Raw genomic sequence first — 118,544 nt, forward strand, 5'->3', positions numbered from 1 at the left:
ACAAATCCTTTGAGAGAATGTTCTTGTGGGGCCCAACGCTCTTGATAGTGTAGGTTGCTTAAATGATTGTGGCTCAGTCACCTGACCCCTATTGTACGAGCTAAAGTCTTGATGACAATGATAATGACGATTCAATTTGATTAATCACTGACATAATTTCATAGAATTTTTGGCGCTACCTTTACTAAATTAAGCTGAGTATGGACACATGAAAGTTTAAAATTGGAGTGAGATCCATGTTCTAGGGCAAGGTACATGATGATCCATCCCATTTTACACGTAGAAAAGAAAAAAAGAAAAAAAGGTAGAGCAACTTATATGTATATAGTGATATGTATCTTGCAATAAATTTATCTCCGAGACCATCCGGGAGCTCTTTATCCAAACCTGTGGATATGTTTATCATTGTTTATTTACTAAAAACATGCTTTGGAACTAATCAATTAACGAGAATTCTTGTGATTTCTAGTTAATCAAGTTTTTAGTGCAATAATTACCATTGATTTTTTCATTGAGCTAAAAAGGCATCTAAACATAAAAAATGGTAAAACTAATACACATTTTCTATTAAATAAAACACGGAGAGTTTAGATTAAACAAAAAAACACATGCAAGTACAATTTCTAAATGGGTATGAGAAATTGATGCAACCAACTTCTTGTGGGTCAGTTCGCAAATGATCCTAAAGTCTAAATCAAGATGTGAAAGCGAAGTTGAGTTCAAACAAGTGGATGCTTTGAAAATGTATTCAGATTTTGAAGGTATATGCAAATGAGATTGGTCATGGGCAGTTTGCTCCACACACACACACACACACACACATATATATATATATATACACATTAATGCCACTCAATCAGACTAGAACTGAACCAACGTCAATTCAGTTCAGACTCAAGTTCGATGGCTCAGAAAATTTCAGTGTCAAATCAGAACCAACAACCCAGTATGACAGCAGCAAATACACTTCAATATTGCAGCACAGATCCAACAAGAAATCACACTTCAAATAACAGGAAATGTGCATAAAAAAAAATAGTGAGATCCGTGTCGACTTAAAATGAATCGCGAAGAGCCACTTACCGAATGCAGACATGAACGATCCGAACAGTGCTTAGGTGATCGGCGTTCTCCTCAATCAATTAACACCCTCAATGAGCTCAAGCCATAATGTCAAAAGGTGAGCCGAACCCTTAACCTAAAGCGAGAAATCACACACTAATGTAGCGCTCAATAACCAAGTATGCCCTCATAGTAGTCCTCATCAAGCTATTATGAATTTCTCTTATTTATAGGAAGATGTAAGAGAAGCCCATAATAGGTCTATAATTCATTCATAGTGGGCACTATTGAAGGTCCTTAATAAACATGAATGGACAGGTATGAGACAGTCGTAACTATCCTATAACCTTCACATGAATGGACAGTTATGAGACGTCATAACCATCCTATCACCTTCAAAACCCAAGAGCATCTCTCATATATGTCCCCTTATATGCCCATATCAATATAGGTCACATCAATTTGGATCTCACCCCATCCAAAATCTAACAATCTGATCCACTTTAACACTCCCAAATCAAACAAATTGGGTCCAGTCCAGAAATGCAATACCATGAACATGAACAGGTTAAACGTTGATCACTGGTTCAGTTTGCACAATCAGGTATGATTTCGATGGACAGAAAATTGCAGATTGTGAAAATGATTTGACTTCTCAAGTTCATATTTTTAACACGTCAAACCCAGAGTATAACAGCAAGAACACGCTTAAGCTTTTGAAACAGAGTTGTCTAAATAAAAAATATGATATCTACTATAACTCTGTCCACAGGGTTGGAACATGTGAATTTTAGGAACAGAGTTATAAACTAATAACTGATTGAAGTATTCTAGCAAGATCGGTTTAGGGAAGGGCTTTCCAGATGACATGTTAAATGGTTTCATGCTACTAACATGGCTTTGGTTCAAGCATGCAAATGTTAAACATGGCTTTGGTTCAGCAGCAGTCAAGAGCTCCTCACAGCTCCAAAAGTTCAGTTCGCGAGCAGACCGATTCACGCCCAGCTTCCAACATCAAAAAAGTCACAACCTCTCACGATTCGGAGCTCACAAGTTCAAGTTGGCTGACCAATGAGGAGCCAAGCTAAGAGAGGGGATGGGTCAAAGTGGGTGGCACCTCTTCTCAAGCTTGATGATGTTTGAGGGGAGACTGGCTAACTATAGTTGACCCTTTTCGAGGCCACCTCCCTTTTCAACTAAACACATAAGTTAATGTGCAAGTGGGCTCCCCACAAAAATGGGTTTGAATTTGGATCCAGAAAAAAAAATCTACCTATTTACCCACTACACCTTCTAGTGCTACAAAACAGATTTTAAAAGGCATTAGAATTAACTGGACCCTTAAAAAATTCAGCTCGTATAAAAAATAAAAATAAAAAATACAACTTAAAATTTAAATACAACATAATTTAAAGACTAAATAAACAAAAATATTTTTTAAGATGTGAGTAATTAAAATTCTTTAAAAAAATTAAAATATAAAATAGTAGTTTTGCCCTTAGACTCCATTTGGACCCAAATTAGGCACTTTTGTCTTAAAGATCATGGGCATGGCAATCCAAATCGGGTCCCGCTCCTCGCATACATCCGTATTGGTTCAAATGCGCTGCATAAAAATTCTAAGGGATAAATGGTTTGTAAGATACACATTATTATACCAATGGAGGCGAGCAACTATGTTAGGATGTTGCAGGTACAAAACCCAATGATATAGTTGTATAACTTGTAGGGGTACGCTTCACCCGAACTTGCCTTTAAAAAAAAGAGAGCATATGCACATTATATATATATATATATATATATATATATATATATATATATATATATATATATATATATATATATATATATATATATATATATATATATATGAGAAAGTTGTCTGTTTACTTTTTTTTATGGATAGCAACAAACAGCTTACATCTTAATAGCATGATGATCCCACTTCAGGTTTCCTTATGCGGTTTTTGGACCACTCTCTATATAATTAAGCTTGTCAACATTATTGCTCCAAGTGGTGCTCTCATAGTTGTTTTCATCTTCAATAGTTTGCTGATGAGATTTTTAAAATAGAGGTATCAACGGATCAGACGTGGTTGAGGTTCAGGCGGGTCCAAACCTGAACCTGACTTTGAGGCATTGGTACTGGATCCAGACTCAGGTTTGATCAGACCCACTATAGGAAAAACCATATATGGGTCCTATAAGGATTACATGAACCAGACCAGATCCATACCCAGTAAAATATTATTTTTTAACTATTTCATTAAAAAAAACTGTGGATCTTAATCAGAAGTTGGATTGGACCTGTGTCTGATATGAAATTTCACAAACCATACCTAGTTCCATGTATTACTCGGATCTTTTAGGTCCAGCTTGGATTTTAATCGGAACTCTTTCTCTATCACCAAACCTTAACCGGGTTTGGTACGGTTCAGGTCCAGGTCAAACCCAACCAATTATCCACTCCTACTGTAAATACTTCAGCTTATCCATAAAAGTATTGTATATTTGTAAGTTCTGTTGTTGTTCTCTCTGCAACTTCCCAACTCCCCCTACTTTTCTTGACAATTGGGTGCATTAGGTCACCAGTATGCGCATTTAAGTTGAACACAATCTTCTTATTAAATTAAAGAACCATTAAAAAAGAAAGACATGATACATCCCAACTTTGTTGCAAAATACCACCGACGTGGTATCTCACGTGGTAAGCGGAGTCTTGTGAATCTGAAGGCTCAGGATCGAATCCCTCTGCCACATGGGACATTGTTATTCTGGTAGGGGTCCGCCTAACCCCAGCTTGCTTTAAAAAAAAACCTTTGTTGCAAAATGACCTATTCTCTCTCTCTCTCTCTCTCTCTCGACGGTCGGCGAGGCCACACACTCCCCGGATTTTTCCAGATTGTGTGTCATGAAGTCTCTGTGTTGGAATATCAGGGGCTTGAATTGCCCATCTAAGCGTTCGTTTTTGGCTAATTGGGTTAGACAAGAGAAGCCTGACCTGATTGCTATCTGTGAAACTAAGATGGATGAAGTTTCTCGTTCTGTTGCCTCTGGTATATGGAGGGGTGCTGACTACTTTTTTAAGCCTGCGGTCAGCCATGCTGGTGGTATCCTTATTTTGGGGAAGCAATCTTTAAATATTTCTCAACTGGACATTGGTCTGTTTTCATTGTCTGTTGCCCTAACTTTACAGGACAGTGGCAGGAGGGTTGTGGTCACTGTTGTGTATGGCCCGAATCACGCTGTCATGAGGCCTGCTTTATGGAACGACCTAAATAGGATCGTCATATCAAATGGGGAGTATCATTTTCTCATGGGAGACTTTAATTGCCTTTTGTCTATCCAGGATTCTAATAATCTCGTTCTTCCCAATCCATCCATGAGAGGTTTTCAAGATTTTGTTAATCAGCATCACCTTTACCCAATTCCTTTTATTGGGGAGCATTACTCTTGGTCGAATAGGCGGATTCGCCCATGCTGCAGAGTTCTTGATAGGGTTTTTGTCACTCCAAATTTGCTGGATCTCATTCCCGATGTCAAGTGTGTCTTGATGGCTCCCTCTATCTCGGACCATGGTCAGTTAATCACTATTTGGGGGGATGGTTTTAAACAAGCCAGGAGTTTTGTGTTTGAACAATGGTGGCTCCAAGAGCCAGACTTTCACACTATTATTTCAGACTCTTGGAACAAGCCTTCCAATGAGCAGTGGACAACTATCCGATGTCATGAGAAGTTGTCTCGTCTAGCTAAGGATATCAAAGCTTGGCTCCATAATCGAGATGTGGCTAAATTTCATCAAATGGCTACTTGGGAGCAAGAGATTTCAACATTATATCAAACTATGTCTTCCCCAGAGTCTCTATCTGATTCTCATCTGCAGAGTTTGCAGGACAGATCTACTGACTTATCAACGCTTTTGAAGAACTGGAGGGTCAAAGAGGAAATTAGATGGAAGCAACAGGCAAGGGTGAAATGGCTTGCGGCCGGAGACGATAATACTAAATTTTTTCACTCTTATGCTTCTCATCGTCATAGGAGGAATGTCGTCCCATCAATCACCATTGGGGGCGTTTCGTACCTTAATCAACACGTTATTTCAGCTGTCACTCAGTATCTTAAAGATTTATATTCTGTTTCACTTACTGCGAAGGGTGTCATTGGCCCTGTTTCTGTCGGTTCGATTCGGCAAGATCAAGCCAGAATTATGCAAATGAGGTTCTCTGAAGATGAGATTTTTAGGGCCATCAAAGGTTTGTCGGGGTGGAAAGCTCCAGGTTCTGATGGGTTTCATGTGGATTTCTTCAGAATTTTTTGGTCTTGTGTGAAGCCTGATATTATTAACATGTTTGATGAGTTCTATCGCAACTCCAGATTGCCTATTCAAACCCACTTGGCAATTATTTCTTTAATTCCAAAAGAGGATGCTGCCACTGATATTTCTAGGTTTCGCCCGATTTCTGTTATGAGTGTTCTTTATCGGATGATTGCTAAGGTATTGGCTAATAGGTTGAAGGTCGTGGCTCACCAAATTTTTTTGAATTCTCAGTTCGCCTTTATCCACAATAAGAGGATTCACCATTCATTCATCTTGGCCTCTGAAGTCATTCACTCATTACATCTTAGTGGACAACCCTACTTTTCTCTTAAATTGGATTTTCATAAAGCCTTTGATTCTGTGCATTGGCCCTTCTTATTTCAAATGTTATCCAATTTTGGCATTGGTCGTCGTTTTTCTAGATGGGTGAGGGAATTGGTCTCTAATGCTCATGCCATGATTAAGATTAACGGCACTAGAGGTGGCCAGATCAAGTTGGGGCGTGGTTTAAGGCAAGGTTGCCCTCTATCGCCTTTGTTGTTCAATGCCATTGCTGAGGGTCTCGTGGTGTTGCTCAAGCGTGCTGCGGAGAAACGCTTGATAGATCCTCTAGATGTTCCAGATTTTTCGGACCATATTCTTATTTATGCTGATGATATGATTATTTTTGGGCGAGCAAACATGCAGCAAATGCTTAGATTCAAGCTTATTCTCCAGTTCTTTCTTTCTCTTTCTGGGCTTTCCCTAAATGATAGCAAATGCTCTCTTACTATGTTCAATGTTCAGTCTCCTATGCTTGCAGTGGGTAAACAGATTTTTAATTGTGCAATCTCTGAGTTGCCGATGACATATTTGGGTCTGCCGTTACAAGTGAAACGCCTCTCTTCCGCTGCTTGGGCTCCAACTATTCAAAAAGTGAAAAACAAGCTTCTTTCGTGGCAGGCTTCTTATCTCTCCATTGCTGGCCGTCTGACCTTAATCAGACATGTTCTTTCTTCTATCCCTGAATTCTTCATGTCAATTTTCGTGATGCCTGTGGGCGTGGAGAAGCAAATTTGTCATTTAATGTCAGATTTTCTTTGGTCTGGGTGTCACCTTAAGAGTAAGCGCCATTTGGTTGGTTGGCGAACGGTGGTGTTACCGAGGCGTATGGCTGGCTTAGGTGTTTTTACTCCAAGACAGAGGAGTATTGCTCTCGTAGCCAAGCAATGTTGGATGGCTCATCAACCAGGCTCGCCTGCTCCATGCTAAATATGGTGCTCCTGATTTATCTCTTTTTCGCCATGGAACCCGGGGTCTGGCGATCTCGCACTTGCGAAGCATGTGGCTGAGAGCCTTATCGTCCTTCAGAGATCAAACTGGGGATGCTGGAAATTATGATCAGTGGTTGCAATGGGCGATTACTCCAAATGAAGCGTTCCACACCCACAAAGTGTATAGATCGTTGCTCCCCCAAGGGGCAGATTGGTTCTTTGAGCGTGCGTTATAGGGTAAGGGCCCTTCTCCAAGATCTCGGTTCTTGGCTTGGTTAATTTTGCATGATAGGGTTCAGACTCACAGTTATTTAAAGAAGTTGGACTTTCAGTTTCCAAGTTGGTGTGTGTTGTGTCAAGCTGCTGAAGAAACTACTTTTCATTTATTTTGGTCCTGCCCAATCTTTGTGGCCCTATTTAATAGGATGTGGAGATCTCCGAATGTAATTGTCAAAGAAGAGTCTTTTGCGCTTGATCTTCTCCTGGGCCCTATTGAAATTAGACGATGCAAGCGGTGGAGACTGATCTGGAAGACATGGTTGCTTACTACTTGGTGGTTTGTTTGGATGGCACGCAATGATGCTACTTTCCGTCAAATTCCGGTCATCTTTAATCATCTTGTCCATAAAATCCTGGTTGATGTATATGCAATATTACGTATGCATCTTAGATACCTCTCCTCTCATCTGAACGACGTTCACTCAGCGGTGGTTTCTTCTAATCCTGCGGATCCTGGTTGAGTAGGCTTTGTTGTTTTGTTGCTAGTTGTCTGTAGTTTCTTTTCTTTAGCTTTGTTTTTTCTATATTTTAGCTTTGTTTCTTCTGTGTCTGGTTCATGGGTTCAACATTTTTTTGATCTTCATGAGTATTAATGTTGATATTCTTTCGGCTCTCTCTCTCTCTCTCTTTTGATGCATCCAAACTTTATGGAAAATGACCTATTGGTGCTCTCTCTCTCAATATCCAATGACGGAAGAAACTCCTCTCTCTTGATGCATCCAAACTTTGTTGCAAAATGGCCTCTAAAACCCACGAAAAAAACCCAGACCCGGGTCAGATTCGGACCCATTAGGGTTAAAGCATGGAGAGGTGACGAATTCTTTTAAACACTCTTCTCCCCCCGTGCGCCCCACTCTCCCCTTACGAAAGAAAAGGGAAACCCTTTTAGGGTTTCCCGAATCGCACCTTCCTCCGAGCTCTTTAAGAGCAACACAGAGGGGAGAGAGGACTCACATCGCCAATGCCTCCCTCCTCTCCTCCCGACGTCTCTCTATCTCTCTCATTGTGGTTTCCGACAAGCCCCGACGTCGTCGCCTCCTTATTTGGTCGTCGTCACCGGTGACCTCGCAGGTACCCACTTCCTCCCTGTCTTCTTCTTCCCCTGTCTTCCTGTCCCTCTCTGACGACCTGTCATGGCTATCGCCGACGACTCCACAGAGGAGCTCGACATCGATGACGCCTTCTCTCTCTCTCTCTCGTTTCTCGCTTCCTGTGTGTGACGACACCGACCACCTCTCAGGTAAGCATCATTCCTTTCTCCTTCCTCTGCTCTTCTTCTTCTACTTCTTCTCATATTTCCTTTGCGCTTGTTGGGAAGCCGGCAGGAGGCTGGCAGCCCCATGCCGTGCCCTCCCTCTCTCTCTCATTTTGGTTCACCGAGAGGCTGGCAGGAGGCCGATGACCCCCTGCCATGCTTTTCCCTCTCTCTTGGTCTGTTAGGAGGCCGACAGGAGGTTGGTGGCCCCCTGTCGTAGCCTCCCCTTCTTTCTCTTTGGATGCAAGAAAGTTGTCAGGAGGCAGGAGGTCGGCGGCCCCCTGCAACGCTCTCCCTTTTTCTTCTGCGTTAGTCGGGAGGCCATCGCCCCCTGCCACAACTCCCCTCTCTCTGTGTTCGCCAAGAGGCTGGCAGCCCCCCCCCCCCCTCTCTTTCTGTGTTCACCAAAAGGTTGGCGCCCCCCTGCCGTGCCTTCCCCCTCTCTTTGAGGTTATCAGAAGGTCTGCGGCCCCTGCCGTGCCCTCCCTTTCTGTAAGATCTCGTGTTTTCGGATCTTAGTCAATTCATGAAAATTTCAAATTTGGCTAAGTCTGGTAAGAAAATCGTTTGAGGCTCGAGTTTTTGACCGATGTCTTAGAGTTTGAGTTTGACCCAAGTCTCATCGACAAGGTCTAGACAAGCCAATCGAAGTGCGGTAAAGAGTTCTAATTTCAACTTTTAAATTCAAGCAAAATTCAGGTTATTTTCGGGCAAAATTCGGAATTTGATATTCATGTAATATACCATTGGATGCATCTCGATATTCCGAGCGCAATGGTATTTTACTTTTCTAAATTCGAGTTCTGGTTGGCCCGGAAATCGCGTTTTTCTAAAATTTTAGCAGTTTGTCGAAATAGATCCGAAATTAGATCAGATTGTATCCAAGGCATAGGATCCAAATTTTTATGGATTTGGGTCCTAGCCAGGTCCTAGAAAATCTGGACTTGATTCGAGTCTTAATCCAATTTTTTATGAGTATGGGTTTGGATCTTGGATTCGAATCCGAGTCTAAATCTAAGCCCAACATTTTTTATGACTTTAAATTCGGCTAGGAGCTTTAAATTGGGGTTATTATTATATAAAAAGTCTCCATGGTCAACATGACCAATTTTGGGAACCTTTGAGTATTTAAGAATAAGTAAATTCAAAAAAATAAATTTATTAATTTAATTATTTTTATTAATTCCGGGATTTGGGTTAAGAGGGTTAGGGTTAACTCTCTTCCTTAATTAAAAAGGGTCTAGAGGTTTCCATATCTTTTAGGAAAGGAGGGTCAAAAAGTCAAACAAAAAAAATAATAGGTAAAGGAGTCCAAAAATATGGAAACTCCCTAGAGAGAGAGACCTAATTCTGGAAACTCTCTCTAGAGGGTTTCCAGCTTTATTAAAAGAGAAGGGAGGGGGGCGGCAGCCCTTCTCCCTCATTTTCACCTTAGAAAGAAAGAGAGAGAGAGAGAGAGAGAGAGAGAGAGAGGGGAGAAAGAAAGGGAGAGAAGGTACAAGAGGAGGCCATTGATCTTCAGCCCAAGCTTTTTGACAACTTCCATTATCACGATCTTGGTCAAGGTACGGGTACTCCTTGAAATGAATGAGAAATCGGGTAGAGATTAGATTTCCATGCATCTTTTGATGGAAATCCATGGAGGAACAGTGGACCCACAATTTCCACTATTACCCATTCGTATATTCTGTATTTTTACTGTTTCTTAACAAAAAAAGGTATATAATAATAAATATCAAGCAGTTTTTGCATAACGCTTATGTTGTCGTTTTTGACAGCAAACACAGACCCAAACTGGGCCTGTGTATATGCGGTTGGACCCAGTCGACAAGGTCGATTGGGCTGGACTTACTCTTTTCAATATATATATATATATATATATATATATATATATATATATTAACAAATAGTTCTGGCATGTGTTGATGCATTACAAAAAAATTGTTAATATGCTGTTTTGTGTGCTGTGCTCTTTTGGGCCGGGCCACGACAGGCCCAGCTTGGGCATTAAAAAAAAATTATTTCTGTCTGTATATGCTGTGGTTTCCTGACAGCATACACAGGCCCAAACTGGGCCTGTGGATATGCTGTCAGACCCAGCCGACAGGGTCGGCTGGGCTGGGTGACTTAGATAAGAAGAAAAAAAAACTGTATTTTTAATATAAAATAAATTATGTAGCCTTGGGTTTGTTGGGCTGTTTAACAAAGAAAAAAGAAGAAGATAAGACAAGTTCTTTTTGTATGTACCCAGGGTTCGGCTGGCTGTTAGACCATTTGAGCTGGGCTCGGTTGGCCTGACAGACCGAGCCTGGGTATGGATCTGTAGCTGCGTAAATTAAAAAAAAATAAGAGGATATATATATATATAAGGTGAGATATGTATAGGGTTTAAACATTTTTGTTAAACTCCTATGCTGCTGTTATGCTGTCCATCTTCGACAGGCTACACAGGCCGGACTGGGGACTGTGTACATGCTGTATGCTGTCCAGCTTTGACTCCTATGCTGCTGGGACTGTGTACACGCTGCCATATCCATCCGGGTGTTGGCTGGACATGGGATGAATGTTGAAGTACTGACAAACATAAATTTTTCCTTAAGGCATGCATGTCAGTTAATGATAGACATTTACAGACATGCATTGATTGAATCAAATCATGTGACAGCAAGCATGCACTTATTTAAAAATTTTGCATTTGACTGTCACGTAGAACGGTAGTAGTTGTGTTGATGTGCCTATGACTATTGCAAACAAACCCATTTCATTGTTGGCTACATACATGTGAAAATACATATATGTTGATGTTTCTTTTAACGTAACAATGCATTTACCAGTGGGCATGCACATGATATGAACATATAGTGACATGCATATGTGACTCTTGTTAAGGTTTGCAACCAACATGAGTAGATACACAGTTGGAAAATAGGTATGCACATAAGGAAGCTCACTTAAAAGAAAACATGCATCAACTTGAGTTTCCATATAGGGAAATTCTGAAAATTTCTGTGGTTATGCTTATGGGTTGTGAGCTTGTAACTAACTTGAAAAATGTGCAAATTGAAAGTACATGATTTACTTCACATACAATATGTTATGGTTTATGCATAATGTACATCGATGATCAAAGTGAATTACCGAGGGCTTGGTAAGCCCGAGTTGAGGGTTGCTTTTCCTTATTCCTGTCAATGCATTGCAAAAATCTTGTTTTTCTAATAATTCATTTTATTGCACTGTTCTATATGTTTTCACAGGCCGGAGTCCTGTGATGGCTTCCGCGGGATAGATGAAACTTTTTATCTTTATTTTTGCATATGGTGTTGCAAAACTTAAGGAATTAGTTTTTTAAAAAAAAGTAATAATAAAGCACAGTGTAATATACCTTCTAGGATCACCCATCTGGAGAATGAGGATCTTAGAGATCCGGTCTTGGGGAGACTGTGAGGATACAAAAACTCCGTGGGCTTTACCTTTGTCCCCTGAACCCGATATTGAGGTTCCTTCTCCTGGCCACGGTTTTAAGGAGAGTTTGCCACTTTACCCGGGAGCAGTGTGTTTTGACACATCTGTTGTTTTTGGTACCAAGGAAGTGACACTTGTGGGCGTGGGGTGTCCCTTGTGTCCTCGACATTAGATGTGGGGGTCTAATGTTCCGAAGGTGATTCAGTCGATGGCTAAGTTTGGAACCCAGTAATAAAATACAAATTTTGTGCTAAGCTACTCTGGGAACCTAACTTGACCTCGAGGTTTATACCCGTTTGGTGTATCCGCGGGCAACGGTAATTAAAAAGAGAAACTTAAAGTTGTATGCATTTAATAGGGCATGCATAGGGAAACAAAAGACTTAAATGAAAGATAATAAAATGATTCATGCATTGCACAAAAGCCATGCATTTTCCTGTTATGCATTAGATCATGCATACTTTAATGGTTCCCTCAATCAATACATGATGGTAAGTGTGAATTGTTTATTTTTTGTTGCATGCTGAAGTTTTATTACTTGCTACTGCTTTACTGTCTTCACATGCTTAGCATTTATGATTGTTGCATGAATAAATTCTCAAATGCTATAAACTGTCTTGTATGTATTTCCCTCAATTGTTGCATGATATCTTATCTTAACCCTTTATCTCATTTGTTTCATTAAGAAGTAGCTGTGCTCAGAATTTCGATTCTGACACCCTACTTCATTGGTTTTTCGCAGGAACAAGTGATCAGTGAAGTCGACAGCTACTGTGAGGGCGCGGGAGTCACAATGAGTTTTTGACAGTTTCATTTGTGGACAGAGTGACTCTTTATTTTGGTCCTTCAGTCTAGTGTTCTTTTCATTTACTTATTTTTCATCAGTGGTTACGATACTTTCTGTTGAGTGAAACACTGTTTTTGAGATTAATTTTTAACTCATGAATAAAGGTATTGGTTTAGTTTTATGGATGATAATTGCAAGTTCGTTTGTGGTATCTGGCTATCCAGTTGGAATTGGAACTGTGAGGACCCCGGGTCTCTAGGAAGTTTTCCGCACTGTTTTAAAAAAAAAAATATCGCATTTTCAAAAGGGATGAGTTGGGGTCGTTACACTTTCTCTCTATTCCCCCTCCCTTTCTATTGACCGGCAGATAGGGGCTCGCCCCCTACCGCCTCATGGATTTTTGGCAAGCAGAGGCTCGACCCCTACCGCATCTGGGATCCCGACAGGCAGGGGTGATGCCACTGTCGCCCTTCTGTTTCTGGCAGGCAGGGGCTCACCTCCTGCCACCTCTCTGTTTTTTACAAGCTGGGGCACGCCCTTGTCGCTTCTCTTTTTCGACTGACAAAAGAGGCGATGCCTCTGCCTGATTCTCCTTGTTTGGCAGAGTTGTTAGTGCACACCACCTTGTGCCAGAATGTTGCAAGTTCAAAACCCTATGTTACGTCGTCAACGCTTCTGGTATTTTAATAAGCATTTTTAATTCTTTGCAGTTCACACGATAGATCCCACTTGTGCTTCACGGCCCGAGCGCCGCATCACCTAGACTCGTAGGCGCACACAGTGTCGTAACCTTCCGAGGTAGGAGAAAGTTGCACGAGGATTTTGGATGAATTAAATAAAGATTTAGGAAATTGAAATAATGACAGATGATACTTATATGACTTGTGATTTACTGTTCCTTGTCTTTATATCCCTAAAATTATATGCTTCTTGTAGCCGACATATTTTTGCATGCTTATTTAGTTTTGTAGTTAGTTCTTGTCATTAATTTCCTTCACATGCTCGCAGTTGTGGTATACATGTAAATACAACCTTTTATATATCCTATTTTCGCTCATCTTCAAAGGATGTGAGTTGTGCTTGTGCGCAAGAGTTCTTTTTAAAAAGATTCCTTATGCAAATCCAGTTTTCAAATGCACCATTTTGCAAAAGCAAAGATTGAAAGTCTCGTAGGTTGCAAAAGTGCAATTAAGTTTTCTAAGTTGGCACTTTCAAAAGGAATGTTTTACAACTATAATTTGATATTTTGATATGACTTAGAAACTCTGGAAAGGGTTACAACATATCAAGTGCGCAGTCTTGCAAAAGCAGCACGAAGGTTTTGGGAGTTGCGATATAACAATCAAGTCTCCCAAATTGCTGTCTTTGAAAAATGGAAGCAAGATCCGTAGAGAACTCCTGCATGCAATATTGTATCGTCACTCTAAAAGAGAGAATACGACATCTGAACATTTTTTGATTTGCATTGAATCTTAGCATAATTTTTTTATTGGGGTTTCTGTTGGGAAACCTATACCCCCTCTCATCATAATGTACTTATAGACATGCGCGATATGGTAGTAATACAATGATTGGATAAGAGATTCGAGGCGATCTCGTATCGTGCAATATGCCATTATTGTTAATATAATTGAAAAAACTTGATCTTGTCAAATTAAGTAATTATTGTATCACTTCTTTTATGATAGATAAATACAAAGGTTTCTTTTGAGAAATCGTTTCTCTTTTATCATAGTTGTACCTTTTAACATGTATGACCGTACCTTTGGACATGTACGTCACGTTGGTGTTACGATGATCGGATGAGAGGTCTGTGGTAACCTCAAAACGTGTTTTGGCACCTTATTGTAAGCATGTAATGTTGATGTTCGCCTAACAGGCAAGAGACTCGTGACAGTCTAAAGGACCAGAGCATGACAAGTTTGAACTCGAATGGTCACACCATATATTATTGCAAAGAAATATTGTGGGGATTTCCTTTGAGAAATCTATACTTCTCTCATCGTGGTTGTACTTTTGAACAAGTACGTTGCGTACTGCGATGAGTAGGATGAGAGGTGTGTGGTTGTCTCGAACATGCAATGACGCGTATAAATCACTTAATGGTGATGGTTTTACCTTCACAGGCAAAATGCTCAAGTGGATCTAGCATACTAGAGCATGTAGAATGAGGTGACAGTTAAGAAACCCTCGTCGTGCCCATTCGACTCGCTGACTTCATCAAGAGAGAGGATGAATGGTACAAAAACTTTGATGGACAGACCATTAATGGCTATTTTGGGCAAAAGACTCAGCTTCTTCAGTCATCAGAGTTAGGAGAAATTGGCTACAAAAGATAGCTTTCAGACACTTGTGCATTAGTTGGATGCATCCATTGGAACAAGTGGCCTTTGGAGAATTCTCTCTCGGTCACCGACCATTATCTTAGGAGCAGACTCAACTAGCTATTCGGGGTATTGAAAATATATGGCATAATAGACTCCCAAACTAGTCTAAGTTGTTTGTATGATTCGTGCCTTGTGCGTACCCACAAGGCCAGCTAATATCGAAACATAAATTAATCCGTTCTCATTGCTAGTTGAATTGTTCATGCCTATTGTGGCATTACACTTGTTAGTTAAACTACTTATGTAGTTCTTTACTTGTGTTAATTAGCTAATCGTGCTAGTTAACTGCACGTAATGTTGCTTACATCTTGTGTTGTCTCTTTCCTTCACTTTAGATGTTCTTTGCATATGTTGCTCAGATTTAATTTCTCGCAATTATAAATGCTACCACTGCTTTCAATGAAATAAAATGTTTATCTTGTGATATCTTACTTTATTTGTTCTACGTTGTCTATTTTTACACCTACCACTTTGTTATGAAACTGACTCATTTCATGAGCATATGGCAAGTAGAACTTTACAGATGGTCGATGACACGATGCAACATGGCTTGAGATCACCCTCTTTCTGCTGACATCCTGGCTATTCTTTGTGGATAAGGTTGGTTTATAAGCTAACATGCCTAGAATTATCAACTTGTTTTCCTTTCTAAAAAGAATTTGCTTCCGCTGAAGTCTTTAAAACCAAATCTTAAAATTTGAAAGGTTTTCTCTAAATGTTTTCAAAATTTACAAGTTAAAATTTTGGGGCGTTACATGGCTTATTTGTGCTCTCTCTTAAGTTCTAAGGATATCCAATGACTGAAGAAACTCTCTCTCTCTCCATCCCAACTTTGTTGCAAAATAACCTATCTATACTTTCTCTCTCTATGCATCTCAACTTTGTTGCAAAATGGCCTGTTTGTGCTCTCTCTTAAGTTCTAAGGATCCAATGACTTAAGAAACTCCACACTCTTTCTCTCTCTAGATGCATCCCAACTTTGTTGCAAAATGACCTTCTCCATATTGCCTGTCCAAATATGTCACATGATGGCTTCATAGTCTAACTTCACTGTCAATTTTACGTTTAACCGCCTAACCTATGACAAAATTAAGTTTAACTGCTTGTCTTTCAAAACTTTTTGAACAGGTGCATGTGTTTTTAGCATATTGTGACCACCTTTATTTTTTTATTTTTCGACTATTTTTTGGCCAGCCATCGATCAGAAAATGTCTGCTCTTGTTTGGAAACACCATCTTGGCCATTTTTCAGTTGTTGGATGGTGATACAATGGTAAGTATTATTTTTTTAATTTATATTTTGTAAGTTTTTATTTACAAAAAAAAATTGAATCTTATGTTTTTTATTACCTAAACAAGTTAAAAACCAGGTTTTCTCAAAACCAAGTTTTGACCCCTACCATTCAAACAGGGTTTAAAAATTATTAAAGTTACTGAATTAAATTTAACTAAGTGAATATCAAAGGGCAGTGTTAGTGGCCTGTAGTTCTGTCGTGGTATGGACAACTGAGTGAATATAAGAAGGAACGATTATGAAATATGCACTTCGGCGGTCTTCTGGACCAGCATTATTTTGAAACGTGCTAAAACACCATGACCCACCTGGTTAATAAGTGGAATCATAAGACAAACACATTTCAGTTTGATGGTTTTGAGATCACCATGATCCTAGAAGATGTGGCACATATTACAGGTCTTAAGTATCATGGAAGTGTTGTCCTAGCACGGGATTCAAACTATAACGCAAGGGACAAGTACACGACCCTTCTAAGAATGTTGATGGAGGACTGAAGTCATTGTATTTCTGGTGGAAGTAATTTCACATCGATGAAAGTTTCTTCTTTCCCTAATAAATGGATATGTCGGTTCGCTATATGTGCATCTTAAAGATCTGACCAAGAGTTGCATGGCTTCCTTTATTTTTTTAGACTTACTTTATTTTCGGATTTGTCTGGTTCGATGTTAAGTTACCTGTGGCTGCAGTTCTTGAAAGACTTAAATGAAGTCGATAACTATGCATAGGGTGCTGCTATGCTCGCACACTTGTACAATCAACTTTATCATGCGAGTAAGGGTTCAAAAACTGTCGGAGGGTTTTGGCCATTTGTCCAGGTAATTATTTATTACATATTTACTAGTTGTAGACTAAGATCGTTGAAGGTTATAGTCTTACTAATATATTGTTTTTGTAGGGCTGGACATATGAGGATATTGTCGCCTTGCGTCCTTAGTGTAGCTCTGCGATTTGTGGTTTTCCTAAGATTGGTCAATGGGCTACAATAAATGTCAAGGGGGATAATGCTAAGTTCATTTTATATGGTCTGCAATTACATGAGGTAAATGGTTTAAAATCGTTTACAATCATTCTAGCATTTATCATTCATTAGTATAAATAGTTGAAATATTTAGCATTCTTAAGTAATCATCGATGCTGGATTTTATCTTTGTTAGTATAAATCGTTATCACATTAGTATTTAACATTCATTAGTATAAATTATTCTAATGTTTAACATTCTTACGTAATGATTGTTGAAGGATTTTGTATTTCTTAGTACAAAACATGATTGCTTTAGTATTTAACTTTTATTAGTGTAAATCATTGTAATGTTTAGCATTCTTAAGTAATCATCGCTGTAGGATTTTATCTTCGTTAGTATAAATCGTTATCACATTATCATTTAACATTCATTAGTATAAATCGTTGTAATGCTTAGCATTCTTAAGTAATGATTGTTATATGATTTTGTCTTTGTTAGTACAAAGCGTTATCGCTTTAGCATTTAACATTCATTATTGTAAATCGTTGTAATATTTAACATTCATTAGTGTAAATCATTTTAATATAAAGCACTCATTAGTAACAATCATTGTAATATATTTAGCATTCGTTATTATAAATCGTTTTAATATTTAGCATTCATTATCATGAATAACTATGTCTATACCTAAACCACAATCTCCAATGTACAGGTTGTGTGGAGATCATATAGTGATGGGGAGGACGAAGACCTAGAGGTTGTTGCTGAGACTGCGAGACTGTCTAACTGTGATATTTGGCTATTTAGCAAATCTGAAGCCGAGTTACAGTATGGTAGTCGAGTTCTCCTACAAGTTGGCTTGGGACAGTAGACCCCAAAGCAGCCTGTGGTAGTGACAAAAAAGATGAATAGTGGTGGGGCCAAGAACATGAACGCTTCAGAACAAAGGAGGTGTTCGTGTCATTGCATACAATTATAAAGAATAACAATATGACCCCAACTATTTCAAAAAATATTGAGAACCAATGATTCAAAATCTGAATATTGAGAAGAAGCAACGTGGAAGTAAGGTCCCTCCTATCCTCCAGCATATCGTCTTCCAACATAGAAATAACGTCCATCGTATCCCTTTGGCTACAACTACGATTCTCTCAGTTGTAGTACACGACGAGGAGCCAACACAACTCACAAAGAAAAAGGTAGTCTCTACCACAAAGTTAGAGATATTGGAGAGGGAGAATAAAGAGTTACGAAAGCAGGTGCAGAATTTGGGGAGACAAATGCGATCACAATATGGTACACTGGTAGAGATGATTACAAGTGGTTTTAATAAGATCGATGAAACCAAGAGGCCACTGAGGAAAGAGAGTCCACCAAGGAAAAAAAAGAGATGATTTGTATGTCATAGTTCATCTGAGTTGTCAAGTGTCACTGAATAAACATTATATGATTTTTATATCCCACCAATTATTTATTGTAATTATATAATTCTTTGTTGTAATTCTATAATTTTTTTTGTTACATGACATTCGATAATTGTATAATTCTTTTTTTAGTAAGTGTAACACACAAGTGTCACTGAACAACTCGTTGTAGTGTTCGACCTTCATAAATAAAAATTGAAGAAGCGTTTAGCATTGTGTACTGTAAAAATTATGATTTGCTTTTATGAGTTGTCTTCCTATCACGATTAACATAATGATTGATAAAAGGCTGAAATGATTTGTATGTATGAAGACTACGTGCTATTGCAATTTGCTTGATACTGATTGGCTTGAAACCAGTTATATTTTTTTGTTGTAACATAACATTCTATAATTATATAATTCTTTCTATAAGAGATCATGATTTTTTTTATAAAAAAAGTGTTATATCACGATTTGTACAACCACAGACATAAAGTGAAAATAATTTATCTTATCGTGATTTGCGTTTAGGAGCTTTATCTATGTGAATGATATGTCCTATCACGATTTACACAATGACTGATTCATAAAAGGTAGAAAAGGAGAACAATAAACAAATCGACACAATGTTTAAACTTAGTAAAGTACAAATCAAGGTAACTTCATAAATACAAATCGAGGTAACTTCATAAATACAAATCGATTTTGTTCATAAAGACAAACAAAGATATATCGTTGTCGCGGTAACTTCATAACTATAAATTGATATGATTTACAACCACATATATTTATAAAAAATATGAGCATTTAGTTACAATATATCATGACCAATGATTTAACTTAGATACAATACATGACCATCATTATTAAAGAAAATAATATTTTAGTAATAAAGGCAAATCGTTGTGGCAGACATAGACGTTATTGTGTAAATCACGATATTTGTTGCAACATCTATATCTCACAACTAGATTGAATCAATATAAGATACATGGATATGAAAGCACAAATTGACATGTTACTTGATGACTTTAAAGTATAATTCGAAAATGATTTGTGCTATCACGATTTGCTTGATACCGATTGACTTGCAACTAGTTATAATTCTTTGTTGTAACGTAACATTCTATAAATATATAATTCTTTCTATAACAGATCACGATTTATTTTTTATAGAGAAAGTGTTCTATCACGATTTGTTCAACCACGGACATAAAGCGGAAATAATTTTTCCTATTGCGATTTGCTTTTATGAGCTTTGTCTATATGAACGATATATTTTATCGCGATTTACACAATAACTGATTCTTAAAAGGCAGAAAAGAAAAATAATAAATAAATTGACACGATGTTTAGACTTAGTAAAGTATCTAAACAATAAAAATTCACATATTTATATATTTGAAAAGAAAGTTTGTATAAGATAGAAAATTTGTATAAAATCCACAAATTTTTTAGAATTTTGAAATAAATTAAAAAGATATTTTTGTGAATTATTATAGTTAATTCATTAGAAGCTTTTTTTTTAAAACTTATTGGCTGACTAATTAGCAAATTCATTATCGATAATATTTTAATATGTATTCAAGTTATTTAATGTTTAATTGAAAAAATTATGAGATCTTTGCAGAGTATTTGGGTCGACCCAAATGGATATAGAAAGAGTTTAAACTTAGATCAAGGTTTGGATCGGGCCTATAAGAGATTTGGATCCATTTAAAACCCAAATAGATCTCCTCTAATATAAAAGGTACTTTAGATCCATTTAGAGATCAAGTTGGATCCTACTAAGAAAATAAGATATCAAATCTACTTGAAGACTCAATTAGATCCCATTATGTAAATTAACATTTGTACCCATTTGGAGATCCAATTGGATTCAAATAAGTAAATAAGGCTTTTGGATCTATTTGAGACCTAAATGAATCTTATGAAGGTAAAATGAATTTGTTTGGATCTGAATTCAATTTGAAACCCAAATTGATCCTACTTAAGAAAACAAGATTTGGATTCACTTATGATCTAAATGAATCTTTTTAGTGTACTATGAATTTCACTATAATATAATAAGTTTTGGATCTATCTAAATTTCAAATGGATCCTACTTAAATAAATAGAATTTGGGTTCATTTGAGACTCAAATAAATCTAATTAAAATATATATGTAAATGTGTATCTATCTATCTATCTATATATATATATATAATAGTTTAAATTAGGTTTGGATTTGATGAGAACTAAATGGGTCTCACAACCAACCCAATCAAATCACTCCCCCACCTAAACCCATCCTCTCAATCAAATACATCCCATCCCACCAAATTTGTTTGACCTATTGCGGTATTTCTACAACCACGAAAATAAAACAAAAATGATTTATCCTATCATAATTTGCATTTACGAGTTTTGTCTATGTGAACGATATGCCCTATCGTGATTTACACAATGACTGATTCATAAAAGGCAGAAAAGGAAAATAATAAACAAATCGACATGATGTTTAGACTTAATAAAGTATAAATCGAGGTAACTTCATAAATACAAATCGATTTACAACTTTATACTGTTTTAAGTGTTATACTAAAACAATATTTTAGTAACAGTTGCAAATTGATATGAGTAAATTATGATATTACATATCGATATGTTTCACAAAAACAAACAAAGACATATCGTTGTCGCGGTAACTTCATAAATAGAAATTAACATCCCGATAATTATTTATTGTAATTCTATAATTTTTTGTTGCAATTCTATAATTCTTTTTTGTAACGTGACATTCTATAAGTATATAATTCTTTTTTTAATATGTATAACACACAATTGTTACTGAACAAATCATTGTAATGTTTGGCCTTCATAAATAAAAATCTAAAAAGCGTTTAGCGTTGTGTACTATATAAATTATGATTTGCTTTTACGAGCTATCTTCTTTTCATGATTTACACAATGATTGATAAAAGGCTGAAATGATTTGTATGTATAAAGGCTACATGCTATCGTGATTTGCTTGATACCGATTGGCTTACAACCAATTACAATTCTTTGTTATAACGTAACATTCTATAATTATATAATTCTTTCTATAACAGATCATGATTTATTTTTTATAGAGGAAGTGTTCTATCATAACTTGTACACCCATAAATATAAAGAAGAGATGATTTGTCCTATCATGATTTACTTTTATGATTTTTTTCTATGTGAATGATATGTCCTATCGCGATTTACACAATGACTGATTCAGAAAAGGCAAAAAAAAAACAAGAAACAAATCGACATGATGTTTAGAGTTAGTAATGTATAACGATTTGTATATGTGAAGGCTAGATGAGACAATGATTTTTACTTTTAATACAGTTTATTCACAGAATAACTTTTTGCGTAACGATTCAACTACAATATATGTATAACGATTTGTATATGTGAATGCTAGATGAGACAACGATTTTTAATTTTAATACAGTTTGTTTACATAATTATGTAGTTGAAGAATTCACACACGATTCCTGTATTCCATTGCTCACTTTTGAATTGAACTGAGCCTGTCATGAAATAGAACAATATAAGACACTACATTAAGTTTAACAAGAAATGCAAACAGCCTCAAAACATTGATTACATACCAAAAGACTTGTAAAACTGATGTCATTGTTCGTTCTAACGTTGTAGTGCACGTCTGTAGGTTATTGCTGCATGTTGAAAATTATACAAGTTAGATATTGATAAGCTGCACATAATGAATATGACATGAGAAGCAATATAATGTATTACGTACATGTTCATATGATGGGCTTGGTTGATTTTGCTTAGGGGTTGATTGTTTCTTAGACATTTTCTTGTCAACAAATTCTAGTGCACCCTTTGTCCTCCGACGACTGCGATCAGAGGCAGGTTTGCTTTTGATATCCTTCGCTAGGTAATTTTTTTCATCATAATCTACAACGTTGACTTCTGACTTATTGAAGATAATGTTTACGCTTCAGTGCAACTTCTCATGCGGACCAGAAAAAGCATGATTTTTACCTTCATTGTTCGCTTTCATTTTGTTAGACTGGTCTTCATGAGCTGCAACAGACTAATGGTGAATTAACTGCATGTTTTCAAGTAACTTTTTTAACACTTTTCTCATACATACATAGGCTTCTTCACTTTTCGATGCCAAATCTGCAACATGCATAAGTGACGTACATAATTATTGGTAACATGAGGCTATATGATACTTCGCATCAACACCAGATGGATTGACATTATCTCTATTCAACAGTTTAATCTTCGCTTGTCTCGTCTATCTTCACATTAAATATGACTTAGGTATTTTTTGTATCTTTTCTTGATTAAGTGTCTTTAATGCATGACAACATAAAATACCTTTGAATTCATACATTTTGCGCGTACATTCAACTATTACGTTGTCAATATTGTACGCAATATGTGCTTTTTGCCTTTTAAGATGCTCTTCGCCCTTCCATACAATATGGTGTTTATGTATATTCTCGGTTTGCATATGTCCTTCTATGTTGCAATTCAAGACCTGTATAACATCCTTCTTAATCCATTCAAATACAGTTAGTGCATATAGATCTACAGGTCACATCAATATTTTTGTGCCCAAAGTTATACGGCGTGTGTTAAGATTTCACATATTGTTCATGCTCATTCCGTCTAAGACCGTCTACAAATAATTCATATTGTTCCATGAAGCGAAACATTGTTAAACATGAGTACAAGGTTTTTTTCAGTGTGGCATGCATAGATTCAGCTTTTTGTGTGCTTATCATACCTACATAAAAGAGTTGTCTTTCATATGACAATGCCCATTTCTCTTTGTCTGCATATAAATTTTATAACCACACACAGTCTTCAAGGTCGTACATCTGAATCATTTTCTCCTAATTAGACATAAAGGTGACATCGTCTACGCTCTCAAGTACACACCTTATAAACTTTTTATCAAACCATGTCTTCTGATTAAATATGTGTCATATGTTCTTTGCTGCATTTTGAAAGACATGCCACAAACATATCCGATAATATACATCTGGTAATACACGAGACACTGCAACCGCAATTGCATGATCACCATATGTAAGTACAACTTTAGGGTGCTTCTTATTCATTGCTTGTATAAATACTCTGAACAACCACTCAAAGGTTTTCTTGGTCTGGTCATACAAATAAGCACCGCCTAATATGCAACTCTACGAGTGATGGTTTACTCTGGCAAACTGCGCAAATGGCCACTACTCAGTATTAATCTTCACTGTCATATAAAAAACAAGCATATCATTAAAGCATTCATAGTCTACTCTTGACTTTGAATCTGCCCAAAATATATTTACAATATATACATCTTCATCCAATTGTATTGCACTAAATAAACCAGGGTCATTACTTGATTTCTTCTGTAAGTAATCAGCCAAAGAACACATTTCTCCATTCTTCATGTTATCTGTCATCTTTCTTCTCAAGTGGTTTCTTAGATCTATAGGTGTGAATGACACATTCTCGCGACCACCATCTATGTGCACGCATAAATTGTATGTCTTTCTTGGTGCAATGTCGATACTATAAGCTATTTCAGTAATTACAACATGCACTTCAATTACTTTACGGTGTGACCTTAACATAGAAGTCATAAATAAAGCTGTTAATTCATGGTTATGATCATTGATTAAAGTACGAACTACATATTTCTCATTCGAAAGTCTTTTTAACACCATTCTCGCTGGACAACCACATCTTGAATCTAGCTTGCTCCTTGTTGACTTTCCACTTGGTTTCTTCTAACCTTCCTTAGAACAAACATGTCTTTCGCACTACGACACCCTGTGCATTTTTTGACCAAGAATACCTTCTAACTCTAAAGCCAAGTTTTAAGACATACTCATTGTAAAATTTGTATGCAGCTTCCTCATTATTAAATTGTATTCCTTCTGTGGGAACATAGTCAAGTGACTGTCATGATCGTCTACCTAATTATCGAATTGCACTTCTTCAGCTAGAACATTAAAGTCAAGAGTGAATCCATTGCATGTACCCTTCTTTTCATGTGCATCATTAGTACACATGTTTACTTCTTCAGGTGCGTCATTAGTATAAATGTTTACTTTTTCATAACATTTCAATGATTGAGGTACATCATCTTCACTGCAACAAGATGATAAGCTCCCCACTGTCATAAGCAAGATATCAATTTGCGTTAGCCATCACATACGTTTAGTACAATTTATTCAAGATACATATAACAACAAATACTGATTAGTTAAGTAAGTCAAAGAAATGATTGAATGAATCACAATATAAAAGCAACAACGATTTGTTATTTGCTTATACTATGCATCAAGTTGTTATTTACCATGCCAATAAAAGAAATAATTTATTGTATATGTGTGTTGACGATAGTGATTCACATGATAGCGATTTAATTATATCTACGACATTGTAAAGCGATTTCAATAGAAATCACTAAATGAGTAGTGATTTGAATACACAAATTGCCACCGCAAGCGCGCAACAATGTAAATTCTGCACGCACATGTTTTAAAATCATACTATAAATATCTTACAAATGGACACTAGAAAAGACATAATATCTTACAAATCGATATTAACAAACAAAATAATATCTCATAAATCGATAGTATGTTACTACAACCACGATTTGTGTTATATTGTATATACTGAGTGAATGGACGATATCGGATGGTGTAAAGGCTCTTCCTCGCATTTGTAACAAATCATTCTTGTTAACAGGTCCTAGCGTCTTACAAATATGTTTAATTTTTCAACTGTCGAAAAGCCAACATCCACCTGCAATAACAAAACAACGCCTTAATGGCACTCACGATGACATACGTTCTTCAACAATAGCATGATGACATATAAAGGTACTCACGATGCCTTAATGACACTTGTTGGAATGTTTGTGCGTTATTGTTTTTTTTTCATACTGCCTAACAAAAACGAAGAAGAATAGAAGACTGTAAAAAGATATGGCCGGCAAATCCCCCTATGACGCTGACCAATGATCAAACCAGTTGATCGATTTATAGTTATCTTCACGAGGTAGGAACGAACCCGAAAATGTTTTGTAACACAAGGCAGAAACAAGAAGACGTCAATATGTTGTAACACAAGCTAAAAACCAAGGCGGACCTCGACTCGCGGGAATGTGGAAAGCTATTTATGGGAGGACAATTTCGTCAAACACATATCTATCTTACGGAAGGATATTTCTGTCAAATGCATATATATCTTTTTTTATATGTTATTTATCTTTTTTATATGTTATTTTATTATAAAATCATCATGGGCAACATTGGGATATGAATTATCACAGGACTCAAGATATTCCTCCGTACACCCCCGAACACACGAATTTGTCTTTGGGGGAGAACACACAACACCCTCTCTTCCATGTGTGTGTCTATAGCTTTCAAAAGTGAGCAACGTAAGCACCACATTGGTTGGTACACCCACTTGGCCTGTCGCCAACGACACATTGGCTGGCCTCTTGTTGGTTAAACCCTTTAAGTCCTCGGCCAACCCGGAGAGTACACCCAGCTTTGACCTTGTCGCAATGGACACCACCTGTGGGATTCAAACTTATGATGTCCCATCAACTTGGTGACATTTATAGTAGAATAATATTTAGCTATATATTTGCATATACAAATAGAAAAAAACAAATATAATTATTCCAGAAATGCAAATGCTATCCTGAATAGAGCAGAACACATAAATCTGTGAGTCGATAAGACTCAGTTCTAACAATCTTATTCCTGAAAGCTGCCAATTCGATACAATAAACCTAGCACCTAAGACATAAGCAAAAATCACCTAAGGCCTTCCATTTCACCACATTATCGCACTGCTTGGAAGCTGTTTATTACACGAAGACAACCACACCTGAGATCGGAGACCTGAGTGTGCTGGTGCTGGCCTGTCATATCTACGATCATCCTTCCAGAAGCATAAAACTCCATGGATGCCTTTACTCCTGCTTTGTCTTGTGAAAGGAGGAGGCTCACAAGGAGACTTGAACTCATGTGAGGTCACACAGCATGGAAGTCTAAAACCCATATCATCCACGCCAACTAGTAGCAAACCCTCTAGATGAAACTAATGGCACGGCTTGAGCAATTGAAGGAGCTTGCGGAAAATAACAGAGAAAATTTTTCGCTTAACATGACCCCTCTTTATCTTCTCGCATTTCTTCATTTCCACCTCCAGCAGCACCAGCACCACCACCAGTAGGAAGAGACCACCAGCAGCAGCACCACCACCACCAGTAGGAAGAGACCACCAGCAGCAGCACCACCACCACCAGTAGGAAGAGGAACAAGGGAGATGGCTTTAGCTATGGCCATATATAAGCATGAAAGAGAGTACCCATTTGTCAAAGCAGACTTTTCTTTGAAGTTTCTTTGAAACCAAATTCACTTTTCTTAAGAGTTTAGAGTCATGTTCAGTGCCCAGTCTAGCTTGTGGCCGGAAAATTTGTGGATGTTAATCGTAATTCGGGTTAGACCCAGATCAGATATGAAATTTGATAAACCACACCCAGCTCCGTATATTAATCGGGTCTATGGATCCAACCCGAATTCTTAATAGGACCTCCTTATTATCAAACCTACATCCTACTTAGGATGCATGGCTTCTATGATCACCAATCATGACTTGCATACCCACGTGCGTCCACACGCTCGCGCACACACAGAGTTCTTTGGTAGGGATGCACAACGGGCCGACCGGACCCAATCCTGACCTGAGGCTCCACAGGCTCGACCCTGTCTCTGACCCACAACAAGACCGATCCAACTTTTGTCGGGTTCAGATTTGGCCCGAGTCTTATTCACCTGGTGCACTTTAAATCTGAGTAGTGAGCTGACCAGGCCATGCATGTCGAGCTCCATTTTGGTGATGTTTCACCCTGCACCCAGACTCGGTCCAGGCGATAAAACCGTTCTGAATTGAATTGAACCGAATCATTTTTTAATCAGGTCATTTTATAGATTAATATTTTGTTTTTATAAACACATTTTGTAAACATGTAAATGAATCAATTCAGGGTAGATTCAACCTGATTCGACCAAAAATTGGCTGATTTTTTAAAAGCACTTGAATTCCCTCCTGTTTTGTTTTCTTAAGAGTCTGATTCTACTCTTAACAAAACAAAACAGGACTCCGCTTGTATGGCAGGAGCAGTGTTAGTGCATGTCACCTTGTGTTGGGACGTTGCAAGTTCAAATCCCAATGGTATATGGTTGGATAACTGGTAGGAGTCCGCCTAACCCCAGCTTTCTCTGTGGAAAAAAAAAAGTCTGATTCGATCTGAATTGGCCTATCCAGGCTGGGTCTGATCAACTTTGATAACTTGGTTTTAGACTACACCGGGAGCCCAAACATGGCTTGTCTCGGGTCAAGTACCCAACTACCCATCAGGTGAGGGACCCAATGTCCACCCCTATAACTAGGGGTGTCAACCGGGGTTTACCTGGACCAAACCCTATAGGGTCCGGGTATGGTGACAGATAAGAGGACCTGATTAAGACCTGGGTCCAGACCCAAAGGTCCGATTAATACATGGACCCGGGTATAGTTTGTGAAATTTTATACCAGATCCGGGCCCAACTCCAGTTCCAATTAAGACCCACAAATTTTCAATGTAAAAATGATAAAAAATATTATTTTACCGGATATGGTCCATGTCTGGTTCATGTAATTCTTATCGGGTCCGGGTATCATTTCTCTTATAGCAGACCCGATTAGACATGTGTCCAGACCCGATACCATACCCGAAAATCTGGTCTGGTTTCAACTGGGTCTGAACCAAACCCAACCCGTTGATACCCTTACCTATACACACAAAAAAATCACAGCCTAGCGAGGGCAGATACAGTCATATTGTATATAAACCGGTCCTTGGTCATATTCAATCCCCACTGCAGATCTCAGTTGGGAACAGTGAGATATGTGAGAGTGGGGGTCTATCAAGTGAAGTGTGCTGTGGTAATAGATTATAACGTATCAGCCCTGAATCGTTGGGCTACCGATTCAGGTGTATCGGGGCCGATACGGATGCTCAGCTGAATAGTTCTGTATCGGCCCAAAATTAATAAAAATTTATTATGTGTCAATCAAAACGTGGCACATGTTAAAACTATTAAAAATAATATTAATTTTTTTTGGTAATTTGTATATTTATTAAAAAATAGTCGATTCAGGCCTGAAGCGTATCAACCCACGTGTTCAATTAGATTTTCAAATACCAACAGGGCCCCCCGCTTGTATGGCATGAGCAGTTAGTACAAGTCACCTGGTATTGGGACGTTGCGAGTTCCAATCCCAATGGTGTGGTTGTATGACTGGTAAGGGTCTGCCCAACCCCAGCTTTTTAGGTAAAACAAAAAATAATATTTTCAAATAACAAAAAGCCACCCAACAAATCAGTTTAATAAAAAAATCCATTTTTAAATATTATGTTTAACCACTTATTTGATGATATTTGTTTCAAATCTCATGGGCATCACCCTTTGTGTAAGCTGAAGTGTGGCAACTCCTTGAGGTAAGAGTAAGCCCAAGGAATTTTATGCTGCCAGGACAGTGACCATAAGTATGGCAGGCAGAGCCAGCCGGTTAGGTCTCTGTTCTTGAGTATGTTTTTTTGGTGTAAATATAAAAAAATAAAGTTGGGTATATTGTTTTGATTGATGAGTCTAGAGCTGGGGTTAATGCTAAGTTAGAATTATGGAGACAGACATTGGAAGCTAGAGGTTTTAAGTTGAGTAAGAGTAAGACTGAATATATGGAATGTCGGTTTAGTAAGCAGCGAAGTAGTGATGGGAGTGTAGTGAAGCTTGGTGAGCAAGAAATACCGGTGAATGATTATTTCAAATATTTGGGATCCATCATTCAAAAGTATGGAGAAATTGATGGAGATGTAAATCATAGGATAAAGGTTGGGTGGATGAAATGGAAAAGTGCAATTGGAGTGCTATGCGATCGTAGAATGCCATTGCGGTTGAAGGAAAAGTTTTATAGGACGACTATTAGACCCGCTTTACTATATGGTACGAAATGTTGGGCTGCCAAGAGACATCATATTCAAAAAATGAGTGTAGCTGAGATGCGGATGCTTAGATGGATGTGTGAAAATACAATAAAAGATAAGATTCGGAACGAGGAGATACGTAAGAAGGTAGGTGTTGCACCCATTGAAAATAAGATGCGAGAGAATCGTTTACGGTGGTTTGGATATATTCGGCGAAGGCCTAATGATGCTCCAGTTAGAAGGTTGGAGAAATGGGAAAATATATTAGTTAAAAGAGGTCGGGGTAGGCCTAGGAAGACTTGGATGGAGATGATAGGAAAGGATATGAATGCTTTGAACCTCACCGAGGACATGGCATTGGATAGAAATGATTGGAGGAAAAGGATTCATGTGGAAGACCCAAAATGAATTTCTTTTTTGGTTCATATCGCTGACCCCAATCGTTTTGGGATGAAGGCGTAGTTGTTGTTTTACTCAAACTTTTAGCTTTATGCTAATCTGAGATTAAGGGTTGAGATTGACCTGCTTTGTGGTAACTGTGAGTGAAACAGAGATAGTTAAATTTGCAGTGAGATCACACTGTGTAGGGTGTATGTTCGACATGGACTGTCTTCAATTCTCCTTCCCTAACCCTCTCAAGAACACCACCTTCAATTTTGATGCTTGGAAGCCAGCATTTGCCCCCAAGAGCCTTGCAGCCTGTGCTTCCACATGTCATAATAAAAACAATATGATAAATGCATTGCTTTAAGGTTATCTCTAGTAACAATATGATTATTACATACTTTATGGTATATCTAGTAACAACATGATTAAGATATGCTTCATGGCATCTCTAGTAACAATATGATTAATGCATACTTGATGGTATATCTAATAACAATATGATTAATATATGCTGTATGGTATCTCTACTGCATGCCTAAGCTGACATACTTTCATGTTACGGATGTAAGTAAATGAATTATATAGGGGTTTCAAGATCAAAGCCATACGACAAGGCTTAATGATAAGGGTTTTTGACAATTCAAAATCATATTAAAAAATAATTTATAATTCAAAATCTTACCTATCTTTATCTTCAAGTATTCAAATTCATACCCCTGGTAACTATTATCCATTTAACCATAGTTAATAGTAGCTAATCAATTTGAAACTATACTAGTTTGCCCTCATCAAATATGAAATATGCTTCTCTCTCTCTCCATAATGGCTAAAACACTAATTTTGAGTGAAAAATAAGAAAGGCCAACTTGAGAACTAGTTACGGGTATACTTTTGGTTAGCCATAAAAAAATGAGTTATGCATATGAATTACCAATTTTTTTGGACATGAATTATAAAAGATTTTTTTTGGTACGTGTTTGTAAATAACCCTAACCTAGTGTTACACAATATCTATTGAGATGAAAATGAATGGCCAAATTGGACTAAGCTTTCATTTCATAAGTGACAAAAAACTTAATAGTGAAGATGCCTACCATTTATATACTAGTTTGACATACACTTCCATTTCTCTCTAGCAAAAAAGGAAAATACTAAACATGCATGTAAATAGTGTAAAAAACTAGGAATTATTTTCATTTTCAATTTCTTTTTAATATCTTTTTGTAGACAAAGTTGAAGGTGACCCCTTGAACTTAATGAAGCTGCACACTATCACTAGGGGTGTCAATGGGTCGGGTTTACCCGATAAAAACATCGAGCCAAAATAATTTGATGCAAGTATATTTATCAGGTGTTTGTTCTTTATATTTGTCCAACCGTTTGAAACAATAAAAACTCTAAAACTCTTAAAACTTTTCTCAAAATTCATTTAACTTCTTGTAAACACACTCTTTCTCACTGTCAAACAATGTTGTTCAAGTTTTTTTCTATGATGAGAGTTTATATCCAGACACTTTAATAACTACAGATATCATCTTTATCCAATATAGTGATCGAAGCACATTAAAAGAACATCATCTCTTTCTACCCTTTAAAAAGTATCGCAAATATCAACTGTGTTTTGGCTTTCACTAAAAGATGTAGTCATACTAATAGGTTTCGGTTTATCAATTCTTGATCTCTTCAACTCAAATGCACTTGAAGAGCTCATAAGCTCTCACAATTCGAAGCTCACAAGTTCAAGTTGGTTGACCAATGAGGAGCCAAGCTAAAAGAGGGGATGGGTCAAAGTGGGTGGCACCTCTTCTCAAGCTTGATGATGTTTAAGGGGAGACTGGCTAACTATAGTTGACCCTTTTAGAGGCCACCTCCCTTTTCAACTAAACACATAAGTTAATGTGCAAGTGGGCTCCACACAAAAATGGGTTTGAATTTGGATCCAGAAAAAAAAATCTACCTATTTACCCACTACGCCTTCTAGTGTTACAAAACAAATTTTAAAAGGCATTAGAAGTAATTGGACCCATAAAAAATTCAACTCATATAAAAAAATAAAAAAAAATACAACTTAAAATTTAAATACAACATAATTTTAAAACTAAATAACAAAAATATTTTTTTAAGATGTGAGTAATTTAAATTCTTAAAAAAATATAAAATATAAAATAACAGTTTTGCCCTTAGACTCCATTTGGACCCAAATTAGGCACTTTTGTCTTAAAGATCATGAGCATGGCAATCCAAATCGGGTCCGGCTCCTCGCATACATATGTATTGGTTTAGATGCACGGCATAAAAACTTCTAAGTGATAAATGGTTTGGAAGATACACATTATTATACCAATGGAGGCGGTGTAAGAGCAACTATGTTGGGATGCTGCATGTACAAACCCAATGATATAGTTGTATAACTTGTAAGGGTCTAAGGGTCTGCCTAACCTGAGCTTGCCTTTAAAAAAAAGAAGCATATGCACATTTTATATATATATATATATATATATATATATATGAGAAAGTTCTCTGTTTACTTTTTTTTATGGATAGCAACAAACAACATCATGTAAAGCATACATCTTAATAGCATGATGATCCCACTTCAGGTTTCCTTATGCGTTTTTTGGACCACTCTCTATATAATTAAGCTTGTCAACATTATTGCTCCAAGTGGTGCTCTCATAGTTGTTTTCATCTTCAATAGTTCGCTGATGAGGTGTTTAAAATAGAGGTGTCAACGGATCAGACCTGGTTGAGGTTCAGGCGAGTCCAAAGCTGAACCTGAATTTGAGGCATTGGTACTGGATCCCGACTCAGGTTTGATCAGACCCACCATAGGAAAAACCATATATGGGTCCTATAAGGATTACATGAACCAGACCAGATCCGTACCCAGTAAAATATTATTTTTTAAATATTTCATTAAAAAAAACTGTGGATCTTAATCAGAAGTTGGATTGGACCTGTGTCTGATATGAAATTTCACAAACCATACCTAGTTCCATGTATTACTCGGATCTTTTAGGTCCAGCTTGGATTTTAATCGGAACTCTTTCTCTATCACTAAACCTTAACCGGGTTTGGTACGGTTCAGGTCTAGGTCAAACCCAACCAATTATCCACTCCTACTGTAAATGCTTCCGCTTATCCATAAAAGTACTGTATATTTGTAAGTTCTGTTGTAGTTCTCTCTGCAACTTCCCAACTCACCCTACTTTTCTTGACAATTGGGTGCATTAGGTTACCAGTATGAGCATTTAAGTTGAACACAATCTTCTTATTGAATTAAAGAACCATTGAAAAAGAAAGGCATGATGCATCCCAAGTTTGTTGCAAAATACCACCGACGTGGTATCCCATGCGGTAAGGGGGGTCTTGTGTGAAGCTGAAGGCCCAGGATCGAATCCCTCTGCCACATGGGGCATTGTTATTCTGGTAGGGGTCGCTTAACCCCTGCTTGCCTTAAAAAAAAAAAAAACCTTTGTCGCAAAATGGCCTATTTTCTCTCTCTCTCTCTCTCTCTCTTGATGCATCCAAACTTTGTTGCAAAATGACCTCTTGGTGCTCTCTCTCTCTCTCTCTCAATATACAATGACTGAACTTTCTCGCTTTCTCTATCTTGAAGCATCCCAACTTTGTTGCAAAATGGCCTATTTGTGCTCTCTCTCAAGTTCTAAGGATATCCAATGACCGAAGAAACTCCTCTCTCTCTCTCTCAACTTTGTTGCAAAATGACCTATCTGTACTCTCTCTCTCTCTCTCTCTCAATATATATATATATATATATATATATATATATATATATATATATATATATATATATATATATATATATATATGCATCTCAACTTTGTTGCAAAATGGCCTATTTGTGCTCTCTATTAAGTTCTGAGGATCCAAAGACTTAAGAAACTACACTCACTCTCTCTCTCTCTCTCTCTCTCTCTCTCTCTCTATAGATGCATCCCAACTTTGTTGCAAAATGACCTCCATATTGACTGTCCAAATATGTCACATGATGGCTTCAAAGTCTAACTCCACTGTCAATTTTAAGTTTAACCGCCTAACCTATTACAGAATTAAGTTTAACCGCTTGTCTTTCAAAACTTTTCCAATAAGTGCCTGTGTTTTTAACCTATTGTGACCGCCTTTATTTTTTTTTATTTTTCGGCTATTTTTTTGCCAGCCATCGATCAGAAAATGGCTGCTCTTGTTTGACAACACCATCTTGGCCATTTTTCAGTTGTTGGATGGTGATAAAATGGTAAGTATTATATTTTTAATTTATATTTTTTTAAGTTTTTATTTACAAAAAAAAGCTTGAATCTTATGTTTTTTTTTGCCCAAACAAGTTAAAAACCAGGTTTTCTCAAAACCAAGTTTTGACCCCTACCATCCAAGGAGGGTTTAAAAATTACTAAAGTTACTGAATTAAATTTAACTGTACTACGACCACGTATTACTTTCCTTGCCAAAGTTACTAATTTAACCTTATTTGTTCTGCAACTACAAAAAGACACATTCAATCGTTAAAAAGAAGAAGTTAAAAGTGTCAATTTAAAGAGTCAGCTGGACTTTTAAAGTTACTTGCTTAGCCTTAACTATAATATTCAGTCATTTGAAAAAAAATGATTAAAATGTCATTTCAGTAAGTCAAACAGAGTCAAATTGATTAAAAAAGTAAGCTAAAACCTCAGTTGTCCATTCCAAAGGTTTTAAAATACAGGATGTATCATAGGTTTGGTGGTTAAACTTAAAATTCTTAATTTTGTGTATGTGATTTAATTTAATTAATATTGAAAAGAATATCCAATGCGTTTTACATGCAGTTAAAAACATATTTAAAGTTATATATATCACTTTTAAATTAACTGTTATTTTGAGGCAAAATCATGCTTGTTACATAGGGCAGAAAGGATCAAGCTTGCAATTTTGTGCGGCCTTGTTTATAAAATTCAAGGGCATCCTATAAAGAACATGCTATATTTTGAGCCACCTCTTTTTTTTTTTTTTGATATTTTACTTGAAGAAACCTCTGGCTTAGCTTGCCATACTTACAGTCGTTGTTTTGTCAGAGTAAAACTCAGAGGGCTTACCCCTCGACTCTAAAGAGTCACCAAGATTTGACTCAGGTAGGAGGTGATGCCCATGGGATTTGAACCTAGAATGCCCGTCTAGCGGCCTAGGCCCTATTCCACTACAATATAACTTTCAAATATATAATACTTTTATGGATAAGTTGAAGATGACGAAAATGCCCAAAGTTAGTTTGATGACTTAAATTTTGAAAAGGTTTTTTCACCATCGGTTTGTATATAAAAGGAATATTTTAACAAATATATTATATGTAACTTGTGGCTAAATATAATGTGGCCTGTGTTAATGGAACTCAGATCCTAATTTGTCTATTTTGTTAAAAAAAAAGGTTGGTTCGTTGGAATTAAAAGATGGGAACGCAAAAAGAAATTTCCAAAAAAAAAAAGAGGGTAATTTCAAATGGCCATTAAAAATTTGGCCCTAATTAATTAATATATCCACCAAAGTTTCTCATTTTCAAATCCCACCAAACTTTTAATCTAAGTTAGGCAAATAACACCGTAGCTATCATTAAATTTACATATCAAAGTGAATTTTTGTTCCGAATAGTCCAAAGCTAACCCCCCCCCCCCCCCCCCCCACCCCCCACCCACCACACACACACCACACACACACACACACACACACCACCACCACCACCACATCATTGACCGCACATTGGCTGTCCTCCAGCAGGTAAAACCCTTGAGGTCCCTTCTACCCACCAAAAAGTACACCAACCTTCGACCTAGCGGGATGAGTTTTGAACTTGTGACACCCCGTCAACTCGGTGTCATTCACAAGTTGTTCTAACTGTATGAGTGGAACCCTTGTGGGCATCAAATCGAAGAATTTACTCTTAATAAGATAACCAAAGTCTATTTTTGTTTTTACCTTTTATTTAATTATTGTCCAAGCCTCTTCATTTCACACAACAGAACCGATTGACAAATAAATCTTTGCTTTCTTTAAAAATCTTTGACACGCCACAACATCGAAACCTAGAAAATTTTTAAAAAAATAAATATATACATATACATACATACATATATATATATATATATATATATATATAGAGAGAGAGAGAGAGAGAGGAATGAAAACCTAATCAATAAAAAACTTTAATAAAAAATATTTATCAAATTTTCTTTTTTTGAAATTCTGGCCTTACAGAAAAACAACTATATACATGCGTTGTTCTGAGGGCAAAAATACTATTTTTTCTAAACATAATCTCATAATTAAAGGTGGTAATGAGATTGTCATTAAGAAAATCAGATATATAATATAATAAGACGGGATTTGTGTTCTAAAGAGTATATAGTATATACCACTTAGAGCAACTTTCTTTTTTTCGAGGTAGGGATGGCAGTGGGCCTGCGGAAAGCGGGGGATGGACCGGGGATGAAGGGTATGAAACGGGGATGGAGGCGGGGACGAAGGTTAAAATCCATCCCTGTTCGGGGATGAAGGAGGGGATGGACTTACACTTTTCCCCGCCCCATCCCCAGTTCTTCTAAAGGATAGCAATAGACTAGGGGGAAACAGGCCCCCGCCCTACCTCATCCCCATTTGAACCGGGGATGGAGGACATGAAACGGGGATGAAGGCGGGGGTGGAGGTTAAAATCCATCCCGGTATGGGGATGGAGGTTCTAATCTTGAGACGGGGCGGGGGTGGAGACCCTGTCCCCGGCCCTGGTCCATTGCCATCCCTATTTTGAGGGATAGACAGACCCCTACCAGTTATACAATGATACCATTGGGATTTGAACTTGCAACATCCCAACACAAGGTGCCGTGGGAGCCCCTACGGTGGACATATCCACATTTGCTCACCATATTGTAATGTAATTAGTATTTGAGGTTAAGAACACCACGTTCCTCATTTATTTTTAAACGTGGGGCCTAGACTGTTTGAAGGTTCAAATCCCATGAGGGTCACTCCATGTGTAAGCTGAAGCTTGGCGACTCTCTCGGGTCGAGCTGTAAGCCCTTGAAGTTTAATGCTGACAAGAACAAAGACTGTAAGTACGGCAAGCTGAGCCATCTCTGCTAGGTCTCTGCGGCTGAAGCGGTCTCTCGGAGTAAAAAAAAAAAAACCATGGTGCACCACGGACTACCATTCATGTACTCCTATACGGGTTCACCAAATACAGTTTTAAGTGGATTCAGATCAATGAATATCCCAAGTCAAAGGACCTTTGCCTAGAGCATCGTTTTTTGCTTGGGTGCTGCTAGCCGGGAAGATAAATACTCAATACCGCCTGCAGAAGTTTTGGATCAATGTAGCTAACAGATGTTGTTTATGTGAAAATTAGTGATCATTGTCTTTGGTACTGCCCCTATTTTTAAGAGGTTTTCTTTTTTATGTGGCCAATGTTAAACTGAAGCCAATTCAGTTTCCTTGTTTCCGGCAATTGATAACTGGGCCTTCCTTGACCAAGTTCTCATGCAAGTGAAAGAAAGTCTAGAGGTAGTGGTTTATATATGCTCGGTAGAGAGTTTGGGAAGAAAGAAAAACAGAATTTTTAGGATAAAGAAGAAACCTGTGAAGACAATTCTGTTGTTTATCCAATTCAACCTGTTTTGTGCTGTGAAGCTTAATTAGAAGGATTCCAGATCTCTCATGGCTAGGCCACCAGCGAATAGGGTCTTTGGTGCGTCTTAGTGTCTTGGAGGTCTCTCAACCTGTTTGATATCTAATACTAAAAATTTTAAGCTTATGTATATTTCTTTATTTATTGAATCTTATTCTTCAAAAAAAAAAAAACATCGATGGTGACGAATATGGTAATGTAGTCATATAAAAGATTACAAACTACTAGCGAAAAAATGTACAAATTACTCTTAAAACACTTATTATTAGTCTTCAATGATGATATTAGAAAGAAAAAAAGGTAACCTTGTCAACCCGTCTTTAGTCTTGGAGTCACGCAGATAACACAATATTTGTCTTCGTGATGGTGAGTGGCGACCTTAATCCCGAAAACGTTGACATTCCCATATTCATGTGATGGTGGGGAGCCCTATTTTCCTTCCTTTAGAACATTACCCAACTCCCAAGCGTTTTGTAGTTATTCCTCAGTCGAATTTTACTCCCATGAATGACTAACAGGTTGGTTTCCTCACCCCTTCTTTTCTTGGTTCATTTTCTCTCCTCGAATTGGTGGAAAGATGCGAGTCCTTATGTGGGTAAGGCGACGAGTATCAATTGGCGGGTATCTTTTCTTCTTGTTTGTTTAGAAAGATTCGTGTGAGAGCGCTGAGTTTTTTACGTTTTTTTGATGTGGATATTTAACCAAAATGGTTTTTGAAGATGGTGGTGGCCACGGTTTGGGTTCTGGGATGTGAACCTACCAGTTTTAAATTGTGGGTTTTATTTGTTCTTGGTTATTTTTCACAATAGCAAGAGCAAACAGATGTTTACTTTCTTCATGTTTTGTTTGGTGTAGATGGGCAACTAGAATGATAGTAAAGATTACGGTGGCTTTGTTCATGTTTATCGTATGGCTGTGTCTTGTTATTTGGATTTGTTTGGGTGTAATGGGTTTGTGCCAGAATTTGAACCATCAATTTTGTGGAATTCAGTTTCTAGAGACTCTTGTTACTTAGTTCTGGTGCAAAAATGTTTTAAATAGACGACTCGTAGGATTTGAGTTTCGAGCCAAGAACCATGAAATGTATTTACTGAATATTTTTGCAAAGAATCATTAGTTGCAGTTTGTGAAAATCTAAATCTTAACCCCATCCCGTTTACTAAATCTCCTTACTGTGTCTCTTCATTCTAGTGCAGATACTGGTTGCCATGCAGCAGTGTTTCTCTCCTGCATCTCACTAATTTTGAGTGATGGGCAGTCCGTTTCTTTGCTATATTGGATGCCTTGAATATCAAGCCTCTCTGTTGGAGATACCTACTATTGGTATTTTAGGTCAAGAAGTTTGTTCCTTCTTTGTGAATTCGTTGTCCCATCTTGGTAGAATGCTAAAGAAACTCTAATATATTAAAGAACTGAAAAAATATGTAGCAATTTATGGTGGGAAATTCACAGCTGAAATAACATAAATTTAGAGGTGAAGTTAATCACATCATAATGGTAGTGCAAGATATTAGAGTTTCTTTAGCATGATAAAACACCTTCAGTTTCTGAAGTTGAAAAGGATCAAACTACCTCCACATCTTATGATGGTTTCGATAAGGAAGGACCATCGAAAATTTGCCGTGTTTGCCAATGTGCTGAGCCTGATAGAAGGGGAGATGCTGCATTGGTTTTCCTTGTCATCGTTTCCCCGGTAGATATTGATTAACAAAGTAGTAAGGAGAATAGGTTGGGTGACAAGGATGCCTTGAAGAATGCTCATTATAGTGTTGATGATCCTAAAGTGCGCGAAAAGGAGCCTGGTTTTATTGAGTTTGTGAGCTCTGAAGGTGAGGTGTTTATTTGTAGTGCTGATTTAGAAGCAGTGACATATCATTATCAAGCGATCAATCTTCGATGTTCATGCAAGAACGATCTTGCCCTTGCACATTATGTTTGCGCCCTTAGGTGGTTCATCAGCCATGGATCCACTATCTGTGAAATTTGTGGTAGTGTAGCAACAAAGATCAGGACCGCAGACTTCCAGAAGGTCATGGCCTCTTTGAAGGATTGTGAAACTTTAAGAGAAAGAACTGTTGCGGGTGAACCAACACCTACACATGTACAGGAGATTCCAGGTGTAGATCCTGATACTGTTGCTGTAATTCGAAGACAAAAGCTTACTGAGATCTCTTTGTGGTTTAATCCACAAAATCATTTCACTACAATGTCACAAGGTGCTACTGATCAAGTTTCCTTTGCACCTGCTGAGGATGCTACCCCCAATGAGAATCCTACTACCAAATGGGCTGTAGAAGGTACTGGGATACTCATAGCCACTGGATTGCTTACAGTTACTTTGGCATGGTTGATTGCACCTCATGTTGGAAAGGTACACTTCTTTTTATGTGGTATTTTATGTCGCAGGGACTCGACTAACTGGGTGCCGCACCTGCGTCGACACAATGCGATGCGGGTGCGGCACCCAGTGTGGTCAACCTGACCCTGGGTGCGATCAATGCACCTAGGTGAAAGAAGATGAAGTCCACAACCAAAACTTCAAATGAATATCACAAAGGATCTTTCTCAATGAACAAAACACACTCAACAACCAAAATGCTCAAAGGAGTACACAAAAAAAGAGGCAAAAATAATATTTCATTCAAGTGAGATTAAACCCACACAAAAAGTGATTTTACAAGGGGGTTTTACCCCATATATATAATGCTCACAAGAGGGAGCCAGGAGGGAGTTGTTGGACTCCCAACAACTCTATTAAGAGGTCTAAAAAAAGCACATGTTACTAAAGACTTCAGGAGGTCTAAACAACTTGCAAGTACAGGTGTTTTTTGACTTTGATTAAAAAGCACATGTTACTAAAGAGGTCTAAAAAAGTCTAAAAAACAGAAATAAAACTTAACCTAACCTAATTACAATCTAACTATCTAACTAGAATATAACTAACTGTATTACATTACATTTTAACACTCTCCCTCAAACTTACGGTTGAATAACCAAAAGTTTGTTCAAGAGAAAGTGAAATCGAGGAGCGGCGAGAGCTTTGGTAAAAAAATCTACCAGTTGATATTCTGAGGAAACATATGGTAGATCAATGATGCCATGTAGGAACTCCTCTCGTACGTAGTGACAATCCATTTTAATATGCTTGGTGCATTCATGGAATGTTCGGTTGCTGGCAATGTAAATAGAACTTTTGTTGTCGCAGCATAGTCTTGATGCTCCTGTACTTTCAACACCCATGCCATGAAGTAAACGCCTTAGTCAGACTACTTTCATAGTGGTTGTAGCCATCACTCTGTATTCAACTTCAGTTGATTAGAGAGAAACTTTTTGTTGCTTCTTACACCTCCACGAAATCAATGATTCACCTAAAAACACACAGAAACCAGTAGTTGAGTGTCGATTATTGGGATCACCTCCCCAATTTGCATCAGTATAAGCAGTTAAATCAAAGGAAGAAGAAGCAGATGAAAAAAGTCCTCGAAAAATTAAAGTTTTGATATATTAAATAATGCGTAAAACAACTCCTATATGAACGGTGGTAGGAGCATGCTCAAATTGACTCGCTGTATGAACGACATGTGCAATATCAGGTCTGGTAATAAAGAGGTAAGATAGTGCCCCAACAAGTTGTCTGTAAGGTGTTGGATTTTCAAGTAATTCTCCATCATCAATCTTCATTTTGATGTTGACAACTTCAGGAGTGTCAACTTGCTTTTCGTTCGCGATACCAGCCCTCTCAACAATATTTAGGGCAAATTTAAACTGAGTTAATAAATAGCTTCTGGAAGAATAGACAACTTCTATACCAAGAAATTTTTTTAAGAAACCTAAATCACTCATTTCAAGATGTGTTTTGAGAAATTTTTTAATGTTATTAACAACCTGCTTGTCACTTCCAGTGATAATCATATCGTCTACATAGAGAAGAAGAATGATGATACCTGCATTAGAATTCTTAACAAAAAATACTGTGTCAATAAGACAAAATTGAAAACCAATTATCATACCAAGCCTTTGGGGCTCGATTAATCCCATATAACGCTTTATTTAATCGAAGATTCTTTCCTTTGAGAATATTGATACCAGGTGGTGGTTCCATATATACTGCTTCAACTAGGTTTTCATTAAGAAATGCATTTTTAACATCCATTTGGTATATATGTCATTTCTTTGAAGATGTTAGAGCTATCAAGATCCTAACTGTGGTCATTCTTGCAATTAGAGCAAACGTTTCTTCATAGTCTATTCTGTATTCTTGGGAATATCCTTTGGCAACTAAACGAGTCTTAAACCTTTCAAGACTGCCATCACTTTTGGTTTTCACTTTATACACCCATCTACATCCGATAAGCTTTTTTCCTGATAAAAGATCTTGGATAGTCCAAGTATTTGCTTTTTCTAAGGCTTTTAACTCTACTGACATTGCTTCGACCCATTCAGATTATTCGTTTGGTGTATCATAGGTAGAGGGTTCTGCATAGGAGTGTATCAAAGCAATATAAGCTTGATACTTTGGTGAAAAAGACTCGTATGACACAAATTTTTTGAGAACTTTAGAGACTCTCGATGACTTCCTAGTGGATACTTGTTCATGTTTTTTAGTGTATTTTTCGAGAGCACAGGGTTTCTCTAAATTACCTCGCCTAGAGTACTGAATGCAATCAGAAGGGTCACTAAAAGCTTTTGAATTTGTTATATCAAGTTGTTCTTTTGAACTTTTTGCTAGATCATCTTTAACAATTTTTTGGAACTAGATCCAATAGAAAAGAATATTCATCTATTTCTTTAGAAATCATATTTAAAAAAAAACTTTCATTTTCCAAGAAGGATATATTTCTTGAAACATATAATTTTCTTGTTTTGAGATCAAAGCATCTATAGCTTTTTTGATGACTTGCGTACCATAAAAAGACACATGAAATAGCACGAGGAGAGAATTTATTATTTTTGTTTGAAAAAACAAAACATTTGCACCAAAAAACTCTTAACCTGAAGTAATCTGGGATTTGTTTAAATTTTTTTTCAACAGGAGATATATAGTTTAAGGAAGATGATGGCATCCTGTTGATAAGGTAAACTGTGGTTAACGTGGCTTCAACCCAAAAAACCTTTGGTACTTGATGTGTAATAAATAAGGTTCTTGTTGTTTCTATGATGTGCCTATGCTTTCTTTCTGCTAACCCGTTTTGTTGAGTGATATAGGGGCATGATTTTTTATGTATAATGCCATACAAATTTAAGTAATCCTTAAATTTTTTAGACAAAAATTCTCTCCTTGAATCCGTGCGAAAAATTGAAATATCCTCTTTGAATTGATTTTTAACTAACCGATGAAATATTTAAAAGTGTGAAAAGACTTTAGATTTGTGTTTAAGAAAATAAATCCAAGTGTGTCTTATGAAATCATCTACAAAAATTACATAATAAATAAAACCACCATCTGAGCTAATAGGTGTGGGGCCCCATACATCTGAATGAATTAACCAATGTTATGAAAAGTGTTGAGGCGTAGCGAGGCGCTCCACCAAAATCTGAGGCGAGGCGTAAAGCGTAAGCCTCAATTTTTAAAAAAAAACTATAAAAAATATCTAAAATTATAAATAAATAAAAAATTCTTTATTGATGAAGCAACAACCAACAAGAAAAAAAAATCTCAAATAAATACTGAAAAAACATACTTGAACTTTGCCACTGAGTAATGAATGATCAAAACATACTTGAACTTTGCCATTGGGTTCTCCACCAAAGCATGGTAGTCCCTAACAAATGCTGGCATGTGTGTGAGGTATACTTACATTGAGTATTGAATGGATTCAAAGGCAGTGGACGCTGGCAGAAAGCCATTCACATAAACCTTTTTGTTCTCGTTCTTCTTTTCTAAAATTTAGTCAAGGAAGCCAACTTGTTTTCAAGATCATCATGACTGTAAAGAGAGTACTTGCTAATTTACCATGAACTTTGTCAGTATAGTGTAGTTTTTGTCAACTCGATAATATGATTGTTGTCATTGGATTCAACTGAAAGGCCTCAAAATTATGAGGAAAATATTTCCTCTAATTTGTGAACCATGGGGGTGTATGGTGCACTTGAACTCATTCCACAGACATTTAGATGTTACTAAAGTAACATTGCCTCCAATGATGCTTTGTTCATTTTGTTCAAACTACACTACCAATTTAGCATGAACTCAAGTATGTTGCACTCAAATATCTCATCATGTCTGTCAAGAAAACAATAGTTTTTGCACCCCTCGAAAGGCAAAATATCATGTCATATGTAAAGGGTTCAGTCATGGATAATCTCTAACAAGCTGAATCGACTAATCTCTAGCAAGCAGAACAGACAGACTTCAGACAAAAACTACACAAGAATATGTGAAAGAATAAATTTCCTTTGAATGTAAACTTCAGAATTTATATATGAAAAAATAACACACTGCATCTCAGTTAGTAAAATAAAAATTGGGTCACTCTTTACCCTTCTGACTCGCATTCAGCCTGATACTGAGTTAGGAAGCAACCACCGAGGGCTTAAAATCTTTTTTTTTTTGAAAAGCAAGCTGGGGTTAGTCTGACCCCTAACAGTTATACAATCTAGGGGAATAAAGAGAATGAGAAGATATAAGAAGAAGAAGAGAACGAGAGAGAAAGAGAAAAAAATAGAGATGAGAAAGAGTACTTGTTTTGAGGCTTCACCACGAGAGAGAGTATGCTGTGAGAGCCAAGACAGAGAGACTGCTGTGAGGAAAAAAAAAACAGAGAGAGAGAGAGAGGGGTGAGAAAAAAACCAAAATCACAACATAAAGGGTCAGGGCGCTTTGTTTAATCCCTATTTTTTGGTCAAATGAGGGTTTTGATACTCATTTGACCAAATGTTTCGAGGTGTGTACGCCTCATCCTGAGGCACGTCTTGCCTCGAGGCATGCGCCTTAAGGCCTATGAGGCACGCACCTTAAGGCCTACGAGGTGCACGCCTCGAGGCTTTTGCACTTTACATATGTGCCTCAAGGCATAAAGCCCCTCGCCTTAAGGCAAGGCGTGCTTTTTGCGCCTTGAGGCACATTTTTAATAACACTGGTATTAACTCTAGTGGTTGAGAAGAGACAAAGGTTCTTGCTTGAAACAATAGTCTTTTCATTTTTCCTAGAATACATTTTTCACATTTAAAATTCTCAAAATTACAAATTTTTTTCATCTTTGGAAATAACTCACGCTTGGGTACATCAGGATGTCCAAGTCTCTTGTGCCATAAGTCCAAGTCAACCTTTTGAACATTACAGCATAATGTATTCTTAGGTATGTCCAAAAAATCCATGTAGTACAAGCCTCATTCTCTATGTCCTTCCCCAATCAGCTTCCATGACTAGTGATCCTGCACTCGACATTCACGAGAGGAGAAGGAAACATTACATCCATGCCTCCATGGTTAGTTAATTGTGAAATAGATAAAAGATTTAAATTGAGTTTTGGAATCTATCTAACTTGTGGAATGTAAAACCTTTTTGAGTTTTTGAAATCTCCTACTCCTTTAATTTCAAGAGATGTTCTATCAGTAGTAAACACGTTTGACCCATTTGAGTTATGTCATTTAGATAAGACATTAATATTTGGAGTCATATGAAAAGAAGCACCTGAGTCAAGAAGCCAAAGAGATTTACCTGGATCTGAGGTGCTAATGTAAGATACTACAACTCTAGTAGAGGAAAATGCTTCCTTGAGAAGTGGTTGAAGTTTCTCGACCAGTTGTGCTAGAGACATGCTTCCAATGAAAGATTCATTGGATTCTTGCGGAGGTCCGACAAAGGCAACCTTCTTTTCATATGGTTTCTTTAGCTTTGGACAGTAAGTTTTTACATGTCCTGGCTCACGACAGTAGTAACAAATTACTTTTCTCTTTTCAAAATCATTTTCATCATTCGTTCTTCCATAGTTTGAAGGTTTTTAAGTGCGAACATGATTCCCTGGTCTAGATACAGCTAGAACCGAGTCATCATCATTTTTTGCAATTCTACTTTTGAGCCGATTTTCCTCCATACTCAATTCTTTTATAGTATCTTCAATTGAAGGAACCTTTTCTCGATGAAGAAGAATGAACTTGGTAGCTTCAAAATCCGATCTTAGTCCATTGACAATTTGAAAAAAGTGTTCCGCATTCATTTGATTTTGGCGGAGTTCGATGTCCTGTGGGCAATGCCACTTTGGTTTGAGAAGAATCAACTCTTCCCATAATTCGGACAAACTATTGTAGTATTCTCTAATGCTTTTGTCTCCTTGAACCATATTCTGAACTTGATGTTGTAGATTGCAAACATGTGCAATGTCTTTAAGAGAATACATTCTCTTAAGATAGTCTCAAGTGTCGTTTGCATGTTCAAACTTTGCAAGACTTAAACATTTTTTTATATCTGTGCTACTTATAAGCCAAGACATAATCTTGGCGTGACCCATTCTCCATTCTTTTTATATCTGCGCTACTTACCAGTTAAAGACCCTATGTTCCAAGTGGCTAACCTAATTTTATGGTCTTGGACTAACTTCTTTACCCCCACCCGTCCAACAAAGTGAGGGAACCCTTGCCTATTTGACACCACACCCGGGCGCCGGTGTGACGCGTCGCTTCCGGGCGACGACCTAGCAACCCTTGCCCATTTATCACTGCCTTCAGGCCTATAGAGTACAGCGCGTCGCTCAGTAGGAAACGCCCCAACGAAATTCTCATATTGGTTCATATTCATAGGGTATGACTAAGTTTTTATGCTGGCTGTCACAAGCCTACCACAACCCTCCTCCTTTATCCGGGCTTGGGACCGACAGTGTATAACTAAACAGTTATACACAAGCGGAGTTGTTTAAAATAATATAGTATGTATAAAATATATTAGCACAAAGCAAATCGATAAAAAAGTTTCTGGCACACTTTTGTTGGCTCTATGTTGAATTAGGCTTGGTCTGGCATGACATCTATCTTGGTTCAAGATTTACCATGGGGAGTTGGTGGGGGGAGGGGTAGCTTCGAGGGATGCCATGTGATAATCTTGGTATGTCTACCACCCTTCTTCCATTTAGTGCAGTGGTTTTGAGTCCATATCATTCCTTTCCACTATACCAGGTCTGTTGACTCCAGCTCGTTTGTGCACTGTTCGAAGTTAAAGCATAGGGTGTTCTAGCATAGCATTTTAAGTTTGTGCATCAATCTCCGAAAACCTTGTCCAATCATCTTACCTCTGCCTTTACTCTGTATCTTTGCTTGTTGCCCACCAACTGGATTGTTCCAGCATTTGCTTCTTGCATAAGACAATCTTTTATAACATCTTGTTATTTATTTTTGGAAATTTAGGCTCTCTCTCTTTCTCGTGCACAATTGCCACCAACTCTGATGTTTTGAACTTGATATTGACAAAACAATGGTAGGGATACTTTTGTTGCAACATTTTTTAAAATACCAACATTTTGCTTCATCTTGGAATATCAGAATAGTTATCCCAATAGGGAAATACATGTTCAGATTTTCCTAGTTTGTGCAACAAACGATTCTTTATTCTTTGATGTATCATAGTGGAATTATAGTAAAGCACATGCTAGTTAATATGAAGGCCCCAACAATTGGGAAGCTAATAAAACACGTGTTATAAACTTTGATGGGCGAACAACACCATTTTCTTTGTTGTTCTAGGCACCTGCTGAATTTCCTAGTACTCATTTTCATAGTGTTTTGAGGTCGAACTCTATCCTTGATGTCAGTCTCACCTTTTGTTTTCTTCATTCTGCTCACCTCTCCAATTTGGCAGGCTTTAGGGAGTGCCATTTCCATCTTTGATCTCAAAACCTTCTTGAACTTGCAGGTTGTGTTACCAAGAATCAAGTATGGACCAGCACATTATTGGGCAATCTTTTTTGTATTCTGGTTTCTTGTCTTTGGTGTCCGGGCCTCTCGAGATCGTGCCTCACACTCTACATAAAAATGCCAGTGTAACATCAGTCCTCACGGACCTAGGAGAATCCTTCTAGATCATTGGTTCATTTTGGTGCATAATGTTTGTGTAACTCTTGAGTGACACAGAGTTCTAGCTTTGTTCTTTGTATTTTCACACAATGCAAGATTATTGCTTAAATACAAGACCTTCACATGCTTCTCGTTATCAATAGGCCTCTCTCTTTGTGTAACGTCCCTCAAAAATTCAATCTTTTAAAACTTTTTCAAACCTCAAATTTTGAGAAAAAAATAAAACTTTTTATTTATATAAACAATTCACATGGTTCCTGAAACTAATATGCCAATAGGTTCATCTATGGCTACATTCCAACCGTTCTGAATACTACGACCCACCTGAGCGCAAGCACGAGTGTATCTTAGCATCTCAATATCAGATTCAGTACAGAATCATCCATAGACACAACTTGATTGAGATTATTACTCTGTAGAAAAGAAAATGCGGAAGATCAAATGTATCAAGATTTAAGATAATTGAAGAGTTACATTAAAATTTAAAGTTCTAAACCATATGCAAGAACATAATAGGAATGAAATGACAGACTTTAAAAATGTTCTCAATTTTTTAACCAACTTAAACTGTTGCCTAATTCCTCCAAGAATCGTAATAGGTATGAGTGGAGCCTTTAGTCACGCAGCCACCCGCACTTCTTTTCAGTCCTCCACGAGATTATCTGTAAATATTGTAGGACATCAAACACATGCCCATAAGAAACTAAAACTAAACTTGAAGAATGCAATTCAAGTTGAAATGATACAATCAAGTGTAATTCTCATCATTTTAGAAATGAGAGTCAGGGGGATTCACATTATAATACGAACATGATATTCAATTACATAAACCATCATTCATTTCATGGCATTCATAATTACATCACTTACATGGATGAGAACTCAAATTCATTCTCATTTTAATTCATGACATTCAATTTCATATTCATTTATATACATGATAATCATTTGCATAAATGAATGAAACTAGCAGTTTATAGCATACTCCAAAGTAGAGTAAAAGTGCAATATATCATGTAATGCTATCATTCACTTTCTTTATGCTGAAAAGGAACATGCTCATGTTGAACTTATGAATAAGGCACGCATTGTTTCAATTACAAATTCACATGTCATTTATCAGACATTTATGCATTTTGCATTCAAATATAATAATGGAACAAGTTTTATCTTGACCCTTCCTGTGTGCCTCACACACACAAGCACCTCACGTGCAACAACCAAGCCCTTGACTTGTAACAACACGTCAAATCATATGACCAAGCATAAACATGTATTTTTTATTCGCATGTAACAAAATTCACATGCAATAATCATGTAAACTTAAAAGTCTCTACATGTTTACAATATATGATTATGCATATGGAAGCAGTTATCCTAAAAATCTAATTAATTGTTTCTCTTGTTATTCAAACCCATATGGTATAAAAGAAGGTATAGACATCCAGAAACAACCATAGGAGTATTCATTATTCTATGTATTTTTTATCGCCCTCCTATGACTTAATTGATTCTTTTCCGAGCGATTCAACCTTGCAATACAACGGTTGGAAGAACAGACCCATGATCCAAGGTCTTTGGCCTAACCAAACCAAAATCGCAGACAAAAAAATGGGCATGCATCCCTAAATCTGCACAGTTGTGGTACTACCGCCTAGGATTCACTGGTAGACCTATCCCCTAACTTCCGTGGGACGGGGATAAGAGGTGCATTCAGCCCTCGAAACGCATGTCCCATGAGGCTTGTACCACCCTCCTCTCTTCCGGAAGGACAGGAGATCAGAATAGATTCAGTCATGTCAGAGAGTCTAGCCTTGCTGGTGCCTTAAGTGGACCCATGGTCTGATGTTATCTTTATTATTAAGTCATAGGTCAGAGCCAAACATTATATTCTCACAAGATAACCCTCTCATACACTCATGCATAAATTCAAAAGTCTATGCCACTTGCATAACTTGAACATGCATGATATCAAAGTCTATGTCACTTGTATAATTCAAATTTACATGCTCTCAGGCATGATATCAAAATTTATGCCACTTGCATAATTCAAATTTACATGCTCTCATGCATATTCATAATATAATAAATTTGTTTTCACTTTCATGCATAACCCTATTATGCCATGATTCAACTATGCATGCTCACATGCATGATTCAATTCTAACATGATTTCATGTATGATTTAATTTCAACATGCTTAACACAAAATGCACTCACATGAGCTATTATGCATACATAAATAATTTTACTCGTTCATACACAAAATACATCACATCATACTTGCACACATTAACAGGATATGCAGAAAAAATGTCATCAGCATCACAAGCACGATACATTCATTTTAGGCATGTTTTTATGATACAAATTTCACATGTATGGCAAGCTCAATAAAAATAATGCTATGCAAGCATTTGATGCAGTCAATTCACATGTATATTCAACCATTCATTTCACAACAATGTGAAACATGTACCTGCAACACACTCCAATATCTCACTAACTACAACCCTGTCCAGCATGGTTTTCGAACTACAATTGTCAACAGTTCTAGATATCCACCACTAAGTGAGTGTGTGAGCAAAAGAGTGTTGCATTCAAAGAAGTAATTAACCTATGATGTGCTTGCATCACTTACTTATCACGGGTAGTAAACTGATTTGCATGCATTTGCATATTTTTTTGCATAGTATTTTTAGCCACATGCGATGCTTAGCACTAAGCATCGCGTAATTAGCTCAACTACGCACTTACAATGCACAATTATATAGACAATGTAGTACAATTCTTACATTTTCTAGCAATGTGACTGTACTACAAATTCAATGTACGTGCAAATTAACTTTTAATTTTCTATCATACAACATGAATTTCATTCTAAAATTTTAGTATAAGAATCTTACATTTTCGATGCGACGGAAAGTGAAACGAAACTCAAGATACTGAAAGTTCAATGCAAGTGCTACACAACACGGTCTACCCGTCTCTCACAAGGAGAGAATGCTACAACTTCACAAAATGATAAATTCTAAATACGCTTTCACTCATGAGCGATAAGAATCAAAACACAAATTGGTAACCCGATTGACGAAAATCAAAGAGTAATGCACTAACAAGTCCAAACCAAATTGGACAACCGTGACGCAGTTCAGAGCATCACTACTTGTGATGGCAAGGAAATCGAGTTACTCAGTTGTTGAGAGAAAAGAATAAGAAATATATATATATATATATAATCTTTGCTAAACGAAACCAACAGAAAAGCATGTAAAGAAAGCTAGCGGTGCAGAGAACACACTTGTTGCCCTGGCTGACAGCGGTGTCGGCACCAGCCCAATACCATTCCCAACATTGGGAATCAGACAAGCAAATTGCGGCAACGATAAAATCAGGAATCGGCTAACATATAAACTGAAAAATAAGCAACTGAAATCGACTATGATGCCCATACGTATTCATTCCACTACGAATAAGGTCATCCAGATCCAGACAAAAAGGAAAAAAATCAGTTACAAAGATGGTAAACAGGGCTGCACACTCATGCTTCACAACCTCACGGCGTATATCCAAAGAACCAGTTATCGACAGTCGATCCAAATTCAGGTAAACACCGATTTTCATTTACTTAACCGAAGTAAACAGGAAGAACAAGGGAAAAGTTTGCCAAATAGTAAGAAAAAAATAATGCATCTCGCCCATCCAGTTGAAGAAATCCAACGATTCAGGTGTGCTTTATAGAACAGAGGAGAGAGAACAAGTTATATGTTAATAGTTGGGGCTCCCGACGGTATGGTAGCGACGTTCGGCAAAAATCCCGACAGGGGTTGGCAGAGGTTCGGCATGAAGAGCAGATGGCACGGGTGGTTAGCGGCGTCGGGTCGCTGCAGGGACTGGCAGGTCCCTGATTGGCGCCCAAACAGGGAGAAGAAAAAGGAAGGGGAAGAAAAGAAACCAGAAATTCGTAAAGGGTCGGCAGATCGTGCAAAGGATAGCGATGAAGCGGACGACCAACGGAGACAATAGGGTTTCCGGTTGGCACCCGAAGGGAAAAAGAAAAGGAGAAAAGAAGGGGAAGAAGAAAAGAGGGAGGAGGTGGCGTCGCAGACGGGGCTCACGGCGGTGGCACAGGTCGGCGGTAGAGATGGAGTGAGGGAATAGGGAGGAGGAGAAGAAGGGAGGATGTCGGCCGATGGAAGTCGACGACGGTGCCCTGCTCCGGCCGATCTCCGAACGAGGAAGAAAAGAGGAGGACACGACGGTGGTCGGCTGGGGGGTGGGCGAACAGTAAAAGAAGAGAGAAGAGAGAATGAGAGAAGGGGTTTTAGGGTTTTAAGGGGTTGTTATCGGGTCCGGATCGGACCCGGTTCGGGTCCGACCCAAGGGGCTTAAAAGAACTAAAATAAAAAATTTATAAAACAAAAAAAAATCTATATACAAATTAAAGCAAAAAATAAATAAATAAAAAGATAAAACTAAAATGAAGTCTATTTAACGAATAACAATCTTATTTTAGATGGAAGTTTGGTTATAAACCATATTTTATTTAATTAAAATATTTCTCGTGAATAATGTTATGACCAAAATACCCCTTTTTTTGCGAAATTATTCTAAGACCATTTAAATGTATCTTGTTAAGTTCGAAAACACCTCAAAAATACTTAATTGGGTTTGTAACTCATTAAAATGATTAAATTAAATATTTTAACAATATTTTATTTATAGCAATGGTTGAAATGACCATTTTACCCTTTGTCAAAAAGATAAAATTAGGCATATAAAACACACAAAATTGATAATAAAAGATAAAAACATATTTTTAACTCTAAATAAAGCAATTTCTTTATTTATTTTCTCTTAAAAATTTACAAGTTTTACACTTTGTGTGATATAATTGGTTTTTTCTGGAAAATGTTTTAGCTGATTAAGACATGAATGTTTACTAGCATTTAGTATTTAAACCATAGTCACAAATGCAGGCTATATTTTGAAAATATAGCAATAATATAGCTGTAAATTCATAAAATGATATTGAAGGCAACATATCATGATATTTTGAAAATATCAGAAATTTATGTCACGATATTATCGCGACAAGATATGTTAACTTATCTTTTACTTTTGTCTTACTTATGTCTACTATTATATTTTTTTTTTTTAAATTTAAGCATCTTTTTCGAGATTTATCAACTAAACCTATATTATTGCAAGAAATTGCCTTGCCGAGATATAGCTGAGACTGATATTTGTGGCTATGGTTTAAATGCATGGGACTTCACTAAATACTGTGTTTTTCATACTTTTTTTCTTTTTATATGCAGCTCATCAAAAAAGAAACCATGATCCCTGATCAGTGGGAAATGCCTTCGTGTAGTTTTGTGTGTCAAATCATGATATTGTTTCACATGCATGCATTTAAGAACTTATCAAGGATATTGTTGATACTCTTATGTTTGAAATTCATGAGAGAGGTTATTGCTACGTTTGAAATTCATGGAGGGGGTTAAGTGCTATGAATGATTGACTGTAATAACTGTTTGTTCATGCTCACACCGTTTTGGAATGAGCAGTTGAGATTTTTCGAGAAATAGACAACCAGTTATGCTGCACAGCAGTGTTGCACTGATTTCTGGTGTTTTTGGTTTTTTCTTTCTGAAAGAAGTTTTTTGGTTTCTTTTAATGTAAATTAAGTATAACGGAGAGCAACAGTAAAAAAAAAATGGAGAAAGTGAAAAGAGTAAAAACTTCAGTATCACAACCAATGTTAGAATTATTCCGATTACACCTTTGGATCATCCGATTACAACACCAAGTTAGGTTTTTATAAGATTCAAAAATCAAGGGTCTATAATTTTAAAAAATATTCAATGCTTAAAAAAATCATCTTTTTTTCTCAAAAAAACATGATTCAAGTGTGATTTTCCTAGCAAATCGATCATGCAGAACATATCTGCAGGGTCAGATTTTTTGAAAAACAACCTAAAAACTTCTATCCACTGGTAGGTGCGCGGTAGGCACAAAAAACATCAGTCCCTTACCCATTACTCGTTATTTTATTGGAAAGGGCCTCTCTCTCTCTCTCTCTCTCTCTCTCTCTCTCTCTCTATATATATATATATATATATATATATATATATATATATATATATATATATATATATATATATATATATATACACGTGCTAAGTGAAACATGCTAAATGAATTTTTTGGCTTTTTTGTTATTTTTTTTTCAATTCTGACCCCATAAATGCATTAGTCATGGTTGATTTACTCAGAATTTACACCGGGATCATGTGTTTTCAATGCAAAAAATGATATTTAGAGCCTAAAAAATTTACAAAGATTTTGGATCATTGATTTTTCGAACCTTATAAAAACCCACCCATGCGTGGGAATCAAGCACTTCAAGAGCTGGTCCCTATAGAATCAAAGACAGATCACATCTCTATGGTCAGAACTTAAAAATAAAATAAAAAAGCCCAAAAAACCCATTAGCATATTTCAATGGCCACTGAAATATGACTACCTTGTGAACAAGGCATTTTTGACGTTTTGAACTACCTTGTAAACCTCGACCGCAATTTTCATGGTTTTTTGGTCATTTTTTATTCAATCCAACCGTACGATATCTGTATATCTTGGTTTTATAGGAACTAACTCTTCAATTATTCTGCATAAGCACATTTTTTTTTTAAGTTTTAAAATTAACATCAAAATCTTCATAAATATTCAAGCATCCAAAAATTGTACTTTTTATAAAAAATACATGATTCAGCAGTTGATTCCTTACAAATTCACCATGTTGAACATGTTTACATGGTCAGATTTGCTAAAAAAGTCTCGGAAATGCCCAATTCACAAGGTAATTCTCATATTTCTAATTCTCGTCTAAGTGACTATATAAACACAGCAGTGGGAAGCTACCCCAACTGCATCCTACCAGCTTGCTTGGGACTGTCAATTTTCTGTGTTTTTTTTCGAAATTTTGACCTTACAGATGTGTTCAACATTATTGATTTACTAGAAATTGACACTTGGATCATTTGAGTCTGATGCATAGATAGGTTTTTATAAGGTTCAAAAATCAATGGTAAACAATTTGTATAAAATTTTAAGGCTTCAAATACCGGTTTTTCCATCCAAAATGCATGATCAAGTGTCAATTTCTAGTAAATCAATCATGCTGAACACATATGTATAGGATTTTACAATAATTTAAAGGTCAATGGTTCTTAAATTTATGGAATTTGTGATAACCCTACTCATGAGATTTCAGTCCTTGGGTTGTTGATTTTTTTGAGCTCTGGATTGTGGGGGGCAAATGACTCTGTTCAATTAATCACTTGCAAGGGCTTTGGTTATCTCGATAGGGATGACTTGGGACCGTTTCTGTGTCCTTCATGCCAGACCAATGTTATCAGTATCGGTGCATATTGGCATACTCTTCGCCCTGAATAGGCTATTTTTTTAAATAAATACAAAAATATTAAAAATTAATAATTATTATTATTAATGTAATGGTTTTAACATGTGTTACGTTATGATTGACACAATATTTTTTAAATTATTTTCTGACCGATATAGAACAATTCACTTGAGTATAAATATCGGTCGATAACAGCTGAATCGGTGGCCCAACGAGATACTAAGAACATTGTGCCAGGCCAAAGCTGGGTTTCCTCCCTAGCAGGCAAGAGGGACCTATCGATGGTGGGATATATTCAATCCCCACCACACATCTCACTCGAAAACCGCGATGTGTGGGAGTAGGCCCCACACGTACCTATCAAGTGAGATATGCAGGAGAGGGTGGTGTATGTTCTCCCCTGATGATTCACTGAATCCCACGTATGTGTTCGGGGGTCTCAATGAGCACCACGTATACAAGCACATGGGGCTCGTATTCCCGTGTATGTTGACATCACTTAGCATTGGAGTCTGGTGTGGTTGCAAAGACTTCAGTACCCTTTCTTGCTATTCTTCTCATAAAGCGATGGTTTGAGAAAATGACAAATGTTCTTCATTCAAAAAAGAAAAAACAAACAGTTCAAAAAAAGGACAAACATGTCCTCCATCCAGAAAGTCGAGGATGATGTTGACTCTTCAAAGTCTTCTTCTTCTTTCTCCGTAAAACACTGTAAAACTCTCTCTCTCTCTCTACAGAAGAAATCAAGGGAGGCAAAGAGTTCTCTCTGGAGAAGGCCATGAACATCAACCCTCTCACTCTCTCTCCCTTCTCTCTCTACTCCTGTGCACATCCAACAGACGATCCTACATTGCTTCATCAAACACCAACTGACCTGCACACTGACTGTAGCATCGTTCAACTTGATGAGTTGTGGAGCCCGATTCATAGTTTTTGCCCTTACAGGAGGGGGTTTGGAGGCTCCTCCCAGCGTGGGTAACATCATTTAACTTGATGAGTTATGGAGTCTGATTTAAAGTTTTTGCCCTTACAGGAGGGGGTTCGGGGGCTCCCCCCCGGTGCAAATCCCGCTGCACGGTCAGCGGGTGGGGGGTCCAGGGGGGGGGGGCAACGCTCTCCGGACCAAATTTTTTTAGGGCCTTCTAACAGCGATTTGTAGTATTATCAGGCTTTCCTACAACGATTTGTAGTATTTTTGGGTCTCCAATGAGACCCACAATGATCTATAGTGTTATCCGACTTTTTAACAGCGATTTGTAGTGTCTTCCGCAAATCACTATAGCGATTTATAGTGTTTTTAGGTCTCCAACGAGCCCCACAATGATTTATAGTGTTATCCGGCTTTTCAACAGCGATTTGTAGTGTCTTCCGAAAATCACTATAGCGATTTATAGTATTATCTGGCTTTTCAACAACGATTTGTAGTGTCTTCCGCAAATCACTATAGCGATTTATAGTGTTTTTGGGTCTCCAACGATCCCCACAACGATTTATAGTGTTATCCGACTTTTCAACAGCGATTTGTAATGTCTTCCGCAAATCACTATAGTGATTTATAGTGTTATTCAACTTTTCAACAACGATTTGTAGTATCTTCCGCAAATCACTATAATGATTTATAGTGTTTTTGGGTATCCAACGAGCCCCACAGCGATTTATAATGTTGTTGGATCTCACTATAGTGATTTGTAGTGTTTTCCGTAAATCAGTATAGCGATTTATAGTGTTATTCAGTAAGCAAATCACTGTAAATCGCTACCCGAATTAGGACCAACTTGTCAGGGTCATATCTCCCTAACCGAAGGTTATATTCTAAATCCGTAAAAAGTGGTGTCTTCGTTATTGAGTTTAGTTTATTCATGTAAATTTTCAACGATTTCTATTGTCATTTCATTTTCCATTTTAACTAAAAACCAGACCCCTATTATTCTGTGTTATTTGAGTTGCACGACATCATTCTCGCTTGACATCCACATCTTGATTCTGGCATGCTCCTTGTTGGATTTTCCATTGATTTCTTTCAACTTTGCTTGAAATAAACATATGTCTTTCTCACCACGACACCGTGTGCATTTTTTTACCACGACACCCAGGACCCGTGCCGGGGGGAGCCCCCAAACCTCCCTCCTGTAAGGGCAAAAACTCTAAATCAGGCTCCACAACGAATCAAGTTGAACGATGCTACCCATGCTGGGAGGAGCCCCCAAACCCCCCTTCTGTAAGGGCAAAAACTCTGAATTAGGCTCCACAACGAATCAAGTTGAATGATGCTATCCACGCTGGGAGGAGCCCACAAACCCTCCTCCTATAAGGGCAAAAACTCTAAATCAAGCTTCACAACTCATCAAGTTGAATGATGCTACCCACGCTGGGAGGAGCCCTCTGACCCCCCTCCTATAAGGGTAAAAACTCTGAATCAGGATCTACAACTTATTTAGTTGAATGATGCTACCCACGCTGGGAGGAGCCCCCAAACCCTCCTCCTGTAAGGGTAAAAACTCTGAATCAGGCTCCACAACAGTCAATGTGCAGGTCAATCAGTGCTTGATGGAGCAATGTAGGATCTTCTGCTGGATGTGCACAGAAGCAGAAAGAGAAGGGAGAGAGATAGTGAGAGGGTTGATGTTCATGGCCTCCTCCAGGAGAGATTTCTTTCTCGGATAATTCTGCAGTGCAGAAACTGAGTCTTAAATAATCATCTTCGGGGCACTTAAGTCTTTACAATCACTCCTTTTCAAGAATCGTCATTTTTTTTTGCACCAATGGAGAAGAGGGTACTTAATTCTTTGCAATCGCATCAAACTCCAACGCTAATTAATGTTGACAAACATGGGAATACGAGACACACATACTTACATATGTTGTGCTCTTTAGGACCCCCGAACATGAGATGTAGCTAACTGCCCTATTCAGGAGGGAACATATAACCTGCTTCGGATATGCAGTGGTGACAGGATATATTGTATGTACAATACGACTGTGTACCGAGTAAGTGGTCTTACTCCCCCACCCCCACCAAAAGATAAGAACAGAAAACCCTTTGCTAAGCATAGAAGTGATTACCATAATTCTCAAACAAATAAAATGGTCAAAATAACTTCCCTCAAAAAATAGTTGACAAGGGTAAAACTCTGCTAATGAAAGTGATTGCCATAGATCTCAAACAAATTAAATGGTCACAAAAATTCGCTCAAAAGATAACCAAGCCGCATTATTCTTAACTTCTGTGGGCCCTATTGATTTGGATTCATGGAAGAGAGAGAGAGAGAGAGAGAGAGAGAGAGAGAGAGAGAGAGAGAGAGAGAGAGAGAGAGAAGCGTGTATTACATAAGCGGGCCTGTTTTTGCACTTGGGATGCAATAAACTGTGGACCAAAGATGGCAAAGATGGCCGTGAAAGCAAAAAGTGTTTCAGGCAACAAACTTGACATGAATTAAAAATAAGACACCAAATTGAAAGGAACTAACAAGTTCCCCAATTTATGTCATACAACGATGCATGGAGTAGAGCAAGCACCAAGATGTACCCTGTAAATAAGTTGCTGGGGAGGTTTCTCACTCACTTTTGTAGTGCCATTGAATAAGGGATAGAATCAGACCGATGATATCACCAGTGAAAAGAGACCTCAATAACTTCAGTTTTCTGGCACTATAAGGAGGATACCTTGCAGACAGTTCTCCCACAAAGCTTCGATACAGCACTGGTTTCATGTGGCTAAATTCATCAAATGAGAACTTACCATGATAAGCGCCAATTCCACTCTCACCAACTCCACCAAATGGCAATGAGGGATTTGTGAGCTGCACAAGTGACAATAAATCAGTTGGTAGTGCCAAAAAAGAGCAGAAAGAAGTTGAACAACAACACGAGCAAGCAGCTTACATGTATGGCAATGTCATTGACAACCATGCCTCCTGCAGAGATTCGCTCAACAAACATCTTTTCGATTTGTTTGTCCTTTGTAAAGAGGTAAGCAGCAAGCGGTTTTGGTCGCAAGTTTATTACATCGAAGCTATCTTCAATTTTGTCTACCTGGTGAAGATAGCAGAAAGATTTTCAGATGACAAGCTAAGGCTGCTTCTCATGGTACTAAGAGCACAAAGTGTGGTGCATTGGCAGTGCCTTAAAACAGTTCATAAGATTCATGGCCTTGAAAGGGTTCCCTGTCTTTCAATTTGCAACTTCACATTCTGGACTCTCTCTCTCTCTCTCTCTCTCTCTCACACACACGCACACACACACACACACACATTTAGATACGCATACACAGAAATCTGTGGTTTGAAACCAAAGCATTAGGTTTTACCCTAAGGCACCAGGGTAGGAACTGGGTATGCTCTAACCAAACATGCTTTTTCAACTATCAAACTGATTATGTTGCAGGTTTGTTACTTCAAATCAAGGCTTCAGGCAGAGGCGTAGCTGGGGGGGGGGGGGGGGGTTAATTTTTTTTTTTTTTTAAAAGCCCAGCCCTGATTCCATATGAAATAGATTTTTATCCATTTTTTGTAGCCCAGCCCAGCCCTGACTGCAGCAAATAGTTTGATTTGTCCATATGAAATAGATTTTTATTAATAATTGCAGCCATTTTTTATTTTATCTCAAAAAACAATTTTTCAGGGGCGCTGCCCCAGAACCCCCCACTATCACACCTAATATTTTTTTTTTGTTACACCCCTGTTTGCGCCCCCCCCCCCCCCCATCACATGAATCCTAGCTACACCACTGGCTTCAGGTATATCGCTAAGGCATTACTGTTTTTGCTTAGCATGCTCTCTGCCTGAATAAGCAACATGCCTACACACTTGCAAATAAATTCAGAGGGATTTTGTAATGTGTTCTGCAATTTGTACCCATTCTTTCTTTTTCAAGCAAAAAGAGTGCTACTCACAGTGATAACGGGAAGTAGGGGGCCAAATATCTCCTCATTCATTACCAATGCATCTGCCGGAACATCCAGCAAGATTGTTGGTGCAATCATTCTACAGAGAAAATTAACAAATTTCAAAATAAAGTAAACAGTTCTATTTGCATATGAAAAATGAAACAAATTTCAAAATAACACAAGCAGTTCTATTTGCATCTATTAATTTTTTTTATCAGTCAGGATTCACACTTACAAGTGCTTTTCATCTCGTTGGCCTCCATGAACAATCTTACTGAAAACCCTTTCATCATCTAATAGCTTTGTCAACCGTGTAAAATGGTTGAGATTAACTATGCGAGACAAATCTCCTGATTCAAGTGGATTGTTTCCATAGAATGACACCAAGGTACGTTGAAAAGATTCTATCTGTGAAATGGTTAAAAACATGAAGATTCATGTAAATCTATGGGAGTACAGTTTGCTGAAGAGTGTCACTATGCAACAATACCAGTTTTGGAGCAAATGACTTTGTTGTGATGATATAATCTGGAGATATACAAGCTTGACCGTTATTGCTTCCCCACTTGCCCACAGCAATCCTTTTTGTGGTAACCTTTAGAGATAAAAAAAATCAAGAATTAAGCTATTTAACAAAAAGGGCATTCTTTAAGGACCTTATCAGAAAACTATTCTGGAAGATACATCTGAAGCTTCCAGAGGCTAGGTACTAGCCTAGTACTATGCCCAAGAATTGGAAAAGGGGAAAACTTCACTAGGTGAGCAAGCTGAAGCACCTTACTCAGGGTTTAAAGGAGGAGAGTTTAGTGCCTATGAGCATATTTAATTAATAGCATGAATAGACATGTCCAATCATTACTTGTAGATCAGTGTTTGGATCAACGACCACTGGGCATTTCCCTCCAAGCTCCAGGGCCACAGGTGTAAGATGCTTTGCAGCAGCAGCCATTACTATGCGCCCTGTCTTGCAATTTCCTGCATGAAGCCATGTTGCAAAAAAACATTGAAAATTGAGTATTAAAGGAATTATACAGAAAAAATCCCTTTAAGGTTCATGACAATGCACACTGCAATTTTTTATGATTTAAAATTCAAAAGGATTTACTTTTCATACACAAGAATTGTCTACTCTGTGGTTAGATCGACTCGAAACAATAGCCCTTACAAGACCATGGATATCCTAGACAAAAACAACAGATGGCTTATTTTATTTGGGTGAAAAAACCCTTTTGAGTCTTAAATCCAGTGGTATCATGAATTCATTGACAGCATAGTGGTGGTCATCCACCCAACCCAGATTGTGAGGCAAGTAAATACATAGACAAAATCTACCTGTGTAGAAAATTTTATCCCACTTCTGCTCCAGCAGCGCGGTTGTTTCCTCTACAGCCCCTTCAACAACTCTTACAGCCGAATTGTCCAAATATTCAGATACTAGTGATGCAAGCAACGAGGAAGTAGCAGGCGAAATCTCAGATGGTTTTAGAACTACAGCATTACCCGCTGCAATGGCTCCAACCACGGGATCCATTGATAACACTGAAAATCACTGCCAAGTATTAAGAAAACCTAACAAATGCATATCTGCATAGAAAGCATTACAACTTAAATTTCACAAAAAAGAAAACAACACAAATGTCTGAATGAAAATTGACTACAAGAAGAATCCTAAGTTCAAGCCAACATGCGGGTTTTTTGTTTTTCTGATGGAGTGTAAGAGGATTTCTTCAAGACAGATGCATTGGGGTTACAACAATAGAGAAAGACCTGAAAGTGGTCGCCAAAGTATTGTCTATATTTTAATATGATGGCAGCAAGCATGTGGACAGACACGTGCGCACACACACACAGACAAACATGCACATTTTCTACATTTGAATAAGATGGCTGTTGATTCTTTTCAAGTAAAAAAGAAGGCTAACTTTTCATATGCCTTATAAATCACATTAGATGGTCATCAATTCTTTTGATCTACATTCTACACTAGCATGACATATTGGAAGCATGGAAGGTATGTGGTACTGCATAATTCATTTTTAAACAAAAGCAAGATGCATTTTGTTCCTTAGCTGTCAAGATGCCTCCAACCTAGTAGCTTCTACATTTGTCATGAATGATGATGATTAGATAATCAATTCCTCTAGGGTTATCTATAAGCCCTTTCAGAATACTATAAATCTTTGTTTTAAAACCAAGAAATCTAGTTGTTTAAGAAAAAAAAAACCGGAGCATAAACCTATGACACTTGACTTGTAATTGATTAAATCAAATTTATCTGCTGTGGTAACACTAACACATATCAATCTTCAAATGCAAACAAGATTATCACTTAAAGAAGTGATACCCAATGGAGTTGAATAACAACAAGATAAATCTGAAATATATCATGCACAGGTCTAATTTTCTTCGAACTCCTTCGCCTCAGCCATAAACTAAATTCAACGAAAAGGAAAATCAGAAAACAAAAGAAAAAATGGTAACCACTTAATTTAGCTACTAGCCGAAAGAGTAAAACCCATTTTTAGACCACATTTGCCATCAAAGGGTAAAGCGTATACAATAACTACTCATAAGAAAGTATATAACCTTCACAAACAGAAGATGAAGTATAATCCATCATTCCACTTACAGAAAGGGTAATTCCATGCAGAAATAACCAAAACAACTCCTAATGGTTCTGGAACAATTTCTGCTGATGCAGGCATTGATACAAATGACACTGATGCCTGCAACAACACAATTAAGTTTACAAAGAATCATAAAGAAGCAGTGTTACAAATGGAAGTCGAAATATTGTAGTCAATTCTTACACTAACTTTAGTACCTTTTCTGGTTTCATCCAATTTTTCAATTGCTTGAGAATAAGTTGGCATGATGATCTCAGCATGGATATCTGTATGAGGAACCATAGTATTTGGTAAGAGCAATGCACGCATTTGTGTACTAGATTATTTCCAACGTAGATTAAATTACTCTCTCTCTCTCTCTCTCTCTATATATATATATATATATATATATATAGAGAGAGAGAGAGAGAGAGAGAGAGAGAGTAAATAGTTGCTGGATCTGTTGGCCAACTAATTCAACAATTAAAGAAACTCCTGAACTGATTGATCCCCAAAAAGTGTTAATCTCTAAAGCAATATAATGGAAAAAATTAGCTAGCTGTAAAATCAACACATAAAACACAAAATCAAGCAGCAGCAAAATACTATTGGAGAACCTGATATTTGTGTGTGATTCATCCACAGAGCAACTGAAAAAAAAGTATTTCGTTTTGTTCACTGAAGGTTGTGAATTAGAGCTCATGCTTCAAAAACTTTTACCTAATAAACCATGTTGGAGCTTATGTGTAATTTAAAAACAGAAACACGATCACCAGGTAAGGACAGTCAGGTACAGCAGTTATTGGTCTCTATACTTCCAGATTCAACAATACAAAACGAAACTGGCATCAGAATAACAAATTTTGCTTGAAGCCCGTAGTGGTACGCATCTAAACTTGTTCTAAAAATCAGACTGAAAATAGTAAATTAGCAAAGGACAGTGAATAACAAACACTAGAAACGACCTAAAATTGATAAGTATCCAGATTTAATTGTTACTGTTCCGAAACAAAAATCAGAAGAAATCGTACATTAAAATTTTACAGGCCCCATCGAGACCACATGCAATCGCACAAAACCCAATCACATAATTAAATAAAAAAGAAATAGAAAACCCAACAGACTCAATGTTTAAACACGATCATGAGTAGTAAATCGCAAGTAAACGAAAAAAAACTTAAAACGAAATTGATAAATACGATTATAGTGCAATGATTTTACAGAAAACAGGATACGATGGTCGGAATCATTTTACAGAAAACAGGATACGATGGTCGGAATCATTTTACAGAAATCAGGATACGATGGTCGGAATCCCTGTCACTCAATCAAACCATTCATGAAGAAAAACCAAATCCATAAAGCCATTCATTAGAAAACAGTTCTTCATACGAGACACAAGACATGTTTAAATCCATGATACCCAATTCAGCAATTCCATAAACAAGCTCGACCAACTTGCCAAAAACTGCAATCTATAATTGTTCACTTAAAAAAACGCAATACCACTCAAAAAACATAGAAACAAATGTTCACCGAGAACAAGAAAGCACAAGTCATCACAAATAACATCCATCCACACAAACATCGAACCAACCTCCATCCCATTGACATATCCAATAAAAACCCGCCAACAAGAGTCAACGCCCTCTCTCTCTCTCTAGAGAGAGAGAGATAGAGAGAGAGAGAGAGAGAGAGAGAGAGAGAGAGAGAGAGACCTCATGGCAATATGCTTCGAAGTGGGGCTTGCAGAGGTCCTTGTGCAGAGCCTTAACAATCTCTGCCTCTTTCTCTTCCAAAAACTTCATCACCATCTTAAGCTGATGAGCCCTCCACTCATAGCTCTTGGTCCTGCCGCTATTGAAGCTCTGCCTCAACTCCCTCACCAAAAAAGCACAACCCTCTGAATCAAACACTCCCCCACCTACTGCCATGGCTCCCTCCTTCACACCCATGACTAATAACAGAGAGAGCCAAGAGAGAAACACCAACCACAGAGTAAAGAAAAGCCTAGGAACAAGCAAAAGCAGGCTCCTGTACTGAATCACTCATCATGTGAACTTGGTAGACTTTATAGGATTTGGTAGTGGTGCAAAATCAATCATTATTTTTCAATTTCCTCATTTTGCGACCAGAAGTAACGTCTCGATGACACTATCAAAAGGTTCCTAATCGACCAAAAATTACCAAACTGGGTTTAGATTTGAACTCCACAAATAGCTTGATCTTGGTTTGTCAAGTTTCAATTTTGGTCCAGTTCCACAGAACCACACCCGCAATCGGGTCTATCCGGTCAATAAAGTCTCCTATCGGTTCAATTGGTGAAACTGACTACCAATACTCAAACTCAGTTCGAAAAAACAGTGTGACCATGATTTGTCCTCCCTGACCAGGCAATACGATTCATGAGTTACTATTGGGAGAATTTTGGTGATTGGCTTTTGAGCAATGTTGTCAGTATCAGTATCCGTCTTCGTATCGTTTAGCCAATGATTCAGGTGAATTGGCCGCATACTGATACTCAAGTGAATCGTTCTGAATCGGGCAAAGAAATAACTAAAAAATATTACGTATCAATTAGAACATAACATATTAAAAAATAATTTTAAGTATTTTTCATATTTATTAAAGAATAGCTGATTAAGGGGTGACTGCTGCCGACACAGACCAATAAGCACCGATAATGACAACATTGCTTTTGAGGGTCATTTAGTAGAGGGCTTCTAGTGATCTTCTTGATAATTTGATCCAAGTAAATGACATTGATTTTGGACTCAGTTTTTTTTTTTTAGGCTTTTTACTTGATCTAGATCCAACTTCAATAATTGAGATTTGGGTCCATCTTGGCATGACTTTAGGCCTATTTTTTGGATCTACTAAGGCTTGGAATTGGCCTGGTATTGCTTGAATAAAAACACCTTGAGATGATATGACTTTTGCTTGAGTTTTTCTTGTTGAGCTTACTTCTCCTTCTAAACCCCTAACTTTTTCCCTATATTTGATCCACATGGCTCAACCTGCGTTTACAGCTGACTGGGTAAGTAAGTTTGGACCTTGGTGGGTGAAGGTGGTGGTGTGTTAAAAGGAAAATCAGTATGAGACTCCGAGTACTGGCTATTAGGGTATGTTTGTCATTATGTGATTTTCATCTGCCCATGTTTGGAATGTAAAAACTTTGAGGGCCACTTAGGCACTAAAAAAAGTCAAAGAGAAATTTTTGAATTTTTTCAAATATAAACATTTTACAAAAAAGAAAATAAATATTTTAGAAAAAATCAAGGAAACGAGAATCACTACCGTAACTACCCGACTTTTTAGGAAAAAGTTTAACCGCCAGTAATTATTATTTACCGCGGTGGTGAATTTAGTTAAAGTCAAAGATCTCATCGGGGCTGGAGCGTAGCGATTGGCGTTCGGGTCTGGACCGCTAAATGACGAGAACGCCTCCGAGGGTAGTGCGTGGTAAATGCTCCATAGTGCATTGAGTCCCTGGATCGGGTTGACTGGATACATCATTTATGTGGCGCATTTTGCTTGTGTAGTAAATGTTCCGCAGTGCATTGAATTCACGGACCGGGTTGACTGGATCCATCATTTATGCCATTATGTCAACGGGTCGGCTCAGGGTTGACCCTGACTCTCCCATACAATTAATATTCGGGTTCAGATTTTCAAGTGTCACGAAAAGGGTGTCTCATAACTAGGAGTGTCAAGTGTCAGGTGGAACCAGACTTGGACCAGATTTTTTAGTATGGTGTTGGATCTAGACCGGATTCTAATCAGATCCACTATAAGAAAAACCATACTCCGACCTGATAAAACTACATAAACCAAACCTTGACCATACCCGGTAAAGCCACATTTTTTTATCATTTCTACATTGAAAAATTGCGGATCTTAATTGGAACTCGGGTGGGGTCTGGGTCTGATATAAAATTTCACAAACTATACCTGGGTCCATGTATTAATCAGACTTTTGGGTCCGGACCCGGGTCTTCTTATTTATCACCATGCTCGGACCCTATAGGGTTTGGTTCAGGTCGGGTCTGGGTAAACCAGGCCGGTTGACACACCTACTCATACCCGGACCTGCGTAATGTTATAAATTCATTTTTGTTACATATATATAATACTTGGGTTGGGTGCTTGCAAAAAAAGCGGTTAGGTTGGGTACCCAGTAAAATCATGACCCAAACCCGACCCATATATTGCTCGGATCGGGTTCGAGTTGACCCAAATATTATTCGGATTAACACCCTTCATACCCATACTCGAAAAATTGGGTTCGAGTCAGTAGATACCCGGTACAAACACAACCCATTCACAACCATAAATTTGCTTATGAGGCACACAAATAGAGCAACAAAGACTGATCTTAAATTGTGGGTCGGATCCATTCAATCCCAAGTCGGCACTCTGCCAAACCTAGGAGACAATTTCACAAAGATATGGGTACGACCACACACCTGACTTGACTTCGACATGAAAGTTTTTTTTAAATAAGACACTAGGCATGGGTTTTTATTGTTTTTAATGAATAAAAAATAATTTTATATTTAATGTATAAAGTATATTTTAATAAAATGCTATTAAAATAATGTTGATACGTGTCATATTCACGTGTTCGACTCATATCACCTATGACACGCACACTGTAATGGCGTGCAACTGTGACCAAGCCATTAGGGGGATAAGTTTTTTCTTTTTTCTTTTTTGAAAGGCAATTTGGGGTTAGGCAGACCCCTACCAGTTAAACAACTATACCATTGGGTTTTGAACCTGCAACCTCCCAACACAAAGTGACGTGCACTAGCTGCTCCTACCAGTCTAGCGGAGCCCTAGGGGTATAAGTTAGAGTTCAGATCGAGTGCAATTACATTGCACAAAATTTGTGCATTAAGCATCTGATTGCCCTCCATCATGCCTTGAGCCCTACAACTGACAGACCCTGTCCCTAAGATGGAGGGATGGGGGGTGATCAGGTGCTTAACGCACAAATATTTGTGCAATCACATTGCACCTGATCTTTTCACTATAAGTTATAACTAATGTACACAAAAATCTGGTCCGAATCCAACATTTTATTTCTAGACTTGGATAAGTGCATTAGATTGTGATATGGATTTACTGTCTGCTTGTTGTACTCAGATTCTGCCATGATCTGGCCTATGAGCAACCCATTCGCCACTCCTAATGGTTCCATGAAGCGCATACACACATGCACACTAACTTTTTTTTTTTATATTTACATCGAAAAACCACCTCTAGAATGAGAGACCTAGTCGCGTTGGCTCTACCTGCCATACTTATAGTCGCTGTCCTAACAGCATAAAACTCGGTAGACTTACCCTTGCCCCATATTTGACTTTTGGATCCACACATGTATCTATGTATTAGTTTTGATATATATTTTACGCGCGCGCGTGTGTATATATATATATATATATATATAGTTAGTTAGTTAGTTAGTTAGTTAGTTAGGTTATCGCGCGCTTCGAGAATCAATCCTTATAATTTCTGGGTCCAATTCTAGACTCCAGATGTTTATCAATATGGATCTCTTTTGCATCCAAATTGTTTTGAGGTTGGATCCCTCTAATGGATCAAGACTTATGTCTAAATGGTTTCGAACAATCCAGATCTTCCCGGAGTCCCAATTTTTTGAAAGACTCTGAACCCAGACCGGGTCCAGTAAATGGATCTGAGTCCTTGTTATATGGCTCTATAGGCTTGGATCCATACTGGATCCGAACATCTCAACAAAATTTTGAAAAATATTTATTATAATTTTTTTTTAAATAAAATATACAAATATATGAAAAACACAATGATATTTAAATTTTTAAAAAGTGTTATATCACATAAAATATCATGATAAAATCACCAAATTGTAAATATAGGTCATGTTTTGAAAATATCAGATTTTTTTTGTGCTCTTTGGCTTTTCAAAGTATAAGAAAGTAAGCATGATATTGTTCTGGTCTACCCAAGCTGTCCTCAAATAACATATTGATTGGGTTTGAGCTATGATTTTCTTCTGGCTTTCATTTTGTATATATTTTTAAATAAAAAATATATCCTAAACACTCCTTAATTTGGCTGGCTTTGGATTTCAGGCTTCTATTCTATGACCCAAAATAATCCGAACTCCAATTAATGCTATTTCGGGTTTGAGATCCATATGAACTTTAATTTGGGAGTAGATATATCACTTGTTATTCTAATGAAAGTTAATTCAAAGGATTCAAGGGTTCCCCAGCAATCGTGAAAAAAATGAGGTCGGATATAGGCTGAATTATGTAGATCTGAATCCTAATCTGAAATGCAAATAGTAGATTGAAATCCATGGCCCCAATTGGATCCAATGAGGTACGGTTGTATTTGGATCTAAATATATGTGATAATATATAATAGATTGGGTAAGAAAAGATTAAAAAAAAAGATATTGCATGCGAAATTTGCAATCAGATTATATTTTGATCATTACACCCAACTCTAAACATAGTCACAAATATCAACCATTTTAGAAAATCTTCTGATTTTATCGAGAGATTTTCAAAACCCGATATCAATCCCTACAAGAGGTGATATTTTCGAAATGTCGCCTAGAAGTATCAAAGTGTTTGCTCATGTGATGTTTACATATTTTTGTTTTTTTATATTTTTAACAATTAAACATACTTATATATATTTTTAGAATTCTTAAAAAAATATATATTTTAATTCATCCCAAGAATTTTTTTTTTGAAAAGAAAATCCTGATAAGGAGATTTGTAACCGTGTTATAAAACCCTGATCTGAACAAGATCTAAATCTGAAAATAGTCAAATTCAATAAGATCCCAATTGGCTGGAATATATATTCGGATTTTAGTCTAATGATCCAAATCCAAGAATAACTTTTCATGGTTTTCTTCTGTATCGGATCTGATTACGCCCTTGATAAATGGTGTGTCGCCTAAACAAACAATTTTTATCATTCTTTATTGGGCTTTGCTACATGGCAATACTGAGTGAAATGCAAAATTACCCTAATTTTTTGAGAAAAAAAAGATGAAGAAAAAATCATGTTTTTTAAATCAGAATATTTTTATTTTTATTTGCGAATTACTGAATTTTGAAAGATGGCCCATTTTATTGTGAAAAGATATGATTGCACAAATATTTGTGCATTAAGCACCTCATCACCCTCAATGTTCAATTTTCATGGATCAGAATAGCTGAATACATGGAAATCCCGTTAATTGAAAAGCCAAAAATTGCAAAACCTCCACCCTGGATCTGACCCATTTGCATCCTTAGGAAAAAGCTGCACATGGGTGATCTTTTAGGTTGTCTGATTGCGTGTCACAATCAAACATTGAACGTCCCCGCAATCAAACACGGGATGCTGTCAGCATGCTCTTTGCATGTCCCTGAGTACGTGAAAAAATTGTAACACCCAAAGGAAAGGTGGGGACGGGAATGGTTATCACAAGAAAAAAGTCGGGGAGGAGTACACCTCCGACTGAGAGGGTGTTGCGTGTTCTCCCCGGAACACGCAATGTAGCCTGCCCCTCCTCCAACTCCCCCTCATTCATTAATTTCTCTCTCTCTTAATTTTATTGTGAGATTTTCTTTGCTAATAATTATATATATATTTTATAAGCAAGCTGGGGTTAGGCAGACCATTGCCAGTTACACAACATACCATTAGGTTTTGAACTTTCAACACCCTAACACATGGTGATGTGCACTAACATCTCCTACAAGACAATCAGAGTTAGGGATGGCAGTGAATCGGGGTGGTGGCGGGGGACAAGGTTTCCACCCTTTTCACGTCTCAAAATCCTATCCTCCATCCCGGCACGGGTTTTGATTTTAACCTCCATCCTCATTTCATGTCCTTCATCTCCTGTTCAAACGGGATGAGGCGGGGCGGGACCCCGTTTTCCCTCGGTCCATTGTCATCTTTAAAGAAGGATCAGGGATGGGATGGGGTTGGGTTGGGTGGGGTGGGGTGGGGGCAAGGCGGGTATCAAGGACGAAGACGGGGCAAGGTGGGTATCAAGGACGAAGATGGGGCAAGGTGGGAGAAAGCATAAGTCCATCCCCAGCCCCATCCCGGCACGGGTTTTGATTTTAACCTCCATCCTTGCCTCTATCCCTGTTTCATGTCCTACATCCCCAGTCCAAACGGGGGCGAGGCAGGGCAGGACCCCATTTTCTCTCTGTCCAATAGAAGTATCCGACCATGGCATGAATGTACATGCAACTAAGCATGTAAAATTAAAGCATTGAAAGATATTATATGAAAAAAACTATAAAATTATTTTCTTTGTTGGTTGAGCTCCATAGGCGATGAATCTCTCTCTTAGGTTGGAAATGTTAGGTACCCATCTTTGGTAAGCCTTCAATAAAAAAGTTGTTGAGACAAATTGCAATGATTAACGCTAATATAAACGTTTTAAATGATAAAGTTGTATTTTGAGATCTTGAATAGGTCAACCAACGGGGGCGGCGGGGGTGTTCCACTTGTCTGGTAGGAACAGTTAGTGCACGTCACCTTGTGTTAAGGACGTTGCAGGTTCAAAACCCAATGGTACGGTTGTATAATCGGTAAGGGTTTAGTTTACCTAACCCCAGCTTACCTATATAAAAAAAAATCTATTGAATGGAGTGTGCATCAGGTCAGAGTGACCTCACCCTGATGTCATCCATTCAATGATTGAGAGCCCAGAGTTGTGGACAGGCTGATGATACGTCACATTGACACCTCATTTAAGAGCGTGTCATATTTGTGACACGAGTTGAAAGAATATGACACGACACTACATGTACATGCATTATTATTATTTTTATTTTAATAATATTTCAATAAAACCTGAGAGGAAAGGGTCAGCACCCGGTGAGAGTCAAAAGGGTCAGCAACTTCTCCCTAAAACCATTGCTGATTTCGGGCGACACATTGGGTTATTCTTTATAGCTTCACAAAGTGGGTTCTTAATTTGAAAGATTTAGTAATCGGGCGACACAATGAGAATTGAAAGAACATTTCATGTGTGGAAGTTGAAAGGCAAGCCCGCGTTAGGCAGACCCCAACCAGTTATTAATTATTCAACTTAACGGTACTGGGGTTTGAACCTGCAACGTACCACCACAAGGAGACGACGATGACAGCTCCTACCAACCACGCGGAGACCCCCCCTCCCCCCGCTGTTGGTTGTGGAAGTTGATTATTTTGAAACAAGAAGGTGGATATTTTCATATGAAAAGTCACTTTCATACTTTCCAAGATTCTCCAACTTAATAATAAATCTGCTAGTTTCTATCAAGAAACTAGGTATCTAATGTGGAAACCATACATCTCTCTCCTTACTCATATTAATGTCAGGAAACGGGCAAAAGCGTTGGCGTGGTTAGTGGCTCTGGATCGTGTTCAAACCCAGATTAATGTCAGGAAACGGGGGCTTCAATTTCCAAGCATGTGTGTTCTTTGCGAGAAGGAGGTAGAGGACACGACTCACCTATTTTGGTTTTGCCCGGTAGTTTTAGACCTATTCTTTCAAAATTGGGGTGCACCGCCTGTTCAAACGCGTTCGAGTTCTGTTATTCGAGACCTCTTGTTTGGTCCCATGAGTTTACAAAACAAAAAAAAAAGGAGATTATTGTGGCGGGTATGGTTGTTTTCAGCATGGTGGGTGATATGGACTAAAAGAAACGATATCTTTTTCAGGGGCATCAAATTCAATTTTGGAAAGCTACGTCAGCGGGTTATGTTTGATGTATATCTGACTCTTAAATTACATAGTAGAGATGGGGGTTTAGATCTACTTGTACTCTGAACTGTGCACGGTCACCATCTAGATGGTGGCTGTCTTACACTTATGTTCATTGGATGTATTTTGGTGATGTTGAATGATAAATGTTCTCTCTCTCTCTCTCTCTCTCTCTCTCTCTCTCTCTCTCTCAATGTTTGGAATTCAACTAAACCAGTGGAGACGACTATCATGGATTGAAATGTTCTCTGTCTCAAGCCTGATCTGAACAATATCTAAATCTGGAAATAATCAAATTTAATAAATACCCAATTGGCTAGAATATACATTCAGATCTTGGTCTAATGATCCAAATCTGAGAATAACCTGTCATGGTTTTCATCAGACATCCGACTGTATTTTGGATCCGATTAAGGCCTTGAGAAATGGTCATAATTAATATGCATGTACCTGAAATTTTAAAAAGTTTAATAATTTCTTTTATTCTGATTTGTGATTTTTGAAGTAAGGTTGAATCCCATCAAATTTGAGTGGAATCTAAATAAGAATCAAAGTTCACAAAGTATGACAAGATCTGATTCTTTTGTTTGTTTTTGATACTAATCTAAAGCGTGACTGGATCCTTTAAACAGATATAGATAATATCCAAATGAATATTTTTAACAAATCCAGATATTAATCTAGATTCAAAATTCAGAGATATATATTAAGAAATATTTAAATTGTTTAGGGACAAAACACACATGTGAAAATGGGGCATCAATTTCACAGCCCGAGTCAAATGGGTCAATCCATGAGTTCATATCCAAGGCACACACTGGTTTTGGTGCTTAGCATTTTACCAAAGGCCTCTGTGCATTGGCATTGTTTGGCACCAATTGTTATAATTCTTAATGGACTTTGCTACTACATGGTCATAAAGACAATGCTGAGTGAAAAGCAAAATTACTGTATTTTTTTATAAAAAAAGATAAGTTTTTTTTCTTTTGTAGGATCTGAGCATCACTAATTTATTTGTAAATTACCGAATTTTGAAAGATGGCCCATTTTATTAGACATGCATGGTATCGTAAATAAGTCTTCATTAAGTGGTTTTTTTAAGTTACCCCAAGGGAGGTTGGGTGTAGTAGGGTGAGGCCTTGGCTGCTGAAGAAGGGTGGTCAATGTTTGATTTTCGGGGGCACCCTCTCTCTCTCTCTCTCATAACATAGGCTTTTGGGGTGAGGGTCTTAGCCTCAAAGTTCTACATCACAGGCACGACAACCATAGGTATATGGCAGGCTCCGCCAGCATGACTAAGCCTTCCACTACAAAGATGCAGGTCAATAGCGACGATATATCTCGTTGTTATTACCTTATTTCTCGTCACTATACACCTATATCGACAAGAATTCTCATAAAAAATAAATAACCTTTGTTGAATAATAATATCTCACCATTAAAAGCTGAACCAACATCAGCTAAAAATCTCGCCAAAACAGAAAACACTAATAGCGGTATGATAATCTTTAATGGCAAGGTTGTTTTAACGGCAAGATACTTGGCTCGCCGTTATAGGCTACCTATAGGTTATTATGGTAAAGTACTATTCCTGGTCTTATAGGTTATAACGGGAAGACCCCTACTCGTTATATGCTATACGTACAGAAAGAATTGACTTGCTCGTATAGGCTATAACAATGATAGAGGACTCTCGCCTATAAAGGCGAGGCATGAATCTCGTTGTTATAGGCTATAAACCTGCAAATAAAAAATTAGTTTTCAGATTTTTTTTTTTTACAACTTTAAACATGAGGCAAGATTCTGGAATGAACAAAGAGATTCATCAACACAAATTGCAGCATATCATGTTTAAAAGCTTCATCAAGCTGGACGGTGGGCATACCTTAAGACTCAAACATAGACGAGACACGACATAAAGGAGTGGGCATATCTTAAGACTCAAACACAAAACCAAAGGCTACAACAAGAGTAATTGCAGATACAGCAGCACCAACAAAAGGTGGATAAATGCTGAAGCTAGCATCAATACCCCAGCCTTCAGTGGCAAGTGCAATCCCATAGAGAATAAGAAATGCAGCACTGCAACCCACAAACTCACTTGTGTCAGATTCTGTTAACCACAACCACCACCACAACATGCACTCATAAGCAAAATATGAATAGAAGCATCTAACAATAAATAACAATACTTATGCACAAAATTAACTTAACAAAATCAATATCACCACATGCATTTTCCAAGCAAATAAGATCCTCAGCACCAACCAACCTGACATTTTTTGGCAGAATCTGCATGTGCATCATAGACATACATTGCCAAGAAAGAATCTCGTTGTGATACATATGTCTTTAACCACGACATAAGTGATGTCGTTATAGAATAAAACCCTATAACGATGAGATCCAGGTCATTATTGATCAATAACAACAAGATCTTTTGAATGTTAAATATAACAATAAAGTGCTTTAATAGCAACATCTAAGGGTCAAATAATCTCGACATTATACATATGTCTTTAACAACGAGACATGTGCAGAAGCAAGGTATTCTAAGAGATATCTACCTCGTTGTTATTGATAAGCTAATAACAGCAAAATTCATGACCGTAGTAGAGTAATAATGATGAAATATTTATATCCCTGCTATTATCTATCAATTAGCGAAGACAAAATCTCGCTGGTATTGTTTTATCTATAGCAGCGAGATTTTTTTTTGAAGAAAAAGATTGGCTGCTATTGACCCTCATCCTTGTAGTGCTTCTATCAGGTATTGTTACTTTGGATTATAATTAGAAAACAAAAAAAGTGGCTTTTTAAGTTAAAATAATTGTATCACATTAGACGAGGTAGCAGAATAGTTAGGTGGCATCAGGTTCGAATCTCATGAGCGTTATCCGAGAGAAGTGATTTTTTTATGCATTGCCATTAATTCCTCTTGTTGTTGTTTTTAAAACTCTACTTTTTATTCAACATTATTTATTTTTTCTAATATTTTTCCAATAAAAGCTGCAATATTTTTTTTCAAACTTACTCTGTTAATGGTTTCCTAACTGAATACTTTCTCTAGAAAAAAAAGGTAAGACACAAGTCACATCTGTGAGCTAGAGGTAAAGTTATGGCGTGTTGAGTACAAACATCAACATACACAAGCCATCCTCTATTGTGATATCAAAATCAACAATGATGATAAGAAAAATAGTTTTATAACTACTTAATTGATTGTCCACCATTTCTAGATTTGAACTCGAGACCCTTGTGATTAAATAATTAAGGTGTCTTTTGCCATACTTTGCATTAATGATAAACTTTGAAATTGTGTTTTCATATGCTTATTTGCAAGTCAACAATATGTTCTAAAGGTGATTCTGTCATTTTCATATTAATGCTTGCATTATTAATCTATTGTCTATGGGGTTTTCTCATTACACTTTCCAACCAAACCCCGCTTTGCCCCAGCCAAAATATAAAAGAAAAAAAAAGGAAACAGTTATAGTGCCCGTGTACCACTTTGGGATGCAAACGGTTTTGGATCCTAAATAGCCAAATACATGGAGATTCGGATCCTGAAATAGCCAAAAATTGCAAAACCTCTATCCGGGTCCGACCCATTTGCATCGCTAGTACCACGCTGAACATGGAAGGGATGAAATGATGGGTTTCGTATGCAAGAATGTTTGACCCACTGATTTAATCAAAACATGGACGTCCGTTTGAGGTGATCTTTTAGGGTGTGTGATTGTGTGTCGTAATCAAACACTGAACGTGCCCACAATCAAACGCTGGACACTGTGGACACACTTTTCACATGTCCATGGGATAGGTGGGGACGGTTATCACAAGAAAAAAGTCGTGCAGGGTATACCTCCCACTTACACATCATTCATCTCTCTTAGGGAACGTTTGGAAGAGAGAAAGATGTAAGAAAAGTGATGCAAAATTGAAAATTCTTAAGGATTTTTCAACCCTTTCAAACAAGAGAGACCTTTTCACTTTGAAAGTTTTTCTAAAAAGAGCATTTTTTGATAGGAAACATCCCTCCATGAGGAAGGGTGGAGAAACGTTTTCTACCAAAAGAAAATTTATTTTTACACTATCCACCACCCATCTCACCACCACCATCACTACCACCCTCATTTTTTCACATTGTTTTTCTCATGCTACACAAACAAGCGAAAAACTTTCTTTTGAAAAAAATCTCATATCAAAAACTCTCCTAGGCAAAACTTTTTTCTCCTACTAGAGTTTCTCTCTCTTCCAAGCCTGCCCTTATTGTGAGATTTTTCTTTGCTGAAAAATCCCAATAATTAGATTTGTGACTGGTAAAGACAACCAAATTCATAACATTCATGTGTTTTATGGGATCAAGATGGCCCAATTCATCAAGATCCATATAAATATATGGGCAAGCCCGAGTCTTGATTAGAATCATAGTAGCAGACCATATGGCATGGATGTACATGCAACTAAGAATGTAAATTAAAGCATTGAAACATATTATATGAAAAAAAATGATAAAATTATTTTGTGTTAGTTGAGCTCCATATAGGCGATGGATCTCTCTCTTAGGTTGGAAATGTTAGGTACGTACCCTATCTTTGGTACGCCTTCAATAAAAAGTAGTTGAGCCAAATTGAAATGATTAACCCCATTATAAAACCAGGGGTGTCAATTAAGTGGTTGGGTTTGGTTGGGACCCAAGTGAAACCAGAATTGGACTAGATTTTTCGGTATGGTATCGGGTCCGGACTCAGTTCTAATCAGGTCTACTATAAGAAAAACCATATCCGTACCCGATAAAAACTGCATGAACCCGGCCCGAACGATACCAGTAAAATAATATTTTTATCATTTTTACATTGCAAAATTGTGGGTCTTAATCTGAACTTGGGTCTGGTATAAAATTTCACAAACTATACCTGGGTCCATGTATTAATCGGACCTTTGGGTCTGGACCAGAGTCTTAATCGAGTCTCGTTTGTCACCATACCCGGACCCTAAAGGGTTTGGTCTAGGGCTAGTCCGGGTAAACCCGACCAGTTGACACTCCTAAACTTTTCAGTATTTTGAGATCTTTAAATTAATCCCCCACTTGTATGGTAGGAACAGTTAATGCACGTCACCTTGTGTTAGGACGTTACAAGTTCAAGACCTAATGGTACTGAGGGTTACCTAACCCCAGGTTACCTATAAAAAAAAGTCAATTGAATGGAGGTCACCTTGATGTCATTCATTCATGCGATGAACGGCATCCAAAATGCCATGATTGGGACTCTGCATCTCCAGCCCTTCATATTGCAAACTCCAGATGCCGTTCATCTACAGCATCAATCAACGGATCGGATGATAATGAATATTTTTGAAAGTTGAAGCCTGAATTTGTTGAAGGCATAGGCGCCTAATTGTTGACCTCAATTCAATGATTGAACTATTGCATTCGTCATTTAATTTCTAGAGCCCAGAGTTGTGGATAAGCTGATAGCTACGTCACAGTGACACCCTATTTAAGAGCGTGTCATACGCGTGACACTAGTGGACAGCATATGACACTATGACACGACACCGAAATGCACATCCATTATTTTAATAATATTTCAATAAAATATATTAAATATCAGAAATAGTTTTTATTGATTAAAATAAAAAACTAGAATCTGTGTCAGCATATCTTATTTAAAAATAAATTCTACTCACATGCTGATATCTTTGTGACATGGGCTGATAATCGTGTGTGAGTGGAGAGAGAGAGAGATGAGCACCTGCACCATGAACACACAGTTTTTTGTTTTTTTTTTAATATTTGTAATCTGAAGAAACTCCACCTGATTAGGGATGGCAATGAACAGGGGTGGGGGACAAGGTTTCCACCCTCCCTGCCTCAAAATCCAGACCTCCATCGACTACAAGAAAATAGATTATTAGTGACGGAATATAGCGACGGGATATCCCTACCTCGATCCCCACATGCATTTGGATTTTAACCTCCATCTCCATTTCTTGTCCTCCATCCCGGATCCAAATGGGGTGAGGCGGGGCCTTGGTTCCCTTCGGTTCATTGCCATCTCTAAAGAAGGATTGGGGATGGGGCAAGGCAGGATCGGGACGGGAACGCGCCTTCATTTCTGCACGTGTTTTGATTTTAACCTCTATCCCCATTTTATGTCCTCGATGCCCGGTCCAAGCGGGGTGGGGCCCCATTTCCCCCCGGTCCACTGCCATCCCTACACCTGATACTAAGAACTGGCTGCACCGCCCACGCTCAGCCTGCCATATCTATGGTTATCATGCGGGTGGCACCAAACTCTAAGGCTAGGACCCCCACCCCGTGGCCTATGCCTTGCACAGAAGGTTGATGACATGAGAATCGAACCTTAACCGCTAGTCTAATGGCCAATGCCCCACCCCACTGGGCTACACACACAAAGTTGCAAACATGTATCAAGTGCTGTGAATGAAAACGGGCGGGATGAGTCGGGTCAGGCGTGATCTAACACTGGTTCCAATTTTTAAAGTATGGGTCTGGAATTGGATCCAGAACCGACTTGGAGTATGGGAGCAACTTAGGAAACGAGACTCTGATATATTGGATCCAGTGGAAACAGGTTAATTAAACCTGTGGATCTTCATAGAAAGTAAAAACGGGTCAATTTGTGAAACCAAACGCAACCAACCATGGTTTCCAACCCGGATCCTAATAACCCTGAATACATTTGTAACTTGTTCCTTTCTGACCTAGACTTGGATATATACTATCTGGAACCTGGGTAATGAGGGTCAGAACCGGATCAGAACCCTGACCCGTTTGCATCTACAGCAGATATAGAAACATGACAAACCAAACCGAGAGTCGTGCATGGTGATCCAAATTCCAAAATAAAAATAATTACAATAAAAATAAAAGTCCAATGAATCAGATATATTTTTAAGGATTTTCTTTTTAAACTGTTTTCAGCAGCGCTGTCAACAAGTCGGGTACCTGACCCATCAAAGTCTACCTGAACCTGCCCAAATAACAAAGTGTTTCGGGTTTGGGTTCGAATTTTAGGTGATAATGAAAATGAAATCTCAAACCCTGATCCATATAATTTCAGAAGTTTACTTTTACTTAAAATACATATAAAACACGTAGGTCAGGTCGGGTATCTGGCAAAAATTATAACCCAAACCCGGCCCACATATTGCTCTGGTGGAACCAAATATTATCCCTGACATCATTTTTTATGCCCAAACCGGGAATTCGGGCTTGGGTCAGGTCGGGAACCAGTACAAACACAACCCGTTGACAGCCCTAGGCAGCAGAAGCTTGAATTATTTCTTTTCAAAAGAAAGTGAGAATGAGGAACCCCTTAATCCATCTTCTTTGGTCAGGTCAGATAGAACCCATAGCCTGATTATATTATTTGACTATTTTTTAATTCTAGATCCGGATCCGGATCCAACCCAGTTCACATGTACAGTATTTTACCTGGTTCCAGATCCAATCCAAATCCAAACTAACTCATTTTTCAAGTTAATAAAAGAAAAAAAGGAAAGAAAATATTAAATGAAACTGGTGAAGTCATGTGTAAAGTCGCATACCCGTTGAATTTGGACCTTAGAGGCCGGACCCAAATTAAGCTGTATGCGTCCAAACTAGATCTTGTAAGATCTGTGTAAGGGTCCACAAAGATCAAATCATGATCCAACTTGTTTAAAATCTTAGTAATTAAAACCCTTGAACCCTGATCTCACCCTTACATGATCAATCAAGTATAATTTAAAAAACAATAAGAAAAGAAACAAATCAAAGTCATCAATGGGCAAAATCATTGACCAAATCATGGGTGGGATCCACCACCCGATTTCATTTGGGCTTCAAATTTCAAATTCTGAAAATTAAACCATCAGGATTAATTAAGGGACACCATCTGCCTTGGTTGCTTATTGACCAAGCCAGGGTTTGATTGTCAATGGCTTGGGCCAGGTCATTGTACCAACGACATTGGACTTGGCTCGATGCGGGTTCACCGAACCCTGACCCAGCATCACAGGTTCTCCCGGTCAGAACGGATCCTGTGCCCTTATCCTAACTCTTCCCGAAATTGCATTATCGAAGCGGAGCCAGCAAAACCGATTGCATAAAGTTGACCAATCCGAACCAGACTGAGTCAAGAACCAAGCCAATACAACCATAACAAAGAAAACCTTAAAGAGACCCAAATATGGAAAGTTATCCAGATCCAATTTAATCTTCTATACACAAGTATGAGCTGGATTAAACAATGATCGGGTCGTATGGTACAATCCACTGTGCCGATTGCCAAAGCCCAACTGACTTTAATCTAGTCCTTCTGGAAGCTATAGGTTTGAATCTGAATCTGTAAGCAAAAGTGGTGATGGCTGATCCAAATCTGAACCTGAATTTTGAACAATCGATTTTGAATCTGAAACCATATCCAAAAGATTTATCTGCTTCGGATTTTTATATAGTGATTCTGGGTCCTATAAAATTCGTGGAAGACAAGCATTTACATGTAAAAAATCCATAACCAAAAGCGATCCAGAATTGGAATTTTATATGGTGATCGTGGATCCAGAAAATGGTTGCAACCAAACATTTTTTTTAATGAAAAGATTGTAACTGGATTTAATATGGATCCCAAGATAGATCCAACAGAGATATCGGTTTGGGTCTGAGTCCTAATCCAACAAGTCTGGCCACAAAAGCCCAAATCCGGTCCAATTACACATGTGGATCATATTTAAGATCCATGTCTGGTCTGAGTAAAAAAAAAATACATTGAATCTAGATTGAAGATCCGGTCAGATCTGACTCGTTTGCACCCCTAGATGTGATCTATATCCTGTGTAGGGGTGGGCAACGGACCGGGCTGAATATATATATATATACACACGGGCTGGGCCAGCCCACGGGCTGCCCGACCCAGTGCCCACCTCAAATCCTGAGGTACAGTTCTGGGGTCGGGTCCAGATCCACTTTATTGACAGCTTTAATCTAGAGGGGCCTTTTGGCTTTCAGAAAAGGAAAAGCAAGCACCGTTACCCAACGGATCACCCCCCGCTGTGCAAGTTCAAAATTTTCAAAGAAGTTCCTTTCTGACTCTAATTCCCTCCTTAAAGCCTCTCTCTTTCCTACTCTCTATATAACATCCACACATTTCTCTCCAAACTAAGTGCTAATGGGAAATTGCATCTCTCCCTTATTTGATAGCATGGGCACTTGCATCAGCAAATGCATGCCCAAGAGCTCTCAGGCCTCCCACTCAATTCAGGACAAGCTTGTCATCTCTGACCTCCCCTCAACTGTCCCTCCTCCCCTCTCCTCCTGCAGAAAAAATATGTTCTCCGACGAATTCTTGATCACCTGCGCAAAGAAGAACTTCCACCTGAACTCTCACCTCATATCGATCGCGAAGCCGGTCGACGCATCCCGATCAAAAGTTTGTATGGCATCATCAAACACTTTTGCACCCAATTCTCAGTTTGACAAACTTGGACATGATTCCCCTTCTCCCCAGCAATTGATGCTGAAGGACCCTGAAAGAATCCTGTTTTTTCCTTCTTCGAGTCGATATCTCGGTGCGTCGCCGCTCAGTAGCAGAAGGTACACCACAAGCACCAGTTATGCTAGCAATGCTAGTACTAATTGCAGTAGAAACATCAATACCTATAATTGTAGGACTAAGGGACCGGAAAGAGCTCCGGTCCCCTGTTCATGCTCAAGTCGAAATGCCGTTGCGTCGTCGTTGGCGGGCAGTAAAAGGTACGGCATAGCTGGTAATCTTGCTAGCTCTTCTAGTAGTAACAGAAAGACTAGCAGTAGTAGTGTGAGTGGTAGTAAGAGTGTAAGTGCTAGTAGCACCTACAGCAGTAGCAGCAGCAGCAGCAGTTTATTAAGAAGAAAAGAGATATGTAGGCATGAAGTTAGATTTGAACATGGGAAGGCAAGTGCTGTTGGCATCAGGGAAGGAAGTAAATACTTGAAGAGGAAGAAGAGTGAGAATGTTGTGCATCCCATTGGCCATGAGGATGATGTTGGGGACACCTCTAATGACTCCCTTCCTTCTCTCATTGACATCAACAATCCCCATATCTCATTGGATTGTTTTATCTTTGTATGATTCATCTATGTATATGGTTTGATTACAGGAAATTTTCTTTTGTTTATAGATAGAAAACTAATAAAATACTTACCTCAATTGTTGTTCAATCTTAAGGTCTTGGGTATCAAATAAAAGGTGGCTGGTTTGTTGCTCTTCTCTATGATGTCTACTTTATTTCAAATTCGTACCTTACATTGGTTATCTTATTGTTTTACATTATCAGTGTTTTGCTCAGTCGTATTGTGGTTTTTGTTTATGATTAAAATTTTGTAGTTTAGAATATTATTAAAAGATGCATGATCATGAGCAAGAATGAATGAAGAATTGTAATGTGTTTTTTGCAATTTCACACCTTAGTTCTTCACTTTTTTCTGTAGAGATTTTTTCTTTTTTACTTTGTGTGAAGTGGGACCCGCGTTTCCAGTACTGTTGATTCAAATAATAGAAAGTGTTTGAAACAAAGTGAACTAATGCATTAGCTTTAAGTACACAAGAAGTCAAAGCAATCATGTCTAAGTGGACCCATAGTGAAATTTGAAAACCTCCACAGGGCTGTTCAAAAATTTGAAAACACTACCTATCTTCCATGACCTGCTTCCGAGTTCACATAAGGGACGATGGCAGTGCTCCCACTGCAGATCCAGCATTTTTTAGGGCCCGTTTGCATGTCATGGAAAAGGGGGGAAAATGCATAGGCTCCCATACCATTTTCACGGCCCCACAATGTAACAAACATGAGACATGTTTTCAGAAAGCAGCTGGGGATGGCAGTGGACGGGGGGGGGGGGTTGAAACGGGGCCCGCCTCGCCCCGTTTGGACCGGGGATGAAGGACATGAAACGGGGATGGAGGCGGGGATGAAGGTTAAAATCAAAACCCGTGCAGGGATGAACTTATGCTTTTCCCCGCCCCGCCCCATCCCCATCCTGATCCACACCTTGCCCCGCCCCGCCCCATCCTGTCCCATCCCCAATCCTTCTAAGGGATGGCAATGAACCAAAGGGAAACGGGGCTCTGCCTCGTCCGTTTGGACCAGGGATGGAGGACATGAAACGGGGATGAAGGTTAAAATCCAAACCCGTGCAGGGATGGAGGTTTAGATTTTGAGACGGGGCGGGGGTAGAGACCTTGTCCCCGCCACGGTCCATTGCCATCCCTAAAAGCATCCCCCATTTTACAAGCTGGATCCCTCTTTCCACGGATTCAGTTCCCGTGAGGGGTCCAATTTGTTTTCCCTTCCGTGACAAGCAAACACGTCCTTAGACTTTTTTTCTTTTTTTTACATGGAGAAATCACCCCCAGAATCAGAGACCTAACCACTTGGTTTTGGTTGTTGAGTTCAAAAATTTAGAGTTGGGTTTGAAGGAAGTTTACAAAAAAAAAATCTTAATTTTATGGCCTTGCCCATTTGTAAATTCATTATTCCCATCTTGAAGACATGCATTAGGAAGTTGGATTTTCCAAACATAAATGCATCCAAGACGCATCTTAATCTTTATGTGAAGATATATATCTAATACAGTTGCTTGCACTATAATCTAGTAGGAATCATATGATCCAAGCTGTTTTGATTCGGTCTAATCTTATAGATGTGTTCAACATAGTAGATTAAGTGGAAATTGTTCCTTAGATCATGTCTTTTTATTTTATAAAAAAACATGTTTCTTGTGTTAGAGTTTAGGAAAGAAATCAACGGTTGTATAACAGATGATTTTGTAGAAATTGATCCTGGCCAAGTAAACCCTGAATGGGGCCGCCAATATATATATATAATATTGTGAGACCGTTCCTAAAGATAAAAAATACCTCCCTCACACAGTTGGAAACCCATTCCCTCAAAAATCTATTTCAATGTCTCAATGTCATTTGATTTTTGGGAATTGAAAGAACATTTCATGTGTGGAAGTTGATTATTGTGAAGCAAGAAAGTGGATATTTTCATATGAAAAGTCACTTTCATACTTTCCAAGCATTCTCTAGCTGAATAATAAATCTGCTAGTTTCTATTAAGAAACTATGTATCTAATGTGGAAACCATACATCTCTGCTTACTCATATTACTCTCACACACAATGTTTTGAATTCAATTAAACCAGTGGAGACGACTATTATGGATTGAAATGTTATCTCTCTCAACCATGACAAATGCATATTTATTATATTAATTGACCCTAATACTTCAATTATTATGGAAATATATTTGGGTGTCCCTTTATGTTCTGGGTAAATCTCAACATATAGATATTTTTTTTTTATAAACATGTTGGGGATCAAGGATCTGCTTTAAGCCCTTCCCTATTTGATATAGTGATGGATGAGCTTATGAGATCAATTCAAGAAAATGTGTCGTGGTGTATGTTGTTTGCTGATGATATTGTTTTGATTGATGAGTCTAGAGCTGGGGTTAATGCTAAGTTAGAATTATGGCGACAGACATTGGAAGCAAGAGGTTTTAAGTTGAGTAAGAGTAACACAGAATACATGGAATGTCGATTTAGTAAGCAACGAAATAGAGATGGGAGTGTAGTGAAGCTTGGTGAGCAAGAAATACCGGTGGATGATTCTTTCAAATATTTGGGATCAATCATTCAAAAGTATGGAGAAATTGATGGAGATGTAAATCATAGGATAAAGGTTGGGTGGATAAAATGGAAGAGTGCAACTGGAGTGTTGTGCGATCGTAGAATGCCATTGCGGTTGAAGGAAAAGTTTTATAGGACGACTATTAGGCCCGCTTTATTATATGGTACGGAATGTTGGGCTGCCAAGAGACATCATATTCAAAAAATGAGTGTAGTTGAGATGCGTATGCTGAGATGGATGTGTGGAAATACAATAAAAGATAAGATTCGGAATGAGGAGATACGTAAGAAGGTAGGCGTTGCACCCATTGAAAATAAGATGAGAGAAAATCGTTTACGATGGTTTGGACATATTCGACGAAGGCCTAATGATGCTCCAGTTAGAAGGATGGAGAAATGGGAAAATATATTAGTTAAAAGAGGTTGGGGTAGGCCTAGGAAGACATGGATGAAGGTGATAGGAAAGGATATGAATGCTTTGAACCTCACCAAGGACATGACATTGGATAGAAATGAATGGAGAAGGATTCATGTGGAAGACCCAGAATGATTTTCTTTGTTGGTTCATATCGCCGACCCCAATTGTTTTGGGATAAAGGCGTAGTTGTTGTTGTTGTTTGTTGTATAAACATGTTGGGGATAGGCAGACCCCTACCTCTACAAAAGACAACAATTTTATTACATATTAAGAGAGGATGGATGGGGTGGTTTATCCTTCCAAATCCAAGTTGTTCTACGTGAGCCCATCTTCACAAGATTATAGGGGACACAAGACTATTATGGATTGAAATGCTCTCTCTCTCAACCTTGGCAAATGCATATTTGTTATATTAATTAACCCTACTACATCAATTATTATGGATTTTTTATTTTTGATAAACATGCTGGTGTTAGGCAGACCCCTACCATACAAAAGAGAACAATTATATTACAAGAGGATGGGTACTATTCTTGTGGTTTATCCTTCCAAATCGAAGTCATTCTAGATGAGCTCAACCTTGCAAGATTATAATTTATAGGGGATGCAATTATTGTACTTAGGCAACCCCGAGCCTATTATTAGTAACAACCTATTAATTAATATCTTGCTATTTTCTCTTTCCCAAATCTTACTGGCATACTTTTTTATAACAATTAATTTATATGCATAATAGTGGAACAATAGGAAGCCTAACGTATATTTTCATTATCATTTTACTACCTTATAACAAGGTTTTAGTAAAAAAATTTCATTAAAAAATAGTTACACAATTTTAAAAGGTTTCCTAATGTGGAATCTATAATCGAGGAACGTGTTAAAAACTGAACACATCGCATTGGTCTAAGAAGGAATATTATTTAACTATAAAATATTGTTTGTAAATTTATAATAAGTTTTATTACATTGATGCTTTATGATGTTTATTTTTGTTAATAGATAAATAAGCTTAATGGCATTAATATTTTATGTAAACTCATTATATCTCTTCTATTCACATTTTGAGCAAACCAAGAATATCACTATTAAAGTTTGTTTTTTTATTAATATACTTAAACAATTTCAAAAGTCCCCAGTTTTATATATGTCACCAACTATAAGTCTATAAATATTTGGGTAAAAAATAAATTTGAATTAGTCTATTTTTTGGAATTAAACTTGGATTTATATATATTTTTATTTTATTTCTTATTTTCTAATTTCCTATATTTTAATTTTATTTTCAAATTTTAGTTTTAAATTTTATTACTACTTTTTATATTTGATTTTTATTGAATTCCTACTTTTATTTTTAATCTTCAATTTTTTTTACTAATTATTTATAATTTTTATGTTACATTTTTAGAGTTTAGTAATTAATTTATAAATTTTTATAATTAACTTAAGCTATTTTTTACTTTTATTATTTTTAACTACTTTTGTTTTTATTTTTTAGTATTAAATTTTCATCTTCTATTTTGTATTGTTGATATTTATCTTAATCTCATTTTTCAATTTTTTCTTTTTATTTCTATTTGTGTACATTTCATAATTTAATTTTTAAATTCTTCTCATTTAGATTTCAATTATATTTTTTGTTTCAATTTTAAAAAATCTTAAACTTTTGTTTAAAATTTAGTTTATAATATTATTTTATGTTGCATTTTTAATCTTTATTTTATATTTTCTTAATATTATGCTTTATTTTTATTTTGTTTTCAAATTTAGTTTAATTTTAATTAAAATTTTCAAATTTTATTGTCACCTTGAGTTTCTAAATTTTGATTTTAATTTTTTGTCTTCAGGTTTTCAATTTTTAATATTTATCTTTAATTTTAAAACTTATTTTTGGTTTATATTTTAATTATTAGTTCCTAAGCTCACATTTCTAAATTATAGTTTTTGCTTTTTTGAATTTTTATTTATAATTATTTAGTTTTTAAACTTATACGTTCTAATGTTTAGTTTTCAGTTTATTTTTTTCTTTTTCTTTTTTTGTTATATTTTTTCTTTAATAAAATTTTTCATTTTTTTGTCTGAGTTTTGACATCTTGATCTTTGATTTTATTTCTATTTTTTAAAAATTTTAATGCTTAATTTAAGGTTGGTTTTCATGTTTTAGTCTTGAATTTTCAATTTATAATAAAATTTTAATTTCATTTATTCAGAGTTTAACTATGTTCTATTCAATTATGTTTTTTCTAAATTTTATTTTGAGTTTTCCTTTAGCTTATGTTTGTTTTTGTTTGTATGCTTTTATATTTTTAAGTTTATTTATAATTTCTATTTATCATATTTTGATTTTACATTTTATTTATATTTTTAATTTGTTGTAATGTTTATTTGTGTGTATTTTATTTTTTTCTTATTTAACTTTTTGTTTTTGTTTAAACTATACCCTTTTTATTGTTAAGTCCTTATGTTTATTTTTTAATTATATGTTTTTTTATATTCTTTTAAATACTTTTATTTTTATTTATATATATAAAGTAAAAATATTATAATTTTGAACTATAAGTTTTAAAGAGAGAGTGAGTGTCACGAGCCTATTTCCTTCAATGGGCCAGCGCGGCGCGACGGTCCTTCCTTACCGCTGCAAGCCTACTCGTCAGCTCGCTTGCCGGTCGCGGAAGCTTGTAATGAAAGTGCAAGAGAGCAAGAGAGAATAGAGGGAGAGAAATTGCAATCACAAGAAGCAATCACAACGAGGGTGAACAAAAGAAAGCTCAACGCATTTACTTCATTCACAATTTTGCCCGCAGGCTATTACAGTTCAAGTATACGGGCTGCCCCTTCGGGGTATTGATTCACCTGAACCGGGCAGCTTACATCAGACTCAACAAAAGCAAAACAGACTCTAAGCGCAATTGTACACTGTAAGTCGTAAGGGAACATGCTCCCCCCTTCAAATCATGCGCCGTCCTCGGCGCCATCTGTTTCGTGGTAAGCCTTGACTTCAGCCGGGTAGCGGCTGTTCATTCGAAATGCAGGCTCCCACGTTGGTTCCGCTGTTTCCTCCCACTGCACCAAGTATTTCTTCGCTTGTCCCAAGTAGTTGACCTTGTGACGAAGGATCTGACTGAGGTGCTTCTCGGCTTGTTGTGCTGCCGGGGCCCTCTGCATGATGGGAGCGCGTTGTGGCACACTGTGTTCCGGGTCTCCATCATCTGGATGAAACTGCTTGAGGTTGCATATGTGGAACACCGGGTGCACCTTGAAGTCTGGGGGCAACTCCAGCTTGCCCACCTTCTTCGTGATGGTGAAGGGTCCCTCATACTTTCTGAGTAGTCCGCGGTGCCGCCCACGGAAGATGCCTGTGCGACCAGGATATAACTTCACCAACACTTGGTCCCCAACTTGGAACCCTGCGGGCCGACGGTGCTTGTCCGCCCACTTCTTCATTCTCTTTGCCGCTTTGTGTAAGAATGCATTCGCCAACTCATTTTGCTCGTGCCAGTCGCGAACAAACTGATAGGCGAATGATGGCCTTCCCTTTTCTTATGTGGCAAGAGTGTGCGGGGTCAGTGGCTGCTGCCCCGTGGCTATCTCGAACAGACTGTGGCCTGAAGACTCGCTCTTCTGCAGATTATAACAAAACTGTGCCACATCAAGGAGCTTCACCCAATTTTTCTGATTGGCACTAACAAAATGCCTCAGGTACTGCTCCAGTATCTCGTTGATACACTCTGTCTGCGGATGGAAGCTAGTTGAAAACAGCAACTCAGAGCCAAGTAGCCGAAATACTTCACGCCAGAACTTGCCCGTGAAGCGAGCATCGCGATCACTCACAATGCTCTTTGGTATGCCCCAGTGCTTCACCACATGCTTTACGAACAACTCTGCAGTCTTCTCTGCAAAGCACTTCTTGGAAGCTGAGATGAAGGTGGCATACTTTGAGAAACGATCCACCACAACCAAAATAGAACTGAGGCCCTCTACCTTCAGCAGACTAACAATAAAGTCCATGGAGATGCTATCCCAAGGACGTTTTGGAATTGGTAAAGGCTCAAGGAGACCGGCAGCCTTCTGGTTTGTCCCCTTATCTTGCATGTCCACACATACCCCTCAACGCCGTCTCTCATTTGCAGCCAATAGTAGCCGCGCTCAAGGAGTGCTAAGGTCCGCTCCTGACCAGGATGGCCGGCCCATAGTGTATCATGGCACTCCTTGAGTAGCTCTCGGCGAAGACTTCCCCACCGTGGTACAAAGATGCGTCCCCCTTTTGTTACGAGGAGGCCATCCTGTAGCCAAAATCGCCGAGTCTTCCCTGCTTGCGCCAGAGAAACAAGGTGTTGTGCGGTCGGATCCTGCTGCGTACCCTCGCGGATGCGGCTCAGCAATGCACCCTTCAAATGCACTTCAGAAGGCTCTGCGTGCGCAGCAGCCAATTCAGCCCTACGGCTCATGGCATCCGCCACAACATTGGTCTTTCCAACCTTGTACTCTAAGGCAAAGTCGAACTCAGCCAAAAACATCTGCCATCGAGCTTGCTTGGGCGTTAACTTCTTTTGCGTCTGAAAATAGCTCGTGGCTACATTGTCCGTCTTGACGACGAACTCGGCACCCAAAAGGTAGTGCCGCCAGGTCTTGAGGCAATACACAATGGCGGTCATCTCACGTTCGTGCACTGTGTAACGCCTCTCTGTATCCTTCAGCTTGCGACTCTCATATGCGATCGGATGACCATCTTGCATAATAACTCCACCAACGGCAAGGTCTGAGGCATCAGTGTGGACTTCAAAGGGTCTCGAATGATCAGGCAGTCGCAGCACTGGCTCCCTCACTAAGGCTTTCTTCAAGCCATCGAAGGCATCTTGGCACGCTCTTGTCCAGAGCCATACCCGATTCTTCTTTAACAAATCTGTGAGGAGCGCAGCAATGAGGGAATAACCTTCGATGAAACGCCGATAATAGTTTGTCAAACCGAGGAATGACCGCAATTCTTGCACTTTGCTTGGCGGAACCCATTCTTGGATGACCCTTATCTTCTGCCCATCCATACGCAGCACACCACACCCCACAACGTGGCCAAGGAAGTTGTTCTCCTCCTGCTCGAAGAGACACTTCTCTCGTTTGACACAGAGGTCATTCTCCTTCAGCACCTGAAACACTGTTCGCAAGTGCTCGGCATGTTCCTCCATGTTGTTGCTGTAGATCACGATATCATCCAGATAGACTACCACAAACTTGTCTAAGTAAGGGTAGAAGATCTGGTTCATTAAAGTCGTGAACGTGGCTGGAGCATTTGTCAACCTGAATGGCATTACTAGAAATTCGTAAGCACCATAGAGAGTGACGCAAGTTGTTTTCGGCTCATCACCTTCGACAATCCTCACTTGCCAGTAACCCGATCGCAGATCTAGCTTGGAAAAGATACGGGCACTGCCTAGCTGATCGAACAAGTCCGCTATCAATGACAATGGGTACTTGTTCTTCACCGTGATCTTATTCAAGGCACGGTAATCCACACATAACCGTTTAGAGCCATCATGTTTCATCTGGAAAAGGACCGGGGCACCAAATGGGGCTTTTGATGGACGAACAATGCCTGCGTCCAACATCTCGTCTAATTGCCTGCGCAGTTCCTTCAGCTCAGCTGGCCCCATACGGTATGGAACCATTGTAGGAGGCTTCGATCTCGGGGTCAGCTTAATCTTGTGGTCGATCTCGCGTCTTGGCGGAAGACGCTTTGGCAATTCCGGGGGCATCACCCCCCGAAACTCCTCCAATAGTGGGGCTAGGGTCGGTGGCACTGTTGCTTCCACCTTCTCTTCCACTGCGCGCACTGCCATTAAGAATGTCTGCTCCCCATGCTTGACACCCTTCTTTAGTTGCATTGCCGACAACACTAAAGACTTGCCTTTCTGCATAAGGCACTGCACTGTGTGGGACAGGTCTGACTCCATGATCGTCAACGTGTTGAATTTTGACAACATCATAACATTCTGGCTTCGCAGAAACTCCATACCCAAAATCATCTTGAAATCGTCCAAGGGCACCACAGAGAAGTTGGCTTTACCGACCCAACTTCCCACTTGAATGGCCACATCCCTTGCTTCACCAAGGATGGGCTTGGCCTCAGAGTTTACCGTTTTAATGGTCCTCTGCTTTGACCCATGCTTCAAGCCCAACCGTTTTGCCTCTTCTCGCGAGAAAAAGTTGTGTGTGGCCCCGGAGTCTATCATTGCTGAAGTAGACTTTACATTCATAATAACTTTAGTGTACATGAGTTCCTTACTGACCTGCATGTTTTTAGCTGCACAACTTCTGGCTGCATTGATCGATCGCATGGCGCCCATCCTCGGTTGCATGGTCTCAGTGTCACTGCATTCAGTATCGCTGCATTCTTCTTGTGCAGCATTGGCTTGCCCGTCGTCCTTTACAAGGCGCTTTGGGCATTGCTGGGCGATATGTCTATCACCACAGAACCAACATGTCACAACCACACCCTTGTTGCTGTTGTTATGCTTTGTGTAGTTCTGTTTCTTTTCGGATTGATGGTGTGTCGACGCCTCACCTTTATCGTTGCGCTGCTCATCCTTCTTGCCTCCGTGGTCAGGCTTCTTCCCAACTTTGGTTGATGGGGTGAAAGGCTTGCGCTGAGTGTCAACTAAGCGCTCAGCCGCCACATATGCATCTTCCAAAATACGGGGGTTGCTTCTTTCCACTTCAGACTGTGCCCATGGTTGAAGTCTCACAATGAACCAGTTGAGCATGTCATCTTCTGGCATGTTAGATATCTCCAGCATAAGCTTTTTGAACGTTCTGACATAGTCTTGCAACGAACCAGTATGTTTGAGCTCACGAACCATCCGGTAAGCCTGTCTCTGCGCATTTCTTGGCATGAAGTAGTTGCGCAACTCTACTTTGAAGTCATCAAAGGTGTCTATCACACATTGACCCCTCTCCATGTCATTGCGCTTCCGCTTCCACCAAGCGATAGCATCACCATCAAGTAAGGCCGCTGCAGCCTTAATCCTTAGATCTTCAAGAGTCACATTCTGGATATCCAAGTAGTCTTCTACTTGGAACAAGAAGTTCTCAATGGCCTTGCTGTCACGAGAACCATTGAATTTTGCGGGTCTTGGCACATCAATTCTTGATGGTTTCTCACCATTTTCGCCATTTAGGGTCACCGTCCGCTGCAACGTACGGTTCCTCAACTCAAGATCGGTCACTGTAGTCGTCAATGAAGTGACCTGCCCCATTAGTAAGTTCACCTGCTCTTGCAGGCTCGCCACCACATCATTCAATCCATTGAATGATTCACATGCGCGTGAAATCGCTTCATCATGCGAAGTCACATCTTCCACCAGCTTGTTAACAGTTGCAGCCAACTCTTCTTGGCCCCGAGGTGAACCCATCTCCTCAGCTTCGGCAACTGCCTTGCCTTTGGTGTTGCGCAAGTGTTGATAAGGCGCCACGATGTCTTGCTCACAAATCGCAGCCTTTCGGCGTGTCTGTCGACACCGACTCTGGAATCCCTTCCCCAGCACGAGAATGGGCTCTGGTACCACTTGTCACGGGCCTATTTCCTTCAATGGGCCAGCGCGGCGCGACGGTCCTTTCTTACCGCCGCAAGCCTACTCGTCAGCTCGCTTGCCGGTCGCGGAAACTTGTAATCAGAGTGCAAGAGAGCAAGAGGAAGAGAAATTGCAATCACAAGAAGCAATCACAACGAGGGTGAACAAAAGAAAACTCAACGCATTTACTTCATTCACAATTTTTCCCGCAGGCTATTACAGTTCAAGTATACGGGCTGCCCCTTCGGGGTATTGATTCACCTGAACCGAGCAGCTTACATCAGACTCAACAAAAGCAAAACAGACTCTAAGCGCAACTGTACACTGTAAGTCGCAAGGGAACAATGAGAGTGTTTCTTATTAACAAAAAATCAACACTACAAGAAATTGTGGTTTTACTTCCGCAACGTTTCCACCAGTAAAACTTTTTACCATTAAAAGCCTCACCGGTAAAGCTTTTAATGGCATAATTTACATTCGCCAATGAAAATCACTTTCACTACCGCAACTTTTGCGTCAGTGAAACAAGTTTTCACTGGCTCAAAGTGAGAGCCAGTGAAACCTTTTTATGGGCACAATATAAGTGTTTGGATACCTTATATCTCAAATGCATATTTGAGGTCCATGGATTTCAAACTATGTGGCAACTAAATGTGATAAGGCTTTTCATCGTTATCAATCATTCTTGTGTGACGTGCACATTATTAGTTTTATATAGAATGGAACAATTGCAAGTACCGACACAATTATCTAGGGAAATGAAAACCTACAAAATACAAAACCTATTAAATAAAACATGATGGTAGATTTTTGTTATGTTTTTGAAAATTCTGACCCCATAAATATGTTGGACACTATTGATTTAGTAGAAATTGACACTTGGATCATGTATTTTGGATAAAAAAAATGGTATTTAAGGCTTGAAAATTTATGAAAATTGTAAGCTGTTGATTTTTTTGAAATCTTATTAAAACCTATAAAAACAAGCATATATATCACATCTGTTGGGTCAAAATTTTTAAAAAAAATACCAAAAAAATCATGAAAATCCAATAGCATATTTCGTTTAGTAAGTTTTCATTTCCCCAATTATCTGTAACAAAATCAAGTTCTTCCTTTTTTTTTCATTTTCCATTGGCTCTATGCGGGTTCCCATTTTTCTTAGATACCCAACCCATTATCCATAACCAAATTGAGTTGGGTCTGGTTCGGGGTCACCTCATAAACCTCATTACAAAGAATTGACCAAATCTGGTATAACCCAATGGATCAACGAAACTTACCCAGCGTCGTGTCCCCCTTCCATAATCCTCCTAATGAGAAATTAGTTAAAAAACTATGTGCCCCGTGTCATCTACGGCGTATCCTTGTGACGTATCAGGCAAGCCACATATATGTATTCTCTGTAAAATGAAGGCAATATCACGTTATTTAGAAAATTAACGCACTTATTTTGGTTTCGGTATTGCCGCCAAACCATCTCTTTATATTTCCCATGGATTCGCCTTTTCCCTGAAACAGAGAGAGAGAGAGAGAGAGAGAGAGAGAGAGAGGATGAAGATGGTGTGGAAGAGGAACGATAAGAAGAGGGCGGCCCCATCAAGCCACCCCCCTCGAATCTCCCCTTCCACCGAGAGGACAAAGGCGACACCTCCCCGTCCTCTTTCCAAGCAGACGGCCAAACCCTAGACCCCAAATTGGTGGCCGACGAGTTGAGTCTCACGGAATCCTTCTGAGTCCGAAGGCAACAAGCTCGCCGAAATAAACGATCGACGATCCTTCATGGCCTTCTTCTTCTTATGATCATTATGGAGTTAAGAATTCTTGAATTGAATATGGTGAGTGTGTTCTGTTTTGGCGCGAAAACTGTTCATTGCGGCATTTCGTCAAACACTTTGGGGTTGTTTCCGGGAGCCCACATATCCCGTTTTCCTGAATAAGATAAGAAATCGAAATACGGAGTGAGCTACATATTTTCTGACTAATTTCCCTCTACATTGATGGGTGATTGGGTACTCTTGCATGCTGGTGTGTTTCTGTTTTCTATGTTCGATTGGATCACCTAGGAGTAATTGATTTCAATCGCTGTAATATTCCACCAGACGAGCCTAGTTGAGAATGAATTTACGAGGCAAGACACCTTTCTAACTTAAGGAAATGATGATTCAGTTGGTTTATTTGATAAACCTCTTATAAAGTGTGTGACAGATAACATCAAACAGAAATACGTGCTATTGCACATGATGGAGAATTACATCTCTATGAGGATGTAAGAGTATGGAAACATGGATGGTACCTAAATTATGGTACAAAGATATAGCTTTTGGTCAGTAACGCGATAAATGACGATGCAGTTTTCTACGGTCTTCAATAATGAACTTAATTCTAAAAGATGGTATGGGGTATGTTGCGAATTGATTAGAACAACTTCCCTGCTACCAATTGAACATTTAGTTGGCACTTAGTCAACTAGTTATGCAGAAGAAGAAGAAGAAGATGGAGCAATATTGTTAAAATCGGTTCAGTAGGTGAATCGGTTTCTCAAAAAAAACTATGAATCGAATAGAATTGTTTGGGAATGGATACTTTTTCACCACGGGATGGCACGTATCATTAACAAATAAAAATATTTAAAAAATGGTAAAAAAATTTAACCCTTTTAAAAATATTAAAAAATACTAGTTGAATCGACCCCTTTTGAATTGCCTTTGGGCCGATTAGATCTGAATTGGTCGATTCTGACAACATTGAGATGGAGGCATCAATAACAGATGTCTCTTGAGCAAGTTAAACTGTTAATCTTTACAAGTTAAGAACCGATACGGAGGAAGATTTGGCGAAAAGAAGTTCCTCATCCAGTCTAGAACAAGAAAAAACCAGTAGAACAGAGAGAAAAATGAGATGATCTTGACAAGGATTATTCAAGGCAGATGAGAGGTGTTTTGAGCATATCAGGGTAAAATGTAAACCTATAGGATGTCTGAGGCATAACCCTGAAACGTTCTGTTTATGTGTAACGAAAAAATGAAAAGTGCTATGATATGGTTACTAAGAATTAGGGTTGGACATTGGTTAGGTCAGACCTATTCTTAGTTAAGTCTGTTAGAGCTGAAAAGCCAAGGAAAAGGCAGGACTCACCAGCATCCTAACCAAAATTTGTCAGGCTCGTGCTGGTCCTGGGTCTTATCAGTTGAGCTTGTCTGCGGAAATGGATTTTAGAACAAGTAAAGCAAAGGCACATCAGCATTGACCTGTTTCTGCTGTCATTTTTTTCTGTTTTTGGTTTCTTGTAAAAAAATGGAGAGCATGCAAACCTCATCTAGTTTGAGTTTTTTTTTTTTGTCACATGTTCTATTTGCATTTCATATTGCAGTGATATGCTGATATCACTTGTTAAACTCACATGTGAAGCTTGAAGATCCTGTTTTTATTGTCTTTTGTGTGCCAAAACCCCCTGACACACTGATACATTAGTTGGGGTTTAGTGTTGGTCTCATTTGGAGTAAAGTTTGTGTTTATTTGAAGAATGGCAGGTATCATGAAGCGTTGAGCAAGTGGGAGGCTGCACTCACTCTTATGCCAGAAAGAGCAATTTTGCATGAACAAAAAGCACAAGTCTTACTTGAGATAGGAGAAGCTTGGAAAGCCCTGACAGCTGCAACAAGTATGCTCTATTTTCTTTAAGATGGATTTTTTTTATACATAAGATTACACTATGGATTCTATTCAGTTGAGCTGTGTAATGCTTCATGAACAATCACCCTGTTTTTGCGTCTTCTATCTTTACTAACAAATATGCTCCTGGATTATAAGAAAAACAAATATGCTCCTGTAAACCTCCTTTTTGTATGAAAGAATAAGTTCCTTTTGGGTGTGTTTGAATCACGGGATGCACCCAAGCGGGGACTAACTGATCCCTGCCTTGGTGCAGTCACGCGCCAACTGGTGTGGTGGGGACCCATTGCTTCCTGCCCCTTTATATTTAAAATGGGTGAGCCAGTGAGCTGGTCCTGGACAAATGCCACCTGACATGTCCAGGCAGATTTTGTCCAGTGAAGCAAACACACCCTTAAACTTCTTTATTGTTCAGGTTCTGTAGTTCTTTTCGTAAGTAACAATATGAATTGGAAATTGCTTGAGTTTCTGAGTTTTATCCCCCATAGAAGTTAGAATTTCATGGCATTCCTCATTAGAAGTCATGATGCTTTCATGTTTGGGCGATGTCCATCTTTTTTAGGTTTGAAACAGCAAATAATAATCATTGTCATGCGATGATTTAATGAAGCTTGTTTGACACATTGCAAAGAAACCCACAGATAAAATTCAATATAATATTAAATTTTCTTTCTATGTAAACAACTCACCTACTCATTTAGGCAGTTACCCAATTTACTCTTGAGGAGTTTGCTGTGCAGATAAAATTTGACAGAAAATTGAATTTCAAGAAATTGTGTAATAACCTATTTCACATGGATACAGATGCATGAGCAGGAAATGATGCGGATAAACTTGATGTCATATGATAATTGTAAAAAATTAGGGCATGGGGACATGGTCATACCCTATGTCACATGGGTGCGGGTGCGGCACAATTTTAAAATTTTTGGACACGAGGACTTGGCTATATATATATATATATATCCAGTGTGTGCATATATGTGGATATTGTCCTCTAAAGTTTGGCACCGGCATGAGTGTTTTTACAAACTTTGCAAATTGTACTTTTGCCCTTGCAGATAGGGGGGGTCTGAGGGCTCCCCCCGGTGCGGGTCCCGGGGGGGGGGGGGGCGTAGGGGGCAGCGCCCCCCGATTTTTTTTTTCTAGGGCTTATGTTTGAGACTCATGCTATATATATATATTTTTAAATATATAAAAAGATCATTTTTTTTTGTTTTTTGCCCTAAAAATGGACATTTTTGGACTCAGTCAACGTTGACCGAGTCCAAAACAAGGATGGACTTGGCCTCGACTCATTGACCGAGTTCGATTCGGCATTGACCGAGTCCGAACAGTGTCCGAAGCCGCACCCGTGTCGGGGCATGTCGACTCGGGTGCGGTGCCTCCCTAGCCGAGTCCGTGTGACATAGGTCATACCCCACATAGATGTATGTATGTGTGTGAGTGTGTGAATCTATGTCACATAGGTGCAGGTGCGGATGCGCGATGAGGCACTTTAAAAAAAACTCAATAAAAAATAACCACACTGGTGCATATATATATATATATATATATATATATATATATGGACTTGGTTAGGGTTAACTCAATCTACTTTTGGACAAAAATGGACTTCAATGTGGTTGACTTCACTTGACACAAAGGAAGTTGTGTCCAAGTGTCGCACCCTCATGGGTGCGGGTGCGGGTGCGGTGCCCTGTTAGAAGAGTTTGTGTTACATAGGTGTGAATAAAAAACTACAGGTCTAAATCATATAATTAGAAACATCAAATAATGAAACAAAGTTGAAATTAAATGTAATGCAATTGATGACCAAAAAGAAAAAGTACTCAAGTGAATATGAAATAAGTAAATAAAACATAAAAGGAAATAGTAAGTCAATGACACAATGTTGACTGTGTGAAACTAGTTTGACTAAGTCCATGTAGCATCATGTCGCGGCTGTGAAATGTCCAAGTGTCATGTTGTGTCTATGCGGGATGCACATGCTAAGTGAAGCATCCGTCTGACATATAATAACCATTTTTTCCTAAGGAACTAAAAGAATGCATTTAGAAACAATTGCTTTTTGCAGTGTTGTTGGCTTTGTTTTATACCTTTATTTTCTTCAATTGATGGATGCTATTTCATGCTAGTGGGTGATGCGACTTTTCTTCCCTGGAAAAATAAGTACCAAAGCCTGAAATCCCACAAGAAGTCCAAGTTTCTGTTATTGTATTTTCCAAGCAAGAATGACCTGCAATTATCACAAGGGAAAAAAATCTCATTTGCCCTCTTGAGCAACCTATTAAATGTAAGTGTAACATTTGGTGTTTGCATGATTGACACATATAATTGGATTGAGAATTTGTCACCATCATGCTGAGCTGATCTACATAAACATGCATGCATGCAAGTATTGGTTGGATTAGCCAAGTGAGATGGGTTAATAGGCAAAGCAACCTTGCAATGGGCAATGTTGCTAATACTTGACCCACAAACAGCATGTTAACTTTTATTAGTAGTGTAATGTGTGGATCATATTTGAGAAGTGCAATTTGCCTCTGTTGCCTAAGGCTCTCTTAGGACTGCATCTTATGTTAACTTTTTATGGTAATCACGCTAAAGTCTATCCAACTGTCAATATTGCTATAGTCTGGTTGATCATGAGAGGGCAAAACATGTTGGGACCATGTTTACGTTTTATGAAAATTTCCTGTACCCTGCATTATAAATTTAGAAGGGCACAAACAGCATATTGCTAATACTTGATCCACAAACAGCATGTTAACTTTTATTACTAGTGTACTGTGGATCATATTTGAGAAATGCAATTTGCCTCTGTTGCCCAAGGCCCTCTTAGGAACATTGCCCATTTTATGAAATGCAATGTGCTAATACTTGCTAATACTTGACCTACAAACAGCATGTTAACTTTTATTACTAGTGTACTGTGTGGATCATATTTGAGAAATGCAATTTGCCTCTGTTGCCCAAGGCCCTCTTAGGACTGCATCTTATGTTAATTTTTTTCTGGTAATCAAGCTCAAGTCACTATCCAACTGTCAATATTGCTATAGTCTGGTTGATCATGAGTGCAAAACATGTTGAGACCATGTTTTACGTTTTATAAAAATTTCTTGTGCCTTGCATTATAAATTTAGAAGCCTAACTAGTGTATAGTATTTCAAACTCATGCAAAAGTGAGAAGTTGAAGGTGTCGTGCACATTGGAACATGGTTAGTATATTTGACTCTACTTGAGGGTGACTATTGTAAAATGCAGAGAGACTGCTGTTCGCCTCGCCTCTGCCTACCATTGCCCCACGCAGGAATACATGAATTGGCAGTGAAGGCTCAAATGATTGATGTACGTGTTATAGTATGTATTATATGTATGGTTATCTTATTGTCTTTTACATAATATCCATTGTTAAAATATATGTACCCCATATATATATATATATATTATTTCCCTGTTATCTTTTGTAATGCTCATTAGGGGAAATTTAATCTTTTTCTTATTATGTATATAGACATGTCCACTAAGGACATTTTTTTTTCTTATTTTTCTTTATTTCTTTCTTTTTCCATTTGTGTAGGGGCAAGAGGGTCCAACTCATAGAATCGTTGGGACCCTCCCCAACGGTCACAAATGTGACCATTGGGGAGCTCCTTACGACTATGGGAGCCCCCTTGGTCTCATAAAGTGTATAAAAAGGGGCTTTTGCCCCCTCTCCTCTTTAATGCTTTCTATAGCATTCAATATATTATTCTTTATATTTCAAGCTCTTTCTCTCTCATATTGTTTGTGTTTGGTGCCTAGCTCTTTGTGACTTATTGTATTTTGCCCATTAGTGACTTCTTATTTATGTGTTTGTGCATTCGTTGTTGTTACTTTGTGACATTGTTCTTTGCACTAGTGTTTCATTTTACGGTATTAGAGCCCCTAGGTGATTGAGCACTCTTGGGACTCCTTTTTGTTCTATTTTTTGTGTGCTTGTATTTTGCACACTTGTTATCCTCTTTTCTTCTCTTCCATAATGGCCAATGTGGGCGGCCGCTATGAAAAACAACCTAAAAGGTAAAAAACTTTGGGGATTTGTATGTGGCACGGTTTCGAAACCTCAACTAAAGCTCACCAAGAAGGAAGGAAATAAAAAAAAAACTTTGAATGAAGAAGAAAAAGCCAAGGCCATGGATGAATATCAGTCCAAAGTTGAATATTGGGAAACTATGTCACAGGGATTCGGCTAGCAGGATGCCGCACCCACGTCGACGCGACTCGACGTGGGTGCAGCACCGGGTGCGGTCAACCCGACCCTGGGTGCGTTGACCGCACCCAAGGTCATTTTTGTCCATTTTTTTGGATTTTTTTTTTAAAAAAAATTTTGCCCTATGAAATGGGCTGCAGAATTTAAAACAATGAATCAGGCTACTCACCTCGGAATGGCATTTGGAATACACCTCGGATCTCTACCAACCAAACCAATCGACACGAGAGCTACAATAAAAAAACCACGAGAGAGAGAGTTGGTTACCAGATGGCTCGCAAGGATGACCTTGGCACCACGATCAACGAGGTACTTGATGGTGGGGACGGAGGCCCTGACCCTGGTGTCGTCAGTGATCTTCTGGTTCTCATCGAGGGGGACGTTGAGATCGACCCTCACAAACACCCTCTTCCCCCTCAGCTCCTCCTCCCTCAGATCGCTCACGCTCCTCTTCGCCATCCATCAGATCGATCGATCAACTCTTTTCTCTCTCTAAAAAGACTATCTCTCTCTCTCTCTCTCTCTCTCTCTTCCCTTCGCCTTTTAAAGGCACAAGGAGCCAACAGACACCGCCTTCCAGAACCCCTTTCGCCCTTGGGATGTAAACCCCAGCAGAAACAGTGGGATGCAGACCATTGGATTGTAGAAACCAACGGTGACGATGGTCTATGCCCCGACACTCACCTTGGGACTCAAAAAATGTTGACACCTGTGCTCCCGAAAAGGACACAGTGGGCCCCACTTCCTGCATTTCACGTCGTCAAGCTCACGAGTCTCACCCCACTAGCGTTATTTCCATTTTTGGATGACTCCCCCGAACCCAGCCACGTAGTTCAGCACCTATTACGTGGTGGAGTGTCACCATTTTTTTTTTGAACTCCATGAGACTGGATCTGGATTCAGGATATGCTTATCACTTGGATAGATCCAACACTCGCATGGAAATGCTTTTCTACTCTCTCTTCTTGCATTTGAGAGAGCGTGCGTGTGATATGCAAAAGCTTTGATTAAATGATATCTTTATTGAAATATCATATGCAGGAACTTTTAAATGGATGGGGTTACCGGTTCAAGTTTATAGACTATACCATGATATATATATTCATACATATAGACTATACATGATATATATATATATATATATATATATATATATATATATACATTTTTGCCCCTGCTGCACCCCCGCACCCGGGTTTTTTGGAAGTGCCGAATCCCCGCACCCGCGCCCGCACCCATGTGACATAGTTGGGAAAGTAACCATTGCCAAAATATTGGCATGGCTCATGAACAATGTGGAGCTCAAAATTTGTACTAATCTAGCCAAATTCAAGAAGGCAAATGAAGCATGGTTCTTCATGAAAGGTATCTACACTCAAAGAGATTTTGCTAGACATTTCTTTTTGCAAGAAAAAGTGAGAGCAACCAAGCAAGGAGATATGAGTATCAGAGATTATTATAACACTTTATCTCTTCTATGAGATGAACTTGCTCTCCTTGAATCTCAATGGGAAGGAAGTGCTATTTCTATGAGATAAGAATAAATGGAAGGAGAGAGAGATTCTTTCAATTCACTCATGGGCTTAGGCACGAATTTGAACAACTATGATGATCCTTACTTCATAGGGCTTCAACTCCTCTTAGTGAAATTCTTGTCGATCTATGACAAGAAGAAACATGTTTGACTTTAAAAAAGGATATTGATCAAGTACTTGCGGTATCTAAATCGGGCAATAATATGACGACATATAAGTCTCTTCACTTTTGGAAAAATAACTATAACAACAATGATGGTGGAAGAAAAATTGTGTCATCTTTGTAATAAATCAGGGCATCTTAGACCCGATTATCCTAAGAGAAGAGTGGCTTTCGTTGGAGAGAACTCAATCCACTCAAATGGAGATCAAAAAAGAGATGGAGATATCAAGGACTCCATTGCACAACTTTAGTCATCTCCATGCCTTTGAAAAATTGTTTAAAATATCTCTGGATTTCAAAAGATTAAGAATTTTTTGTTGTAAATGTTTTGTTCTTTTTTAAGGACAAGGCAAACTCTCACTAAAGGCTCTTGAATGTGCTTTTATTGGTTATGATACAACAACAACTACGCCTTCATCCCAAAACAATTGGGGTCAGTGATATGAACAAAAAAAGAAAATCATTCTGGGTCTTCCACATGAATCCTTCTCCTCCAATCATTTCTATCCAATGTCATGTCCTCGGTGAGGTTCAAAGCATTCATGTCCTTTTCTATCATCTCCATCCATGTCTTTCTAGGCCTACCCCGACCTCTTTTAACTAATATATTTTCCCATTTCTCCATCCTTCTAACTAGAGCATCATTAGGCCTTCGCCAAATATGTCCAAACCACCGTAAACGATTCTCTCTCATCTTATTTTCAATGGGTGTAACGCCTACCTTCTTACGTATCTCCTCGTTCTGAATCTTATCTTTTATTGTATTTCCACACATCCATCTAAGCATACGCATCTCAACTACACTCATTTTTTGAATATGATGTCTCTTGCAGCCCAACATTCCGTACCATATAGTAAAGCGGGCCTAATAGTCATCCTATAAAACTTTCCCTTCAACCGCAATGGCATTCTACGATCGCACAACACTCCAGTTGCACTTTTTCATTTCATCCACCCAACCTTTATCCTATGATTTACATCTCCATCAATTTCTCCATACTTTTGAATGATAGATCCCAAATATTTGAAACAATCATCCACCGGTATTTCTTGCTCACCAAGGTTCACTACACTCCCATCACTACTTCGTTGCTTACTAAATCGACATTCCATGTATTTTGTCTTACTTTTACTCAACTTAAAACCTCTTGCTTCCAATGTTTGTCTCCATAATTCTAGCTTAGCATTAACCCCAGCTATAGACTCATCAATCAAAACAATATCATCAGCAAACAACATACACCACGACACATTTTCTTGAATTGATCTCGTAAGCTCATCCATCACTATAGCAAATAGGAAAGGGCTTAAAGCAGATCCTTGATGTAACCCAACCGTTATAGGAAAATTGGTTGTCACCCCTCCACAAGTGCGGACATTGGTTACTACTCCTTCATACATATCTTTAATTATACTAATGTACTTGAGAGAAACACCTTTCTTCATCATTGTTCACCAGAGAACGTCCCTAGGTACTCTATCGTAAGTCTTCTCCAAATCAATAAAAACCATATGCAAATCTTTGTTCCTCTCTCTATTTCTCTCAATAAGTTGTCTAAGAAGATGTATAGCTTCCATAGTTGATCTTTCAGGCATAAAACCAAATTGATTCTCCGATATCATGACAACCTTCCTCAACCTAGACTCAATCACTCTCTCCCAAAGTTTCATAGTATGACTCATGAGTTTTATACCACGATAGTTTGTGCAATCTTGTATATCACCCTTATTCTTATATAGAGGCACCAAAGTACTCTTCCTCCACTCATTAGGCATCTTTTTTGTCCGTCAAATCTTGTTAAAAAGATTTGTCAACCATTCTAAACCTTTCTCTCTTAAGCATTTCCAAGCCTCGATAGGTATACCATCTGGGCCAACTGCCCTTCTTGATTTCATTTTCTTCAAAGCCTCTGCAATTTCTTTCTTTTGAATCTTGTGCATAAAGTCACGATTCATCTCATGAAAATGAATGGAAAAGTCTTCAAGATCCTGAGCATAACTTCCATTAAATAGCTTATCAAAATAATCTTTCCATCTCTCCTTAATCTCCTCATCTTTGACTAAAACTCTTTACGTTTCATCTTTGATACATCTAACCATACCCAGATCCCTCGATTTCCTATCTCTCATCTTTGCAAGCCTATAAATATCCTTCTCACCCTCTTTGGTATCCAACTTGTGATAAACCCGGATAAAGGAGGGTTGCGGTAGGCCAGTGACAACCAACATAAAAATTGTCATACCTTTTTATTGGTTATGGTGAAAATAAAAAAAAGGATATAAGTGCTATGGTGTTAAAAACGACAAACTTTATGTTTCAAGAAATGTGACTTTTCTTGAAGATCAAAATGGATTTGAACATTAAAAACCCAAGGAAGATGTTGATTATTCTTTTTTATTTGACTTACTTCCTAGGGATGAACTAAAAAAAATCTAATGATACAATTTGAGATAGTAAGATTGTTTGTAATAATGAGAATATTTGTTATAACCATTCTCATCGAAGAGATGATTCTCCTAGTGAGAATCCTAATGATATTCATGTATATACTCTGCGTTTGGGAAATGAGCAGCAAATGCTTTTGACATATATTCACAAAATCTTCCTTTAAATGACCAAGTTGAGGAATCCTTAGCTCGACAATCCTCTAAGAGCATTAGATCTCTTCAAAAATTTGTATCATATGACTCATTTTTCTCAAATTGTAGATCTTGTCTAATGATTATCTATTTCTATCACGAGCCTTCAAACTTTAAAGAAGCTAAGCAATACTCCCATTGGATAGATGCCATGCACCTAAATTAGAAGCACTCAACAATGCCATGACCCATCACTTGTAGGTGGGTCTATAATGTAAATAATGAAAGTGATGGGTCATTAGAAAGATATAAAGCTAGGCTAGTTTTTAAGAGATATGCATAAGAATATGAAATTGATTACGAAGAAACATTTGCTCCAGTTGTAAAGATGACAAGTGTTATAACTCTAGTAGCCTTAGTATCGATCAAACAATGTCTTATTTATCAATTAGATGTCAAAAATGCATTTTTAAATGAAGATCTTTATAAATAAGTCTATATGAATCCTCCGTCGGGTCTTGAAATAGAAAAAGGAAAAACATTTAAGCTTAATAAAGCTCTTTATGGCCTTAAGCAAGCTTCAAAAGCTTGGTATGACCGCATCAGTAAAGTTGTTCTTGATAGTGGATTTACTTCTTGTTATACTGACACCTATGTCACATGGGTGCGGGTGCGGGTGCGAGTGCGGGGATTCGGCACTTCCAAAAAACTCGGGTGTGGGGGTGCGGCAGGGGCAAAAATGTAATATATATATATATATATATATATAAAGGGGGTCGGGGGAATAGGCGGGTTTTTTTTTTCAAATTTTGCAGCTGTCAGCAGCTGACAGACTGTCAGCATAATTTTTTTAAAACAAAATTTCGAAGCCCATTTGGGCAAATTTTTAAAAAAAAAAAATCCAAAAAAAAATGGACCTTAATGATCTTGGGTGCGGTCAACGCACCCAGGATCGGGTTGACCGCACCCGGTGCCGCACCCGCGTCGAGTCGCGTCGACGCGGGTGCGGCACCCTGCTAGCCGAATCCCTGTGACATAGACTGACACTGTTCTTTTTGTTAAGAATGCAGGAAACCTTATAACTATCTTACTTTTGTATGTTGATGATATGCTCGTTACGGAGAATGATAAAAGGTGCATTGAGTTTGTTAAAAATGTTCTTAAAAACAATTTTGATATGTTTGACCTTGGATTTCTAAGATATTTTTTTGGGATTGAAGTTGCATATTCTCCTCAGATATATGTTTTTTCTCAAATGAAGCTTGCATCAAATATTATTGCTAAGTTCGACTTGACTAATGAAAAGAAAGTGAAGACTCAAGAAGTAATCAATGCTAAGATGAGAAACCATGATGGACTTCCTTTAGAAGATCCCATTCCTTATCGTCAATTAATCAGATCTCTATCATATTTGTCTATTACCAGACAAGTCTGTTCCAGAATGCTCCTATTATTATTCACATGGCAGCTATCATGCGAATTATCAGATATCTAAAAGAAACTATAACAAAAGGGCTATTATTATCTTCTTCTTCTTCTCCAAATTTAATTGTTTATACTGACTTTGATTGAGGTGAAAACCCTAATGATCGAATTTCTATCACAGGTTATTTTTTTTTTCTTGGAAATCATTAATTTCTTGAAGATGTAAGAAGCAGCAGAAAGTTTCTCTATCTTTTTACAGAAGTCGAGTATAGAGCAATGACCACCACTACAATTTAACTTGTTTGGTTAATAAGTTTGCTTAAAGATATGGGAGTTATCATTTTTATTCCTTCAAAGCTATGCTGCAACAACAAAAATGTCATTTACATTGCTAGCAATCATACATTTCATAAACGAAAAAAGCACATTGAAATGGACTATCATTATGTTCGAGATGAGTATTTACGGGGTGCTATTAAACTTTCATACATCACTTCGGAGTATCAGCTTGTTGATTTCTCTACCAAAGCTTTACTATCCCTTAGGTTCTCCTTTCTTCTAAAGAAACTTTCGGTGATCTCATCATCAGTTTGAGAGGGGTGTTAAGATATATATATATAATTTTCCTGTTATCTTTTGTGATGCCCACTAGGGGTAATTTAGTCTTTTTTTTTATTATGGAAATAGACATGTCCACTAGGGACATTTTTATTTTTTCTTATTTTTATTTCTTTGTTTTTTTCATTTGTATAGGGGCAAGAGGGTCCAACTCATAGAATCGTTTGGACCCTCCCCAATGGTCACAAATGTGACATTTGGGTTTGTGACCATTGGGGAGCTCCCAACGATTCTATGGGAGGGGTTTTTGCCCCCTCTTCTCTCTAATACTTTCTATAGCATTTCAATATATTATTCTTTATATTTCAAGCTCTCTCTCTCTCTCACATTGTGTGTGTTTGGTGCCTAGCCCATTGTGGCTTATTGTATTTTGCCCATTAGTGTCTTCTTGTTTATGTGCTTGTGCATTCGTGGTGGTCAGACATTGTTCTTTGCAATAGTGTTTCATTTCATCCATGTGGTTGAGAAATATTACCAATGTGTACCGATAGTACATTAAAGCAATGCCAAGTATGTTTTTGACATCTTACAACACTTTCTATAAGCAAGAATTAGTTTCCCACATGTAGATTAGTGGGAAAGCACACCTTGTGTCAAGTTCCCAAGCGAAAGGCTGTTATGCTTTTTGCGAGTAGCTATAGTCTGGTTATAGATGGAATTTGAAAAAACAAGCAGTCAATGTAGTGTTGCGGCATATATAAATCCAATGGTATTTTAGGAATTAATAAAAAGGTAAAGGGTGTTTTAATAGAAGTTTTCATGCCTTTTACGTGGGAAACCCACCATTGAGAGGGCTTGAGTTTGAAAATAACAATTTAATCAAGAAATACGTTTCTTTTCAAGAATTCAAATTCAACTTTCTAAGAATTCATATGCATGGTTACATACCTAGTCCTTGTCCTCCATTTTTAGTTCATGAGACTCAAGAACATTCATGAGAATCTGTCCTCCATTTTTAGTTAAGAACCTGCCATCTTGCTCGAGTTTAGAGTCCAAACATTATATCTGTCTCATTCCTCTTTTTCCTCATGTATCTTGGTCACCTTATTTCTTATTTTCCATATAAGATAACTTGAATGTGGTGTCATCTCGTCTTTTCTTTGGGATATCAAGGCCATTGCAAAGTGAAAGGGTTTGAAGTTTTTGCAATGCTACTTCAAACGATCCGGAAGATGTCTTTGATGTGATTGGCAGAATTATTTCAACTTGTTAAAGCCTTTATGGACGTTATCCAATGTGTGTTTGCATGCATTTCGGTAACTGAGTTTCAACATAACTCGCCAAACTCATTATCATGAATTCCAAAACATTGGTTTGGTGGTTGTATTTATTTCTAGATTCTTCTTATATGATGTGATAATTTATTATTTTGGCCTGGATCACACTTGCCAGAGCACAGCTGAATTTTGGTGAGCCTGAAGCATCCATTGAAAGTTTTGATAAGGCTTTGTCAATCAAGGTGATCATTGTTTTTGATCTAGTTACGAAGCTTTTAATAGATGAGCGTCTGCATCATCAAATTTCTGAGATTTCAAGATTCAAATGATAGACAACACTTCATCCTCTTGTTATTTACTATGTGAAATCATTACCCCCTCTCTCTCTCTCTCTGACTTGTTTCATTCTGCTTCCAACTGAATTTGATTTTTTTTTATTTGTTTGTTCTTGTTTTTGTAGCCGGATTTAGAGGAGGCATGGTCTGACCGGGAAACTGCATTACTTCTTGTTAAAAAGAGAAAGCGGCTTCAGATTTCAGGGTTGAATGTTGCTGGTCATCGATATACTGTTAAAGACAAGGTTGAAATCCAAGATGCAACCCATAGAGATTAGATAATTGAAAGATTGTTGATGAGGTAATTGAACTTTGTAATCCTGTAAAATAGAATTGTGTGATGAAATGGAATGGTTTCTAGGAAAAGTGAATTGCTCGTGAACCATTGTATTTTAGTTACTATTCTGGAAATGAACAATGTAAATACTTGTATGGTCTTTTAAATTACGAACATCAACCTAATCCAACGGCAACACCTCTCTAAAAGGCCAACTGTTTGCATTACACCAACAAGCAAATATTGAAGTTTTAGAGAACCCTTTTGAGAAAAGAAAAACAATTATTTTTTCAAGCTTCATCATTCACGGGACCTGCCGTTCTTGTATATTGGCATGGCACGATTGTCTACTTTTAGGATGGCTATATATGTATCTTTGAGCAAAGTGCTAGCTGATCTATAAAAAGTGAAAACATGCCACTTTTTAACGTATGACTGTCTAATCTGATCTTGGGCTTCAGGCCTTAATTATATTTATTCCCTTGATTATTCTGCTCGGTTGGATTAGTTTGACATAAAGTTTGTTAAAAAAATTGCTTATTTAGTGAATGAGGACTCAGACCAATATGGCCTACTGAGTGGGCTTGGGACAGATTTACATATCTTGTTTGCCAAATTTATATTGACCATGCTGGACCTAATGCTTCTAAATTTATGCTGCTACTGATCCAATTAGATATTTAGACCATAAAATTCTGTAACCGACCAGTATGACAAAGAGAACAGTAGTGTGGATTGTAAACTATTATATTTTGTGTATTGAACACGAGCAGCAGTTGTACGGGCCCAATAATACTGTTGAGTCCTAAAACGCATCTTTGCCATGTTCCAAGTACAATATGTACTTGATGTTTATAGTCGCTATCCAACTTAATGGTTTTGGACCAATGTACCTATCAAAACTCAGTATGCTGGGAACTCATTCAAATATTTGTGATCTTAATGCATGCTCTCTGATTTGTATCCATTTTGAGCTAATCTGCCTGCCACAATTGAACATAAACGTCAAAAGAAAGCATAATAGGAGCTTTTGAGCATGGCCAACAATGTGTGCTGTTTGGATATCTTAGTTGGCTAGCGGTTCAATGGAGATTGGATGATGTTCCTAGTTCTTTGCAGGTGAAACTGACCCTGCTTTGCCACCTTCTCATGCATACATTGTTGAATCTCTAACCGCATATCCAAGGCAGAATTGCAAACTTTTATATTCAACAAGCTGTCTGCGTGGGATTTAGGAAAGATCCAATTTCTAGGATTCTTCACAGTTTTAACCTGTTTGCATCTGAGAAAGCAAAGACCTTTCAACCATGACTCACAAACACGGTTTTCTGTCAGATAGCTTGTTTAGTATGTTAAATATGACATTGTGAACTTAGGATAAAGATTGCTTCAAGGTTTCCTTTGTATTTTTTTGCAAAACTCTGCACGCGTGTGTGTGTGTGAGAGAGAGAGAGAGAGAGAGAGAGAGAGAGAGAGAGAGATTACTGGCTGAAGTTGAACGGTTTAAATAAGTAAATATAAATAGACATATATAAATATTATATACACATTTATTTATTATAGCCTGTCTAGCCTAATAAGATTTGATTTGTAAACCGTGAAAAATGTATGTATTACACCAAAATTTTCAATTAAGATCAAAATGTTCCCTTCTTTCTCCTGATTTCCAGAACTTTTCTATGACTATTGGAGTGCACATTTGATACAAATGTAGGACTTGCAGCAGGTCGATATTCTGGCAGCAACCGGCCTGATTTATAGCGCACACCACATGCATTGCAGAGTGTCTTTGGTCCAAGTGGCCCCATTCTCCACTGTGGAGTTGTCTCTGAAAGGCAGTGACTGCACTTGCGTCCCCCTTCTTGGTTTGCTGGTAAGCTACCATCTAGGTTCTCCTTCCACATTGAAATCTTCACTGCAGTTTTAGCATGGTCGGAGAGCATCTGCCATGAGTCGCCGAACGAGACGTTCAGCGACCAAACTCGCCGTCCGGTCTGCAGGCGCTTGCTTCTTGCCTTGGCAGGTGCTTGAAAATTGTGAACAAATGGTGCTCTGGGGTCATGTTCAGTGGCTCCTGTGGTGCTCCATTGTGAGTGAGAGTCCTTGTGAAGGCCACATTCTAGTTCAGTAAGAGAGTCCATCTGCAAAAAGATCAAGACCCCTGCCAGTGGAACAATGTGGATGGGGATGATAAAAGAGACTCAGAAAGACTGAAAGGACAACTCACAGGAATGCAGAGCTTATCAACTGGTACTTCACCGCCCTCTGGCTCTGCACCACCTTCATTTTCCATGTCTAGCTCTTTAATCTCGTCCAAGGAAAAATCAAAGAAACTTTCCATGTTTTGGGAATAAAAGGGCTTCCAATCTTCTTTTAGAGAGCTTCTGCTGTCAATGTGGTCGACTGCCATCTTTTTCTGCCATGGTTGAACACATTTCTTGTTATTGCAAGACATAAAGTTGCAATTTTGAGAGAGAGAGACCTGCTACTTCTAGGCACAGATGGTAATCTATCCAGTATAGAACTAGAGTGGTGAAATGGTAATCTACCCACAGCTCCACAGGAGAGAGAGAGAGAGAGAGAGAGACTGCTACTTCTAGCCTCTAGGCACATATGGTAATCTATTCAGTGTAGAGCCAAGGATAATGATATGGTAATCTACCCAGAAGAGAATCCAATGGCTACCATCTCATAATGCCAGCTGTACAAGTAAGGGGTACTACTGAATTTAAGAAAAAAGGTTGACGGGTATTTTGGAGAGAGAAAATATTTGATAACCTTCCAAGTGGCAGAAAGACAGCTGTGAGAACTTATCATCACACACACATCATTTCATAAATTTAACGTGTGACAATGTAATGTTTTTGTCAAGCGTTTCCTTAGGAGAAAAAAAAATGTTTTATTTTTGTTGTATGGTAACACGCCCTCAAAACAAAAACAAAATAAAGAAAAAGTGAAACATTGCCATGAATAATAAGCATTCTTAGTAGTATAGTACTGCAGTCTCAGTTTTTTTATATTTACCCGGAGAAACCATCCTCAAGATCCGAGTCTTAGCTGCGCTGGATTTGCCTGCCGTACTTATTGTTGCTGTCCTGGTAGCCTAAAACTCCATGGGCTTACCCCTTTCCCCCAAAGAGCTGCCATGCTTTGGCTTGCTCAAAGAGTGACGCCCATGAGATTTGAACAGTGAAAGAGTTCTCAGTTGTAAATGATGGAATATGGCATAATGATTAATATCTATATATATAAAAAAAATAGTAATTATATGGCACATCAATTTAAAGTTAGGGTTTTGCATCATGCTTTGAATCTTGACAATGCTGTATATCCCAAATTATCCCATTTTCTTTGGATTTCAGGTGCACTTAAACACCCCTTAGGGGTATTGCTGGGAAACAAGCTGAGTCCTCATGTTCATCTTGTATAGAGCTTGCTCAAACTATTAAAATAGGCTTGGCAAGCTGAATATGAACAATAGGTACTCCGCTCAGCTCGACTCCTACAAGCTTGTTAGGTAGTAAAATATATATTTTAAATATATTTTATATTTCTGTTTTTGTAAACATATTTCTTCCCACTCTAAAACAATGTATTTTTTTTTATAAACAAAGCCAGCTCAAACTCTGATCGTTTAACTTGGGTTCAATATAAGGCTTGGCTCGCTACAAGAATTAAGCCAAGCTAGAACACTTCTGCAGCTTGTTTATCAGCCCTATTTTGGGGTGTGAAATACCTATTAATTGCCTTTTAATTGATCCTTATGAAAGATTACTACATGGATTTTAGGTTGAATCTAAGAGAAATAATATCAACAGGAGAATTTAAGAACTAAAGAGGGAAGGCCTTTGGTGTTAGTGACATGTTTATTTCTTTAACTTGATCTAGTCTCTAGTTAAGACACTATTGAGCAGGGTGAGGATCTTGTAATCATCAGTGGATAGTCGACCCTCTGTCGAACTTCATGTAAAAGGAGGACTCGATCAAAAGTCTGAAACAGTTAACCTCTGCATAATTTAGTTCGAAGCCAGGGTGTGATTGACTCAATAAACTGGTCTCTATATATCTATATCAAAAGTTCAAAACAACCTCAAAATTTTTTAAATATAAGTGGAGAAAAACAAGTTTTTGTTTTGGAAGGAATAAAATTCAATCACATTCACAAGGTAAAAAAGTGTAGTTTATAAAATTGATTGCTAAGAGTAAAAGTAACTCTTTAGGCCTCAAAAAATAACTATATATTTTAAAAAAATACCATTACCTTAAAGACATTTTAGTCACAGTTTAATGTTAAATAAACTATATATATAAAGAGAGAGAAGGGGGACCATCCAACCAAAGAAAGGTGCAAAATCTACAACCGATGATAATCGATGACATTTCTTCTCTAACGATCGATCGGACTTTACATATTGGATTTTTATCATTCATTTAGTGATGGACATGTTTTAGATTACAATTTTTTGTTTTTTAGATGCATTTTTTAAAGTGCCAAAAATCAACATTTCACAATACTTTATTTTGTAAGGTTTTAAATGCATTGTAAGCCGTGGATTTTTTAGGTTTTGAAAAACATGCCTATATATGGTAAAGTCTTTGTGTAAAGCATATTTCTTACTAAATAAATTATAAAAAATAAGTAGATGAGGTCTCATCGATGAGATGCCCAAGGATTGAAGAAGGGAAGTCGTTATATGTTGTCGGTTGTAGATTTTAAGGTTTCTTTTGGGTGGATGGTCTTCATTTTCTCTCTCCCTATCTATATATATGCCATATTTTATGTGGTGTAACATGATCTGATGAATCTCGAGGGCCACAACATAATTAACCAACACCTTGGAATACAAAAACACATTAGGTATATATATATAATGGCAGAAAAGAGTTGGAGGTGCACGGTGTGGGGAGGGTTGGTGTAAGAGCATCCAAAGCTCTTCAACCAACTGCAAACGTTTCTCTCCAACACACTTCTATTATTTGGAAAGTTTAAAAACTTGTGCTAATAGAGAAGGTGCTAAAACGTTTCTCTCCAACACCCTTTCTAAGAACATGACACCAAACGCCCCTTATAAAAGTAGTGTTTCCCACATAAACCACACGAAGCAGCATCAAACTCAACACAGAAGGTGCTAAAATAGAACTAAGGAGAAACAAAAATTTGTTGGGCATCATGCTCTCTCTCTCTCTCTCTCTCTCTCTCTCTCTCTCTCTCTCTCTCTATATATATATATATATATATATATATATATATATATATATATATATATATATATATATATATATATATATATAAGAGGGGCTGGTGTAATTACAACTCGGAAATTTGTAAAAGTAAAATAAAATAAGCACCATGAAATAAGAAGCAGAGAGTTGAAAGGTGCATCATACCTGGTATGAGAAGGAAGAACAATAGAACTTCCAAGTTAGGTGGCGTTTTAGGTCTTCTGTTAAAAGAAGAAATGGAAGGAGAGAATACAAATATAGTAGGCGTAGTTACAAAGGGGAAAGGGAAGGAAAATATGAAAGAGAAGGTTAACGAAAAGTGGAAGTCCAACACAACAATAGGATCTCTGTTGTTATCCAATGGAGACTTCCCTTGGTGACAACACTGCCCCCTTTTCCCTTCCCACTTAGGGTTTGGTACCTCCATTATTACTTTATAATTGAAGGCCAAATCAATTTACGAGGGAACAAAACATGCCTGCCTAACCCTTTTGGACAATCCCATGTGGCATGTATTGTGGGCATTCTAAAAAGTGCCCTTGAAACTTAGACAATGACATGGTTGCCCCACTTAGGTTAACTTGGTGGTATATAGACTTGTGGGTGTGTTCTTATCAATTTTGGGCCTTGAGAAGCAGTTGGTGAACTTGGAGTAATTATGTCAAATTTGGTACGTCCCAATCCGAGTCTAAGCAAAATTTTGAGATATTGTTTTTCAAAACAACAACTAATTCACAAAAAGTTGGTCAAGCTACCCGGCTCGATGTTCGGTCGACAAATGGATGGTGGAGATTGGTTTGAGTACTCGTGTTGATGAAGTGATTACCCTTGTCTTTGAATCAAGATAATCAAGTAGTCTTGCAAAATGAAAGCAAATAAAAATTGTTGATTTGTTCCTTTGATTGAAAGAATCGCCAAAATTTTTAGTGTTTGGGATGTATTTGTCATTGGGTAAATCTTTTGGGGGCTTTTATGGGTTTCTCACTCCCACTAGGGTAAGTCGTTGCGCAGCTGATTGCGCCCATTCACATGCCAGCTGGCAAAATGTTGCAAGCAGTGCAACTTGCCAACGTGTTGTGTTTACGTGTCATGTTATGATTGGATGGTTTGCTACGTGTCGAATTTTTAGTAGCTGATAGCTCTCCTCCGCGTGGGGTGTCGGACGTACATGTCCTTTTGTAACGGAAACGTTTCCTCTGAGACGAGTATGACTCGGATTTCCGAGCCGTTAGGAGATTCGGTTTGAACTTTCGCCCGGGCACGAGCCCAGGTGGACTAGGTCCGGTTATCCTCAGCCCACTAGGTGCACGCATCGTGTCTAAGGCGACATGGATCTAAAATTGACTATGATAATTATTTGTTCTGGGGTCATCCTGGTCAGCATGTCTGACCCGGATATATTCGGACCTAGACCTAGATACCAATAAACGGCTGGTTCTAGGGTTGTCAACGGGTCAGGTACCCGACTCATCAGGTTATACCCAAACCCGCCCCCAAGTTTGGTTCGGGTTTTCTGGGTCCCAAAAATGGAATCCCAAATCCGGACCCGCATAATTTTATAAATGTATTTTTATTAAAATACTTGAGTACCTGGTAAGGACACTGATGCAAACCCAGCCCGCATATTGCTCGGGTCGGTTTCAGGTCGACTCCAATAGTATCCAGGTTGGCGCTTTTAATACCCATTCCTGGGAATTCGGGTTTGAGTTGGGTTAGTACCCGTTACAAACCAACCCGTTTGACAGCCCTAGCTGGATCTACAAGGATGTGGATCCATGTGTCAATGGATCTGATTGTGCCGGATACCCCACACGGCCTGCATCCAAAATCGCTGGATATGGCGATTACAGTGAGGAACCAAACAGTATTCCGGTCGACCCAAATTGAACCAAGAAGAAGGTGCGTGGCATGTCTGGACCTCAGGCCCCAAAATCTGATTAAGCCCGAACCTAGCTCGATTCAAACGGTAATCAGTCGGGCAGGGTCAACGTAGTGCTTTCTTAATGGACCCAACTCAAGCTGACCCGAACCAATAACACCGGTACGTACCCACTACCCAGCCTCCTTGAGCCTGAGAAGAGCCAAGCCAGGCTACCGGCAAGTTGGGGCTCCCCTCGTGCTTGTAGCGCTTTAATGGACCCGATCCAATGAATACACCTTCATTCTACTTAGGAAGAGGAAAGGATGACTGAATACACAAGGACGAAGAAGTGAGAAAATGGACAATAATGCTGATCAGGGGTAGGGGGTGTCAACGGGTCGGATCTGTCTCGGACTAGGTGAGTCCAAACCCAGATCTGTTTTTGAGGTGTTGGTGTCGGATCTGGACTCAGACCCTATTGGGTCTATTATAAGAAAAAACATATATGGATCATATACAGATTACATGAACCAGACCCGGTCCATACCCCATAAAATAATATTTTTTTATCTTTTTATATTGAAAAATCATGGGTATTAATCAGAACTCGGGTCAGACCCATGTCTGGTATGAAATTTCACAAACCATACCTGGATCCATGTACTAATCAGATCTTTTGGGTCTGAACCGGTTTCTAGTTGAAACTCTTTTTTTATCGCCAAACCCTGACCCTATAGGGTTTGGTATGGGTCAGGTCCGAGTCAAATCCGACCCATTGACAATCCTAATCAGGGGTGCGCAACGGGCTGGGTCAGTCATGGTCAAGCCTAGCCAAGCTTGAGCCATCAACTTTGACCCGAGGCTGGCCTAAACCGGGGCTAGGCATGACCCGAACACCCTTTTATTTCAAGATGATTTGCGCCATGTGAAGCCCTGGTAAGGTTCATGCTTGGGCTATAAGGCTACAAAACTATATATTTTCAAAAGACTTTAGGCTTTGTTTGGGACTGAGATGGCAGGGGTGATGGGAGTTGAGAAGAAAATGGATGATGAGGCTGAAGTTGCAGAAGCCTGGTTTATTAGAAAATCTAACATTATCTAGGAAAAGCCAAAAATAATAACAACAACTACGCCTTCATCCCAAAACAATTGGGGTCGGCGATATGAACCAAAAAAGAAAATCATTCTGGGTCTTCGACATGAATTCTTCTCCTCCAATCATTTCTATCCAATGCCATGTCTTCGGTGAGGTTCAAAGCATTCATATCCTTTCCTATCATCTCCATCCAAGTCTTCTTAGGCCTACCCCGACAGCTTTTAACTAATATATTTTTCTCATTTCTCCATCCTTCTAACCGGAGCATCGTTAAGCCTTTACCAAAAATAACAGAAAATAAAAAATAAAAATAACAAAAATATTGAGATTTATCTCTTCTCAATATTGAATAACCTCTTAGATTTCTCGTCATTTTATAAAATGAGAGTTTTTACAATCAAATTAATTATTATATTCATATAACTTCCAAAAAAAAAAAAAAAACTTATCATGACAATTGAATCATGCATAATGATCAAATATCTAAAGCACAAAGATAAAAAAAACAAACTAAAATCTAATGTGAACCCAAGCAAATCCTTTATGAACCCATGTCTTATCATTCCTCTTGAGTTGAAAAAGACTTGATCTCAAGTAGAGAGCTTCCTTGCATTTTCTCAATTTTTGTTTCACCTTGCACGTTATGGACCCACAATATGAAACCTGATTTCGGTGCTGTTCTAATAAACTGGTTGAATTGAACAGGATCTACCCGACACTTATACTAAAACTATGAAATTAATAAAGCAGATCTACATCAAGTTGTCATATAATAAGATGTGATTGAAAATGGCCCATCTCCACTCTCAACACCATTAGAGGTAGGTGGTAATAATTAAATTTCATCTTTCCATCAATCTCGGTCTCCCAAATTGAGCCCAGTAGCATTAACAGGCAACCACAACCGGATAGGACAGGAATCATGTCATATGGCATATAATGGGCCTTACCATGTGCCAATGCACCTTCTGAAAACATTGTAGGTGAAGGCCACGTGGCACAGTCTGAGTGCCTGTCTCAATGGCTAAGATTGACTTATGATGAAGGTCCATCATACGTTATATGACCTCATCAGCCATGACCCTATTATGCAATGTAAGGTAATCCAACTCATTAGTAAATATTTGTACTAATGAAGGTATTACATATAAATCACTTTTCTTTTCTTTTCTTTTTTGTTTTTTTTAAGGCAAGCTGGGGTTAGGCAGACCCCTACCAGATATCTCTTAAGCCCCATGTGACAAAGGGATTCGAACCTGGGCCTTCAGCTTGGTACAGAACCCCGCTTACCACATGGGATACCACCTCGGTGGTACATGATCTACATGAATTGTTTACTAGAAAATGGTACATGATTG

At 38.1% G+C, this 118,544-nt stretch overlaps 3 protein-coding genes and 1 pseudogene across 5 annotated transcripts; 2 read left to right on the forward strand and 2 right to left on the reverse strand.

The window, feature by feature from the left end:
* Positions 1-3,973: 3,973 nt before the first annotated feature.
* On the forward strand, positions 3,974-47,540 carry LOC149847404 (uncharacterized; annotated as a pseudogene).
* Positions 47,541-58,421: 10,881 nt separating this feature from the next.
* Positions 58,422-64,548, reverse strand: LOC149847405 (aldehyde dehydrogenase family 3 member H1-like). Its single transcript, XM_089997003.1, has 10 exons — positions 64,223-64,548; positions 62,723-62,791; positions 62,528-62,624; positions 61,231-61,437; positions 60,758-60,873; positions 60,389-60,493; positions 60,134-60,306; positions 59,905-59,995; positions 58,896-59,045; positions 58,422-58,813 (listed from the first exon to the last, which is right to left on the reverse strand). Exons 1-10 carry the CDS (start codon positions 64,457-64,459, stop codon positions 58,568-58,570), a joined length of 1,491 nt encoding a protein of 496 aa, XP_089853129.1. The 5' UTR covers positions 64,460-64,548; the 3' UTR covers positions 58,422-58,567.
* A 30,107-nt stretch (positions 64,549-94,655) lies between these two features.
* LOC149847406 (uncharacterized) lies at positions 94,656-109,175 on the forward strand. Its single transcript, XM_089994024.1, has 4 exons — positions 94,656-94,764; positions 96,452-96,590; positions 108,545-108,636; positions 108,855-109,175. Exons 1-4 carry the CDS (start codon positions 94,726-94,728, stop codon positions 109,005-109,007), a joined length of 423 nt encoding a protein of 140 aa, XP_089850150.1. The 5' UTR covers positions 94,656-94,725; the 3' UTR covers positions 109,008-109,175.
* A 1,402-nt stretch (positions 109,176-110,577) lies between these two features.
* Positions 110,578-114,517, reverse strand: LOC149847407 (GATA transcription factor 9-like). Of its 3 annotated transcripts, none has more exons than XM_089997011.1 (3): positions 114,395-114,517; positions 111,234-111,422; positions 110,578-111,108 (listed from the first exon to the last, which is right to left on the reverse strand). In XM_089997011.1, the coding sequence occupies exons 2-3, from the start codon at positions 111,414-111,416 to the stop codon at positions 110,644-110,646; spliced, it is 648 nt and encodes a 215-aa protein (XP_089853137.1). In that variant the 5' UTR covers positions 111,417-111,422; positions 114,395-114,517; the 3' UTR covers positions 110,578-110,643. The 3 variants fall into 3 exon arrangements, with proteins under 3 accessions (XP_089853137.1, XP_089853135.1, XP_089853136.1); XM_089997009.1 differs by having other exon boundaries at positions 110,578-111,147; XM_089997010.1 differs by lacking the exon at positions 114,395-114,517 and adding an exon at positions 112,031-112,159 and having other exon boundaries at positions 110,578-111,147.
* Positions 114,518-118,544: the final 4,027 nt, after the last annotated feature.

The sequence above is a fragment of the Nuphar pumila genome, chromosome 2, assembly GCF_984573655.1.
Source record: "Nuphar pumila chromosome 2, dmNupPumi1.hap1.1, whole genome shotgun sequence".
In the NCBI taxonomy this organism is placed as follows: Eukaryota; Viridiplantae; Streptophyta; class Magnoliopsida; order Nymphaeales; family Nymphaeaceae; genus Nuphar; species Nuphar pumila.

Excerpts from the sequence above, each read along its gene's own strand:
- LOC149847405 (XM_089997003.1), bottom strand. The coding sequence starts at position 64,459 with ATGGGTGTGAAGGAGGGAGCCATGGCAGTAGGTGGGGGAGTGTTTGAT. Across the intron at positions 62,625-62,722 it reads ATTGGATGAAACCAGAAAAG|GCATCAGTGTCATTTGTATC; the intron begins GTACTAAAGTTA and ends GTGTTGTTGCAG. Across the intron at positions 60,874-61,230 it reads GGATAAAATTTTCTACACAG|GAAATTGCAAGACAGGGCGC; the intron begins GTAGATTTTGTC and ends GGCTTCATGCAG.
- LOC149847406 (XM_089994024.1), top strand. The coding sequence starts at position 94,726 with ATGATCATTATGGAGTTAAGAATTCTTGAATTGAATATG. Across the intron at positions 96,591-108,544 it reads AGCCCTGACAGCTGCAACAA|TTTTGGCCTGGATCACACTT; the intron begins GTATGCTCTATT and ends GATAATTTATTA. Across the intron at positions 108,637-108,854 it reads ATAAGGCTTTGTCAATCAAG|CCGGATTTAGAGGAGGCATG; the intron begins GTGATCATTGTT and ends TTGTTTTTGTAG.
- LOC149847407 (XM_089997009.1), bottom strand. The coding sequence starts at position 111,416 with ATGGCAGTCGACCACATTGACAGCAGAAGCTCTCTAAAAGAAGATTGG. Across the intron at positions 111,148-111,233 it reads TTGATAAGCTCTGCATTCCT|ATGGACTCTCTTACTGAACT; the intron begins GTGAGTTGTCCT and ends ATCTTTTTGCAG.